This window comes from Gossypium arboreum, chromosome 10, assembly GCF_025698485.1.
Source record: "Gossypium arboreum isolate Shixiya-1 chromosome 10, ASM2569848v2, whole genome shotgun sequence".
In the NCBI taxonomy this organism is placed as follows: domain Eukaryota; kingdom Viridiplantae; phylum Streptophyta; class Magnoliopsida; order Malvales; family Malvaceae; genus Gossypium; species Gossypium arboreum.
Window position 1 is genome coordinate 1,731,061 of NC_069079.1, and position 117,583 is coordinate 1,848,643.

Sequence of the window (117,583 nt, forward strand, 5' to 3'; positions counted from 1 at the left end):
CAGCCTTGCAAGTGCACCAGCTGGAGCTTCTACAGTTGGCAGTACCGCTAGTTCCTCCCCTACTTCTCAGGCTACCAATCCAGGTCTTAGCGATGGTATCCCTGTTGATGATCCATAGAATGATTGTCAACGAAATGTCGATAAATCATTAAATAAATTGTAATTTAAAAGAATGGTGAGGTTTTGGAAAATAAATAATTAGTTCTATAAATAGAATGTTATGTTTTTCATTAAGTTTATGAACTGATTTTCATATATATCATTTCACTTACAACATTATACTCTTAACAAATATACTAAAACGAGTAGATTGGTGAACTGTGTTTTTGTTTTATTTTTTTTGTGAATTATGAGAGGATGGTAAAGCCATAACAACAACACGACTAACGCGATTTGAATTCAGGCATATCTAGAGCGGTGAATACCTTAACCATAAGTCAACACACTTAATTCGATGAACTGTGTTTTAAGTATTAATTATAATAATAGTTAAAGCATTAATTGAGTAAACAAAGACAGAAGCCATCAGTGGTTGACAATGGCGGTTCGAATTTGGTATTTGTAACGCTCCCATAATGTAATAATTTTTATATAAGAAAAAAAACATATAAATAACGACATCTGGCCAAACTACTAAAAAATAATAAAGAATATATCACTTCCAAACTTTAAACAATGTTGATCTTCTCACCCCAGCAGTAGCCAAGGTTGTAGCCATGCCATTATCTTTCATATAAACCAATGCAAATTTAACACAAACCAGTTGGTGTCACATCTCCATACCGCTTCCTTAAACTCCTCCAACGTGAAAGATAACTCGAGTTTCACAGCATCTTTCTCAAATATTTTCTTAAACTTCAAATCCATACCATCATCCATTTTCACAATAAGCAGCTAAAGTAATTACTGAACGATTTGAACATTTTTTTCCTTCAACAACTTTGTATCATTGCACCACGAATCCCTGAATTTTAAACAATGCACCATCTTCTTAAATTGCAATTAAAAAAACAACTTTCAAGATATTTTTTATACAGTAAATATTAGCTATGTTTAAAGCTCAATTTAAACCAAGAGGAGGGATAGATTGATGTTTTAAAATTTTGGAAGAAATATGGAATAGGAAAATCAACATAAGGATTTATAGTGGTTCGACCCCTATTGTCCAGCTCCACTGTCTTAACTTACCACAACTAAAGATTTTTCCAAATTCACGAATTTGAAAATTTCAAGGACAATGTTTAACCTTTAATATCACTATATTTTAAGTATGCAAGATAGAGTTGCTTCCCCTTAGGGTTTTCATCCGAAAACCTTAAGTAAACCCTTACTAAGATAAGAAATAAATTTTGAACAAAGAATACCTCTTAAAGACTAATTTACAACAATATTGGCCACTCGAATGATTTTACATCACTTGAAATTTTTAAATAAAAAATTACACAAGTGGGTGCATGAGAAAATATGAGAAATACAATAATTCAGATTGCAATTATGCACAATAAACTTTGTTATCTTGTTTCTTATCTTTTTATTTGTGTTCTTGAACTCTATTTATACCCTTTTGATGATTTGTAGTCATTACAGACATTGATTTGAGCATTAAATGCAATTGTATGGGCATAAGAATTGGTAAATTTGGTCTTTGGAGTCCAATTCGTCCCTTAGAAATATGATAGTTGAACCTGTGAGTATCGCATCAAAGATGGAAAGGGTTCAATACCTCATTAGTGTAGCTTTTAGAGAAATTATTGTTTCCTTTCTCTTTTTTTCGATTTTACTCTATATCTAGTTTTTAGTTTTAAAACTTAGACAACAACATTTTACTCTCCTCTAAAATGTCACATCACATTTTACAAGCCATTTAATAGTTAAATTAAGGGCTTGTATAATGGCAATGCTTGATTGATTTCATATAGGTAGTTTTTGATATGTAATTAGAATGTTTTGAAATTTGGGTCAACTTTAAAATGAGAGACATAGTTTGAGGATGTGTAGTGCAATTAACTCAAAATTTTAAGAATAATTTATGAAAGAAGATAAATATCAAATTTATACATGAACTTTGGTCCAATGTGCAATTTGTTACATCAACATTAATTATACACCTAGACCTCGATATGTGGTTCTAATATATAAATGAAAGGTTGATTTTGATTCAATTATACGCATTTAAAAAATAAATACATACAATAATTTTCATACGTATGGCATTACACATTAGATCAAGATTCATGTATGCTTTGATATTTACACTATTAGTAATGATATAAAATGAAATCAGTTTAATCTATTTTTGGTCATTCTAATAATTAACGTTCACCAAACTCGATTTTAAAAAATTATAGGATTGCCGAAATTAAAAATAGTATGATTAGTGGCTAAGTTTAAAATTAAAAGAAAATTAATTGCCGTTATATTCGGTAATTTACTAGTATTAATACGCTAATCATGATAACAAACATATTGCATCTCTCCATTGCTAATCACTTCTTTTCTCTCTTTTATTTTTAAAAAAAAATTGTTGCTTAATAAACACAGAGACCACATTTTGAAAAAAAAATGACACGCCAACTTGTTCTTCTTGCTTTGGTTTTGATTTTTCTCGCCGGCGTCGTTTCTACCGACTCCTCTTCTGCCGGTGGCATCCCTGCAAGTGCACCAGCTGGAGCTTCTACAGTTGGCAGTACCGCTAGTTCCTCCCCTACTTCTCAGGCTACCAATCCAGGTCTTAGCGATGGTATCCCTATTGATGACCCATAGAATGATTGTCAACGAAATGTCGATAAATCATAAAATAAATTGTAATTTAAAAGAATGGTGAGGTTTTGGAAAATAAATAATTAGTTCTATAAATAGAATGTTATGCTTTTCATTAAGTTTATGAACTGATTTTCATATATATCATTTCACTTACAACATTATACTCTTAACAAATATACTAAAACGAGTAGATTGGTGAACTGTGTTTTTGTTTTTTTTTTATGAATAATGAGAGGATGGTAAAGCCATAACAACAACATGACTAACGCGATTTGAATTCAGGCCATAGCTAGAGCGGTGAATACCTTAACCATAAGTCAACACAATTAATTCGGTGAACTGTGTTTTAAGTATTAATTATAATAATAGTTGAAGCATTAATTGAGTAAACAAAGAAAGAAGCCATCAGTGGTTGACAATGGCGGTTGGAATTTGGTATTTGTAACGCTCCCATAATGTAATAATTTTTATATTAAGAAAAAAAAACATATAAATAACGACATCTGGCCAAACTACTAAAAAATAATAAAGAATATATCACTTCCAAACTTTAAATAATGTTGATCTTTTCACCCCAGCAGTAGCCAAGGTTGTAGCCATGCCATTATCTTTCATATAAACCAATGCGAATTTAACACAAACCCGTTGGCGTCACAACTCCATAATGCTTCCTTAAACTCCTCCAACGTGAAAGATAACTCGAGTTTCACAGCATCCTTCTCAGATATTTTCTTGAACTTCAAATCCATGCCATCATCCATTTTCACAATGAGCAGCTAAAGTAATTACTGAACGATTTGAACATTTTTTTCCTTCAACAACTTTGTGTCATTGCACCACGAATCCCTGAATTTTAAACAATGCACCATCTTCTTGAATTGCAATTAAAAAAAGAACTTTCAAGATATTTTTTATACAGTAAATATTAACTACTTTTAAAGCTCAGTATAAACCAAGAGGAGGGATGGATTGATGTTTTAAAATTTTGGAAGAAATATGGAAGAGGAAAATCAACATAAGGATTTATAGTGGTTCGACCCCTATTGTCTAGCTCCACTGTCTTAACTTACCACAACTATAGATTTTTCCAAATTCACGAATTTGACAATTTCAAGGACAATGTTTAACCTTTAAAATCACTATATTTTAAGTATGCAAGATAGAGTTGCTTCCCCTTAGGGTTTTCATCCGAAAACCTTAAGTAAACCCTTCCTAAGATAAGAACTAAATTTTGAATAAAGAATACCTCTTAAAGACTAATTTATAACAATATTGGCCACTCGAAGGATTTTACATCACTTGAAAGATTTAAATAAATAATTACACAAGTGGGTGCATGAGAAAATATGAGAAATACAATAAAAAAGATTGGAATTATGCACAATAAACTTAGTTATCTTGTTTCTTATCTTGTTATTAGTGTTCTTGAACTCTATTTATACCCTCTTGATGATTTGTAGTCACTACAGACATTAATTTGAGCATTAAATGCAATTGTAGGGGCATAAGCATTGGTAAATTTGGTCTTTGGAGTCCGATTCATCCCTTAGAAATATGATAGTTGAACCTGTGAGTATCGCATCAAAGATGGAAAGGGTTCAATACCTCATTAGTGTAGCTTTTAGAGAAATTATTGTTTCCTTTCTCTTTTTTTCGGTTTTACTCTATATCTAGTTTTTTTATTTTAAAACTTATACAACAACATTTTACTCTCCTCTAAAATGTCTGTGAAAAATAAAATAGAATAAAATAAATAAAAATAAAGAACACATAAATTTTACGTGAAACCCTTTCGGAAAAAAACCACGGCAGGAGAAGAAAAAATTCACTATGTCGAAAAATTTTTACTCAAATACAAGAGGAATAGACTATGTCTATTTATAGGCTTGCAAAGCCATATTCTAGTAGGATTGAAACACCTTATCCTAATCAATATAAAATAGATGGAGTTTAATAAGGTTTAAAACCTTATTCTAAAATAAAATAAAAGAAGTCTAGTTCTATATGGATTTTACTTTTATTTTATTTTCCATCGTATTTTATTTAAATAAGAATTTGGGTCACTTAATTCTAACAATCTCCACCTTGACACAAATTCTCAATGAACAAGTTCTTCATCGCGAACTTTCAATAAACAAGTTCTTCACGTCTTCCAAAAAACCCCTTAAGGGTTTAACTTCAACAATGAACACCAACCAAGTCTAAGCAATGCTCAAACTTGGTTATAGGAAGTGACTTAGTCATCATATCTGCAGGATTTTCATAAGTGCTAATTTTGCTCACAACAATATCACCACGAGCAATAATATCACGAACAAAATGATACCGAATATCAATGTGTTTTGTTCTCTCATGAAACATTTGATCTTTTGTAAGAAAGATGGCACTCTGACTGTCACAAAATACTGTGCTGATTTGAAGGTCTTCATTGAGTTCACTAAATAGTCCCTTCAACCAAATAGCTTCTTTACAAGCCTCAGTAATCGCCATGTACTCAGCTTCAGTGGTAGACAAAGCGATCGTAGTTTGCAAAGTGGCTTTCCAACTAATTGCACAACCTCCGATTGTAAAGACGTAACTCGTGAGAGATCTTCTTCTATCAAGGTCTCCAGCAAAATCAGCATCAACATACCCTATAACTCCATCTTTAGTTCTTCCAAACTGTAAGCAAACATTAGTAGTGCCTCGTAAGTATCTTAAAATCCATCGAATCGCTTTCAGGTGTTCTTTACCGAGATTCGCCATGTATCGCTAATCGCACCGATCGCATATGATAAATCGGGCGTGAACAAACCATAGCATACATGAGAGATCCTCTCGCACTAGAGTATGGAACATGTGACATGTACTCAATCTCATTATCGATTGAGGAGATAAGGCCGATGAAAGTCCGAAATGGGTGCTAAAGGAGTACTAACGAGCTTAGCACTCGCATATTGAACCCGCAAAGAACTTTCTCAATGTACCCTTCCGACTTATGTACAATTTACTTGCTTTTCTATCTCGAGAATCTCCATACCAAGTATCTTCTTTGCTGGTCCTAAATCTTTCATCTCAAATTCTTCACTTAGTTGGGCTTTAACCATTCTTATCTCTCTTTATCTTTTCTTTGCTATCAACATGTCATCAACATAAAGAAGTAGATACACAAAAGAACCATCACTGCTTTTTCTTAAAGTAGACACAACTGTCAAAACTACTTCTTTTGAAATCATGAGAAGTCATAAAGGAATCAAACCTCTTGTACCATTGTCTTGGTGATCTGTTTCAAACCGTAAAGGGACTTTTTCAAAGAAGCAAACATAGTCCTCTTTTTCGAGACTATAAAACCCTCCGGTTGTTGCATGTAAATATCTTCCTCAAGTTCTCCATGCAAAATGTAGTTTTACATCTAACTGCTCAAGCTCCAAATCATGCATGGCAACAATACCAAGCAAAGCTCGAATCGAACTATGCTTAACAACTGGAGAGAACACATCTGTGAAGTCCACTCCTGGAATTTGACTGTAACCCTTTGCAACAAGCCTTGCTTTATATCCGGGTTCTTCAACTCCTGAGTCCTTCTTTCTTTTAAACACCCATTTACAACGAACGACCTTTTTACCTTTAGGAAGTTTTACAAGATCCCATGTTCTGTTTTTGTGGAGTGATTCCATCTCCTCTTGCATAGCAAACATCCACTTTTCTGAGTCTTCACAGCTAATCGCCTCAGAATAATTAAATGGCTCTTGATTCGCATCTATATCTTCAGCCACATTTAAAGCATAAGCAACTAGATCAACCTCGGCATACTTCTTTGGAGGTTTAATTTCTCTTCTTGTCCTGTTTTTGGCGATAGAGTATTGCGGTGAAGAAGCAACTCTATTCTCAATTTTGTATTGGCTTGAGGAGTTGATTACAGATTAACTGATGCTCCACCGCTTTTGGTTTTCTTTATTGGAAGAGTCTTTAAGAGATAAGTTAGGTAGCATAGCACTTTCATCAAAAACAACATCTCTGCTAATCACAACTTTTCTATTTTCAGGACACCATAACTTATAGCCTTTTACACCAGCTTTATAACCAAGAAAAACGCATTTAATGGATCTCGGTTCCAATTTTCCATTATCAACATGAGCATACGCAGGACACCCAAAAATCTTTAAATCGAAATAATTAGCGGGATTACGGACCATACCTCTTGTGGAGTCTTTTTCTCAATGGCAACGGATGGAGATCGGTTGATCAAAAACATGCAGAGAGGTCGCTCGCCCAAAATGACTTCGGTAAGTTGGCATTTGACAACATACATCGAACCTTCTCCATGATCGTTCGTTCATTCGCTCGCAACGCCGCTTTTGTTGTGGAGTATGACGAATCGTCAAGTGTCTCATGATCCTTCCGACTTGCACAATCTATTAAACTCATCGTAATGAACTCTAAGCCATTGTCTGCATGCGGAGGTATTTTATCTGCTTTTCCGTCTGCTTTTCAATTATAATTTTCCAAGACTTAAATGTCGAAAACACATCGCTTTTACGCTTGGGAAGAACGCCCAAACTTTTCGGAAAAATCATCAATAAAGGTTAGCATATAATTAGCTCCACCTCTCGAAGGCACTCGACGGCCCCCACGATCGTAATGGATATACTCCAACGTTTCCTTCGTGTTATGGATTCCTCTAGTGAATCGAACTCTCTTTGCTTCCCAAAACACACGGTGCTCACGAAATTCAGGTTTGCAAATTCCTTGCCCATTAAGAAGTCTTCTTTTGCTTAATTACGCCATGCCATTCTCACTCATATGCCCTAGGCGATATGCCAAAGTTTAGTAATATCATCATCGACAAGGAAGAGGAAGCGACAATTGCATCACCAAGAATAAGAGAACCCTCAGAAACATATAACTTGGCAATCTTTCTTTGCCCTTTCATCACAACAAGGGACCCTTTGAAATCTTTAAAACCCCACTTTCACCGTGTATCTGCACTTTTGAATCAAGAGTACTCAACGAAATTAAATTTCTTTTCAATTCGGAACATGCCGCACGTCACTAAGTGTTCGACAACTCCATCAAACATCTTAACTTTAATTGTTCCAACACTGCGATTTTACATGAAGCATTATTTCCCATCAAAACAACACCTTCAGATCTTGTTTCATAAGTTGTAAACCAATCCCGATTGGGACTCATGTGGAAGGTGCAGCTGAATCAAGTATCCACTCGCCACTTTAGAATCATTGATGAAGCAACTAGAAGTTCACCATCGCGTAGTCTTCTACAACATCGCCTTCACCGAATTTTCGGTTGTTTTCCTTTGATTCGCAGCCTCCTTTTAATCTTATTTTGTAGCTTATAGCACTTCAGATTTAATGTGCCCTTTCTTCTTGCGAAGTTGCAAGTTTTACCTCTGTTTGAAGATTTCGATCTACCCTTAGATTTACCACGAGGATTCCGTTCTGTGTTCTACCACGATCATCATCAACATTCCGGTCTTGTCTCCCACGAACAATGAGACCCTTTCCCGAGAGTTGGGTTTAACCACAAGATGCTTCATCTTATCATACGAGGTTAAAGAATCATAAACCTCATCAATTGTGAGAGACTCATGGCTATATAAAATCATGTCTCTAAAGGTTGAATAAGACGGGGGCAACGAACAAAGTAGAATCAACCCTAGATCTTCCTTATCATACTGAACCTCCATGGCCTCCAAGTTTGAGAGAATTTCTTTAAACACTATTAAGTGTTCGTATACGACGCACCTTCCTCCAAACGATGAGCATAAAGACGCCGCTTCATATGCAACTTGCTTGTTAGAGTTTTCGACATACATATTTGTTCTAGCCTCTTCCATAATGCAATGGCGGTTTTCTCTTTCATCACATCCTGCAAAATTTCGTTGGACAAATGCGATGTAATTGTGTTAATGCCTTTCGATCCTTACGCTTCTTCTCTTCATCTGTTAATGTCGAAGGCATCTTATCTATCCTAGCAGGGCATCCTCTAGATCCATCTGCAAGAACCGCTTGCATCTTAATTTGCCACAACGCAAATCGGTGTTGCGATCCAACAATGAATTTCATACTTCAAAGACGCCATTACCGTGATCGAGATGAATAACCCTAAGCTCGATACCAATTTGTGAAAAATAAAATAGAATAAAATAAATAAAAATAAAGAACACATAAATTTTACGTGGAAACCCTTTCGAAAAAAAACCATGGGCAGAGGAGAAGAAAATTCACTATGTCGAAAAATTTTTTACTCAAATACAAGAGGAATAGACTATGTCTATTTATAGGCTTGCAAAGCCATATTCTAGTAGGATTGAAACACCTTATCCTAATCAATATAAAATAGATGGAGTTTAATAAGGTTTAAAAACCTTATTCTAAAATAAAATAAAAGAAGTCTAGTTCTATATGGATTTTACTTTTATTTTATTTTCCATCGTATTTTATTTAAATAAGAATTTGGGTCACTTAATTCTAACAATGTCACATCACATTTTACAAGCCATTTAATAGTTAAATTAAGGGCTTGTATAATGGCAATGCTTGATTGATTTCATATAGGTAGTTTTCAGATGTAATTAGAATGTTTTGAAATTTGGGTCGACTTTAAAATGAGAGACATAGTTTGAGGATGTGTGGTGCAATCAACTCAAAATTTTAAGAATAATTTATGAGAGGAGATAAATATCAAATTTATACATGAACTTTGGTCCAATGTGCAATTTGTTACATCAACTTTAATTATACACCTAGACCTCGATATGTGGTTCTAATATATAAATGAAAGTTTGATTTTGATTCAATTATTTGCATTTAAAAAATGAATACATACATTTTTTTTCATATGGATGGCATTACATATTAGATCAAAATTAATGTATGCTTTGATATTTACACCATTAGTAATGATATAAAATGAAATCAGTTTAATCTATTTTTGGCCATTCGTATAATTAACATTCACCAAACCCAATTTTCAATAATTATAGGATTGACGAACTTAAAAATAGTATGATTAGTGGCTAAGTTTAAAATTAAAGAATTTAATTGCCGTTATATTTGGTAATTTACTAGTATTAATACGCTAATCATTATAACAAACATATTGCATCTCTCCGTTGCTAATCACTTCTTTTCTCTCTTTTTTTTTTAAAAATTGTTGCTTGATAAACAAAGAGACCATATTTTGAAACAAAAATGGCACGCCAACTTGTTGTTCTTGCTTTGGTTTTGGTTTTGATTTTTCTCGCCGGCATCGTTTCTACCGACGCCTCATCCGCCAGTGGCAGCCCTACAAGTGCACCAGCTGGAGCTTCTACAGTTGGCAGTACCGCTAGTTCCTCCCCTACTTCTCAGGCTACCAATCCAGGTCTTAGCGATGGTATCCCTATTGATGACCCATAGAATGATTGTCAACGAAATGTCGATAAATCATTAAACAAATTGCAATTTAAAAGAATGGTGAGGTTTTGGAAAATAAATAATTAGTTATATAAATAGAATGTTATGTTTTTCATTAAGTTTATGAACTGATTTTCATATATCTCCTTTCTCTTACAACATTATACTCTTAACAAATCTACTAAAACGAGTAGATTGGTGAACTGTGTTTTTGTTTTTTGTTTTTTTTTTTTGTGAATTATGAGAGGATGGTAAAGCCATAACAACAACACGACTAATGCAATTTGAATTTAGGCCATATCTAGAGCGGTGAATACCTTAACCATAAGTCAACACACTTAATTCGATGAAATTTGTTTTAAGTATTAATTATAATAATAGTTAAAGCATTAATTGAGTAAATAAAGAAAGAAGCCATCAGTGTTTGGCAATGGCAGTTGGAATTTGGTATTTGTAATGGTCCCATTATGTAATAATTTTTATATTAAGAAAAAAAACATATAAATGACGAGATCTGGCCAAACTACTAATAAATAATAAAGAATATATTACTACCAAACTTTAAATAATGTTGATCTTCTCACCCCAGCAGTAGCCAAGGTTGTAGCCATGCCATTATATTTCATATAAACCAATGTGAATTTAACACAAACCAGTGGTGTCACAACTCCATACCGCTTCCTTAAACTCCTCCAACGTGAAAGATTACTCGAGTTTCACAGCATCTTTCTCAAATATTTTCTTAAACTTCAAATCCATATCCATGATCCATTTTCACAATCAGCAGCTAAAGTGATTACTGAACGATTTGAACATTTTTCCTTTAACAACTTTGTGTCATTGCACCACGAATCCCTGAATTTTAAACAATACACCATCTTCTTGAATTTTAATTGAAAAAACAACTTTCAAGATATTTTTTTATACAGTAAATATTAACGATGTTTAAAGCTCAATATACACCAAGAGGAGGGATGGATTGATGTTTTAAAATTTTGGAAGAAATATTGAAAAGAAAAATCAACATAAGGATTTATAGTGGTTCGACCCCTATAGTCTAACTCCACTACCTTAACTTACCACAACTAAAGATTTTTCCAAATTCACGAATTTGAAAATTTCAAGGACAATGTTTAACCTTTAAAATCACTATATTTTAAGTATGCAAGATAGAACAGTTTCCCCTTAAGGTTTTCATCTGAAAACCTTAAGTAAACCCTTACTAAGATAAGAAATAAATTTTGAACAAAGAATACCTCTTAAAGACTAATTTACAACAATATTGGCCACTCGAATGATTTTACATCACTTGAAAGATTTAAATAAATAATTACACAAGTGGGTGCATGAGAAAATATGAGAAATACATTAAAAAGATTGGAATTATGCACAATAAACTTTGTTACCTTGTTTCTTATCTTGCTATGAGTGTTCTTGAACTCTATTTATATCCTCTAGATGATTTGTAGTCATTATAGGCATTAATTTGAGCATTAAATGCAATTGTAGGGGCATAAGTATTGGTAAATTTTGGTCTTTGGAGTCTGATTCGTGCCTTAGAAATATGATAGTTGAACCTGTGAGTATCGCATCAAAGATGGAGAGGGTCCAATACCTCATTAGTGTAGCTTTTAGAGAAATTATTGTTTCCTTTCTCTTTTTTTCGGTTTTACTCTATATCTAGTTTTTAATTTTAAAACTTATACAACAACATTTTACTCTCCTCTAAAATGTCACATCACATTTTATAAGCCATTTAATAGTTAAATTAAGGGCTTGTATAATGGCAATGCTTGATTGATTTCATATAGGTAGCTTTGAGATGTAATTAGAATGTTTTGAAATTTGGGTCGACTTTAAAATGAGAGACATTGTTTGAGGATGTGTAGTGCAATTAACAGAAAATTTTAAGAATAATTTATGAAAGGAGATATATATCAAATTTATACATAAACTTTGGTCCAATGTGCAATTTGTTACATCAACTTTAATTATACACCTAGACCTCGATATGTGGTTTTAATATATAAATGAAAGTTTGATTTTGATTCAATTATACGTATTTAAAAAAGAATACATACATTTATTTTCATATGTATGGCATTACACATTAGATCAAAATTAATGTATTATTTGATATTTACACCATTAGTAATGATATAAAATGAAATCAGTTTAATCTATTTTTGGCCATTCTAATAATTAACATTCACCAATCCCAATTTTCAATAATTATAGAATTGCCGAACTTAAAAATAGTATGATTAGTGGCTAAGTTTAAAATTAAAAGAAAATTAATTGCCCTTATATTCGGTAATTTACTAGTATTAATACGCTAGTCATGATAACAAACATATTGCATCTCTCCATTGCTAATCACTTCTTTCTCTCTTTTTTTTTAAAAAAATTGTTGCTTAATAAACACAGAGACTACATTTTGAAACAAAAATGGCACGCCAACTTGTTGTTCTTGCTTTGGTTTTGATTTTTCTCGGCGCTTTCTACCCACGCCTCATCGCGATGGCGACCGCAAGTGCACCAAATTGGAGCTTCTACAGCTTAGCGATCTCGCTAGTTCCTCCCCTACTTCTCAGGCTACCAATCCAGGTCTTAGTGATGGTATCCCTATTGATGACCCATAGAATGATTGTCAACGAAATGTCAATAAATCATTAAACAAATTGCAATTTAAAAGAATGGTGAGGTTTCGGAAAATAAATAATTAGTTCTACAAATAGAATGTTATGTTTTTCATTAAGTTTATGAACTGATTTTCATATATATCATTTCACTTACAACATTATACTCTTAACAAATCTACTAAACGAGTAGATTGGTGAACTGTGTTTTTTTTTTTTTGTGAATTATGAGAGGATGGTAAAGCCATAACAACAACACGACTAACACGATTTGAATTCAAGCCATATCTAGAGCGGAAAATACCTTAGCCATAACTCAACACACTTAATTCGGTGAACTTTGTTTTAAGTATTAATTATAATAATCGTTAAAGCATTAATTAGTAAACAAAAAAAGAAGCCATCAGTTGTAACAGCCCAATTTCGATGAAATCGGAACAATGGTCTCAGGTCCACAAATTCGAGCCAAAAAATAAAATTAATTTTTATTTTATTATATGATCCATTTTATACTAGAAATGACATGTGAAAATTTTGAAAATAAAATTTGACCGATTAAGTGCTTAATTACGAGAAGGACCAAATCGCATAAAATGCAAAAGTTGGATTCTAGTATCTAGAAGGATCAAATAGCTATGAAATTTAATAATTAAGGTCCTTATATTGTAATTATACCATTAGTAAAAAGTATGTAGATATTTTTGGATGATTCATCCATGGAAAATGAGTAAAAGGCTGGGACTAAATTGGAATTCAACTAAAATAGTTAATTAAAAAGATGAAAAGAAAATAAAAATCATATTTTCTCATATTATTCCCCAAAATAAACATTTATACCCTAGGAGAGAGAGAAGAAACTTTCATGGTCAAATTGGGTAAGTTTCTTTGTCCCGTTTTTAGTAATTTTGATATTTTTGAAATCGGGATAACCTAAACTATCAATTTGGGGGATTAATTTGAAAATTTATCATGGTATAAAAATTGGTTCAAGGATGTATATGCTGGAAATTTGAAATTTATGGTAGAAAATGAAAGATTGATGAAAGATAAACAACTTTTCCAAAGTGATTTTTCATGAAAACTTGATTTAGGGACTAAAATGAAAAATGGTGAAAATCGAAAATCCATGGAAAATGCTGAAATTTTTGAAATGTATGTGTTGTGAAAGTGGTATGTATGATTTGGCTAGGCTTGGGTAGAGGGTCGAATTTCATGAATTTCATTTTTCGTGCTTAGGGACAAAATGGTAATTTATAGAAAAGTTAGGGGCAAAATGGTAATTTTTCCTAGGATGAAAATTTAGTCCACATGAATATATAATGTGGTAAATTGATGTTAAATTTACTCGTATAGATTTGGATAGACAAAATTCTGAGTTAGAACTAGAAATAGAGGAAAATGTCGGATTAGTAGATTTTTTGTACATGAACAATTGTCGAGGTAAGTTCGTGTAAATAAATTATATATATTTTTATGCTTGAATTAATTGTTGTGTTGTGAATTGTATAAATGCCATAAAAATGTGAAATAATCAGATACTCTTTAAAAGCCCGATAAATGAAAGTGCCCGATTAATTAGAGTGCCCTACAAACGATAAACGATAAAAATGTTAAATTTTATGCTTGAGTTGAATGTGAACTGTAACACACCTAACCCGTATCCATCACCGGAATAGGGTTACGAGGCATTACAGACCAATCACAACATAAATCATATATTTCTCATACATAAATCCATTTTCACATAAACATCAATCAAATATAATCACAATGTCCCTTATAAGGCGCTACGAGACCTTAAAACATGCTTGGAAGAGGTTCGCGACTAAACTAATAACATTTGAAAACCTTAGGAAACTTGAAAATTTTCATGCATACATGGTTCACACGCTCGTGTAAACAGGTCGTGTGCCTCACACAGCCACTAAACATGCCAATGTCACAGGCCGTGTGGAAATAGGGCATACATACTGACTTGCATCACACGGCTAGAGACACGCCCTGTAACACCCCCTACCCGTATTCGTTGCCAAAATAGAGTATGAGGCATTACCGAGGAGTACGAAACACTTACAGATAATTTAAATATATTTTCATAACAACTTGTCTCGATTTCATACTAGTTCATATTTAAGCTTTATTCACCAAAGTATTTGAAATACCATCTTTATGTAAATAGCACATATGAGGTACACAATTCCATAATTATGAATGAACACATTTATCAAACATATTCCATATTCATATATCAATGTCTCATGTCTCCATATATCAATAACCTTCATTTTTCTTGTTTTTCAGATAATTATGTGTAACCATTCATGTAACGCCCCAATTTTCGGGAATTCTGTGAATGTTGGCATAGGTTTAATTATGTTAGTGGGCCTCTAGAAGGCCCAAGCTTAAGATAGAACCCAGCAATTTTAGTTAATTTTTGTTCCATAAGAAAAAGGGGGTGAAATTATGAAATAGGACCTATGTGAAAATGTTTGAAAATGCTATAGGCTAAATTGAAGTGTCCAAATAAATAGGAGTGCAAAATAGGAGGATTTGCATGACAAACCTCCCATTTTACATGTAGTGGCTGGTCATCATGTTGTTGTAGACAAAATGTGCACTTGATATCCATAATTTATGGTACAAATTGATACAAATTGATAATGGATTAGGTAAATGTTCCATGATAATGGGTTAGGTAAATGTTTCATGATAATGGGTTAGGTAAATGTTCCATAATGGGCATTTCATGTCTTTTGTATTAAAGAATTAAATGGATGAAATATGAAATTTTATTAAAAAAAAAGAGGGTGAAAAGAACAAAGTTTTGTCCATCTTTGTTCATCATAGCCTAAAGTTAGAGAAGAGAAAGGAGAGGAGAAAGCTCTTGAATGTTCGGTCACTTGGGGAAGAAAAATTGAAGGTAAGTTCATGGTAGTTTGCTTTTATTTTGAGGTTCATGAGTTCTTCTTAATTCTACCTTAACTCTTGAAGCATATTTTGGTTTTTAGTTGTGTTGTGAGCATTTAGTCATGAATTAAAATGAAGGAAATGGTTTTTGTTTCATGTTCTTTTGATGAAAAATGGAAGATAGGTGAAGTTGAGCCAAACAAATGAGCATGCATGTGCCTTAGATGCTAAGGGGAAAAATCGGCAAACATGTTGTGCTTTAAAATGATGAAATGGAGATTATACTTAAGTAAAATCATAGATATGTGATGATTGATTGGTGATATACATGTTTAAATAACATGCATGCAAGTTATGTGTGAATGAGTGAATTTGGTAATAAATCTGCTTGGGACAGCAGCAGTAACGTGACTTTGGAAAATCACCATAAATTGTGGGAGATGAATTAGAAGCTGAATAAATTATGTAATTAAATATTTTTGAGTCTAGTTTCAAATGAAATAAACGAGAACATATTTTGAATTCTGTACAATGAGAAATTTGATTCGTAATGAAGAGTGGTCAGATTAATCAAACAGTGAAACATGCGAAACTTTGAGAAAAATCTGGTATTGATTGGCAAAACCAAAAATTATGAAACTTTTATGGATATAAGATATATGAGTCTATTTTCAGGGAAAATTAACGGGACTTGATTTGGAGTTTCGTAGCTCCAGTTAGAAATGATTTAGTGACTGTTGCTCAAGGAGACAGCTTGCAGTGAAATTATGATTATGTGGTAAACATTGACAAAAATTTGTTAATGAGTTGCTTATTGATTTCTTATAAGCTTACTATGATATGTAGGTGTGGTTGGCCGAATATTGTAAGGGGTTAATACGTAGTTTATTTTTGAATAGTTAGATTAACGTGTTAGTAATCCAATTGTAGGCGGTTCATGTGTGGATCTCGTCAGGATATCGTCATAAATGTGTGTAACTAACACCCTCTTTCTTAGTCCGGATCGGCAAAAGTCAAAAGCGAAATGCCGAAAACCGGTATTTTGTAGATTTGCGAGTGTGCGAATGCTCGTGAGGTAAATCGATTAATGTTTTTGGTAAGCTGCAAAATTTGGACCGCAAAGTGCATGATTTCGTGCCCTCGATATTTTTTGGCTTAATGGGTCAAAATTGAATGATGGGCCAACGGCCCAATTCGTAAGAACCCTCGACGTGATTCTCGTTAGTACGTGAAAAGTAGGAATATGCATGAAAAACCCTAAAATAGATAAATTACTGAAATACCTTTAAAAGTAGAAAATTTACGCTTTACCCCTAGTAGATAAATTACCAAATACCCCTAGGTTAAATTGACCTAAATGCATGTTTGATCGTTGTTATTTATCGCATGCCATGTTATTATCGATGCATGGGATTGGGATATTGACGAAGGAAGTACTGAAAGTGGCTTGTCCACGATCGGAGGCTTTGCCTCAATTTATCGTTAATCGAGTAGCAAGGTCGCAATCGTGGAGTGTTAAATGGTGGGTTGAGCTATTCCCACATGGAGTGTAGGGTGGTGCGGGTGGAGTGTAGTGGTTGGTGGGTTGATTAGTCTCCCAAATGGGCTTGCATATGTTATTAACGTTGCATGTATTTTGAAATGGGCCTATGAGCCATACTGTTATCTCAATAAGGGCTAAGGCCCGCTTATTGTAATCAAAAAGGCTCGTCCAGACCACTGCATTACTGAATGGGCTTAGTCCAATAGGCTTGAGCTGACTTGGGCTTTGAATGGGTTTTCCTTACACACCGAGTTTCCCAAACTCACCCCTTTATTTTCATCCACGCAGAAATCCCCAACCATAGTGGGCTTGGCGCGTGAGGGAATTCGAGTGGCCACCAGCTCGAAAGTTTGATTTTCTTCGGTGAATCGACATCCTTTTATTTACGCTTTGAAGTTTTGGGTTTTAAACGTAATAAAGCCGCTTAATTATTTTTGATGGTTTTAATATGTATTACTAAGATAGGTATTACTTATTTTAACTGTTGAAATTGGATAGCTTTAGGGCGCGTTTTCAAAAAAAAAACAACAATTGATTTCAAAATAACACGACAACAAGCAAAGCTTCCGCAATGAAAGTATTTTCCAAAATTAATCACTTTTCCTAAAAATGACTTAATCAAATCGGTTTCCTAGAAATATACATGACGTTAAGGTGTGGCAATGGCGGTGTGCATGTCTAGGATTGGATCCGAAGGGAGCTTGGTACTTAAGCAGTCCGATGGACTCACCACCTCTTTTCCGGTTTCCTACCTGGTGCACAGCTTCCATTCACTTTAACCTATAATGAAATTATCTTTTAAAACACTAAGTAAGATTTTCAGGATCAACAATATAAAATGTTTTGAACGCTTCGATGTGGCATGTCGGATCCGGTCACAACGTCTGGGCCGGGTTTGGGGTGTTACATTTAGTGGTATCAGAGCCTAGGTTGCAACAACTCGGCTGTGGAATGGGTTTACAAAAACAAAGATTTTCGAAAGCAAAAATTTTATAAAGATTGCGAAAAATGCGATTTTCAAAATTTAGATCTTTAGAATGTGGCATTCCGAATCTCTAGCCCAAACCTGTAAGTATTACTCTGAACTCTTCTGAATATTTTTCTGACTTATCTGTCTGTACTGAAATCCTGCTAGGATACTCTAGATAGGATGATACTGAAACCATAGGAAAATCGATAAGAGATCAAATCGTAGCTAGACTTCGATTCTGTGAAAACAAACTCTGAACTACTGTCTGATTCATAAAACATCTATAATAAACACTAGAATATTAATTGATGCATAAAAATTCGTAATCAAGATAATACGATATGAGTACAAGAGGTCGTGGACGAGCCGAGGAAGTGCTCGAGCGAGATCTTCGCCTTGAGACATATGCCGGCGGATGGATGCACCGGTACCACCGTAATGAGGTAGAGTCTCATGACCACGGTGCCGAGGATGATGCCCTATCACAGGCAATGCTTCGTGTTCTGGAAAGGGTTACCGGGGCAAGTACGGGCAATGGAGTTTGGGGATCTATTTCTGAATGACTTCGGGCTAACGGAGCAAAGATCTTTAGGGGCGTGTCTGGTATAGCCCCGAATGTGGCGGAATATTGGTTGGAGGCCACAGAACGGATTATGGACAACTTGGACTGCTCTGAGAAGATTGTGACTGGGGTATCTGTACTAAGTCCTTTGGGTCACTCGGTTAGGGTAGACAAACTATATAGGGATGTACCCTTAGAAACTCAAGGCAAGGTTTTCCCTGGAGATCTGATAGAGTTACCGTTCGGAGAGTTTGACCTCATTCTGGGAATGGACTGGCTTGTTAAGCATAGGGCAACTTTGGATTGTGCTGCTAAACGAATGGTGTTAAGGACCACAAAGGATGAGGAGGTTATGGTGATAGGTGAGCGAAGGGATTATTTTTCTAATGTGGTGTCGGCATTAAGAGCCGAGAAGTGGATTCGGAAAGGTTGTGAGGCCTATTTGGCATTTGTAAGTCAGTCGGAAGGGGAGGGATTGTCAGTGGATAATGTTAGGACTGTAAAAGAGTTCCAAGATGTTTTTCCGGAAGAGCTTCCAGGATTACCTCCGAACCGAGAAGTGGAGTTTGGAATCGACTTATTGCCTGGAACGGCACCAGTGTCTATCGCACCGTATAGAATGGCACCGAAGGAGTTGGTAGAGCTAAAGGCACAAATTCAAGAGTTGTTGGATAGGGGCTTCATTAGGCCAAGCGTGTTTCCATGGGGAGCACCGGTGCTATTCGTGAAGAAGAAGGATGGTACAATGCGGATTTGCATTGATTATCGCCAGTTGAACAAACTGACAATTAAGAATAAGTATCTACTGCCAAGGATTGACGATCTGTTTGACCAGCTTAAAGGGGCTTCTATATTTTCCAAGATCGACCTTCGATCTGGATATCATCAGTTAAGGCAAGGAGGCAGATATCCATAAAACAGCATTCAGGACTTGGTATGGTCATTACGAGTTTCTGGTTATGCCATTTCGACTGACGAACGCTCCTGCAGCGTTTATGGATCTGATGAATCGTGTATTCCAACCATTTTTAGATCAGTTCGTAGTCGTCTTTATTGACGATATCCTGGTATATTCTGAAATTGAAGCGAAACATGATGAGCATCTTTGTATAGTGCTGCGAGTGTTAAGGGAGAAGGAACTCTTTGCCAAGTTTAGCAAGTGTGAATTTTGGTTGAGGGAGGTAACCTTCTTAGGACATGTGGTCTCTGCCGAAAGGATTAAGGTGGACCCTCGAAAGATTGAAGCAATTTTAGAGTGGAAGCCACCTAGGACGGTGTCAGAAATTCAAAGTTTCCTAGGGTTGGCAGAATACTACAGAAGGTTTGTAGAAGGTTTTTCTGTGATGGCAGCACCTTTGACAAAACTCATAAGGAAAGGAGTGTCGTTTGTATGGACTGAGAAGCAGCAGGAAGCTTTTGAGAAGTTGAAGAAAGTTCTGACTGAAGCACCTGTGTTAATTCAGCCGGAGTTTGGGAAGGATTTTAGTGTGTACAGTGACGCATCACATGTACATGTCATGAAACATATCATGCTCTTACCATTTCTTCACAAGCATATATCATTCATTTCATTATATCAATATTTTATGCTTCATCATTTCTATATATTTTATGTATATTTATTCTGGTAATAGCTTATATCAAACTTAACATAAATTATATTCCATGTACTTATACTTATTTCGTTTATCCATTTTCATAATTATTTCATAAAACGCTTTTGTACATATATTTCCATATGACCAGTTCTTGTAAACATTTCACACAACCATTTCATATAACCATTCGTCATCTGATACATTTTACCTGAATATCAATTGTTCGACAGATGTTATAGCGTCTCCCATCCACGGTCTTATTTATCTTTGACGTGATGCCATGTGTCTTTCAACTATGGTCTTACTCATTTTTTGTCATGTTGCCATGGTATCTTTCAACCATGGTCTTATTTTTTTCATGTCACGTTGCCATGGTATCTTTCAACCATGGTCTTACACATCTCATATCAGGTTGCCATGGTATCTTTCAACCATGGTCTTACACATTTCATATCAGGTTGCCATGGTATCTTTCAACCATGGTCTTACACATTTCATATCCGGTTGCCATGGTATCTTTCAACCATACACACAAGTTGCCATGGTATCTTTCAACCATGGTCGTACACATTTCATATCAGAGAGCACACTCCCTCGAACCTCATCCTTACAAAGGGATTACGGTCGAGTTAAATCCTCAGTAATATAAACTCATAGAGTATTGTCGGGATTACCGGTCCAAAGCTAAATCCTGAAACGACAATTACTCTAATGAGCTTGGATCTCAATTTCATCCAAAGCTAAATTCAGACCCTAATTCGGATTACCCGTCCGGGCTAAATCCGTTTTACACATATTCTTCGAGAGGGCTATATCAGGATAGGATCACCCGTCCGGGCTAGATCCTTTTTACCGTCAATTCCTTTTCAGAGATCTATCGAATTTTCCTTTCATTCAACCGGGATTTCTTCTCCTTTTATCAAATTTATCAATGTTTCATAAATTTTCATACAATGAACATTCAAATCATATTCACATAATAACATACAATCTCAAGCATTTAAGAATATAATTCAAGTTACACGAACTTACCTCATTGCTTGTTTGTGTTTATAATTTCATTAATCTGATATCTTTTCTTTTCCACGATCAAGTCTCATATTTGAGTCGTCCGGATCTTTATAAATAAATTTGATCATCATTTTCATTCATTTCATATTCTAATGCATTTAATTAATGCTCTAGGCAAAATTACCATTTTGCCCCTAAACTTTTAATTAATGACGATTTCATCCTTAGGGTCAGGAAAATAAAATTCTTGCAATTTAATCCTTATTTCCAGCTATTATTCTCATATATATTGATAACAATCCATGAATTCTATAAAATATCGAATTTTTCATAATTTCAACACTTTTCAATTTAATCCCTAAAACATGTTTTCCCCCGATCTTGAACTAAATTAATAATTTCATTCAATTTTATAATTTAAATAATAAAATAATCCATTTCATGTAATTTGGTCATTTCTGACATGTTTACAAAATTTCCCATAAAGTTTTACTTTTATTCAATTTAGTCCTTGAGCCTAAAATATGCAAATTAGCCACGCTAGATGAATATTCATACATATTTTTCCTCCTCCTCCTCTCCATTCCACATCCTTAATGTAGATAACACACTTGTAAGTAACAATATCCATAATTTTTATTATTTACTTTTATGAATATTCAAGTTGTCTATCTGCATCATAGTCACTAAATTATTTATATCTGGATCTATAGAACTCCAAATTAATATCTGATAATTTTCCCTGAATCTAGACTCATATATATTCTTACCATAAAAATTTCATAATTTTTGGTGTAGCCAATAAGTACAGTTTATTCTTTAAAGTTACCCCTGATCTGTTGTCTGATAGTTCTGACCCCTCTTCACCAAAAATTAATTATCTCCTCATACAGGATTCAAATGATGTTCTTGTTTATTTCTTTTAAAAATAGACTCATTCAGGATTTTATAAATGTAAATTTAAGCCCCTAATTATTTTTATTCAATTTTTTATGATTTTTTCAAAGTCAGAACAGGGGAACCCGAATTCATTTTGACCTTGTCTCACAAAATTCATTATATCTTAAAATTTACAAATCCATTTCTTACACTATTTCTTCTATGAGAAACTATACTCAATAAGATTTAATTCCATATTTTTTTCATCTTCTAATTCGATTTCTAAAATTTATGTTGATTTTTCAAAGTTAGTCTATTGCTACTGTCCAAACTGTTTTTGTGCAAGCTATTAATTACCATGTTATAACACCCTTATTTTCTTTTTCTACACCATTTCTCATCACTTTCTCTTATTTTCTCTTCACTAACATATCAAAAACATAGGACCTTATGTAAGAAAACTCTACTATAACATTATTTCCATGCTTTGTCAATAATAACAAACTTAAAAACATATTGAAATCTTGATATACTTACCTTGTTCTATTGATACTAATCTTTAACTTGATTTTCTCTCTCCTCCAGCTTCTATTTCTTGAATCCAACTTGATATTCTAACTCCCCATTCTCTCCTTAACATTTTTGTCTCTTGGTAGCTATGGAAATTCATTTGATTTTGGGTGAAAATGGTGAATTTTTGGTAAAAGGACCAAATTGTAAAGAAAGCAAAACTTTCTTTCTTCCTCTCTTTCTCTCACGTTAGTGCATGGGAAAATATGGATGAGAATTTCTCATCTTTCTTTCTTTATATACTAATAAAATAATAATAAAATATCTTATTAAAGTATTAATAAAATAATATTTATCTAATTAAATAATTATAAAATATCAAAATATCTCTAGCATCATTATTACTTTCTAGATTTCTCTCTTCCAATTGACCATTTTGCCCTTCATTATCTTTTAAAATTCCATCCTTGAGTCATCATTTAATTTGGTAAAATTACAATTTAGTCCCTCATAGTTCTTCATCTATTCAATTTGGTCCTAATTCATCCATTTTCCTTAGTTTCTAGATCATTCCACTCTTAAATTATTTACACTATTGGTCCTTCAACTTTTTCATATTTACACTTTAACCCCTCAAATTATGAATATTTACTCTTGTGCAACAAAACTTTTCTCACTTTTACAATTTAGTCCTTTCTTGAATTAATATATCATAATATACTTCTCAATATTGACATAACTCAAAATTTCTCTTTTTGTCACTTTATTTCCTTATTTTACTATATAAAGGATAATATCTTACTGTAAAAATTTTCAAGGTATTACAGGATCAACAATATAAAATGTTTTGAACGCTTCGATGTGGCATGTCGGATCCAGTCATAACGTCTGGGCCGGGTTTGGGGTGTTACAATGATGATGGATGAAACATGCTTGATTAGAATGCTTGTAATGGTTAGTAATTGTATGTGATGATATATCATGTTAAATGATAGAATTAACTTGAATAAAATGCTTGGATTTGTTGAGTTATGAATACAAGATGTGTAGGATTATGGCAAAGATTGGGGTGAGAAATGAAGCTAGGAATAGCTTTATTTTGTCCACAAGGGCATGTGTCTAGACCGTGTGTGACACTCTACTTGGTAACACGGGCATGTGGTTAGGTCATGTGTCCCCTGCACCTTAGTTTTGAGAAACAGAACGCTCAGAATTGGGCACACAGGCAGAGACACAGGCGTTTGTCTCAGCCGTGTGTGCCAAGCGGCCTAGCACACGGGCATGTGGCATGGCCGCGTGTACAAGTCAGAGAGTTACACGGGGTAAAACACGGTTTCTAGCACGGGCGTGTCCCTCAGACCACACGGGCGTGTGAGCCGGCACCTTGGAAAGTTTTTGAAATTTTGCAAAAAATTCTTAGATGTCCCGATTAAGTCTCGACTCGACTCTAATGCTCGTATTGGGCCTCGAGGGCCTAATCAAGGGACGTTTTGAATGATTCGATTAATAAATAATAATTTACATAAATTATTTGTAAAATGTTCTGAATGTTTCGGTAATACTCTAAAACCCTATTTTGACGACGGATACGGGTTAGGGGTGTTACATCAATGGTTGACAATGGTAGTTGGAATTTGGTATTTGTAATGCTCCCATTATGTAATAATTTTTATATTAAGAAAAAAAAGACATAAATAACGACATTTGACCAAACTACTAATAAATAATAAAGAATATATCACTAACAAACTTTAAATAATGCTGATCTTCTCACCCCAGCAATAGCCAAGGTTGTAGCCATACCATTGTCTTTCATATAAACCAATGCGAATTTAACACAAACTAGTCGGTGTCACAACTCCATACTGCTTCCTCAGTCTCCTCCAATGTGAAAGATAACTCGAGTTTCACTGCATCTCCCTTATCCTTATCCATGATCTATTTTCTCAATGAGCAGCTAAAGTAATTACTGAACGAATTAAACATTTTTTCCTTCAACAACTTTGTGTCATTGCACCATGAATCCCTGAATTTTAAGCAATGCACCATCTTCTTAAATTGCAATTGAAAAAACAACTTTCAAGTTATTTTTTCATTCAGTAAATATTAACTATGTTTAAATCTCGATATACACCAAGAGGAGGGATGGATTGATGTTTTAAAATTTTGGAAGAAATATGGCAAAGGAAAATCAACATAAGGATTTATAGTGGTTCGATCCCTATTGTCTACCTCCACTACCTTAACTTACCACACTAAAGATTTTTCTAAATTCACTAATTTGAAAATTTCAAGGACAATGTTTAACCTTTAAAATCACTATATTTTAAGTAGGAAAGATAGAGTTGTTCCCCTTAAGGTTTTCTACCGAAAACCTTAAGTAAACCCTCACTAAGATAAGAAACAAATTATAAACAAAGAATACCTCTTGAAGACTAATTTACAACAATATAAGCCATTCAAATGATTTTACATCACTTGAAAGATTTAAAGAAATAATTACACAAGTGGGTGTATGAGAAAATATGAGAAAACACTAAAAAGATTGGAATTATGTACAATAAACTTTGTAAGCTTGTTTCTTATCTTGTTCTGAGTGTTTTTGAACTCTATTTATATCCTCTTGATGATTTGTAGTCGTTAGAGACATTAATTCGAGCACTAAATGCAATTATAGAGGCATAAGTATTGGTACATTGGTCTTTGGAGTCCGATTCCTCCCTTAAAAATGTGATAGTTGAACTTGTGAGTATCGCATCAAAGATGGAAAAGGTTCAATACCTCATTAGTGTAGCATTTAGAGAAATTATCATTTACTCTTTTTGTTCGATTTTACTTTATTTTTAGTTTTTAATTTTAAAACTTATACAATAACATTTTACTTTTCTTTAAAATGTCACATGAGATTTTACATGCCATTTAATAGTTAAATTAACGGCTTGAATAATGGCAATGCTTGATTGATTTAACATAGATACTTTGGAGATGTAATTAAATGTTTTGAAATTTGGGGACCATTTTAAAATGAGAGACATAGTTTGAGGATGTCTGGTACAATTAACTGAAAATTTTACAAATAAGTTAGGAAAAAGGATAAATATCAAATTTATACATGAATTTTGGTCCAATGTGCAATTTGATACATGAACTTTAATTATATACCTAGTCCTTGAATTGTGCTTTAAATATATACATGAAACTTTAATTTTGATTCAATTATACACATTTAAAAATGAATACATATATTTATTTTCATATGTATGGCATTACACATTAGATCAAAATTCAAGTATAGCTTTGATATTTATACCATTAGTAATGATATAAAATGAAATTAGTTTCATCTATTTTTGGTCATTCTAATAATTAATATTCACCAAACCTAATTTTTAATAATTATAGGATTGTCAAACTTAAAACCGTATGATTAGTGGCTAAGTTTAAAATTAAAAGAGAATTAATTGTCATACGATATGGTAATTAACTAGTATTAATACACTAATCATGATTACAAACATATTGCATCTCTCCATTCCTAATCACATTTTTCACTCTCTTTTTTTAAAAAAAAAAAATCTTGCTTAATAAACACAAAGGTAGTATTTCGAAAAAAATGGCATGCCAACTTGTTGTTCTTGCTTTGGTTTTGATTGCCCTTGCCGGCGTGGTTTTTACTGACGCCTCATCCTCCGATGGCAACCCTGCAAGTGCACCAGCTGGAGCTTTTGCAGATGGTAGTGCTATTAGTTCCTCCCCTACTTCTCAAGCTACCACTCCAAGTCCTAGCGGTGATATTGCTATTGACCTTGATAGAAAATAGAAAAATCAAGTTAAATATACTAATTAAATAATTGTATTATTTGGACTAGTAAGTTAGTTGTTTCGTAGTGGAGTCCTTATGTCATCCATAGAATGATCGCCAAGGAAATGCCGACAAATCATTAAACAATTTGCAATTCAAAAAAATGGTGGGGTTTTGGAAAATAAATAATTATTTTTATAAATAGAATGTTATGTTTTTCATTAAGTTTATAAACTGCTTTTCATATATATAATTTCACTTACAACATTATACTCTTTACAAATTTAATAAAACGAGTAGATAGGTGAATTATATTTTTTTTTTTTTGTGAATTATGAGAGGAAGGTAAAGCCCTAACAACAACAAGACTAACGCAATTTAAATTCAGGCCACATCTAGAACAGTGAACACCTTAACCATCAAGTTAACAGACTTAATTCGGTGAACCGTGTTTTAAGTATTAATTATAATAATATTTAAAGCATTAATTAAGTAATAAATAAATAAAAGAAAGAAGCCATCGGTGGTTGAGAATGATGATTAGAATTTGGTATTTGTAATGCTCCCATGTAGTAATTTTTATATTAAGAAAAAAGAAACATATTGGTCGACAAATCTAATTTATTTAACTAATGGAAGGTAGACTTTTAAGTGAAAATGTTCATAAAGACATCGATATGGCGAATTGAAATAGGGCTTGTTATTCTACAACCTCGTTCAATTTAGAACATGTCTCAGAATTTCTTAAGACTCTAAGGACCAGCTCCCAGAGCCTTAACACACGAGGTTCCATGATGCCATGTCTCTAAGACAGTGGCTATCAATAGTGTGAAATGTTAAATCCTAAACTCTAATCAATACTGTAACCATATATTAAATAAGCTATTCACAATGTTAAATGTTAACCACTTTGAATCTCTCTTCACTATCGTATCTTGCACGAATAAATATATATAATTATTGTTGATAGATTTTTTAACAGTGTAAATGAGATGCTAGTGCTTGCAAGCTTGTCAAGTTCAACTTAAAAAAAAAATTGAATTCAACTGGGTAATTATCAAATAGAGCTTGAGTGCAAGCTTAATCGAGCTTTTTAGGTTAATATAATTTTATATTATAAAATTATATTTTTACCCTTGTTATATAGAAAGAGTTTAATTACAAACTAGTCTAATCGAGCTCAAGTTCAAGCTAAAGTATGAAATTTAAGTAACTAGATTAATCAAGCTCGAATAACTTGAGTAGTATATCCCAAGCCAAGCTCAAACTTAAAAATTAATGCTCAAGCTGAGTATTGAGTTCCGAATTTCAAGTCAAGCTCGAGCTCGAGCTCGAACTAACCATTATTCAAACTTGACTTGACTCAATTACATGGTAGATTCATGTGACTTTTATAGGATGATTCCTTAGGGTTTATATCTTTGCAATTAATACAACACAGCAACCGGAGCAGGCAAAGTAGCCTATTCATTTGCAAGTTGTGTATTGTTAAAGAAAATAATATGATATCTCTCTCCCATATGTAGTACATTATTTAATTCCATAGTTATTAATAAGGCATTCGAAAAAGTTGTACAAAGTTTCCCCCTATATATATTGCGGTGAAAAACAAGGGTTATAGTTTCTTGATGACCAAAGATTCTCCCCAGTCTTATCCTTTTTAAAATAATAGAATTGTGCTAGTGTTGTTTTCTTTATACAGGACATCCATATCCCTACCTTATCCACATGCCGCTATGATAATCAAATAAATTAGTTAGTAAGGCTGTAAGAATCCCAGGCAGGAATTTATGGATTTCGATTTTTTTAGTACCAAAGAAATATGGTTTTGGATTTTTTTTATATTTCTTAAATTGTCGAGTCCCAGAAGAACTGTGGCAAGCAAAAGAGTAGGGGAGCCGATAGCTGCGGTTCGTAGAATGAGGAGACAAGATGAGCCAAGCCCCGACGAGACAAAGGGTTCCTCGATGTAATCGTGAAGGAGGTGAGCGAGGGAAAGCCACTCAGTTGCCTCCTATGCGAGGGTCCCCATAGGGTGCAAGCTTGCCCCCGACAAGGCCAAGTTGTCCGCAATCGAGAAGACCTTGGAAGAGTCTGAAGCTGATGGTAGTGGAAGTGACCGAGAGCTTCAAGTAAGTAGGCTTGGCAATATTTGAGTGGAAAATGATGCGCACGACGTGGAGCTATGAGTGTTAAGGTTGGGTGCCATCCGAATGTGTCCCAAAGCAGAGGACAATCGGGCACCAAGGGAGAATGTGAAACTGAACGAGAAGAAGTGCAACCCCACTCGTGCAAAGGTGTAACGCAAGGAGTGGAGAGAGCGTCGGTAACATGGAAGTGAAGGTTCCTAGAGTAGCAACAGTCATGCAAAGCCGAGGGTAAAAGACTTGGCGCGGAGGCCCCGAAGAAGTCGTTCTCGAAGAAGGTGTCAATCAAAGAATCGAGAGCATGCGTTGTGCTTAAAATTTCCTTTTTATCCCCTATTAATTCTTCTACCTTGCTACATTATGTTTAAAATTAACATTTCATCTTCTCAAAAAAAAATTTCGCAACATTTTTTAAGCTCAATAATAAACTAAATATTACTTTATCCCACCGACTATCACATAACAAAAATAAAATATCAAATATGCTAAAGTTAAATATAATAATTAAATTCTAAATTTCACTGGACAAGAAAACAAAAATTGACCTTAATAAATTAAATAATTGCATTTTAGAGTTGTATTACAAGTCATAAGTATTGGTACATTGGTCTGTGGAGTTCAATTCCTCCCTTAAAAATATGATAGTTTAATCTATGAGTATCGCATCAAAGATGGAAGGGGTTCAATACCTCATTAGTGTAGCTAGAGAAATTATCGTTTACTCTCTCTTTCTTCGGTTTTACATTATTTTTAGTTTTTAATTTTAAAACAGTTTTTAATTTTAAAACTTATACAACAACATTTTACTTTTCCCTAAAATGTCACATAAGATTTTACATGCCATTTAATAGTTAAGTTAACGGCTTCAATAATGGCAATGCTTGATTGATTTAACATTGATAGTTTGGAGATGTAATTAGAATGTTTTGAACTTTGGAGACCAATTTAAAATGAGAGTCACTGTTTGAGGATGTATGCTGCAATTAAATAAAAAATTTATGAATAATTTAAGAAAGGGATAAATATCAAATTTATACATGAGTTTTGGTCTAATGTGCAATTTGATACATGAACTTTAATTTGGTGCAGTTACACACATGAAACTTGAATTGTGGTTCATATATATATATGAAATTTTGATTTTAATTCAATTATTCACATTTAAAAAATGAATGCATAAAATTATTTTCATATTGGATTAATATAATTGTTTATGTATGCAATACATCAATATAAAATGATGTTAATTCGATAATGTTGTTAGTTATTTTTGAAAATTGAAACAAACAAAAAATTCATGTATAGAATCACACAAAATCAAAGTTGATGTACGACATTGGACATTGGATCAAAATTCATACATAGCTTCGATAGTTATACCTGATATAAAATGAAATTACTAATTACGATTTTATCTATTTTTGGCCATTCTAATAATTAACATTCACCAAAACTAATTTTCAATAATTATAGGATTGTCAAACCTAAAAATAATATGATTAGTGGCTAAGTTTAAAATTAAAAGAGAATTAATTACCGTACGATACGGTAATTTATTAGTATTAATACACTAATCATGATTACAAAAATATTGCATCTCTCCATTCCTAATCACATTTTTTCTCTCTCTTTTTTTTTTTTTTTAATTTTCTTGCTTAATAAACGCAGAGACCACATTACGAAACAAAAATGGCACGCCAACTTGTTGTTCTTGCTTTGGTTTTGATTGCCCTCGCCAGCGTGGTTTCTGCCGCCGCACCTGCTTCCGACTCTAAGGCAGCCGCCTCATCCCCCGATAGCAGCCCTGCAGGTGCACCAGCTGGGGCTTCTGCAGATGGCAGTGCTGCTGGTTCCTCCCCTCCTTCTCTGGCTACCGCTCCAAGTCCTAGTGGTGGTGTCGCTCTTGAGGTCTCGGCGTCGACTATCGTCGGAGTTGGAGCGGCCACCGTTGCTGGCTATGTTATGTTTTAAAATATAATGGTTTTTTTTAAGGATGGAACGGGCTTTTATTGTTTTTTTACATGAGGGGAAAAGAAAAAGAAGCTGCCTTATTAATTATATTGTAATTTGATAATTTGTTTTTTGTTTTTTTTATGAATAAAGAATCGGAACTGATGGATGCAGCTTAAAAAATTTTTGAGGGCTCAAAAGTTAAATATCTTGTTTTGTATATTTTAAATGGTTTGAATTAAATGGGTTAAAAATAAAAATTTTATAATCAATTGAATCAAAATACTTGAAAGGAAATAAAATTGTAATTTTTTCATTTAGTGAATCAAAAGTCACAAATGATTGAATTGAAAAAGAAAAGACTCTAAAAAATTTGAAAGAAGCTTAATCGAGAGAGAAATGTTAATAAATAAATTGATCACCCCTATTGAAAGAAAATTTTAAGCCTTCACCTTATAAAAGTTTTATTTTTAAATATATTTTATATTTATTTTACAGTTCATGTCTCCAAAATTTACACTTATATTTTCTCTCTCTTAATGCAGTGTGTCTTACTACTAACTACTACTCTAGCCACAACGTTTAACATCCATTGCCAATCCTTTACTGGAATTGATACGTTTAAGATTTGGGTTGGAAGCGAAAGCGGCTAAAGCTAGTAATGACCGTACCATGTATGGGGATTAGACTTGTCCAATTCAAGGTTGTCACTTGATATTTTTCTTTTAATTTTGCCAACAAAATCATCATGAAAATGAAGCTAACAAAGACTACTAGCAAATACCAACAATTTTTGAACATGTCGATCCATTTGGTCATTCTTATATAAGAATGTGATGTCGATCCATTTGGTCATTCTTATATAAGAATGTGATGTTAAAAAATCTAAGGCCAAAACAAGTGGAGTCTATGTGTACAAGTGGACTTAGAGTGTGTCAAATTAAAAGTTGAAATTTGATTTCATTTTAATTTTATTTGATTCAATTAAATAATTTGTGTCTGACATGAAATGAAAAATCTCTTGTTCTACTCTTAACTCGAGTAAACTATCCAACCTTATATACAATTTCAGCTTTTTTCTCAAGCATTTATTCTGTCTATAACTAAGGTTGAATTATAAATTCTTTGTGAGTACATTTTTATCATTTAATTAACTAATAAATTTTAAAATTTTAAGACACCAAAAGAGCCATTTTATCAAATCAAGTGCGAATCTAAGGGGATTGGTAGGAGTTGACTCACTAAAATAGAATTTTTTTCATTTAAGTCCTTTATAATTTATAAAATTTAAATTAGTAATGGGAAAATTGTACTTTGGCCCTTAAAATAATAAAAATTTGATTTAATCCTCTAAAATTATAAAGATATAAACTATTAAAATAAAAAAATTACATTTTACTATTATAAAAATATATAATTTAATTCCGCCCACAAAAAAATTTTAACTTCATCCTTATCACCATAAAACATATTTCTAGATCCATCACTGTTTATTATAATTCCTCCACCTATCTAATTAACATGCTATAATTCATTTTTTTTTTTATAATGCTGTTAGTAAACCTAAATTAACAGTATGTTAGTTGCTACCATTAAAATGATAATATGAAAAAAATTTAAAGAATAGTGATGAGCATTATATAAACTTATTATTAACATAACATGATTGAATGAATTTTACGTGGTTTTAATTATATGATCGAATAAAAAAGATATTTTTCACATCATCTTCACATCATCACTTGAATGGAAGTAATTAACTGTGTTATTAATTTAATCATATTAATAAAATTATAAAAATAGAGAAATAAAATTATGTTAAATTAAAATAAAAAATTAAAGCCAACAACTTCTTAACTTGGTGGCAAGAGTATTATGTTATAAGCATAAAAGCTTGGATTCGATATCAACAACCTCATTCTCCTTTCTCAATTATAAAAATAAAAAGATTAAATCTCTAATTTTAACCAGATTGGAGAAGAAATACAAGAGGTGCTTCATTTCGCTTTTATTTTCATCAATTGCCAATCATGGGCAGGTCCCTTTTTCCAATTTACCAAGATTCCTAGTGGTAATTAGGAAATGTTGGGCCAATTTTGCCCAATATCTAACAGGCTAGGCCTAGGGATAGAGCTGGATGAAATCCGATCCGATTTTATATCTTTTCTTTCTCATTTTGTTTAATATTTGAATTGTGACACTAAAAAGAATTCCTCCATTCCCACTTGACCTCATTGAAATATTAAATAATTTGTATATTATATCATCTTTACAAGATTAAGTAAAAATACATCAAATTAATAAATATAAAAAGGCTTATAAAAATTTAATAATAAAATAAAAAATTTTAAAAATTCCAAGGTTGTGCTCCAAAATTTTAATTGAAAACTTTAAACTCAATTTTTTTCTTAAAAAAAATGCCCTATAAATTTGGATTAGGTCGGAAACAAACAGGTTTGGTTATGAGATTAAGAACTTTCCTGCTGAGCTAGTTAATTCGTTGTTTATCTTCTAATTTAAGAATCACTAACTAGTTTCTATATTATTGATGGAGGGAAAAAAAAGGGGAAACTTGGTGGAATTATGAAAGTACCACAAATGAAAAACCAAGCATACTAAAAGGCAAATTTGATCATTTGTTTACAAGTTAAAAGAAGGAATGAAAAGATGAGCAACTAGGAACCTTCTTTCCAAACCCATAATAGAAACAATACAAGTTCTAATGGAACAAAGTGGGTTAATAGACCAGTTGAATTTAACTAAATGGAGGCTTTGCTTATTTTTCGCATTGTGTTATCATGGATGCAAGTTGAAGGCATTGCAATATGGGTTATCATATGTACTCATTTTCATTTTTACATTTCTTACAAACGTGGGATTACTCAACATTACAATTTATATAAGGTTTAGATTAAAAAGGAGGATGAAGGTTCGCACAATGGTATTGAAAGCCTCTAGGAGATTGATCTCAAGGAAGTGGTGGGATTATTCAATTGTTTTGTTATTAAGAGTTATATAATGTTTTGTAGATTGAATTTTAGTTCGATTAGCATGGGTATTGTTGTTAATGTAAGGGACATGGGTACGAGTGTGTTGAAGCGCATTTTCTTTCAATTTATGGGTTAGAAATGAACTATGAGTAGTTCTAAACATTATGAGAAAAAACTAAATATAATCAGAACCTAGAATGAAATTATTCAAAAAGAATTATATATTGATCCGAAATACAAGGTCTTATTCTTTTAAAGAGGATTAGCTAGTATGGTACCATAATTAGAATTTCATTTAGGCCTTATTGGTCTTTGAAATTGAAAATTCTTTAAAGATCTATAAAATTTTTCATTTTGACTTTTAATATTTTATAATTTAGTTACAACCCTATTTATTTTCATTATACTAATTTATAAAATTTTCCATGGAACTCTCATATGAAGTTTCTCATTATTAACCGGATTAACAAGCATCATTCTACCCCCAATTAATTTCATGGTCAATGTACATAGAATCACCCAAAGGAAATTACCTGAAATCTGAAAGCATTACCCTTAGGTTACAAATATATATAAATACAAAACAAATTATAAATATGTTAAAAGCAACTAGGAGAACCAATTTAATACCTAAATATAACATGATAAAATCTATCCATAATTATTACGTATAATAAATCTTAAATTTTGATGGGTCTCATTTTTTTACCAACAATAACAAAACATTATTTGTGAGAATTATAATTCCTTAATTAGACATTACCATCATCATAGTCTATAAACTATATATAAAAGAAAGGTCCTAAGGTCTTACATTACATCGGTTTAAGTTAAGCTTTTTTTTTACATGATAAAATAATGGTTAAATTTCAACTATGATCCGTCTACTTTTTGAGATTATATAATAATGGTTAAATTTTAGTTTTGATCCTTATACTATGCTCAACATTTAATTTTTATACTTTAATTTTTACATAATTTGGTACCTTAACTTTCACAATGTCATTAATTAGCCTAAATACTTTGTTCTAACTAAAATGTTGATGTGACTTTTAAGAATTGTTAAATCGTTAAATTTTATTTGTTAAATTTAGTTATTTAAGTCCATTATAATGTCATCTTTTTTATCACATGGCTACTAAGTGAGGTTTTTATTTTTTTTCAATATGCTATAACAACAAAAAATTTTAACATTGTTAACAATAAAACTTAAATTTTAAATTTAAAAATAAAAAATTAAATTCTTAAAAATAAAAATATAAAACAAAATGATAATCTATTACCCAAAATAATAATAATGATAATCAGTGGACCAACCTAATGATTGATTATCTTTAAAGCTTATAAATATAATCACAATTTGGAAGGTGTGAGAATATTTGAAAAGATATTTTTCGACTATTCTTATTCCCATGGTACATATCCTTAGCAGCAGTGCTTTTCATGCTGAGAGGAAAGCGACTCATCTAACTTATTCGAAGTAGGATTTTTTAAATATATAAAAAATTTATCAGTCAAATTATGTTAAATTTTGAAATAATCCTAATACCTTTACTATGTTAAATTTTGAAATTTTAAAATTTCTTATCAATGTGCAAGAGGAATTTCTCATCAATGTGTAAGGGCGAAAAGAGGGGAAAGAAAAGGGCAAGCAAACCCCCAAATCCCAAAATTTATAAAATCATAAGTTAATATATAGTAAAATTATAGTTTAGCCCTAAGAAAAATTTCTGGCTTCAACCCTATCAATGTGAATAGCAAATGGTGTTAGCAACTTAAACTAACTAATAATCTTATAAAAATAGTACCAATTTAGATTAAATTAAAATATAAAAATTAAATCTCAAATTTTTACCCAATCAACATTACCATAACCAAATTTTATACCTAGTACCACTTATGGAAAACGCATAAAACTAGGTTTCGTGTGTTTCCCTCCCAACACATTCGCCAATTCACTTCAAAATTCATCAATAGGTGACACAATCTGATGATGATAGTGACGTGCAAAGTCCGATTATGTACACATTTGCTAGTGGCTCAAAACTAGACAAACAAATGTTGTCCAACTTCCAAGCAAGCAATTACACGTATAAATCCAAATCCTTTTTTAAGAATAAATACCGTCGTCACCAATTGGTACCTCCCCCCATGCAACTTCGAGGAAAGAGAACGTTTTCAAAACGAAGCCGGCCATGAACTTATATACCCCCCACCAACAAAACGCCGCCTGCAACAACCTTCCTCTTACCTGTACATTCATTGTCATCAGCAATCCTTTTCTTATATACATGAAGTTATAAATACCCTACACGCCTAGTTGCCTAAATAGCATGCACTTGAAAATTTCTCAAAAAGAATAAACATGGCAGATGCTATTGTGTTCGAGGATTTCTTCCCTGCCATGGTGGATAAGTTAGGTGCAGAAGGGTTTATGAAAGAGCTATGCAATGGGTTTAGGTTGTTAATGGATGGGGAGAAAGGGATGATAACATTTGAGAGCTTGAAGAGGAATTTGGCTTTGTTAGGGTTACAAGATATGGATGATGATGAAGTGGTTTGTATGTTGAGGGAGGGGGATTTGAATGGTGATGGTGGGTTGGATGAGATGGAGTTTTGTACTTTGATGTTTAGGTTAAGTCCTGCTTTGATGAAAAGTTCAAAGAGTTTGCTTGAAGAAGCTTTGGTTACTGAAATGTAACCCTTTTTAATTGTAGCCATTGTTCTTTGTTTTAGGGCATTGTTTTGCTATATTTGTCTATGATGAAATCAAACGTCTCTTTTATTTTTATTTTTTTCATGATGTAATAACATAATACAGAGAAATATATTATCGGAATTTAAGATAAAATTTTTATATTTTAATTTGACGAAATTTGATTTTCTTATTACTTTCTACGATGTTATTAGTTAATAATCATATTTAAATTAAAATATATATAATTCGCATATAAATAAACTAAACATCCATTCATAATAATTACGCATGATGTAACCATGGAATGAGTTTGTTTTAGAATTTCAGTTGCTTCTACGCTTTGATTGAAAAATTCAAAGTTAGAAAAAGAACAAACCGCAAATGGACAAAGGAAGAAAACAAATTAACAAAGATACATATGAGACATCTTTGGTTGTTTTCCACATTCTTGGGGCCAATATTGAGGATTGAAATGAAACATATATCTTACTTGTAACCTCGGATCCTGTTTAGTTTTAGACTCAAATGCTAGATATATAAGGAATTTCTGAAATGAAAAATAAAAGACGAATATAGAGAAAATAAAGGATGGGTTATTCGAGGTTAGGCTAATTGTTGCAAATATTGCTAATTGGTTCTATCATGACCCAAAAAAGCCATAAGTTTAATTTAGACTTGTTAGTAGAATTCACTTCATACCGATCTCGACTAAGTTTTATCTCAATTAGCAAAGATATTATTGTCAATGTAAGAGGACGTGAATTAGAATACACTCAAGTGGATTATCTTCCTATTTATGGATTGGGAGGGACTATGGATAATTCTAGAAATTGTATTAAAAAGAGTAAACATGATCAAAACCTATCACTGAAATCAATTAATATAGGTTTTTAAAATTTTCAGATTATCTTGAGTTTGAATATTTTGAGTTTACTCTTTTGGTTCAAGTTATTTTGGATCATTAGTCCAAATTATTTTAAATTTGAGTCATTTTGATTTTAAATTATTTAGGATTAGTGTCATCTTTGGGTTTAGGTTAAACCTACTTTGATATATAATTACTTGTGCAATTTAAATTTACTCAATTAACCTTCAAATTTTCTCATTACTTCAATTATTTGAAATTACAACATTAAAATTACTATCTTAATCATTTCACACAATAACTTTATATTGAAGTTTTCGACAAATTTTTGAATTTATATGAAAATTATTTTTAATAACCAATACTTAATATCGCATAATATAATACTAATCATTTTATTGGTATCGTAATTGTATTTTCAAAAAAGGTAATATTATATCATATAAAAATATTGAATATTAATAGGATCATTTAACCTATAAAATATTTATAAATCTAATAACTTTTAAACATTCAGTTAGATTGATCTTCATTTTAATCTTAATTTATTTTATCTACACAAATTACATTTAATTTTAAATATAATACACAAGGATCCATATATCAAGAAATTTTCTCATTGTGGGGTTCTTGGATTCAGTGGGCATGAAGATGGTGTAGTGTTGTTGTCGGATTAGATGATGGAGTATATGCAACTAAAAGCATGTGATTTCATGTACATGAAGAACAAAAAGCTAGAAAAAGGAAGTTACATGCATCAATTTTGGACAGCACACAAGTGATTTTATTGAGATTCCAAATCCGAAGGTTGTATTGGAAGAAAATTTGCGTAAATTGTGACTCTTAACAAATGGTGATACTATAATCATCCGCCATATGAACAGAAAGATTTATATGAACGTAGTGGAAACTAAACCTATTAACATCATCGATATACATTGTAACCTTGATTTTGCTCCTGCTTTGGATTACAAAGAGCCTCTAATAAATTCTACTTCAAACCTTTCAGGGGTTTAGCGGATGAAGATTCATGTACGTACAAGTGAGAATAAGTCAAAGTTTGAAGCTTTTAGAGGGAAGAGCTGGAGATCTTAATCTTGATTTTTACTCTTTCCTTTTGTTTATATTTAATAATAATTTAAATAATGATATTATAATTTGTTCTTCCATAATCCAATCAAAATATTATATGTTAATCAAGGATTTACAAGTATTTTTCTTAATCAAAACAATTTCATTAACTAATCACATTACTATCAATGTGAAATACTTGGAAATTACTATCCATAATAAAAAAGATCATCACAAAATAAATTATACATCTTGCTTCACTAAAGTAGGATACTAGTGAAACCCAGAGTTGAAATTTAAGTATAAGTTAACCAAGTAAAAATCCCAGCTCAATTTTCTTATAATTTAACTATAAGTAGTATATTATAGGAATTAATTTAATAAATGTTGTACTATTGTTGTTATAAAATATAAAATATTAGTTTTACAACAAACTTTTATTCTTATTTTTATTTTATAATGAAATGTTGTTATAGATGACAGCTCAATTCCCTAAAAGAATTTCAAGCAGTTCAACCTATGGCTATTTGAAAATTAATGAAATATCACTTTTTTATCAAACTCAATCTAAACTGGGCCGGGTATGTTTGGGTTGGACGGACTACCTGATCCATAGACAGTACTAACCATACATAAGAGTCGGTTCGGTTCCTCTTTTAAATCCCTAGCTCTTGTAATTTCTAGGTCTTCTCTCCCCAATTACAATCGAAATCAATTAGGGTTAGGGTTTTTCCCCATCCAAATTCTGATTTAACCCAATATGCCTCAACGTCACTCGAAGAACAACAACGATTTAGCCTTCTTCACGTACGATGAGAAGAGGAAGCTAGGTTACGGTACTCAAAAGGAGAGATTAGGAAAAGATTCCATTAAGCCTTTCGATGCTTGCTGCCTTTGCTTGAAACCTTTCATCGATCCCATGTCTTGCCAAAAAGGTCATGTTTTTTGCAAAGAGTGCATTCTCGAATGCCTTTTAGCCCAGAAAAAGGATATCCAAAGGTATTCCCTTTTTTAGCCCGGACCCTTGTGTTTATCTCAATGAATCATTTATTTGTATTTTGCCCAATTTTGTTTTTTTTTTTTTGTGATAAATATTAAAATTAGGCATGAATTTTGATCAAATATGTAATATGATGAACTTAGGCTTGGTTTATTGATTCAATTATACATGTAAAATTTTGATCCAATTGTAAACATATAAAAACATAAACAAATTCAATTATTTTCTTGTTTGAACAAGATAATTATATAATATGTAAACATAAAACGGTGTTGCATATAATGGTGTTATGGCGTATGAAAATCAAATTAAATTAAAAAAGATGTATACATTTGCATAAAATCGAATTTCGTGTATTACATTGTAGATTTTCTTCTTCCCCCTTCCTTGAGGAGTTATTTCTCAACAAACAAATAAGGTCTAAGATCTTTAGAACATGATTTTCTGGGTATTTGGTGGATCGTATAGGCTGACATGCATTTAGAAGATAGCTGGTGATTTATGGCCAAAATTGTGCAGTGTTGCTTCATTCAGTGTTCCATATGGTAGGGATTATAGACTCCTTAGCTTCTAACGAACTATTTATTTAAAGTTGCGAAGGATGCTTTCGGTTCATGTGCATTTTTGTGTCTTCTTTGACTTATACTAGCCGTTTTCACTAATCACTCGTGATGTATTTGAGATTGGTGCCTTAATGTGCATCTTTTTGTTCACGGTTCTAGATTGTACTTGTGTTTGTTTTGTTTCATGATAATCTAGAAAGCTTATCATTAATCTTTTAGACCATTGGATCACATCAGCAGCTTCTCTGTTAGTCGTTGAAAGGTTGCAAGGATCAAGTAGAGCATCATTGCTACATTTTTCCTGTTTTCGTCGACACAAAGCAGGATTTATATATGCCTACATTTGTGAATTTTAATGTTCTTTAATGTATTTTTATTTGGTTATTTAGCAATATAAAATTGTTAGTCCTCAGTATGAAAAACAACCTTTCACATGATATAGAAAGAACAGTGGGTTTCTGGTACTTAATTTTCTTCGAAAAATAAGAGTATAAACTGTCATGCTTGGATTCAACTAGAATATTTCATTTATGGGGTCAATAATGGAAACTATGATTTCCATCCTCTGACAGGAAACTTGCTGCTCATGCTGCTCAGCAGAAACAAGAGAAGGAGGAGGAAGAAGAGAGGTTGATATTGGAGAAAGCAAGAGAGCTGGACGCATTCGATCAACAAAATCACGGTGCCTTACCACAATACAACGACAAGAACCACAGCAGAGACAAGAATGGTTTCCACGGAGCAAACAGTGTCAAAGTCACATCTTTTGAAGAGGAAGCACTCCGGACAATGAAAGCATTTTGGCTTCCCTCCGCCACTCCAGAAGCACCTATTAAAGTTGACACTCCTTCCACCAGCACAGTCTGTCCAGAGGGCAAAGAAAAACTCAAACTGAAAACCCTTTTTCCTATCTACTTCACTGAAGATGAGAGCGAACAAAAGAAATCCAATCTCGATAAAACCTATATCTGCCCGAGCTGCAAGGTCACTTTGACCAACACATTGTCGTTGGTAGCTGTAAGTTCCTGCGGGCATGTCTTTTGCAAGAAATGTGCCGATAGGTTTATGGCTGTCGATAAAGTTTGTTTAGTCTGTGACAAACCATGCAGAGAGAGGAATTTGGTTACTTTGGAAAAAGGAGGGACAGGGTTTGCTGGCCATGGGGATCATCTTGAAGCTACTGATTTCAAGCATTTGGGAAGTGGTAGCGGCTTGGGGCTTGTAAGACCTGCAGCTAAGACATAAACAAGAAATGTGAAACAAGAAAGAGGAAAAAAATGATGCCACAAGTTTGATTTTTGCATAATGCCTGTTGGATTAATTATCTTCAATAACCTTTTGTTCAGTACTTCTGGTATTAACGTGTTCAGTTTTATTGTAATCTTGTAAAATAGGTACGGCCATATCCTTTTTTTATTTCATGCAGTGTTGTTGGACTGGATTTTATGTTTCTTTGAATTTTTAATTTATTTGCTAATCGGACTGACCAGTTGAATTGGGAACTAATAGTTTGATCGGTTCTATTATTGGTCCGGTTTCATGGGACTAATCCAGGGTATTATGGAGTATTTGTATTGGGAATTTGATTGAATTTTGTCTTTTTTTACTCAAAATATTTTTGAGTAAATTAGTTATTGTATAGAATAAAAGATAAATTGGTGTTTTTGTTTATATTATATAAATTTTTATAATTAAAAATTGGTTCTTGTGCTTCAAATAAGGTATATCTATGATTTTTAGTTAATTTTGTCAGTTTTTAACAGTAAAATTAGACGAAAATTTTAATAGTAATGATTTTAATAGTAATGATGGGTTTTGCTTTTCAATTTAAAATACAAAAATATTATTTTTTGAGTAACAGGATAAAAGTGAAATCTGATTTTTATCGCTGAGGTTTCAATGGTAATTTTACTATAATAGTCTCCTCCAATGTACTCTACATTGCCACGGCGGCGGCGCCGCGGTCTACTTCAGTTTCACCTCTCCTCATACGTGATTTATAATATTTGGTCCTAATCATTAATCTGCGAGTAAAGTTAGCTCCTTTTTCTGGGTGGGAATAGGGGAAACCTATCATATAGCAATTATTAGCAGATTATAATCATAAATCCTCTAATAATCTGTATCCCTAGTGGCAATAGCTGTCTCGTCAATGACAATTATCCGCCCCCATTTGGGTCCCACTCGCCGCCGCCCACGCAAAACGTAAAACATTAACTACAACATTTAAAAGGCAGCAACTTTAGAGCGGGAGAGAGGATAAGCTGTGAGATTTCGTGGTTTGGGTTTTAAATGGCGGAATTAAACAAGCAAGATAAAGTAGTTGTAAATGGAAACGAAGAAAGAGAAGAAACGAGGTTGTTAGAAGTAATGGTGGCGTTAGATTTCGACATGCTATGTGTTAACATTAATGGAAGACAATTAATAATGGTTGCCATTAACATTAATGGGAGACAATCAAAAATGACAACCACCAACTTTGGAAAAGTGGCCTGGGATAATTTTTTTTGGTCCTTGAGATAATGGGCTATTTATAGTTTGGTCCTTGAACCTCAACTATAAATAGGCCTTCTCATTTCTCATTTCATCATCCCAACCAATCTTTCTCTCTTAGTTTTCTCTCTTCTCCCATTTGAGAATTCTTAAAGAATTCTATTTGTTTGTAATATTTTGAAGATAGTAAAGTTATCATCCGGTGTTAGTGCCGAGGCGTAGGTATAATTTATCGAACCTCGTTAAAACTCTTGTGTTCTTTTTGTCCTATTTTTCTTTCAATATTTGAGGTATAATAGTAGTATTTAATTGTGCTATTAAATTACGTTATAAGGAATATTCGACTAAGGAAAGACTTGGTATTTAAGAAATCCTTGTGATCCACCTCTTCCCACAGGAATGGAACTTTGTGTGATTTTTAGTACAATAATTTACACGCTTCGACCCTATTGGAACAACAAGTGGTATCGAGCCGAAGGTTAATTGTAGTATGCTCTGTGGTTGCAGTTTAAACTGATCTTCCACATCAGAAAAGATTTCCTTAGGTATATTGAAAGATTATGGAGAAAACGGTCGGTGTAGGAGCTTCAACATCGTCCATATGGACAAGACCGACAATTGTAAATGCAAGATTAGCTGTGGAGATCTTTGATGGCACGGGCCATTTTGGTATGTGGCAAAGTGAGGTTCTAGATGCCCTTTTTCAGCAGGGTCTAGACATTGCCATTGATGAAGAGAAACCAGATGATGTACAGGAGAAAGATTGGAAGGCGATCAATCGGTTGGCATGTGGCACAATTCGATCATGCCTTTCTCGAGAGCAGAGGTATGCTTTTTCAAAGGAGACTTCGCAAATAAGTTGTGGGTGGCACTTGAAGAAAAATTTTGAAGAAAAACAGTCAAAATAAGCTCCACTTGAAGAAAAGACATTTCGCTTCACATACGTCCCAAGTACCACAATGAATGATCACATCACCAAATTTAATCGTTAGTCACCGATTTCTTTGAATATGGATGAGACATTCAAAGATGAAGATTTGGCTTTGATCTTGTTGGGGTCACTTCACGAGGAGTTTGAGTTCCTAGAAACTACTCTACTTCATGGCGAGAGTGATATATCTCGAGCGAAGTCATGCGGCCTTATGCGCTTATGAGCAGAGAAAGAAGGACAAACAGAAAAACTCAATCGAGATCTGAAGCTTTAGTAGTCCGAGGTCGTTCATACACTCGGAAGAAAACTCAAAAGGGGAGATCAAAGTCAAAGTCCAGACTCGGGAAAGATGAATGTGCCTTTTGTCATAAGAAAGGCCACTGGAAGAAAAATTGTCCAAAGCTGAAGAATAAGGGAAAAGCTGTTGTAGATGCTTGTGTTGTAAAGCATGATACCAGTGACTCTGAACTATCACTGGTTGCATCATCATCGTCATTCCATTCGGATGAGTGGATATTGGATTCGGGTTGTACCTATCATATGTCCCTAACCGGAGTGGTTCTCGATTTAGTAGAACTAAATGGAGGAGTTGTTTATATGGGCAATAACAATGCTCGTAAAAAAGCTGTTGGGATAGGTTCAATCCAATTAAAGAATCAAGATGGATCAACCGAGTTTTAAGCGATGTTGATGCGTGCCGCTTGAAGAAAAATCTCATCTTATTGGGAGCCTTGGAATCCAATAGTTCAGTTGTTACTATGAGAGATGGGGTTTTGAAAGTGACATCTGGCGCACTTGTGATATTGAAGGGCATCAGGAAAAATAACTTGTATTACTACCAAGGTAGTACAGTTATTGGAGTAGTCGCTGCAGCTTCCAGTAACAAAGACTTGGACTCAATGCAGTTGTGGCATATGAAGTTGGGACATGCCAGCGAAAAATCCTTGCAAATTCTGGCAAAGCAAGGATTGTTGAAAGGTGCAAAGGCTTGCAAATTAAAATTTTGCGAGCATTGTGTTCAGGAAAGCAAAAGAGAGTGAAGTTCGACCTTGCTATCCATAATACAAAAGGTATTTTGGAATATATTCACTCAGATGTGTGGGGGCCTTCCAAAACACCTTCGTTGGGAGGAAAACACTACTTTGTTACCTTTGTTGATGACTTTTCCAGAAGAGTTTGAGTGTATACCATGAAAACTAAGGATGAAGTGCTTGGAGTTTTTCTTAAATGGAAAACTATGATCGAAAACCAGACTGGCAAGAAAATCAAGCGGCTTAGAACGGACAATGGAGGCGAATATAGAAGTGATCCGTTCTTCGATGTGTGCCAAGAGTATGGTATTGTTCGACACTTCACAGTTAGGGATACACCGCAGCAGAATGGAGTGGCAGAGCGTATAAATCGAACATTGCTGGAGAAAGTTCGATGTATGTTGTCCAATGCTGGGTTGGGCAAGTAATTTTGGGCTGAGGCTGTAACATACGTTGGCCATCTTGTTAATCGTTTGCCATCATCTGCATTAGAAAGAAAAACTCCTATGGAGGTATGGTCGGAAAACCGCTCATGATTATGATTCCTTACATGTGTTTGGATCCACCGCATATTACCATGTGAAGGAGTCAAAGTTAGATTCGAGGGCAAAGAAAGCTCTCTTTATGGGAATCACTTCGAGTGCAGGATTTCGTCTTTGGTGCTTAGACACAAAGAAAATGATCATGTAGAGAGATGTTACCTTTGATGAATCGCCACATTGAAAAAGGTAGCGAGATAAAGATATTCAGACGAGCGATACTCCACAACAGTGGAGTGTACTCCAAAACAGGTGGAGTTTGAGCAGATGGGGATTTTCCCAGTTAATAAGTCTAATTCTCCAGCCACAATGGAGGAATTAGAGGTTGAAGAGGTTCTGACCCAAGAACCATTAAGTACACCAGAACCAGTTGCAGTTGCAAGGCCAAGGAGAGAAATTCGTAAACCTGCTCGATTTACTAATATGGTGGCCTACGCCCTTCCCGTTGTTGATGATGATATTCCTATCACTTATCAAGAAGCAATGCAAAGCTTAGAAAGTGATAAATGGAAAAGCGCCATGGATGAAGAAATGCAATCTCTCCTGAAGAACAATACTTGGGAGTTGGCGCAATTACCGAAAGGTAAAAGGGCAATCGGATGCAAGTGGGTATTCGCAAAGAAAGATAGATCTCCTAGCAAGAAAGATGTTCGCTACAAGGCAAGGTTGGTAGCTAAAGGCTACGCTCAGAAGGAGGGAATTGACTACAATGATGTATTTTCCCCTGTTGTGAAGCATTCCTCCATTAGAATTTTGTTGGCCTTGGTAGCACAGTTGAATTTGGAGCTAGCTCAACTTGATGTTAAGACGGCTTTCTTGCATGGTGAGTTAGAAGAGGAGATCTATATGACTCAGCCCGAAGGATACAAAGATGCTGGTGGTAGAAATTGGGTTTGTAAGCTGAACAAATCGCTATATGGATTGAAGCAATCCCCGAGGCAGTGGTACAAGCGATTTGATAGCTTTATGAAAAGCCAGAAGTACACAAGAAGCAAATATGACAATTGTGTATTTGCAAAAGCTACATGACGGATCTTTCATTTATCTACTCTTGTATGTTGATGATATGTTAATCGCTTCGAAGAGCCAAAAAGAGATAGATAAGCTGAAGGCTCAGTTGAATCAAGAGTTCGAGATGAAAGATCTAGGTGAGGCCAAGAAGATTCTCGGCATAGAGATAAGTAGAGATAGACAGAGAGGCAAGCTTTGCTTGAATCGAAGCAATATCTGAAAAGGTATTACAATGTTTTGGTGTAAATGAAAACACAAAACATGTAAGTACCCCACTTGCTTCTCATTTGAAACTTAGTGCTCAATTATCTCCGAAAGCGAAGAAGAAAGAGAATATATGGCAAAAGTCCCATATGCAAATGCGGTTGGGAGTTTGATGTATGCGATGGTGTGTCTGTGACCGACATTTCACAAGTTGTTGGAGTTGTGAGCGGTATATGCATGATCCTGAAAAGGACATTGGCAAGTCAGAAATGGATTCTACGGTATCTTCAAAAACCGTAGATGTTGGTTTAATTTTGAACAGGATGAAGCACTTGGTCGGGTTTGTAGTTGGATATGTTGATTCCGACTTTCTGGTGATTTAGATAAACGTCGTTCAATTACGGGTATCTGTTTACTCTTGCGAAAGCCCAGTGAGTTGGAAGTCTACCTTACGATCTCTGAGTTGTGTCTACTACTGAGGCGAATATATGGCGATTCTGAAGTCATTAAGGAGGCTATTTGGCTTAATGGATTGTTGAAAGACTTGGGAGTTGATCAAAGTCACATTAGTCTATATTGTGACGATCGAGCGCTATTCATTTAGCGAAAAATCAAGTCTATCATTCAAGAACCAAGCATATCGACGTAAGATATCACTTTGTGGGAAGTCTTTGAAAAGGAAAAATTCTACTTGAAGATTCCGGCAGATAATCCCGCAGATATGATGACCAAGGTGGTAACAACAATCAAGTTTAATCATTGTTTGAACTTGATTAACATCCTGAGAATTTGAGCACCTTCAGGTGTATGGCGCTCGAGAGCGCATTTGTAGGTACTACAAAAGATAGCTTTATCGAATTTGGAGAGTTGAAGGAAGTGTGTGAAGATGTGATTATCCTAATCAAATCTTCAAGGTGGAGATTGTTAACATTAATGGAAGACAATTAATAATGGTTGCCATTAACATTAATGGGAGACAATCAAAAATGACAACCACCAACTTTGGAAAAGTGGCATGGGATAATTTTTTTTGGTCCTTGAGATAATGGGCTATTTATAGTTTGGTCCTTGAACCTCAACTATAAATAGGCCTTCTCATTTCTCATTTCATCATCCCAACCAATCTTTCTCTCTTAGTTTTCTCTCTTCTCCCATTTGAGAATTCTTAAGGAATTCTATTTGTTTGTAATATTTTGAAGATAGTAAAGTTATCATCCGGTGTTAGTGCAGGGGCGTAGGTATAATTTACCGAACCTCGTTAAAACTCTTGTGTTCTTTTGTCCTATTTTTCTTTCAATATTTGAGGGTATAATAGTAGTATTTAATTGTGCTATTAAATTACGTTAGAAGGAATATTCTGACTAAGGAAAGACTTGGTATTTAAGAGATCCTTGTGATCCACCTCTCTTCCCTGGGAATTGAACTTTGTGTGATTTTTTAGTACAATAATTTACACGCTTCCGACCCTATTGGAACAACACTATGTTCCACAGTGGCTTCTCAACAAACCCAAGGCAAATGGAAGGAAATTGGAAGCTCCAGGGAAGAAAACGCCGACTTCAGCGGCGTTTTGAGGATGTGGGAAGGTGAAGTAGTTCTTGATTTCATGGATGACCGCCGTGTCGCTCTTGAATCTGCCTGGTCAGTTATTTTTCTCTATGTTTTGATGTTATGAAACTGATATGAGCAATTAAATTATATGTTTGTGAATTACTGTGTTTTAATGTTGCAGTTGCCCCTGCTACAGATTTGGGAAGAACATGAAGCGGGCTGGTTTTGGTTATTGCCTTCTTCAGGTAAAAAATAATGTGTTTTCATGGTCATATTATAATATGCAAGGTTTTTGAGGATCTTTTTTACAACTTCTATTTATATTCTAGTCCCTGCATTTCAATATTTTTCTGACTTCATAATATGCTATGTTCCAGAGAACTGTTTATTTCATTCTTGTTGTTAGTGTGTTTCTCAACATCCTTGCCTTTATGGTCACCGACCGAAATTGCTTCCTGTATTTAGCCGTTGCTTTCGCCGTATCTCTCGGTGTGTATTCGGGGTTCTTCCGTATGCAAATCAAAAGAAAATTCAATATTATGGTAAGAAATTCTACTTATCATCATGCTTGATTCTTAGGGATTGACATAAATGTTTCAACTAGGTGTCTAAAAGACCAACTAGATTGATACAAAGCCTGTTTTGCATAAAATTTGTAACATGTTACATGGTACTTTACATAACAACATAATCACACGGTAGTGCGAATAGCAGCATAGACATCGATTATGGTTTTACTGATATCGTACTGTTGTCGGAAATGCTTGTTTGCAGGGTACTGATAACTTGTTAGATGATTGCATCTACCATCTAATCTGCCCTTGCTGTACATTATCACAGGTTCTTGTTCCTACCAAACTGTGTTTGAACTTTTTGCTTAAAAGTTTCATTCAATTAGCTTCATTTTTGTTTGGACATGGAGCAGGAATCCAGAACACTAGAGATGAACAATGTCCAAGACGGTACATGGCATGGTCGTGGTGATATATGCATAGGAAGCCACATCGAAGGGAACAGACCATTCTTTGAGCTCCACCATCCTCATCCTATATCAATTAAGATTCCGGAGCCCTGCAGTATGCAAAACGGTTTAAATGGATTTCAATAAAGTTCGAACACGAGAAGCTTATACACCATGACTGCAGTAGATGCTTGTGAAAAATTGTATTCTTTGTACTATACTAGTATTTCATCATTGAATTTGGCATATTGACATATGCTCTCCATTGCAGGCTTTTGGTTTTTCACAAATGCAAAAAATTTGTTTACATGATGGTATTGTCTTTCCTAAATTTCTTGCAGGCCTACAGGATATAATCTTTTAACATGATAAAGGAAAATGAAATGGTTTTGCCAGTGTGGTAAGAATCAGACCAATTAGACTGCCGGTTCAATAGTAAGTGGTATCGGTTGAACCATCAGTTATTGATTCAACCTATCGGTCTGATCCGGTTCTGACAACCATAAAATTGTACATGTTATGGTAGTTGCGGGAGGGGAGGGAGGTTGGACTTCAAATTTGGGGTAATGGTAGTTAGATTAGATAGCTATTGTTTAACTTACAGCTTTCTCTTTTGGTAGATTTGCTTTTAATGGTAAAAATATCATCGAAATTCTTGTACTGGGACTTAAGTTATATTTTGTTCATTTTATTCAAAAATAAGTAAATTAATTATTGTATATTAGATTAAATATTAAATTAATCTTTTTGTTAAGAATTTCATTTATTTGTATTGTACGTCAACATAAGGTACATGTAGTATACCACTTGTCATTATTTGGTTATTTCATTAACCATGCTAACTTTTAACAGAAACCACCAATTTGTTATTTGATCTAACATATAAAAATTAATTTACGTATTTTTGAATAAAAAATAAAATACAATTTGACTCCTAATACAAAAATCTTCATAATACTTTTACTATTTTCCATCTGAAAAAAAAATAGAGGTTGACAAGGTAATTACATCATCAATCACTGTTCCCATAATAAATTTGTAATCCTGATAATTACCCAATTGACCCTTTCTGTGTGTGTTTCTCAATCAATTTGGTGGGTAACTATCTTTAAAAGTATGACATTCATTATAAAATTTAGGATGGAATTAATTAGTTTAATTGATTGAATTGGAAAGATGAAATTAGTGAATTAATTTTTTATAAACATAAATACTCCTATTTTTCTATTTTTAGGTATTTTCTGGTTTTCTAATTTTTAAAAATTCAAAACAAAATTAAAAGAGGAAGGAAAAATGAGTTTCATGCTCCCTCTTTCTTTTGGTTTCTGGCCACGTTTATCTTCCATTTTAATTTCACAAGAAAACAAACAAGTCAATAATTCTAATAATAAGATATTCATTAATAAAAGTCAATCAAGATGCCACTTATTTATTTATTCATTTATTCAACTACTTCTTTTAATATCACTATATAATTACATCAACCCGTTAAATCCTTTCTTGAATAAAATTTTATATTTTAATTTTAATTATATAAAATATCCTTTTATTAAAAATCCCATCGACACCATTGGTAAAGATAGAGACTTTGGGTTGTAAGTAAAGACAAAGTTAAATGACCCAAAATGAAATTTTTAATTTTAATCTCTCTTAAAATTTAAAATTCAATTATACTCTCTAAAAAACATATAATTTATAATTTAATTTTTGAAAAATTATAAAATTTTACATTAATACATTTATAAAATTATATTTTACCTCCCTTAAAAAATTTTAATTTAAATTTAGTCCGTCCAAAAATAATTTTAGCTTTGCCTCTTGTCTTAAATACCTCACTTTGAAACCCATTATACACAATTCTAAGTGTGGGTCTTGAGTTCCATTACTTGTGGATTTTAGTCTAATATATCAGTTTTAGTATAGATTACATTATTTTTAATTTATTTGTATTTAATGGCGAAGCGTAGTGGAGATTCAAGGAGTCATGGTCTCTCTAAATAGTAAATTTTAATTTAAATTTTTATAATTTATAATATTTTAAATTAATAATAATAAAATTATACTGTTAAAATGATAAAATTATATTTTTATTGTGTGTAAATATATAATTTAATTCTCTATCCTCCCAACAATTTGAGATTCCGCCACTGTATTTGTATAATTTAATTTAATCAAAATTGAATGTAATTAGATAGAGAATCAAATTGGGAATGCCATCAACCTCAGCTACCTAACCCTCATGTAAGCTCCTTTTGACATGCAAAATTTGTAGTAGACCAGGCTGTTTGTTTTTTTTTGTAATCACTTCATTAAAATATTTGCTTTTTCAACTCCCTCATCGATGCTTACAATGAACTTTTTTTTTCTTCAACTAACACACCATTACCAGATTCCTTATCAAATTGAAACTCTAAATAAGCAACAACACGACGTTCAAATTCGGTACACTATATTACCTTTGTCGTCTCTGTGTTTCGTTTAACGAATAAAGATTTTTTTACCCACTGACTCTAATTTTGTACTATCTGTTCTCATGCAGGTGACCTGAAAGTTGAAACAGCCCAATATATTTGCAATTTGATTATCAGCCAAATCTGGGTTTTATTTACTTTGTTGCAGAGATGGCAAAATCAGTTGAAAATAGAGCTTTAAAGAAAGGTGCATGGAGTCCTGAAGAAGATAAGAAATTAATTGCTTATATTAAGAGATATGGGATTTGGAATTGGGCAGAAATGGCTAAACCAGCAGGTAAAAAAACCCAGAAATTGATTGCTTATATTATGATTTTTGTTGGGTTTTTTATGGGTTTTGTTTATTTGTAGGATTGCAAAGGTCAGGGAAGAGTTGTAGGCTTCGTTGGGTGAATTATTTAAGACCGGGAATTAAACATGGGAATTTCACTAAAGAAGAAGAAGAAACAATTATTGATTTACATGAAAAGCTTGGAAATAGGTAAGTTCTGTAACCTGATGTTTGGTTTTTTGGGGTAATTTGATCTTTGAAATTTAAAGACATGGGGGATTTTAGGAATTTGAAAGGGATTAATATATGAACTTGCAATAAAGTTGAATTTCTTGTAGTTGTGATGGTTTCTAATTAGTGTTTTAGGGTTTATTTGATGAAATCTGGAAATTTTGAGATTGGAGAATTTATGTGATTGTAACAGAGTTTTGAGTAGTTACTTGTGACAGAAGATAAATAATTTCACGACCGTCGGATCGATAAGGTATTAACAGTGGCAAAGCTAGAAAATTGCTTTAAAAGGCTAGAGATGCATCATAAAATTTTGGGGGTCAAGGCAAATTACCACTTTTGGGGGCCAAGGTCACTGCCTGCCCCTTGTCTACACCCCTGGGTATTAATGTATTTTCCCGGGCGACACGCATCGCCGGTTTCGTGATATCGTCCTCCTTTGGATGTCCACTGACTCCTTGTAGCCTGAAAGTCCAACTCCGCCCTGGACCTCCTTATATAGGAGTCTATTTTGAAATAATGGTACCATTTAGACTAGTAAATTCAATGGGTTGGATTTAAATCAATTTCGGGTTTGATTCATTTTGAATACAGATTATTTTGAGTTCAGGTCATTCGGATTTTTAGGATTAGATCATCACAGGTTCTGGTCACTTCGTGCTTCATTTCTAGTTACTTGTTAGAGATCTTTTGGGTTCAGATCATTCCATGTTCAGGTTGTTTCGAGTTCTGGTCAAATCATGGTTGAGTTAAATAGGTTCATGTGGTTGGCTTTTTTATGACCAAATTAGGTTAGATTGGGTTTGGGATCGGATTTTTGAGTTTAGGTCAAAACTAAACAGATCTGGTACCATTAGATTTATAATGGTCAGTGTTAGTACCTCACTGGTTGACAGGTCGTGAGTTATATTGCTGGTCGACAGGTCGTAATTTTTTTTTTTTTTTTGCAGATGGTCAGTGATTGCATCAAAGTTGCCTGGAAGAACTGATAATGAGATTAAAAACCATTGGCATGCTCACTTGAGCAAACGTTTGAAGTATGATCTGAATTCATTACCAGACATGTCCGATGCCGAAATAGACCAATATAGCTCATTCGAAACCGATCCCCCACCAACCAATGTTCCGAATGCATTGATTTCAGAAAGCTCTGCTGCAACTTTCACCGACAGTTTACCTTCCTCGAGCTCGAATCCTAAACCATAATTCGACGAAAAGCCAATACATTTGGTTCGTTGGACAACTTCATAGCATTACAGCCATTCATTGGTTCCATTGGACAACTTCCACCGCATAACAGCAGCCATTGCTTCATTTGTTTCAGCAGGTAGTATAGAATCAGGGTAAATTGACTTCAACTTTAGATGAAAAACAAAAAGGGACATGTATGGTGACTATTAATGTTGATAGATACACTACTGTGCATTGTTGTAGACTTGGCATTGATATTGAATGGATGCTATATATATATATATATATATTTATATTATATCTGCCTTATAGCAACAAAGACTTACAGCTTCATTATTGAATGTAGATAGATAATGAGTGAATGAATGCTTTCATGCAAACATGATCATAAGGTATGAAATCAAAGTACAAAAATGGCAGAAACAGCTTTATACAGAGATTAAAAGCTGGAACGAGATTTGGGTTTGGATCTTTGGACCATCTAAAATAGCCACAACTCCCTATATTAATATTGTTATATCCCTACGCGCAAATGTTACCTAACGCACGCTACACAGTATGAGCGGCTTAATAGGCAACACTGAAATATATCACCATCCCCCACAGTAGTCTCACGTGACCCACTTCTTATGCTAAAGGATCAAATTTAGCTCACCCTAAAACAAATCTATGATTGAACTCTACAAAAGGCTCACTCAAAGCTCTTATTCATCTATAGGTCAAATCTAGCCTATCCCCAAGCCCTTATAATTGGACTCTACACAATAATCATGATGATAGATGGGCTCAAATTCATTTAATGATCTTTAAATTTTCAAGTTTACTAATCCCACTGTAGTCTTGTCTTGTTTATTCCATTTCTCATCCCAAAACGAGCCTATGATTTGATTCTACACAAAGATCATCATGAAAAATGGACTCGCTCAAAGCTCTTATCTATTTATGTGTCGAATCCATCTTACCCCTAAAAGAAGCCTCTATCATTAGACTTTATATAAAGGTCATAATAAAGGATTAGCTGCTCAAAGCCCTCTCTATTTGAAGAGGCAAACTAACATAAGAAGCTCACTTTCTCTCGCCACCAAAATTAATGGCTCTTCCCACCCTTCCTATATGAACTGTAATCATTCTAAACATAACCGATTCTACCCAACACATTTTCACATCAACAAGAAAAACAAAGCCTTCTTGATCTTTGGGATAATTAAAAACCAAAAAACAGAATTCCAAGAAACCATGTTTAAACTGTTATTTGTTTTCTCTTGACCTTCTCAATTTCCTCAATAACCATCCAAAATTAGTGTTTGGTTTTATCGACAAAGATACCAAAAAATCTTTTTTAAGACAACAACGTGCCTTAAACGTTGCCCCCTCTGTCTCTGACAGTCTCTCTCTCTTTCTCTTTCCTTTCCCCCATTAAATTCTTTGTAATTTCTTATGTAACAGAGAGTATCTTCTTTTTCCTGCCCAATCACCATTTTTGGTCTTTTCAACAAGTTATATATACTATAATGTAAAAAAAAAAAAAAAAAGGCTCAAAATATCTTATTGAATTAAGCAATTGCTCTATTCCCTATCTGCTAGAAAACAACAAGACATTAACACAAACAAGTAACATTTTGAAACCCATGTTTTGTGGTTCATGTCCCTTTTAAAAAACAAAAAACCCATTAAACAAAATGGGGGTTTTTCTTTTATCCACATGGTTGAATATGGGACATCTTCACCCTTTTACTTTCACTGCAAAAACCAATCAATTTATGTCGTTTGATGCCTTTCTTTTCAGACATCTCAGTTTCTGATTTGTTGCAGTGACAATCCAAAACACTAATGGGTGTCACTGTGCTTGAAGTTGATATAGTATCCATTTCGTTTATCACCATTTCCATCACTGCATTAAAGCATATCAACAGCTTCTCCTACAAAACAAAAAACACCATTGCATTCATTCATTAATGAAAGAAAAGGTGACCACCCTATTTACCTAATAACAAAAGTACTATTTTTGCTTGAGTTCAATCTCAAACTGCTCATCTCTCACCTCCAATTATAAAAAAAATTTATTGGAAGAAAAGAATCAAAAGAAACACTGAAAAAGTATCATTTATCGCCTTTTATTCAAAAAATCATAAATCAATCTTTATACCTTACATTAAAGAGTAAACTTTTATTTATATGTATTTATTCTGACATTTAATAACTAATTTTTAATAATAAAAAAATAAAATTTTTAACAGATATAATTTATTTTTAATCTAATGTGACCTATAAGAGCTAATTTATTTGTATAATCACAAAAAACAATATGACTTGGACCTCCGTACTACTTTTACTAAAAAAAAATTTTGCTTACTTCATTCACAAATTCACAACACAAAATTGAAGCTTTAAAGGATGGGAATTGCAATGGGAGTAGTTCATGTGAAGCCATAAGTAAAGCTGATGCTGCAATGGTTGATGGTTTAAACTCCAACAGATTAGTTTCTACAAAAACAAAAACGGGTTTAAACTGATTTGTCATAAAAACATCAAAGAAATTATTTTTATGTATTTTTATGTTTTATACCATTGCCAGCTTGGAAGATTATATGTGTAGCTCTGTCTTTCAATGCTTGTATCAATGGTGGATCTTTTAATTCAAACAAAGATATGAAGAAACAAATAAAGGAAAAGGGTGTTATGGTTCTCATTCTCCAATTCAACGCATCAAGTACCAAAAGCTCCATTCTTTGAATAGTTGAAGCATCAAAGATGAACCCTTCTTCTCTCTGTTTCAATGTCATGAGGGTCAAAAAACAAGATCATACTTTTAATCCAAAAATACAAGTTTTTTTTACCTGGAAATTAGAGTAACAAAAATGTATGTCCTTCATCTTTGCAGCCAATGAAATACAAGCTATCACAAGTAGTCTCAAAACCCATGGATTACCTTGCTACAAAAATATCAAGATGAAGTTTTTAAGTTCAAAAACAAGACCTTAAAGTTCCATATCTTTTTTAAGTTCAAAAACAAGACCTTAAAGTTCCATATCTTATAAAATTCATTAACTTACAGGGATTTCTTGTTTGGAAATGAATCTATCCATGTAAGTAACAGCAAGGTATGGTGTATATGGATCAAGGTTACAACAATACTGTGCCTGGTCCAATTAAAAACAAGTTTACATCACACAAAATACAAATAATAGTTTAAAATTAGTAAAAGGGGGTACCTGGAAAACGAGAGACATAGCTTCTTGTCTGAAAGAAACATGGAAATCACTGGTTTTTAAACATTGTAAGTAATTCAAACAGGGCATGTGATCAGATTCTGAAGAGAAGATGGTTGAGATTGTATCGAATTGGTGTTGTTTCAAGGTTGTGAATGGATCTTCAAGATCAAAGTACTCCATTTTTTTTTATGAAATTGTATGTAGGAAATTTGAGGAAAAAAATGTGAGAAAAAAAAGTAAATTTTGCAGAGAAAAAAGAAGAGAAGCGTTGCTTTTTGTGCTGATAAATCTTCAACTTCAAGTTTGAATCTTTTACAACCTAAGTAGCTGCCCCTCTATTTAACTTATATGTGTGTTTGTGTGTGCTTTGGTTGGTCCCTGCCTGTTATTGCCCATTGCCCTTGGGAAAGAAAATAAAACTGTAAAGCAAAGTTGTGGGTTACATTTTATCTTTTCTTTTTTTTTCTTTCTTTTTAACATGGGAAGTAAAAGGGTAGGTGGTTGGAATTGTACTAGACCAATAAATCAATCCGTATATTAATCTAGAGAAAGAGTTTGAATCAATTGATTCATTGATTGATTGAATTTGGTTAAATTAATTAGCTTAAGGTTTTTTTATAATTCTTTAATAATTTGTTTAAATTAATCAAACTATTTGATTGGATTAAGAATAGGTGACCAACAAATCTAATCACTGGTTACAAAAACATTAATAAAAGGTGAACATGGGTTAATTCAATTGTTCAAGTACTCATTAGCACCCTGCTAAGCAATAGCGAAGATAGAGTGCCTTAAAAAAAATGATAATTTAATTAAATAACCTTCCAAAATCTATAAAATTGTAAGTTAATATAATGGTAAAATTATATTTAGACTCTTCAAGAAATTGTTATTCATTTATGATTATTTTAAAATAATTTTTGATTTTGTCCCTGCCAATAAATATCTAATAATTTCATTTAATGAATTATCTATAAATATCACTTTTAATCTTTTATAAAACAGATGATATAGAATTATTACATTAATTTAATCCAAAACTAATTTAATGTACATGCAAATTCATGTACTTTTTCTTGAAGCTAATAATGTCGAAGAAATAGATATCCTTTTTACTATTTACTACTTCACAACATTAATCATATATAGAGAGATATTTATGGAAAATGATTGTATAAAATAATGACGTTACATTATTTGTATATTTTTTCAATAATTTAATATCGCAACAATGCTTTCATCCCGAATTTGTTAAATATATTTTAGTAACTATATACCTAGATTTCTATGAAAAAGAAGGTCCCAAAAAATCACATATTTTAAGTGCTCCTTGTTGTACTAATTGTTGGATTCATCAAAAGCAAAATTACAACATTTGTTTTTCCAAATAAACAAGATTATATTCTAATTTAGTTAAAAGAAAATGAAAAAAATGTAGGAAGATTTATGGTTAAGAAGCAAAAGGCAAAGTGGTCCAAAGCTAAAGCAAGCACAGAAAAAGTAGCTTAGACAACAACAATAGAGACAATTGCAAAATATAGCAAATAAAACTCAATTTTTATATCTTACACATTATAAACATATTAAATATTATAAATTTTATAAATAATGAATACATTTCATAATTTTAAAAAATCATATAACAAATGAAATTAGTATTTTCAAATGTGTCATATAAGAGTTTTTAAACTCTTTAATTTCATCCGAGTTTTAAATTTTATCAAATATTTAAACCTTTATCTTGCTTTTTTTATAACATATTCAATCATTTTAATTGCTAGTTTTTCGTTCAGATTTTTCTTTTTTTGCTGATTTTAAGTGATTCGCTCAGAGGCTGGATCAAATCCTTGGTTCAAATCAATATATCGACCAATTTTCAATCTAATTTTTTATAGCTAACTAGTTCGGTTCCAATAACATTAAGTGTTGGAGCTAAGGGTTTGAGTTATGGTCTAAAGTGTGTTTAGACACCATAGACTAATTAGATAGAAGTGTAATTACTACACTAATAGTTTATAATTATATCCTCTTGTAATTAGTTACAAGGAATTCTAATTCTTTAGGCATATTTGGTCGATAGAGTGTAATTACATCGTAATTCTTTGTGTCATGTTTGATTGTATAAATTATAATTACACACCTACACGATTTTAAATTCTAAAAGAAATTAATTATTATAAAAAATTAATAGAAAAATTCTCTAAGCAAGTAACAAAACATAAAATCAAATCATTGTACATAATATGTTAGTTAAAGAAAATATTCAACAATATGATTACTAGCAAAATTAACAAGAAAATTAAACATTTTATACAATTTTATCTAATTAATTGCTCTAACTTTCCGTATTCATTGTATATTCTTTGTTATCATCATTGGTCCCTCACCAAGTATAAATATTTAATAATACTTTGTATTTAATTATAATTAGTATAAATTATTTATAACAAACAATTTGTAATCTAGTTAAATATCTAGTAGGTCAAAATGTATAGAAAATAATCTTCTTGTCAATAAATTTTTAGATTATTAAAATAATATTAGTAAAATAAGGTACAATTTATGTTAAAAAGAAAATATGTCCTAAACTTAAAACACTATTATTATCGTATAAAAATCATTTCTTAAACAAAAATCACTTACGAGTTAATTTATTTAGAAAATTATAGGCTAATTGGATTTGATTATAATTGTTTGTAATTACCCAAATTCTCATCTATATTGCAATTGAGTCGTACAATTACAATTAATTCAGTGAGAATTATTAATTACAATGATTATTCAAATATGTCACACATGTTTAATTACAACAAATTGCACTCAAATTTAATTATTACGTAACTTTTAAACATACTAAAACAAAATATACTTAATAATCTGAAGTCTGTTTACCATCAATAAATTATCTAAGTATTATTATCCAAATTAAGTATTATCGTCTATCAAATATCCAAATTCATAAAAAATCAATTTCAAAATTTTAGATAATTTTTCTTATATTTAAATCCACAAAAACAAATTTGTATATGCTAAAATTTATATATATACATATATATAACTAAATTTATAAACATTTTGTAACTAATAGATTCAAATTTAAACATGTATTTGTCCGAATAAACAATGTTAATTACGATAATAAATTTCGACTTATCTATCTATCTTAAATCCGCAATGATTAATAACTTTAAAATTTAAATATAAATTTAATCTGCAATATTCAAACCCATAAAAATCGATTTCAATATCCACACATATCCAAAATTACCTCACGACCAAAATGATTAACCTCCAATGTTTGTGGCTAAACTGGCATGGCAAAGCAATATATATATATATATATATATATAATTTGACCCTACATGAGACTCACGTGTTTGTGATAAATGTCCAAATATATATATATATATATAAATTTTCATTTCTGCTGAGAAATTAAAGTTTGTTGAAGTAACGACGAAGATCCATCCATTCATCAACCTTATCATCATTCATCAACATCAACAATTCACCAAAATGTTGAGAATCTTGTGAAACAAAAATGCCATACGACCCCACTCACTGCCAAAACACCAGTCTCAGATTCTTGGAAATTTCCTATTTCCATAAAGCTGGTTCCACACAAGTGTGCCTTGAGTTTTTATTTTCATATCAATCAATTCAACGCTACAAAACACAAAATATTATTCATATGGAACTAAACAAAAACATGGATGACCATGGAGTGGGGAAGCTATACGGCTAATTGCATTACATGTCCTTAAACTCTCCTTTGGATTCTTAATTGGTTTCTAAATTTAGAGGCCTATTTTTTTTTTTATTTAATATATAAAATCTATGTTACCTAGTGTATATATGTTTACAATTTGACCTATATATTTTAATTACGTCCCACGTCGGCTTTGAGCTAGCATTTGATGCTGGGGCGAAGGTAGAAAAAATTTTAGAAGGGGTGGATTTTAATAATAAATGCTTTGGGGCTAAAACAAAATTTTACCATTATATCAATTTTAAAATGCTTAAATTGAGATTTAGTCCTTGTACAGTAAAAATTAAAACTTCAATCCTCTTACTTTTTCAACTTAAAAATATTAGTCCAATCATTATCGTCATTGGTAGTTTCTGTTCAAAATATTTAACTTAACATGTTTATTTTCAGCCAATCATATGACAATTCACATAAGGCTAATTGACAAATTTTGATAGAAAATACTGACGGTTTTAATGATTAATTAGGATTTTAAAATTAAAATAGTTGTAAACTTAAATTATAACTTTTAAGTATAAAGATTAAATCTCAAAATTTATCAAAGTATGGGTATTAACAATCAATTTTAACCTTCATAAATTATACATTTCCTAGATTCACCCTTGACTTAACGTCTAACATAATAATTAGATTGTAATACTTTGAGTACTCAAGCAAAACATTTTAAAAATTAATGATTAATTTAAAATCGCTAACGGATTTAAGAACATGTAGACAAATTAACCCGGAACTATATATGTGAGATATCAGCTCAATCACGTTTCAGGAAACAAAGAAATGGACAAGTGAAGTAGCTTCGAGGACAGCCCCCTTTGGTATATTAAATTCAAACATGCCAATTCCCAATTCCTTTTTAGAAAGAAACAAAGAAGATATAGATAGCAACAATGTCATAAAAACCAAATTGTTCCCCGAGGAGAGTTTTTTTTTTTTTTTTTCCCGGTTTAACGTCTTGAACTTTTCATTACAAACAAAATTGTGTTCTAATAATCTTCCATTTTCATGGCAGAGGTGACAGCTTTGTGTTCCTTGTCTTTTATATTAGATGAAACTATTTTCACCCTTTTTTGTTTATAAATTAACAATCTTATTAGTTTTACTTTGAACATCTTAAAACAAAAACCAATAACAAAGAATATGTGGGAATTCGACAGATTATAATCCCATGGTCATTGGTTGATCCTAAGATTTGATGTCATATAGTGAAGTCCCTTGATTATTTGTGTTTTCCCATAGAATATGATATTCACACAGTGGTGAGGGAGAAGTTGAGCGAAGACCTGAGTTACTGGTGGAAGATAAGACAGGATTTTAGCCTGAAGAGAGTCCTTACCCTTGATAGTGTAGGAGATGATATTTTATAAGCAGATTTGGTCATCAATTGTTCTCAAGCCTTGACATTTGTATGCCATTTTAGGGGGCAAGATAGTTTCTTAATTGACTAGCGGTTGGATTTTAAACCTATATAAATTTAATGAAATCTCATGTTATTTAAATATAAGAAAGGTTTGACATCTATTTTAATAAGATTAATAAAAGAAATTTCACGCGTTATTTAAATATAAGAAAGGCTTGACATCTATTTTGATAAGATTAATAAAAAAAGTTTCACGCGATAAACATGTCATGTGTCATCCTTTTGTAACTTTAAAATGTTTACATAACTAATCACAAGAAGAGTGGCACTAGAGGCAGCAGGGGTTGACTCCTTAGTCCCTCAACATTTATAAAATTTTAAATTAGCATATGATAAAATTACACTATAATCTCCTAAAAAATATAATTTTTTTTATTTCATCCTATAAACAATTAAAAACACACAACTATCCATAAATTTTTTTGTGTGGTTGAGATTTTTTTTATCTATTTACGGTATAGCCAAAGTCCTATATTGAGATATAGATATAAGATGAGGAGGAAAAGGGATGCTGCAATGGTAGTAAAAAGCATTCTTCACCCCTCACTTTGTCCCTGTGTAATATCCAATATCTCTTTCAGTTTTTTTTTTCACAATTACAGTTAAGTATGATGAATAATTTATCTGTATAAGTAAATAAAATAAAATAAAACCCAAAAATTAATCAACCTGTTTTATGCAATAGATTTATACTTCGTCCCTTTATATAAAGAAAAATGTGAAATGAAAATATGTGTCTTTATATATAAAATCCAAAATATCATTTTACATACCTTTGTATACAATAATTGATATTTAATTACAGTATCAATTTGAGAATATATTAATAATATATCCATTCAATTAACCCTCACTAAAATATATGGTTAAAATGTCATAAGTCTTTATATTTTTGTACATTTAGAATTTAGTCATTATATTTGTATTTCTTGAAATTTAGTTTTTCTACTTTTAAGATTCTAAAATTTAAGTTTAATTGTTAACATTGTTAAAATTATTTCGTTAAATTCAGGTTCATTACGTCAAGTTTTTAATTAAAAATACCACATCAGCAAATTTAACAATTGGAAGTAAATTTTGAAATATAAAAGTTAGAGAAATTAAATTCTGAAAAATAAAATATATAAATTAAACTCTAAATTTATGAAGAGTATTAGGACCTACAACATATTTTAACCTAAATCTATATCAATTAATGTTGAAGGGGTGCTTTAAATGGACAAGAAAGATTCATGTGAGGGTTGTATGATTGCTATTTTTGATACAATACAAGGATAAAATCATTATATATATTATTGTAACAAAAAATGTGTATGTTATTTATGATGTTTTTTTCATTGCCATAATATGATGGGTTCTTTGATCAATCATCTTCACTTATTGGGATGTAGTTTTACTGGAACAAATTAGATATGATAAAATTATATTTTAATTTTTAAAAATGATAATAATTTTAAAAATGATAAAATTATGATTTAATTATTGCTAGAATTATAAATTTTAAATTAATATAATGATAAATTTGTATTTTAATTCTCATTAATAATTTAATTTCACCTGTTTTAAAAGAAAATTGATTCACCCTTGGGTGTAGGGGTGTAATTGGCTTAAGTTGAACTCAAATAATAATACATACGAGGTTAAACTCAATTTAAAATTCATGGCTCGATATTCAATTCAAGCTCAATTGAGCATTAATTCTAAACTCGAGATGCAATCAAATTATCCAAACCCTAACTTGGTAAAATTATAATTAAGTTTTCTCATAAATTGTAAACTTAATACGTTGATAAAATTTTATTTTAATCCCTCTAAAAAATTATGATTCATTTTTTAGTTTCGTTCAGTTAGATTCCACCGGCCATTAGAGTAAGTTTAAAGCAAACCCAAGCATAGTATTCGAAAGAATGAGCAAAGGTGACCCAGCCAGCTCGTCACTGTATTTTGTTAAGCCTGATGGGCTTTTATTTGCATGGATAGTCCAATTAAATCCCCATAAAGAGCCCATGACTTCAACTTAGAGGATATTTATTAAAGAATGTTTTAAAAAGTAATCTTCTTTTAAGATTAATATTTTATATAAAATATTAGAAGTAATAATTAAATTTATTAATTATTATAATTAATAAAAATATTATAATATATTATAAAGTTGTAGATTTAATTCATTTATTTTAGTTTGATTATTTTCTAAGTCGTGTATTTTTAAAATTTGAAATTTCAATCATGACTTAAACGGTATGTCATTAAATTCATTAAATTAGTGTATACCAATTTCAAAATTTTATGTGGCAAATATATTATCACATATATAATGTTATATCAGCTTATTATTTTCACATAATGCTCAACAAAAATCATGCTATTTTAGTTAATAAATTTAATGTTATAATTTAATACATGGTTGAAATTCCAAAATTCAAAAAAAGTATAAGAACTAGAAATGATCAAATTGAAGAATAAATACTAAATCTATAACTTATGCCTAATACGTGACTAATAGTAAAATTTGACCTAACAAATTTAATTGGTGTTATTTCAATCGACAAAAATTTAATTTTTAAAAAATTTTAAACCTAAATTTCACCAAGAGTATAATAATTAAATTGTAACTTAGATTTAAAAAAATATTTACTTCATAATTACTAGTAGTATTTATTTGTAATATATCAACAACAAATTAGTTGCTCTACACCTCTCTATTAACCTTTTCAAAATCAAATTGGTGGCCGAACATGTTGCGGTATGGTTGTCCAAATGTCGTAGCCGATTGCAGATCTTCAATAAGCAAAATAATGGACTAGGGTCGCAACCAACCCCTGTGGTATGGTACAGGCTGCATAAGTAGAATCTGTATAGAAGTTTACTTTCTTTATTTGATATTTGATTAGAATAAGGTGTTTTAACATTATTGCATTACTTGAAGTAGTCATCTCTCCTCTTATATCATTCAAATTCGACATAATGAATTTTCTTTTCTTCTGCCTGTGGTTTTTTCCTGAAAAGGTTTACACTTAAAATTCTATGTGTTCTATTTTCTCTCTTTCTTTGAGATTCATTATTATTATCGGCGTTCAATTTTCACAAATATGGTCTGGACGATTTTATTGAATATATCATTAAAAAATTAATTAAAAATAAAAATATTAAAAAAAATTAATTAATTTTTTATTTTGTTGAACTGAATTGTAAATCAATTGATTTAAAACCTTTCTCCAAACTAATACTCTAACTACTTGTAACACCCCCTACCCGTATCTGTCGCCGGAATAGACTACGAGGCATTACCGAGAAGCACGGAACACTTACAGATAATTTAAATACATTTTCATAACAATTTGTTTCGATTTCATACTATTTCATATTTAAGCTTTATTCACTAAAGTATTTGAAATATCATCTTTATGCAAATAGCACACATGAGGTACATAATTTTATAATTATGAATGAACACATTTATCAAACATATTCTATGTTTTTATATATATCATAGTTTCATATTTCCATGTATCAATTACCATCACTTCCTCGTATTTCAGACAAATACGTGTAACAATTCATAAATATGCAATTCATTAACTCTTCCTACCAATTACGATTTAAATTGCCAAATCACTTATTGAGCCCAATTTCAATGTTCACTAAAATTTATCATATATATTTTGATGTATGTATTCACCAATAAATTCCATGTACAAATATCATCATCTTATATTTCCACATACATTTGCTTTCCACATTTATGAATTCAAATAGCATATATAATACATACCAATGTATTTCAAGTACGTTTTCATGATATTTCATTTCGAACTCAGATTATTTCATACTAGAAGTTTTCTCATTAACTCATTTGGAGTACCAATTCATACGGATAATACACTCAAGGCGTAGAAATATATAATCACAAATGAATTCATCCATCAACCAAGTTTTATGCTCATGTCTCATCAACTCGTATTTCCTTATGTCACATAATTCCATGTAATACTTACCAAACTTCTTCAAATTAGTGAACATCTTACGGAATTGAATACTTCGTTTTTTTCAATGCTATAGTTCAACTATAGTCTTACACATCTTTACATAATAATGCCATAGCCCAGCTATGGTCTTACACGTAATCACATATCTCACTCATGTCATATCCCAGATATGGTCTTATACAGTAGCATATATCACAACGATGCTATATCCCAGATATGGTCTTATACAGAAATCACTTGTCACTTGTCACTTGTAGCCAAAGCTACCACTATTCACTGATCAGGTAGCTGGTGCTACCATTTTCATCGATCGGTAGCCGAGCTACCACTTTTCATCGATCGGTGGCCAAGCTACCACTTTTCATCGATTAGGTAGCGAAGCTACCACTTTTCACCGATCGTAGCTGAAACTACCACTTTTCATCGATCGTAGTGAAGCTACCACTTTTCAGTTGTCATTTGCCATTTGCCATTGATCAGATAAGTGTAGCCGAAGCTATCACTTATCACTTTCACTTGTCCTTAATCGGATAAATGTAGCCAAGTTATTACTTATCACTTTCATTTGTCCTTGATCGATAAGTGTAGCCAAGCTATCACTTATCACTTGTTTCCATGGTCCAACCATGGTCTTTTCCTTCAATTCATCTTGTCATTTGAACCGAAATGCTCAATTTGATCATTTATTCAATTTTCATGCTTTTACATTATTCACGATTTTATCATCAATACATATGAAATAACTCATCATAAAATTCATAAAATTAACAAATAATCACTAAATTTAGCCATATAAACTCACAAGTTCAATTTTTGTATTATAACGATAATCATAATTTCATAGTAAATATTCCAAATAAAACATTATATCATTTCTAATCCAACACTCATCGATTATAACCGGCATGTGATCAATTTATACACGAGTCATTCATATATATGTATATTTTTCCTCCTCCTCCTCTCCATCCACATCCTTAGTATAAACAACACACTTGTAGGTAACATTATCCATAATTTTCATTATCTACTTATGTGAATATTCAAGCTATCCATCTGTGTCATAGTCACTAAATTATTTTTATCTTGAGCTATAGGACTCCAAATTAAGATCTGCTAATTTTCTCTAAAACTAAACTCATATACCTTCTTACCATAAAAATTTCATGATTTTTGGTTAGGCCAATTAATACAGTTTATTCATTGAAGTCTCCCCTATTCTGCTGTCTAATAGTTCCGACCCTTCTTCACTAAAAATTAATTATATTCTTGTACAGGATTCGAATGATGTCCTCATTTGTTTCTCTTGAAAATAGACTCATTTAGGATTCTAAACATATAAATTTAAGCCCCTAATTATTTTTATACATTTTTTTATGATTTTCCAAAGTTAGAACAGGGGAACTAGAAATCATTCTGACCTTGTCTCACAAAAGTTATTGTATCTGATGATTTACAATTCCATTGCTTACATAATTTCTTTTATAAGAAACTAGACTCAATAAGCTTTAATTTCATATTTTATTCATCCTCTAATTCGATTTCTATAATTTTTAGTGATTTTTCAAAGTTAGACTACTGCTGCTGTCTAAAACAGTTTTAGTGCAAAATGTTTATTTCCATTTTGCCCCAAATTTCACAATTCATACAATACAGTCCTTGTTCAATTAACCCTCAATTAAGATAATTTTCTCAATTAACACTTTTCTAGACATTATAAGTTATTTCATAACTATTGAAATTCATAATTTCCATATTAAACTTTAACTTCAAACTCTTTTACAATTAGGTCCCAAACATTCACTTTCTATTCAATTCTTTCAATAAAATCAGCATATAAATAATTTAAAGCTCTAATTCCATGCCAAATCATCATATACTTCCAGCACATATTCATAACAACTTTCAATTTCTTTCATAGAATCAAAAACTAATGAATTCAACAAGTGGACCTAGTTGTAAAAGTCACAAAAACATAAAAATTTCAAGGAGAAAGCAAGAATTAAACTTACATGAAGCTAGAGTATGAAAACCAGCTTGAACCCTCCTCCATGGCTGTTTTTCAGCTGATGAATATGAAGAGAAATGAAGAGAATTCTAGATATTCCAATTTAGTCCCATTTTTATTTAGCCAATTTTGGCAATTTTCCAATTTTACCCTTATTTCATCCATTTCCTGATTTTTCTCAGCTATTGCCGCCCAAAATATCTCCTTTAGGACTATTCTCACTTTAGGTCCTTCCTCATTTGACAATTGAGCTATTTAATCCTTCTAGCAACTTTTACACCCTTTTCAATTTAGTCCTTTTTATTTAATTAACCACCCAAACGTAAAAATTTTCTGACTTAATTTTTAATACTACCTCACCAACACTCCATAAATATTTCTAAAAATATTTATGGCTCGATTTATGAAGTTGAGGTCTCGATACCTCATTCTCGACCCAATTTACTTAATTAATTCTTTTAAATCACCAAATTCACTAATTCAAAAAATGCTTTTATATTCACATTTGACTCATTGGTATTAATTTATTAAATTTTCAACTCACCCGTTGGATTTAGTAATCTCGAATCTCTATTCCCGATACCACTAAAAATTAGGCTGTTACACTACTTTTCAATTTAATTAATCAATTCAATCCAAATTAAATATAATTGCTTCTTACTTAATCTTGACTAAGAAAAATGGAAAATAGGAAATGGAAAAGAAGACCCTTTTAGTGATGCGACAGTCCTTCACAATATATTGGTGAATGAGATAGTGACTCCTCCACTAACCATGTAAACAAAACATTACAACTTTTTTAATACTTTAAATTTGGACAATGTTGGATCGAGTAATGACAAATTTATTTCATTTTAAATATATAAAGTTATTAATATTGTATCATTAGAAGTATCGTTTTTTATTAATATTGACACATACTAATAGTAATATATTTTGATATGTTATTTTAAACTTTTTAATATTTTAAAAGGATTTTTTAAAACCATAAAATAAATAAGAAAAATATCTTAATTTTATAAAATATATAATTTAATTTAATTAATTTTATAAATAAAAGTCTATCATTCAACAAATACAAAATAAGCTAGGAAAATAACACATTCCATACAATAATATTATGTCGCATATGTAAAATATAAAATTTTAACTTTATCATACACTAGTTGGTACACATTATTTTCGTTAATAAAATGAAATTGGATGAAACTAATTCATATAGTCTGTACAAGTCGAAATTATTGATAGAATAAAAATATTGAAATAATATGTATTAACCGATATAACTGAAATCGATAGGAAATATAATATTAATGAGCATCGAATATCGATTTTGAAGTTTTATTAGATCTGATCCAATGACAGTGTCAGTGTGGCTACAAGATCTAATCCGGTCTGTTGCAGATTTGGACCAGATTCTTCAAATAAGGTGGAGAGAGGGACTGAAAGCGGAAAAGCCATCGATGACTTCAGGGTCTGGGTTCAATTAATCACGTGATTTTTTTTTAAAAAATTTCAGGCATGACATCAATAATTTATCTTACACCTTAATTTAATAAAAGTCTATCATTCAACAAATACAAAATAAGCTAGGAAAATAACACATTCCATACAATAATATTATGTCGCATATGTAAAATATAAAATTTTAACTTTATCATACACTAGTTGGTACACATTATTTTCGTTAATAAAAATGAAATTGGATGAAACTAATTCATATAGTCTGTACAAGTCGAAATTATTGATAGAATAAAAAATATTGAAATAATATGTATTAACCGATATAACTGAAATCGATAGGAAATATAATATTAATGAGCATCGAATATCGATTTTGAAGTTTTATTAGATCTGATCCAATGACAGTGTCAGTGTGGCTACAAGATCTAATCCGGTCTGTTGCAGATTTGGACCAGATTCTTCAAATAAGGTGGAGAGAGGGACTGGAAAGCGGAAAAGCCATCGATGACTTCAGGGTCTGGGTTCAATTAATCACGTGATTTTTTTTTAAAAAATTTCAGGCATGACATCAATAATTTATCTTACACCTTAATTTAATCATTATTTTATGAGATTACTATCTTTCTTGTCTAAATATGATCCCACTCATCGTCCTTTTACTTATAAAATTAAAATTTTCAACATTTTAGCTTCAATTATCACTCAAATTATAAAAAGAAAATAATTGAATAGAGTGATAAAATTTTCTATATTTTATGAGTTTCGGATTTAAGTTATGTGATTAAATTAAAAATAATGATAAATAATTTTTAAATAATATAAATTTAAAAATTATATAATTAAAGGTGTAAATGAAATATTGATTCTTAAGTGTTATTCAAATTTGATTGAAAAAATTAATTTTATAATTATTGAATTAAATTCAAATTTGAACAGTTTCAACTATTAATCAAATTATATTTGAGCACTTTAATATTTGATTTAAAGAATTCATGAGTTTAATTAAATTTTTATTTTAATATTTATATAGAAAGAATTAAGTATACATTAACTCAATTAAATTTAATTCAATCTTGAATACGAGAACCGATAAAATTTAATTAAACTTACTTAAGTAGGTTAATTAAGTTTAGAAAGGATTATGGAACTTCGACCGTAATATCTACTAGAATCAAAGGGCAATCATTTATATTCCTCTCTATATAAACCATACAAGCCCAAATCCATCTCTATTAACTCACCCGAGTTTCCATAAGAAAAAAAAACTCTGTTTTCATCTCCTCTATTCAATTACCCATTCCCCTCCCCCAAAAAAAAAAGCGCTTAAATGGCAGGTGCAAGGAGGGAAATGATCAATGGCGGGAATATCTCACGAAGGATCGCCGGCCGTCCAATCCCAAGGAGGGGACAAGTGAAAGTTGCTATAATGGCGGGGATTGCCCATTCTTTTGCTTCTATTTTCACTACAAGCAGTTGCAGAGCATCTCCTTCTCGTTTGTCTTAATTAATAATAATAATAAACATGAATTTTTGATGATTTTGTAAAAAAAAAAACAGTGGGAGAGGGTGTTGCCTGTCCTAAAGAAAGATGTGAGCTGCTTATTATGATTATTTTGGGTTCATGTCCATTTCGGTAATTATGTACAGAAGCTTGTATTAATGTCTGTTTTAAATGAATTTCTACCTTTTGGAAACTGTTTTGCATTGACATGGGTAAGACTCATTGATGATATTATAACAATATAGGATATAGTAGAGGGACGAAAATGAAAATTTGATCAATTTGAATGATACCGTTGTTGATGTTAACAAATTCATTTTATGATCAGAGTTACAAAGTAGAAATGAAGGGTGGATCAACATTGATCATAATAATGTTATTGTTCTAAGATTAAACAAAGCTATAAAGCCCTCTGTTTATTCAAATTTGGGTGGTGTTTGGGATGTTAAGTTTAAGAAGCAGCTGCAAAACCATGTTGAGAATCACCAAAAACCAAGTTCAAAACCATGGCTAATCTGACCCCTCCTTGAGCAATTCTTTCCATTACTATAGGCATCCTTGAACCGAAGTATTCATCTGCAACCAAAAACAAGACACTATGAAGAGTACAAAACACCTATGATATATTTTAATCTTTTAAAAACTCAATTCCCATTCAATCGGTAGAAGTTCAGTAAGGACTAGAACATGATCAAATTATAGGGACTGAATCTACAACTTATGCATTATACTGGGACTAATAGAAAATTTTGACCTTGTTTTTCCAAAGCTTTAAGCAATTATATAACATACCTGCCAAGGTTTGTCCAGGCTCTACGCCTTTGTAACCCCATTTGCAAGCTACGTTTATGCTCTCATTAGCATACCTACTCACATGAAAATGGGAGCTTTTATTAAACAAATCATCAAGCAAGCAAAAACCCATATTCTTTTTTCTCTGAAATTACCAGATGGGATAGAAAAAAAAATTGGTTTGACCCTTCTACTATGTTAAATTTTGTGATTTAATTATTGTATTTCAACTTGACATAATAGCTATTTAGGTTAAGATTTAAAGGGTATTTTTAAAAAAGTTATTTTAAAATATGATTTGAAAAAAGTTAACGATGTTAACTATTTGAAATTCAAGAATAAAATTTGAGAATAGATAGGGACCTTAACTTGGTTAAATGAAAAAAAAAAAAAATTTTAGCTCCTCCTAAAAAAAATCAATTTAAGCCCTTCTATCTCTTTGGTTAGATGGAAACTTTTACAACTTTAGCTTCTAAAATTAATAATTTAATTTTAATCTATTTTAACATATTAAATGGAAAAATTGTATTTTATCCTCTCAAAATTTAATAATTCAATTAAGTTCTTTAAAGTTTTAACAAAAAAGTTTTTTGCTTTGGCCTCCAAAAATTTTATAATTTTATGTTGACTTCACCTTGAAGACATTGTAAAAGTAAATAGACCAAAGACTAAATCTCAAGTTTAAACTTATTAAAGTGCCAAAATCAAAATTTGACCCACGTTTTATAATTGTTCGAAAGAGGGTAGAAATCATACTTGTTCGAGCAGGTAAGAAGATCATCACATTCTTCCCATGATGCTACATCATCAAACCAGATTCCCTATATGAAAGCAACAATCATTATGTTTAAATACAAATACTAAGCTAGAATTTGTAAAGTAATTAGGGACTAAATTGAACTTACATCAGTAAAGTTCCCTACTAACTCCTCTTGAAGGCTGTCCAAGTTCTTTTCATAGTAATCTGCTAGAGCTGTAAGGATGATCTCCCTATCCCATACCTATACACATTGTTGAAATGTTTCATAAAATGTGACTAATTAAATCACTCAACTTAGCTATAAGTTAGTTTAACCTCAGACACTCACATGGTGCAGGTTAGATTTGTGCCTAAACCATCGAACGGAGATGGTGTTTCCGCCTTCGTCGCTCGTAAAACCCACGTGCATCGGCTGATGGATATCTCCCATGAAGTGTGACAAGAACAATAAGGCTTCTGTCATGTTATCTGCAGAGGACAAAAGAAGTCATCCGGTATCGAATTCAAGGAAACGATAACATGAATCATGGACGAGTAAAAACGATTTTCTTACATCGACGATCTGATGTTCCTTCCCTGTAATGCACAAGCTGTGAGGTGAAGTTTTGGATTGCACCAGCAACGCACATGTCCTTAACACCATTAGTATCATGACAGTCCCCTAAAACAAAAATGAGCAAATGTGCATTATTCACACACAATCCAAGTGATCTTTTATATTATTTTATGACCACAAGATTGCTGGGATTTCAGCTTACTCGAATACTCATACGAGCAAGCATTGTCAGGAGTATCGATGAAATGAAGTGGACTCGTCCATCGATACTTATACCAATGCCGGATTTGGTCCGGCCATACGCAAAGGGACGAAAGGTCTCCATTAGCATAGTCAGGCAACAAATTTTCAACAGCTGCTGCTGCCTCAGGCTCTAAAAGACCCTATACCAAAATTTCCATACACGGTCCATCAAATACTAATCAAAGCACAAAAAAGTACCAAAAGAGCAATTCAACGAACAGTACCTGAGCTATCCGACATGTTAAAACATGACCTTCTTTGCTCCAACCATGGGTTCTAGGCACTAAAACCAGTGCCAGAGCCACCAACAATGAAGACAACCTCCACAACACGAGCATATTAATTACTCAATGTCTTGTCTTTCCTGCTATTGTTTTACTAGTTTTAGCAACTCAATAACAATGGGGTTCATTTGATGTATATAAACACAGTAAGTGGTCTAGATTCTCACTGTTTTTCACGTTAACTACCACAAGGTTGACCTGACATGGAAGCAAGAGGGAGCATTATCTTGGTATATGAAATGTGATGTAGATCAATGATGAACATAGAGTTAATTAATTATTAATTTCCTTGTCTTCAAATAGTTGATAAAGAGGATGATTAATGATGGGTGTACGCACGTAATTAGTTTGGTGTATGTAATAGTTTATAAGGTTAGTTAATTATATATATGGTTAAAATATGCCATAAGTTCTTGTACTTTTTGAAAGTTTGGAATTTAGTCCTTCTACTTTTATTTCCAAGAATTTAGTCCATCTACTTTTCATATTTCAAAATTCAAATTCAACTGTTAATATTGTTAAACCTTTTGTTGTGACATTTTGAAATGAAAAAAAAAAAAGAAGCCCACTTAGTAACCATGCTGTTAAAAAAATGATGTTATGAACTTGAATTTAATAAAATAATTATAATAACAATGTTAATAACTGAAGCTAAATTTAAAAATTGAAAAGTAAAAGAACTAAATTCTTGAAAATGAAAGCAAAAGACTAAATTTTAAATTCTCAAAGCATAGGGACTTATGAGATATTTTAACCTATATAAAAAATAGTTTGATACCCTGTGCATTGGGATATATAATAGTTTGATACCCTGTGCATTTGGATATATAATGGTTTGATACCTTGTGCAATTTGGTTATATTATAAAGTAGTTCGATACCCTGTGCACTGCATAGAAAAATATTATTTATTTACATGTATTTTATAAAAACACTGAAATCACATGACAATTTTTTTAAAACTACGTATAAAAATTAATTTTTCATAATCACATGTTAATAACAATGAGTAATTTTTTTATAATTTTAAATTAGTAATATAATGTTTTTATTCACATAATTAAATTAAAATATCGAAATCACATGAAAAATAAATTAAATATAAAAATTAATTTTCATAATCACATGTTAATAACAATTAATAAAATGTATTTATATTTTTAAATTATTTTTTTTCATAATATTCGCTTTTACTATTCATATTCGAGATTGTGACCGACCTTCCCAATAATATTATCTTCCCAATAATTTTTTATTCATATTCTCTTTTGACAGTACAATATACTTTACCACTGCACACAATAGTTATATAAGTTAGACAATGGCAACAGCGGATATGTATGAATAATGTGCAATACTATGTCGCATTGTTATTATTTCTACATAATACTCACATAAAAGTCATATTATTTCATTTAATAGATTTTACTGTTATTATTTGAAACATGATTGAAATTTTAAAATTTAAAAATATAAAAATTAGAAATAGTCAAATTAATAAATAAAAATTAAATTCATAACTTACACATAACGAATAATAGAATTTAATGTGTATACTATGGATAATAAAATTTTAAAGTTCAAAATTATAGAAATTAAGCTTTATAACTTACTCACACTATTTTAAATAGATTGGTGAATGAGATGGTGACTTCCCACTAACCACATAAGAAAAGATTACAACTTTTTCAATGCTTTAAATATGGGTACATCACGATATTAGATCGAGTGAGACTGAATTTAATATTTTTAAATAAAATTTCTGAGTTGGAATTAAATAGTTTCAAAAGAAATTTACTTTTTTTTGTTTTAATTTGATTGAATTTTAAATTTAATTAAGTTTAGTATAAGATAATTAATATTGTATTGATAAATATATAATTAGATAAATTACACCAACAGTCACTTAATTTTAGGCTAGTTGACAAAACAATCATCTAGGTTTCATTTCAGTCACTCAACTTTGAAAAAATAACAAAACAATTACTAACGTTATTGAAAAGTGACAAATCAGTCACTCATTAACGTTTTCCATCACAAGCTTAACTGAATAGCATACGTGGCAGTTAATTAGCTGACGTGGCCAATTAACTTGTCACGTAGGACATGTAGTCAAAGGGTAAAAAAAAAAAAGATTGGGCATTCTCTGCATCTTCTTCTCCCTCGACCTCTTTCTCTTTGTTGGTGTAATAAAAAGACGATTGGGCATTCTCTGTGCATTTCTTATTTTTCTTCTTATTTTCCTCTCCCTCAACCTCTGTCCAAGTCTGTAAATCCTGTTAACTGTTAACTTCTTCTTTTGCGGGAGTAAGGCTGCTTCGAGTTCATTGACTTAAGAGCAAGTACATCGTTCTTGTTCAGCCAGAGAGATACCGTTATCAGCCTTAGTTTCTTCCCTATGACACCACGGAACTAAACTTTCGACCACGCACGTTTTCTGTTTGCATCCAATTTGATATTCCTCAAGTAGCAATGCATCCAACATCAGAACATGGAAAACACAGTTCCTTTTTTTACCATATCTTTCTTCCAGGGGAAAGAACCACTGCCAAGTTCCAACAAAAAAAAAAAAAAAAAAGTGGCATCAAATATTTGAATGACATGGCATGTAAAATCAAATATTTTTCCATCATTTCCAGGACCGTTGCTCTCTGTGTAAAATATAAATAAGGGATATGCATGATATAATTGAATTTCTTGGGTCCCATTGTTCTTTTACAGTTTCTGGAGATTTTGAGAGTTTTAGCAGGGTTTGACGACTTTTTATTTTATTTTATTTTTATCATTATAGAATTATTCTTTACCCTTTCTATACAGAATTTATAGGTCAATGAATTTATTTAGTTATTTGTAAAACATATAAGAAACGATAAACAACGAAAATTGCCTTTTGTCTCCTTTTCTTTTCCGATTCCATCTATTCAGTCAACACACTGCTGTCTGCTACCTCAGATCTCTTTTCCTTTTTCTTTACTTATATTACTGCTATAGAAGAGTAGATACGGAACTCAAAAACAGAGTAGAAGAAGAGAACTGTTTAATGAACGAAGCTTTGCTGCTTGCTACCATGTACATCCTTGGTCTGCCAGTGGATGTGCATTTGACAGATGGCTCTGTTTACGCTGGAATCTTCCACACTGCTGCTGTTGAGAAAGAATTTGGTGGGTTTTGCTTCTTCTTTTTCTGGGTTTGTTTTGGCATTACTTCTTTTGTTGGAAACCAATTCTGGTTTTTGGTTGTTGATTGAGATTTATATCTGGGTTTTGGGTTTTATTGAATTATTGTGGTTTTGTTTGTAAATTGGGTCACATCAGATTGGTATAAGTTTGATTTGTGCTGTTTTCTTCATTGGTTAGACTATTTTTTTTAACCGTATTGCTTTCATGCAAGGTTGCAATTTTAAAATAGGCACGGGATTAGGCACTTGATTAAGAGGCATTATTGTTGGAGGGATAGGATTAAAGGAGACATCATTATCTAAGACTTTGTTATTGTTGCAGGGATTAGGTTTAAGGAAACATTTTTATCCAAGCCTTGCTTAATTTTTCTTACTTGGTTTTCGCTTTTATAGGGAACAACAGAGAATGCCCAGAGAAAGAGAAAGAGGTTGAGGGAGAAGAAGATGCAGAGAATGTCCAATCATTTTTTTTTTTTTTGACCTTTTGACTACTTGTCTTACGTGGCAAGTAAATTAGCCACGTCAGCTATTCCGTTAACCTTGCGAAGGAAAACATTAATGAAGGACTGATTTGTCACTTTTCAATAACGTTAGTGACTATTTTATTATTTTTTCAAAGTTGAGTGACTGAAATGAAACCTTGGTGACTGTTTTGTCAGTTACCCTAAAATTGAGTAATTATTGATGTAATTTACCCTATATAAATTTTCAAATGAAATTAATATGTACTAATATTGATCTGGTTTAATATATTATCTCCAAATTTATATTTTTCAATGAACTTTACGAATAAAAGTTATCATTCAACAAATACAAAAGAAAAAAATTATTTCATACATTAAGCAATAAAATTATTCGTATACGTAATTTTAGATTTTTTAACTTTGTTCATGCACTAACTAATGCATATTGTTTTAGCCAATATAAAATCAGTGCGACTAGTTTCAATTTATTATTGAAATCAAATACCGACCTTGGAGAGATGATAAAACTACAAAATTTTATTAGATTTAATGGAAATGGTTAGGCGAATCAACTAAATTAGGAAGTAATCAAGATACCAATTTTAAAAAAATTAAATCAATTAAACCGAAAATTGATATAAATTAAACTAAAAACTAGTTAAACGGATTCAATCTAATTTTTATATAAACTTTTAATTATTTATTTAATAAAATGGGATGATGTGATCGGAACAATTAAACTTATTGGACAGATAAAGGGATGATTGGAACACCTGTTCTAAAAAGGGTTTCGTCAATGACAGTATCAGTGTGGCGGCTTGATGTAATCGGGTCCGTTGCATCGGATTCGTTGGATAAGGTGGAGGCAGTGTGAGTGACAGGGACAGGTTAACTAAAGTCTAAAAGCCATCGATACTCTAGGGTCTGGATTCAATTCATCACGTGTTTTTTTTAATTTTTTTAATTTCAGACATGACATCAATAATTTGCTTTATATAAAAAACAATCTTAAACCTTAATTTAACCATTATTTTATGAAGATGAGCATCCTTTTTGTCGTCTTGTCTAAATATGATCCAATTCATCATCTTTTTTACTTATAAAATTAATTTTTTCAATTTTTTATTTCGGTATTGATACCAACACATAAATTTAATTATTTCCTCTTTTGAATTTTTAGTAATTTTTTTAAGATTTTGGTAAAGACTGGTAGGTACAAATTATCACTCAAAATCATAAGAGAAAATATTGAGGATAAAAAATTTAATATTTTTAAAAATAAAATTTTAAGTTTAATTTTTATAATAAAAGAAAATATCCTTGAATATATATATATATATATATATATATATATTTCTCTTATGTTTGAATATGTTCAATAAAATAAAGATAATTTGAATTTTTTACGTCAAGCTAGTTTTATCTTCTATATATAATTTTATTTTAAATAAATTAAATAATGAAAATGTAGAAAAGTAATATAATTGGATATGTAAGTGAGACATTGGTGTTTAGGTATTATTCAATTTGATTCAAAAATTCAATTCGATATAATAATTATTGAGTTGAACTAAAGTACAATCACGTAGAATTCAAGTACTTTAGTATTTGATTCAATTAGTTTGTGAGCTTAATTAAGCTTTTCATTTTAATAATTTTTTATATTATGAATTTATGTTTTTACCTTACTATATAGAAAGAGCTTAAGGGTTTAAATAAGATGTTGGTGTTTGCAAGAGCTATTAAAGTTTGATTTGAAATAGAAACTTTGAATTTGATTGGTAATTGTTAAGTTGAGCCCGGACCCGAACAACTTGAACTATTAATTGAATTAAATTCGAACACTTTAGTACTCGATTTAAACAACTCACTAATATTGCTTTTTATGACCCTAATCTTGAGTATGAAAATTTATAAATTTGATTAAGTCTGAAGTTAAATATTGAATTTCGAATAAAACTCGAGCTAAAACTTAGCACTATTTGAATTAGATTGCCCCTAAACATTATATATAACAAAAATGATGTTAAAACAACTCTAAAATTTGAAATTTTATAAAAATAATGTTAATTTAAATATTAGAGTGTTTATTTAACGAAAATATTAGTGTTTAAGAAATTCATTTCAACTTGTGTTGTTCAAAATTTTAACCGTTAAAAATAAATAAATTATTATTTATAAAATTAATTTCATATTACATACATTATTTAAGAATTAATTTAACAATCATCTAAAATATCTAAAACAAAGAAAAGAAAAGGAAGATCAAAATCCAACATAGAAAAGTACACTAATGCCAAAATGTCAGTACTGTCAAAATCTGTGGGCATGACCGTAATATCTACCAGAATCAAAGGGCAATCATTTGTATTCCTCTCTATATAAACCATACAATCCCAAATCTAACTCAGTTAACTCACCTCAGTTTCCTTCAAAAACCTCTCTGTTTTCATCTCTGTTTCAATTACCCATCTTCGCCAAACGAACAAAAAAAAGCAAAAATGGCAGGTGCAAGGAGGGAAATGATCAACGGCGGGAATATATCACGGAGGATCGCCGGCCGGCCGATACCGAGGAGGGGACAAGTGAAAGTTGCTATAATGGCGGGGATTGCCCATTCTTTTGCTTCTATTTTCACTGCAAGCAGTCGCAGAGCATCTCCTTCTCGTTCGTCTTAATTTATAATAATAAAAATGGATTTTTTGATGATTTTGTATGGGAAAAAAAAAAAAACAATGGGAGAGGGTGTTGCCTGTCCTAAGAAAGATGTGAGCTGCTTATTATTATTATTGGTTCATGTTCATGTCTGTAATTTTGTACAGAAGCTTGTATTAATGTCAGTTTTAAATGAATTTCTGCCCTTGGGAAACTAAGTGCCTGGTTCAATTCCGATTTTATTTAAATTGTATCTATAAAGAAAAATTCGAGTTTGGAGTTTTCAACTGCTCAAAATATTAATAATTGATGAGGATGATGTGGGTTTGATCAAAATTCCACCATAATATATTTTTGAAAACTTTTAATTAAAAACCTTGTAAATCCAACTTCAAATTGATTAAAAAAAATTCACTCTTAATGTAATAGCTAATTTTGGCCTAAAAGAACCCAAATCAAAAAAACAAAAAAATAGCCCAATACATGGCCCAAAATTAAAAGAAAACCTAATTAAAACCCTAAAGCCCAAGTCAGCCCATTATCTTAAACTTTTTTTCAGCAGCCACCCTAACCCTAGCCACCAAAGTTCAGCCGCCACTCCCTCCTCTGCCCGGCCATCACGCGCACCACCACCACCGCTTGGGGCACCAACCATGGAAGGCTGACACCTACAAGACGAAACTAGCACGCGAAACACAAGAAACGAAGAAGAAAAAATAGCAGACAAGAAGAAAAAAACAAAAAACGAATCTATGTAATCCGGTTATAAAAGTCGAAACATCCATTTGTAGTTTTTTTTTGGGGGGACACGAACTTTAGCAAACAAAATCACAATAGCAAAAAAACAGGAAGGTTAATTTTATTTCTAGTCCTGTTCTATGTTCTGATTTCATTTATTTTTTGTATTATTTGTTTTTTTATTTTTATTTTTATACGAAAATAGACAAAGGAAAGAGGAGGGGAAGAGAGTTTTACCGGATCTACACCGTGGCCGCGTCGTCGGAGCTCCCCTCTCCGTTTGGCACGGTGAACCGCCGGCAATGATGAGTGTTGAAACCCTAGCTCCAAGAGAAAAAGGGGTGGGGGAGTATTCTCTGTTTTTTTTTTCAAACAGGGAGAAAGCAAAATAAAAGAAAAAAAAATAAACAGATTTAAATACTGCATGAAACAGCGTCGTTTGGGCAAAGGAGAAGGGTCAATGCGCCTAAAATGGGATATTTTCGGTTATGGCCCCTCTTTCTTTCCTGAGTCATTCCATTTAGCCCTGTTTGCATTTTTCCTTTTTTAAATTTCGCCCATTTATTTTATTCCGTTTCTGATTTAATCCCTGGACTGAGCTAATAAAACGCCGCGCATCAAAGGGCCTCGGATATTTGCTCTTTCGGGCCTTGGTTCTTCGCGCGCTTTCTAATGCAGTCCCTGGAAGCTTTTGGTATTTATGATTGTACCCCATTATTTTATTAATGACTTACAAAGCAGTCCCCGAATCATTATTTTCGCATTTATTTTTAATTTGCTTCTGTTTATTCATTAATTCATTTATTTTATTTTGTTTCTTTTTTGTTTTATTTTTATTTTACTCTTTAAACTGCTGTAAATCTTTTGTTATTTTATATACATTAGCTCTCTTAAAACTATTTTATATATTGTTTATTTAAAATTGGTTTAAAGTATACATTTCAAATTGTTTACTACATATTATCTTGGATTATGAACATATATATATTTCTTTATTTAGTTACTTCCTTACTATATATTATCTTAAATTATTTGGCATATTATTTATTTTATATTTTACGTATAGATTATTTCATTTTAAACCTTTACATATTTTATATTTTAAACTTTAATATATTATGCAGCTTAAACTTATTTTTTTTTATGTTTTTATATATGTTACTTATTCCAAATTATTTATCCTTATTCTCTCTATATATTATTTATTCAAACCCTTTTTCATTATTTTTGTTAAGACCAGATTTATAGATTATTTACTCTAAAGCTCTTTTTCCACATATTATTTATTTTAAGTTTTCATATGTTATTTTAATTTTTTTTTTAAAAAAACTATTCACTTAAGGTTAATATATATGTATATATTATTTTATTCTATTTTAAATTGAAATCATATATCAACTATCTTAACTTATTTTATATTATTTACTCTAAATTTGCTTTATAAACTATTTTAAACTTGTTTTTGTGAATTGTTGTTTTATTACTTGCTTTAAATCGTTATATGTACCTCATTTTAAAGCCCTATTTATATATTTTGGAATGTTTTATTATTATTTACCTTAAGATTTTTTATATTATTTGTTTCATACTTTCGCATACACATATATTATTGGTTTTAACCTTGTTATAATCTTTTAAAACTGTTTTGTATATGGTTGATCTTTCTTTCAAAATTCTCTTTGCATTTTATCTATTTATTTATTTAGAACTCATTTATTATCCTTTTAATCTCGCTTTCTTCTTACATCTTATTCATTTTAATTAACTTTATGCTATTCATTTTATTTGATTATTTAATTTATTTATCTTTGATTGTTAATGTTAGTATTTAAACGATGCATGTTGTACGATTATTTCCATTGCATGATTCGCTTATTTGTATTGTCATATTATTGTCATTCACTTGTGTAATATTTTTATCATTGTTCTATGTCGCACTACACCTTTATTTCATATCGTCACCCCAATAAATCAAACCTCGTTACATTCATCCAATAAATTGTTTTATGTGAATCCAAACGAATAACACGTTGTTTAAGTATCAAATTCGCTACTATTCAAAAACGAAACTTTCCAAATAAGGCAATGTTTTGCATTTTGGAACATCAAGGAATCGTGCCCTAACTTACGGGGTTTCGATTTCCTTATTATTTCTAATAGCTAAATATCCTTTTCGAGTTTTAAAACACATGAAATTCTCATTTAAATTAAGAGACGACCTTGTGCTCGGGAATTCATGGTATTGTGTCCTAACTTACGGTATGTGATACTCTGATATCTCGAGATAAGGAAATCTTTAAACAATCGATTCAAGCTAATTCAAGAATTCTAAAGTCAATATTAATAGAAAAGATCGTATTTCAAATCCCTTCCCGATTTTCAAATTTTCGACATTAGGACACTAACTAATCAATTCGGTACCAATTTTTGGGCGTGTCGAGGGTGCTAATCCTTCCTCGCACGTAACCGACTCCCGAACTCATTCTCTCAAGTTTCGTAGACCAAAGGCTCTGTTTTAGTAAACTAAAATTGATTTATTAAAACAAAGGTGATCCGGTCACACCTAATAAAGATCGGTGGCGACTCCCGTTTTAATTTTCGCTTTCAAACCAAGTCGACCCCGTTTTTTCAAAAAAAATGGTTTCGACACTTAATAGAAGGAGAAGGTTATGACGGTTTTGTCTTGACCCAATTTTGGTGTTCGTAAGCTTTTGTATGATAGTTCTCGATATGTGTCATTCATGAATTGGCATTAGATTTTCTACATGTTAGTTAATCTGTACTGTTGTCATATGTTAGCTTTTACTAAATGTGAGGTGTGTCTCGTATTTATCGAAAAGTTTATAAGCATTTAAGACAATAGTTTATAAGCATTTAAGACAATAATAAATGAATAGTTGAAGAATGACCAAAACATGCCTAACGTCATGATGAGTTGAAGAAGGACCAAAACATGCCTAACGTCATGGTGAGTAGGTAGGGCTTGTTGGGACGATGCGATGTAAATTTCAAGAAAATGCGGTTTTGATGTCGTTACGAGGAGAGCCGGCACGTCACAATGTCATGACGTGTTGTCTTATTTGGCAGTCTCGTTTTAGACTTCAAGTGGATTGTTTCTCCTATTGGACTTTGATTATTACAGGGATATTTTAGTATAATTAGAACTCTTATTTAAGCATATTTAAAGGGGTCATTATATCCTTGTTTAGTTATGTCAATCAATAAGGAATTTTCTTTTAGGGCGACAAAATGAAGTCGTATATGAATTTTAATGAGAGTTTTCATGATAACTATAAAGAGAATTTCATTCCCGAATTAGTCTTTTGTTTTTGGGATTTGAATTTGTATGTTTAGTACATTTAAGTTTATTTTCTCTATATTGTATTCTTATTTGTTTACTCATTTAGTGAAAAGTCGATACTTCTTTTGCTCGTATTTTTTTTTCTTTTTTGAGGATTTTTCACGTAAAATATGTATTCGTTCATCTTCACTTTTATTAGTTCATTATTTATACGAATTGATCCTAACAACAAAATTTTGATATTGATTATCTTATTTAGGGAATAAACATATATAACGTGTAAATGACAATGTTCCATCTATGTCAGACAAGTGATTTCATCGATGGTCTAGTTTTGTGAGATATTAGGCTTATAGGAGTCTCATCTATTTTCTTTGGTCAAAAGGGTTAACTCACGAGGCATTGGTATAACACTTGTATAAAGCATTCCAATTATTTTTTCACATGAATCAAAATTTTAAAGCTCTACTACTATAAATACACTACACTCATAAGTATACATATAAATACATGGTTGAGTAATTATAAGGTAGATAATTTAATTATAGTTCTTATATTTTAATTCAAGTGATTTGATCTCTTTATGTAATTGACACCATTAATTATTATTAATTAATACGATTAATTGATGAGATTATAAAAATTAAAAGATGAGATAATAGAGCCAAAATAGTAAATTTAGTTGATACTATTGTTGATGTTGTTAACAAATGCATTTATGAATGTTCAAAGTTACAATGTACAAATGAATGGTGATCAATACTGAACATACATACCTAAATAATGTCATTTTTCTGACTTAAGTAAAAAAATAATCAATGATACTTGAGATCAGACAAAGCTACAAAGCCCCCTGTTTATTCAATTTTTGCTGGTGTTTTGAACGTTAAATTTAAGTTGCAGCTGCAAAACCTTGTTGAGAATCACCAAAAACCAAGTTCAAAATCATGGCTAATCTGACCCCTCCTTGAGCAATTCTTTTCATTACTATAGGCATCCTTGAATTGAAGTATTCATCTACAACCAAAAACACAAGACACTATTTACCTTTTGGTCTTGTATTATATGTAAAGTTGTAATCTAGTTCATGTTCTCCAAATTGTTCATTTTTAGTCCCTATATTTTTTCGAATTTTAAAATTTCAGCTTTGAAACTCGCTTTTTTATAAGTATATGTGAAAATAATAAATTAACATGACATTACGTATGTGATAATATATTTATCGTATAAGATTTTGTGAAATAATAGAATACAACTACCGTTTTGGTTAGGATTGAAATTTTAAAAATTTTGAAGTATATGTAGGGATTGGAAATATCAAATTAAAGTATAGGGACTCTATCTATGACTTATACCTTGTACAAGGACTAATAGAAAATTTTAGCCTTATTTTTTTCGATGCTTTAAGCAATAATATAACGTACCTGCCAGTGTTTGTCCAGACTTTACGCCTCTGTAACCCCATTTGCAAGCTATGTTTATGCTCTCTGTAGCATACCTACGCACAAGAAAATGGTTTAGGTCAATTTTTGCTTTTGGTCCCTCGACTATGCTAGAGTTTGTGATCTAGTCAATGTATTTTAATATGGATCGAGTATTTTTTTTGAAATTCACTTTAGATTTTTAACCAAAATAGATAATATTATTAATTATGTGAGCTAACTATTAACATTCAAGGAGCAGGCAGCTGACCCTTTTGGTTAAATGAAATGAATTGTAATTTTAGCTCATCCCAAAAATTAATAATTCAATTTAAATTCTTTTATCTCTTTGATCAAATGAAAAAATTGCAAATCTAGCTCTCTTGATTAAATGAAACAATTACATTTTTGGTACTCCTCCTAAAAAATACTAATTCAATTTATGCTCTTTTTTGAGTTTTAATAAAAAAAAATTATTTAGGCCCCTTGAAATTAAATTTTATAATTTTATCTAAACACCCAATACAAAATTCCTGCACATCTCGTGGCATTATAAAAGTTCAAAGACTAAATTAAGGTATAGAGACTAAATCTCAAATTGGAATATATTAGAGGACCAAAGTCAAAATTTAACCTATGTTTTATAATTGTTGGAAAGAGGGTAGAAGCTTACTTGTTCAAGCATGGAAGAAGATTATCACATTCTTTCCATGATGCTACATCGTCAAACCATATTCCCTATATGAAAACAACAATTATAATGTCTAAATACAAATACTAAGCTAGAAATAGAATAGTAATTAGGGACTAAATTGAACTTACATTAGTAAAGTTCCCTACTAAGTCCTCTTGAAGGCTGTCCAGGTTCTTTTCATAGTAATCTGCTAGAGCTGTAAGGATGATCTCCCTATCCCACACCTATATATACACAGTTGCACTATTTCATAAATATTGTTAGAGTAAAAAGTAACATGAAGGCTCTTGTATTAAAAGTTAAATTGTATTTTGTTCATTATACTAAAAAAAAGGACAAATTATTCCTTATACATTGCATCAAAAAGCAAACAAATTCTTTTTTTAAAAGTTCTATCCATTTTTAGGCATAATGACCAGTTTTTTAACAGTAAAAATGGATAGAATTTTTAACAAAAGGACCAATTTGTTATTTAATCTAATGTATAGAGATTAATTTACTCAATTTTTAAGTAAAGAGTAAAATGCAATCCAATTCCTAGTATTACTTTAGCTATAAGATTAGTTTAACCAGAGACACTCACATGGTGCAGATTAGATTTGTGCCTAAACCAGCGTACTGCAATGGTATTTCCGCCTTCATCGGTCGTAAAACCGACATGCATCGGCTGATGGATATCTCCCATGAAGTGCGACAAGAACAACAAGGCTTCTGTCATGTTATCTGCAAGGAACAAAACAGGTCAATCGATATCGAATTCAAAAGAAACGATAACACGAATCGCGGACGAGTCAATACGATTTTCTTACATCGACGATCCGATGTTCCTTCCCTGTAATGCTCAAGCTGTGAAGTGAAATTTTGGATTGCACCAGCAACACACATGTCCTTCACACCATGAGTATCATGACAGTCCCCTAGAAAAATAAAAATGACCAAATTTGCATCATTTAGACACAATTCAAATTATCATTTTATAACCATTGCTGAGATTTTCGGCTTACTTGAATACTCATACGAGCAAGCATCATCCGGAGTATCGATGAAATGAAGTGGACTCGTCCATCGATACCTATACCAATGCCGGATTTGGTCCGGCCATACGCAAAGGGACGAAAGGTCTCCATTAGCATAGTCAGGCAACAAATTTTCAACAGCTGATGCTGCCTCAGGCTCTAAAAGACCCTATACCAAAATTTCCATACACGGTCCATCAAATACTAATCAAAGCACAAAAAAGTACCAAAAGAGCAATTCAGCAAACAGTACCTGAGCTATCCGACATGTTAAAACATGACCTTCTTTGCTCCAACCATGGGTTCTAGGCACTAAAACCAGTGCCAGAGCCACCAACAATGAAGACAACCTCCACAACACGACCATATTCCTCAATGTCTTGTCTTTCCTGCAACTCAATAACAATGGGGTTCATTTAATGTGTATAAATAACACAAACAAACATGTGGTCGTTGTGTGTACGTTTAGGTTCCCACTGTTTTTCACGTTACCTACCAAAAGGTTGACCGCACATGGAAGCAAATGGGAGCATATTCTGGTATATGTGATGTAAGGTAGATCAATGATAAACATGAGAGTTAATTAATTGTTAATTTCCTTGTCTTCGAAGAGTTGAAAAAAGGGATGAATGACTAGTGTACCTAAGTTTCTTGTAATGACTAGTGTACGTAAGTTTCTTGTATGTAATATTTTATATAAGGTTTCAATATATACAGGCAGTACAGTGTTTTAACTTTACAAATTTATATAATTTTTTAAATATAAATTAAAAACACTTGTTAGCCTCGTAACTTTGCGAAACCAAAAAAATTCACCTAATATTTGTCAAATAATTATCCCTATATATGTCAAAAAGGAAAAGAAAGGAATGGTATGGCCTTAATTAAGTTGATACTTGTAAGCAATTGCATCGAGTTATGGGTGAGTTGAATTTCGTTTACGTCTGAATTTCGGGTCAGGATAATGAAAGTTGCTACGCCAAAGATTGTTCCATATATAATGGGGTGCCTTCCAATTAGGGTTAATTTCTACTGATGTCCTGGAACTATGGTTTAAATTCTAAATTGGTCCCAAACTCGGTGGTGGAGTAGAGGTGGGATGGAGCTAGGAGAAGGGGCTTTGTCCCTTGGTTAAATGAATTACAATCAATTTTAATTATTTTTAAATAAAATTTTAAATATTTATTAAAAATTCTTTCAACTTTTTTTTTATTTGATTTATTAGTAACGTGGCGAACTGTGGTATATGATGATCCACAGATTTCATGCATTGACAATGCATTAAATATAATCTTAAGAAAAATTATTTTTTTAGCCCGTCCATAAAATTATTGATTCAATTCCAGTGTTTTTTCTTCTGGTTAAATGAAAAATTTTAGGCTAAAATATGTCATAAGTCTCTATGCACTTCCTAAATTTAAAATTTAATCATTTATTTCTAAAATTTAGTCCCTATACTTTTCAGTTTTTAAAATTCAAGTCCAACTTTTAATGTTGTTAAAATTTTGTTAAATTTAGATTCATTACAATGTCAATTTTTAATTATATTGCTATCAAATGAGTACTTTTTTTTTAAAATGTCAAGTCAACAAATTTAACAAAAAAATTAACAGTGTTAATAATTAGATCTGAATTTTGAAATCGAAAATTAGAGGACTGAATTCTAAAAATAAAAGTACATGAACTAAATTTTAAATTTATGAAGAGTACAAAGATCTATGATATATTTTAACCAATTTTTATTTTGCTTTCCAAAAGTTTATATGTTTTAAGCCTTTCTAGTCTCTTGGTTAAATGAAGAAAATTACAATTTTGGCCCTTCTTAAAACTAATAATTTAATTTAAGTTTTAATATAAAATTTTAAAATTTTTATCTTGGCCTTTAACACAAAAATTTGTCTTCCTTTTAATTGAATTTTCAAAATATTAGTATTCTATCAGTCAAGTCTTCTTATTGGCTTATCAATAAATTTAAGTGTTAAAATGCATTCTCAAATATGACAAATAAAAAATTTAAATAACTTGGATTAAATTATAAACACATGAATACTTACTACGTAGATAGTTTTGATCTAATTTATTTCCTTTTAAAGAAAAGGAATTAACTTTCTTAAATTTTTTAACAATATTATTTTAACTTGTTATATCTAAACTATCCATATAATCAATACATACATATTTAAAATTTGATATACATGTTTTAAATATTGTCTACTTTGATCTAAACTAATTTTAATATCTAAATTGATGGTTAAATCGATAAAAGAATTTTTTGGATACATTAACCAAAGATCAAAATATATATATATATATATATGAAAAAAAAGGAAAATCCAAAAGAAATTAAGAACGAAGCTCTAAACTAAGGAAAACTATGGATTGTGCTGATGAATTAGAGCCTTAGCTTTTTTTATCGTCCACCTCAGAGTGTCATCTTCCTGGTTAGACCGATCAATGACTTGAATTAGGTCCTTCAATGTGTTGATATCATCCATTAGTGGTTTATGAGACCAATGAATTGAACAGCTCTTCCTATCTTAAGACGCACCCTCTTAATCTATCTTTGTGATTGGGAGTACAACGTGAGATGCCTTTTTTGGCTGCTATTACCAAAACATTCCTTAGCACTAGTAATTTCCTAAACCTTCCATTATTATGTTGAAATCTTCCTTGATATGAATTGCCCAAGCCGACTGTGATATGATAGGAATGGCGTTTCGTTGCCTTTCCATTATGTTTGTTATTATTCTCTCGTGGTTGAAATCTACTCCCTTTTAACTATTTTAGATATTTTAATACATTCAGCTTCTTTTCTAATAATCTTTTACTATTTCAAAATAATTGAAAACATGTTTAAATTATTAATTATGTTAGTTTTAACTGTTGATATACTTATAATAGAAGTGTTCATGAGTTGACAGCTCAACTCATTTTGAATGGGTTTCAACTTAAATTTTACAACTTAAACTGGTTTGATCCCCTAAAGATGATAAAAATTCGATTTAATCTTTTAAAAATAATAAAAATATAAGTTATTCAAATAATAAAATTATATTTTTTTTATCATAAAATTAAAATTTAATTTTAATCCTAAAATAATATTTCTATTTTCGTCTCTATTTTTAATATAAAAAATTAGTTCATACACGTTACAATGTAATACATATGACAGGTGTATCAAATTATTTTATCAATTACGCTGGCATAATTGTTTTTAACGGGAGAACGGATGGTATTTTTATTTTTATATCAATTTGCACACATTTGTGCATAAGTGATAGTTTTACCTGCAACCGGCACCTCTATCTAAATATCAATGGACTTTTTACTCAGATAAAGCTCTCTTTTATTTCACATTTTTGCTTGTAACCCATTTTTTTCATCAACCAAACAATTACAGAGCCGAATTGAAAGAAACAAACATGAAAGCAGTGGTGATAACAACAGCAGGTGGCCCAGAGGTGCTGCAATTGCAACAAGTAAATGAACCAGAGATCAAAGACGATGAAATCCTCATCAAGGTAGAAGCCACCGCATTGAACCGGGCCGATACTTTCCAAAGGAACGGTTCCTACCCTCCTCCAAAGGGTGCAAGTCCTTATCTTGGTCTTGAATGTTCTGGCACAATCCAAGCTATTGGCAAGGATGTTTCTCGCTGGAAAGTTGGAGATCAGGTGATCCAAAAAATCCCACTTTTAGCAAGTATATTTCATGTGGGTTTACTGAAAAAAGGTGTGATTTTTATATGCATGATCCACTTTTTTTCTTTTTTGGTGAAATTGGGATTGTGCTATATTTTATGGGGATGGAACTTCAATGGGTTTTGCTTGTTATATTATATGCAGGTCTGTGCTCTTCTTAATGGAGGTGGATATGCTGAGAAAGTGGCGGTTCATGGTGGACATGTACTACCAATTCCGCCTGGTGTTTCACTCAAAGATGCTGCTGGTTTACCTGAAGTTGCTTGTACTGTTTGGTCCACTGTTTTTATGATGAGTCGCTTATCTGCTGGGGAGACTTTCCTGGTAAAACTCTATATCCACTATGTTGTCTATATGTCATTCAATGTCGGCCTAGTTCGATACTGCATCATTGAATCGCTAGTGTAATATCAGTTAATCAAAATGGTCATCTTTGATTAGCTTAGGATCTTGTATATCGAGCAGTATGTGCCAATTTTCACCTCTAATATCTACCGAGTGCCAATTTTCACCTCTAATATCTACCGAGTCGTCAGCTGATCTTTTGATTAGAAGCTTACATGAGTTTCATTCTAGTATATTCTAGGTGCGAGGTCCATGTTCAAGTGCTTGAGTGTTTAATTAGTAGTTCTTTGTCTTGACATTTATCCACAGAGACCATCACTGAAATTTAGTGCTTCACCTTAACAAACATTTCGATGCCTGACCTGACTTGTTCATGTAGCTATATAATATATGATCCCATCCATCGCTCGAGATGTAATCTGACTGCTATTAGGATTTCAGGTCCATGGCGGTTCTAGTGGAATTGGCACTTTTGCAATTCAGATAGCTAAGAACAAAGGAGCAACAGTATTGGTTACAGCAGGTCCACCTACAATGTTGATTCTATAGTAAATTTCATGTCTTCATTTTGTTCTTATATTTAGATGTGGTCATGTTGATCTCCAGGGAGTGAAGAAAAATTGGCTTTCTGCAAGAAACTTGGAGCTGATGTGTGCATCAATTACAAGAGAGAGGACTTTGTTGCACGTGCTAAGGAAGAAACTGGAGGGAAGGGTACGGTCCCGAGTTTTTATAGTTACATCTTCTCAGCATTTACACAGCCAATTTAAATTCTCGAATGTCTCATGGCAGGTGTTGATGTAATTCTGGATTGCATTGGAGCATCCTACCTTCAACAAAACCTTGACAGCTTAAATTTTGATGGAAGGCTTTTTATTATTGGCTTCCAGGGTGGAGCAGTCACTGAAATTAAACTAAATACTTTACTTCCAAAGCGCCTCACGGTGCAAGGTAATAGAGAACATAAAGAAAAAAAAATAAAAAATCAAAGAACATGCATCTCCATTGATTCACCCACCTCTCTCAATGCTTTCATTTTCCTGAAATAGAGAATTGTACTGCTCGTAGTTTCATGTAATGTTTACATATGTTGCATCTGCTGCTAAAATCGTTACGACTGTAGTGGGCATATTGGAAGCATGCCCTTTTTAGATCATAGACTATTATAGATTTATGTAAATTGATATTTTCTTATTCAGGAGCTGCTTTGCGACCAAGAAGTACCGAAAACAAAGCAATGGTTGTCACTGAAGTGGAGAAGAATGTTTGGCCTGCAGTTGCAGCAGGCAAGGTGAAGCCTATCATTTACAAATCTTTTCCCTTATCCGAGGCTGGGGAGGCTCATCGGCTCATGGAAAGTAGTGCACATATCGGGAAGATACTACTTGTTCCATGATTGCTGGTAAGGGCCTTGTCTTCTAGAGGGGAAATGGTTTGTATTTTATGATAAAATGAGACACTTATGAATCATGTATATGAAGTTTATTTTGCCTGATGTCCTTGTGGCCTAATTTAATCTTTTACCAAAATAAAAATCATGCAAAAGTCAAAAACTGATATGTTCTGAAAGCTTTTTATTACTTTGAAGTGGCACGCACTTGAGAAAAGATATAATCAACTAGTTTCTGTGTTATCCATTGCATTTGGTTCAGCCCAAAACTTATAAATATGAAAAAAAAAAAAGATGGTATGGGATTTTAGTCACTACATATAGCTTCAATGGCAAGGGTTTTCAGCACACCAGGGCAAGGGTCACCAAGGTTTGCGGTGGAAACAGGTACAGAGCACTGCTCTTCACCAATACAAGCCTACAAATTCAACCAAGGATGCCTGAGAAACTTGCTCAACTAGTTACAGATTCTCTTATGCACAAATACAGAAAGGTAACATAAAAGTACTAGGAATCAGATTGTATTTTGTTCTCTCTATTAAAAAAACTAGCAAATTAGTTCCCGTACATTAGCTCAAAGAGCAAATTGGTTTTTTTTGTTAAAAATTAGTGTAATTGATGGGATAACCAGACATTGATACGTGATGTGCCACGTGTACATCATGCTAACATAAAAGGACTAGTTTTAATCGTAGGAATGGATAAAATTTTTAATAAAAAGATCAATTTGTTCTTTGATCTAATGTATAGTGATTAATTTATCTTTTTTTAGTAAATGGGGGAAAAATGTAATCTGATTTCTAGTATAGGGGCCTCTACGATATTTTTACCAAAAGGTCATATACATGAGAGCAAAGAAAGGTTCTTTCTTACCTTCTGAACGATTGATAGAATGTTAGCATGACAAGTCCCTACACTGAACGCACCACAATTTCCTTGTGGAGATCCAAAACTAGCAAAGTTGATTGAAGTAATGTGCCAACCTTGTTCACAGGTCAGTTGAGCTTCGGGACTTCGAGACCCGAAGCCCATGTTCGGTATCCAAAAATCAGCTGGCTGAGGATCATCCTCCGATACAAATGAACAAATCTCTTGACCGCTTCGTGTCAGTACTGAAATCTTTGTAGGGTCACCACCAAGCTCTTCATGAAGTACTAATAGGTTCTGACCAGGATGAACCCAAGAGCGTGGGACGTGATATCTGGACAGCATGGATACATCAAACCCAGAGCTTCACATATAGGATCTGAATCGAATGTATTCATAAAACTTACAATGTTTGAGCAGGTTGGCCACAATTCTTTTGACATTTTGTGGAATCATATTCTCCTCGGTAATCACAGTTCTCGGTACAACCTTGGGATGATGATAGATAGGCCGGCCAGTATCTGCCTATGCTCTGTCCATTGACCCAAGCTTGACCTTTCCCCATACTAGTGAGATTTAAGGCCAAAGGACCGTTGCCTTGAGGAGCAAGGAAAGAAACCTTAAACAGAACATCAGGGGATGGTAATAAAAGCTTTATAACAGAACCAAAATGCTTCAGTGAAATGGAACAAAAGAGTTATACACTGAAGTGGGGAAGAAGCTGACCTTGTACCAAATCAATGTCTTGTTGATAGGTGGAACACTCCCCTTTATCCACAGTGAACTATTTGCATGAATTACTTTATCTAGTCCAAGGTATTCTCCCTCAAGTCCCACCTGATAATTGTGATTAACAGCATTATAACACTGAACCGAACATAACTCCTTTGCTCATTGGCTGCTATAACATTCTTATCACAACTCGAACTCATAGGGAAGAAAATATATTTACAGATGGAACCAAATACGCAATGTTCGGTTATAAAATGAAAAAATATATAGGCATTTTGGAACTACTAGAGATTGACACCGTTTCAATACAAGGTCTTCTTAACACAGTAACATACAATTAGATCATGATGGTCTGCAGATTTTAACCTGATAGGTCCATTCTTCAGCGGAAACATCATATTTGTTATTCCATGGATCAATTAGAACCACTGAAAAGATTCCTGCCCCTTGAACATCGAACCATGGACCGAAATTCTGAAGCATATAGAAGTAGAAAACGAGTTAAAGTTGGTAAACCTCCATCCATGATACCCAAGACATCTTAATCAGATGCCTTAAGATTTAGAAATGCTCCAGAAAGTTGCAGAGATTAAAGCAGAAAGAGGGTTTAGAACTGAATATTTAGAACAATGATCAAGTCACAGTTTCGATACCTGTAGACCAACCATCATGCTCAAAATATCCAATGTATTGTTCCCTTGAACAAGACTAATTTTCTCATTGATTGAAAAGCTGGCATCATCATGATTACCATATCCAAAAGCTGTAAAAAATGCAGAAAGATCAAAGGAACATCATATGAAAAGACTAGTGACAATTTAAAATTGCAGCTTCGAAGTCGGCATTGAATAGTGCGTGTACAGATGTCGGGATTGAACATGAGAACATCAAACATGATGAATAAAAGCAGTAGACAGTGTATTTTCAACTGCTATAAGTAAAATGATTACCAACAAGCCTTTTGTTGACAAAAATAAGTGCCGCATGTCCCAGACTTTCGATAAGCAGGAAGACCTCTTTCGATTGAACAGGCATGATATTTATACTGCCAATACAATGAAGCATTATCAAAAACAAAGGTCACAAATTCTATAATCATGTACTATGCCATTATTGATTTGTGCTTATTTTCCTTTCTGCTTATTTTCTGGTTTAGAATGTAGTATTGTTATCGCAGCAACCATGCTTACTCTATTGAACATTAATCTGCTACAATAAATAGCAGTGATTTACCTTGTTGTGTACCATAGGTAATCGCTAGTGTCTTTTGTCGTATTAATCTGCTCCAACAAAAGCGATTCCGTAAATGAGTTATTGCCCCAAACACCTGGTTTTTCCATATACCAGCTCCATGATGTTGCTGACAATATTAACTTATTAGCAGTTGTTGTATGAGCCAAAATTCTCTGAGACACAACCTTCAATCAAGATAAACAGTGCCAGGAACAAGGTTAACGGCATAATACCGATTGGAAACCGTAAGGAGATATGTGTTAGAATCAAACAAATAGTTATAAGTAACAATTTGCAAGAAAACAAAGGAAAAGATCATGAAATACCTTTGCAGTGTTAAAAATGACATTCTTACAGTCTGGAAGGATGCTTACAGACCAAGCCGGAAGGAAGTACAAGTTTCCATTAAATGTAACATTTGCATCAAGTTCGCTGTCATAATTTGCAAGGAATGCTGCACATTTATTGGAGGACTTATAGTAGATATGTGCCTGCAAAGTTGAAAACAAAGAAGGTATGGATATGAGCAAGTAAATGGCATGAAAACCTGAAAAAAATGTTTTGATGATGCACATGCAGAGAAGAATTTGCACCAAAAAAGCTGCTTTGGCCGAAAGATACTACGATGAGCTTACATCTTACATGTTGAAGCATGTAAAATTTTACCTCTAGATTGTGACCAAGCTGCTGGTGAGTTGGATCAGATCTGATCAAATACTCCTCACAGTGCTTAATCGCCAAGTGCAAATCGCGTAGGTGTCCCCATTTCGGCTGCCTGATAAAACCTGCATGGACATTGAAAATGGTATTGCTAATGTAGTTTGAAATGGAATAGGATTTATTGGATGATCATGGCAATGAGTGAATATGAAGAGGAAATATCAGTGTTACATGAACCATATAATAGAAATCTCACCGTATTCATCTATTGGGGCATCATAATCATAGCTTGTTGCCACAAGAGGACCTCCGGCTGTTCGCCCGAAATTGGTTCCACCAAAGTACTGCAGAGCTCAGCAAACAGAAAACATGTTCATCCTACTAACAGACCGATAGATATCTTTCACGTGTTTGCCAGGTTGAAAGCAGAACAAGAAGAAAAGAACTAGATACAACTCACCATATAGTAGTTGTGAAATGTTCCACCCATTTCGAAAAAACGTGCAACGGCAAAAGCAAGGTCCTCAACCGGTCGATGAGGAATTGGATATCCAAATGATTTAAACCTACACTATCAAGTTTTAAGATGTATCACTTTTAATTTATAATCACCATTGGTTTCAATGGCATAGCAAGGGACAGTACCATCCACTGTAGTTCTCGGTCCACATTTTTGGTTTTGATGGAGAATTCGGAGTGAACTGATCACAATAAAACCCATTGCATGTGTTTATCTGCATACAGATTCTCATTATAAAAGGTTGATGTAAATTGTCAACTTATCATACAAATTTCTGAGCATGATAAATGTTGAAATTCATCAACCACATGAAGCGGATATACACCGATAATGTACCGCGCTATACATAACCTTAACTTACGATTGGATCAGGCGCATCTTCTTGTCGACACATCACCCAAGGCACTGTTGTATTAAGACTGATAGCAGCTTCTGCAGCCCAATTGACATATAATTCTCCTGCAACCCCATATGCCCATTCAACAAGCTCATATTCATTTTCAACCTGGTACATGACTGTATGAGACATGAATTCAACTGAATGGTCCACAACCGAGTTATTCGATTATATATTAGCAAATCACCTGAGCAAGAATGATAGGCCCTCCTTGTGATGCAAAAAGCTTCTCTTCCTTCATTAGGCCTACGATTTTTGCGAGAAAACGCAGCATTTCTTTCTGTAGAGATAACAACTATCAGGTGGAAAAGGCCTAGTATGCATCACCATTTTAATTTAAGTCCCTGCAATGGTCTACATGAGACATGCACACACACAGAAGAAAAAATACCTTGAACAAATCATTAGTAGTTCGGAATTGAATCCCAGGAATGAAATGTAACCAAAGAGGGAATCCACTGCCAAGAGATAATTTAAATGATCAATCTAGAGATTTGACAGACAACAGCAAAATAACTAGTGAAAATGATATTACAGACCCATAATTCCATTCAGCACAAGCATATGGACCAATCCTCAAGTGAACCATAAGGCCAGCTTCCTGCACTGTTCTCACAAACTTCACCAGGTCAAACCTACCTTCAAAGTAGTACTGCCCAAAAAAACCAAACATTATATTTACCAACATGCTTATGACAAGGGTAGTTTTTAGGGCATGGTTAATGGTTCAAAGGAAACTCATGTTAGAAGGCTACATTCATGACGATTTTGGACATGATACGTTTGTAGAATTTGTGTTGTATTACAAAATACGAATACAGTCTACACTGTAATACAAGAAAGGTCTTGGTAATAAAACTCTAAAGCATAATAAACCATCTTTAAAACCTACTCCATTCACTACGAAAAAGATAAGATTCTCATAGTAAAAGTAACAAACATTGAAGCTACTGCATATACCTCTCCTCTGACTGGTTCATGGTAGTTCCAGAAAACGTAAGTCTCAATCACGTCCAATCCACCTTCCTTTGATTTCCGAATAAGTTCGGGCCAAACCTGAAATCTTCAATCCATGTTATCATAACAAATAGAACAAGCATCAGCCATCAAATGCACGTATAAAATCAACCTCTGGGGTGCTTCTGGGATAATGGATTGAACCAGACTGCAATACCCTCCTCTTGCCATCAATAACCAGTGCCCTATGGTCATATGTGACTGTGGTAGACAGTGCATGATCGAAACAGAAAACCGCGAAAACCGATACGAAAACTAAAGCCAACGACAATGGTGTTTTCATATCCATGATTCAGTATTTCAGCATAATTTTGATTAAGGAAACAAATGGGGAACTTTGCAAGACAATAGTGATGAAAAAGATGGGTTACTAAATATGAACAATATACAGAATTAAGAAGAGATGGGATCAAATGTTTGCTAGATGTGAAGTTTTTGTATTGTTTCATTTGTCTGCATAAGAAAAAACTGTAGGAGAGTTCTAAACAAAGTGCTTGTAACGTACCAAACGAGACTTACAATGCTTGAAACTTTGAAGTCCAGCAATGGCGTATTTGAGGGACTTGCTTTCTATTTTTTTTTATGCCGCCCTGTTTGTGCGTTTTTTTGTTTCACACTGTTGTCGTGCGTGTCACGAGACACAAAATCGAAATTGTTCTCTTTGAATATCATAAGTTGTAAAGATTTTTTGTCATCTTCATATGTACTATCCTAGATTCTTGGAGTGTACTTTATAATTTCTGCTGACTAAAGACCTTGTAAGTGCTAAAGAAAACAATTTTGAATTACGTATTTATGGCAACCAACGAACAGTTGAAAAAGGTCAAAACAGGCCGGCATTGTGATGAGAAGGGAGGGTTGGTCGGGACAACGCGATGTAAACTCCAGGCAAATGCGACATTGACGTTGTGATGAGGAGAGCCAGCATGTTACGACGTTACGACATGTTCTCCTATTTGGCAGTCGTGTTTTAGACTTCAAGCAGGACTATTTTTCTTAGTTAGACTTTGAAGTATGATTAGAACTCTGTTTTGACATGCCAATTAGTTAGGGTGCTTTTTTAGGGAAACAAGATGTAATCGTATATGAGTTTTTATGAGATTTTCGTTTTAATTATGGAGAGAATTTTGTTCCCAAGTTAAGATTTTGTTTTCGGGGTTCGGATTTATATGTTTTGTACATTTAGGTTTATTTTTTTCTATATTATACTCTCGTTTATTTGTTCATGTAGTGATGAAAAGTTAAAACCTCATTTGCCCGTTATTTTTCTTCTCTTCAAAAGAGTTTTTCATGTAAAATATTTATATTCGATCTTCTCTACTTTTCTATTTCACCGTTTATACGAGTTGATCAACAAATTATGAGACACGTAGTTGTCAAATGGAAATGATTTGGAGTCAACTGTCATTGCCAAGACTTTTACACTTGTTGGAATTTGAATGATTAATAAAATTTCATTTCAAAATAAAGACACCAAGAAACATCATGGAAATTCAAGTCAAATTGTATTCTATCTTTTTTACTGTTAAAAATTTAATTCATTCTATTGTTAAGTGATGATTAGTATATTCTTTAATATAATATATAAAATTAATTTATTATTTTTAAATAGATGAGACAAAAACTAATCCCATTTTTAATAAAAAATCTCATATATTATTATTACCCAAGAACCACAAAAGAGTAACTCATTCTATTGTTCATCACATTGATCCTCCAATTTTCAACCAAAAAAAAATTCAGTGAAGTCCAGAATGTTGCCACCAGTAAATACGTGTATGGCGAGAATCTGCCAATATTAAGGGAGTTTCATAAAACTCAAAAATCTCCTCTTATCCATCACATTTAATTTTCTGAAAAGGACCCATAATTATATTCATCCACAATTTCAAATCAAATTCACCCACACTATTGATAATCAACCCCCAAGCCCCCCACTTTGAAAAATCAAAGTCGACACCGTGTTTATTTCTCCATTAAAAACGTGTCTACCATAGGTAAGTAAATGCTCGATGCTGCAATTATTGTACTATTATTCACACTATATTTATTCTTACTCTTTCATTGATTTTCATTTCAATTTCTTCTTGTTTTTGCATATTCTTGGTTTGGGTTTTTCCTTTTAGCTGAAAAACCATGGATTTGAGCCATTTAAATCGTGGGCAAATCACTCGAATGGGATCTGGGTTTTGTGTGTTACTTACACTGCATTTCACATTCCAGCTTCTAGCACAACATCTGTTTCACTGGAAAAACCCAAAGGAACAAAAAGCTATAGTGATTATTATACTTATGGCTCCTATTTATGCTGTTGTTTCCTTTGTAGGGTTATTAGATGTTCGTGGTAGCAAAGAGTTCTTCACATTGTTGGAGTCAATCAAGGAATGTTATGAGGCTTTGGTGAGTGCCCCTTTTTGCTTAATCTTTGCATCTTTTAATATTTGAGTCAACTCACAATCGAGTCAAATCGAGTTAAACTTTTTTTTATATTATTTTTTCCAATTACAAGAATCAAACTTGAAATTAACAATAGTTATGATTACAAGAAATAGGTGAGTTTTAATGGTTGTTTTTTTGTGAAATGTGGTGTTAGGTGATTGCAAAGTTCTTGTCTTTGATGTATAGTTACTTCAACATATCAATTAGCAAAAATATTGTGCCTGATGAAATCAAAGGAAGAGAGATTCACCATTCATTTCCAATGACCCTTTTTCAGGTATGTAAAATTTTAAAATAAGTTAATTGCATCCATCCTCCTCACATATCAATATTGTATTAATCAAATTTAACATTTGGATATGACTTGATTATATTGTAAACACATGTACTCTTTGTATATACACTTAAATCTGACGTGTTAATGAAACAAACAATGATAAAATTTTAGAGAGGTAGTTTTTATTTTTTTAAACTGTCTTGCTTAAATTGTTCGTGTAGTAAGTACACAAGTGTTTATAATTTGATCTACTTAATATACATATGCTCTATGTTAGAGTTATGCTAGCATTTAACATGGTAAAAAGACTTATTTAATCCCTCTCAATTGAGCAAATTTGACCCTCTAAAAAATCAAATCAATTTAATCGCTATCAATATCGCAAGTGAGAAATTAAAGACAATTAATCACAATCGTTAATATTTTCCATCAACTGTACATGATTTTAATTGGTATAATAACAAATTTAGCCTTCAAAGTTTACACATTCTGTCAATTTGATCCTAATTTTACAAATTTATCTAGCAACATTTGTGTAAATGTTGAGGTTGAATTTGTTATTTTTTTTTTTTAGAATTAAAGCCAAAATGACAAAATATATAAGCATTGAAGGCTAAATTTGTTATTATACCAATCAAAATTATGTACAATTGATAGAAGACATTAACACAGAGATTAATTGTTCTTAGTTGCTCGCTTCAAAATTAACAAGGGTTAAATTACTCCAATTTTTTTAGAGGGACTAATTTGTTCAATTTCAAAATTGAGAAAGACTAGAGATGTCATTTTCCCATTTAACATCCAGTCTAATGATTAAACCGACGGAAAGACATAATTATACAATACTAATACCTTAATGAGTCATAATTTGAAAACGTGGGGTGGAATTAACTCCTTTAAAGTGATATGGTCTTGCTTACAACAAGTTACATTATTGATCAAATCTCTTACCCATCGTGGTTGCTCAAAACAATAGCCTCGCACAGTTAAGCTAAACCATCGAACGCTGAAGCTTTTGAAGTACTGGACATGGCAATTCGTCGTAATCCGGCCGGTGTGTTCGATATTGATGATAACATTGCAAACCCTTAGGGTTTATCCTTCATGGTTGAGCTGGACATTGACAATCATCCTCAATGTATCTGTTTCATTAGCATTGTATTCTTTGGTGGTGTTTTACCATGTTTTTGCAAAGGAGTTGGCACCTCACAAGCCACTTGCAAAGTTCTTGTGCATCAAAGGGATTGTTTTCTTTTGCTTTTGGCAGGTAAAAATACTTTGTTCTCTTTCTCCTATATATCCTTTACACGAATTTTTAGTGTTTTTTTCTTTGCCCGAACTCAAAAATTGATTTGATTAATCTAAACTCAAATCCAATTAGATCATAAAAGTTTAATAATTCGAATTTGTTTAACTTAGAACTCAAATAAATCTAAATTTGAAATGATTCAGATTTAAAATAATTTGAATGTATAATGACTTGAACTTAAAAGTAATTATAATCCAAAATAATCTCAACTCATAATTACCCTAAACAACCCAAGTCTCAAACCCAAATAAAATGAACCCTTAAGCAACTCAAACTTGAAATTATCCGAAATCAAAATTGAACCAAACCCTAAATGATTTGAAGTCAAATTGAACATAGTCAAAATGACTTGAAATTTTTAAAACTCTAATCAACCTAATCTAATTTGACCCGAACTCAAAACCAACTCAATCAACCCAATTGATAGATATGTTTCCTTTAAAGTTTAAACTCATATTCGAATGTTTGACAAATATTCGAATATGGATATGAAATACAATTCTCCGCACATGACAAAACATAAAAACTTTGAAAATCTAAGAATATCAAACACTAGGGGCATAGTTAGGGGTAAGCAAGTGCTTTTTCCCCCTTGATTAAGTTTAATAATATCAAACTTAGTCCCTCCCATTAATAAAGTATTCAAATTCAAGCCCTTTGCAAATAATTTTTTTTACCATCTCCCAAACTTTTAAAATTTATTTTGACGCCGAATTCTTTGCTTCGTCCCTGTCAAACATGAACCTATATTCGAGTGAGTCCGAAACCACCATCGTGTGTTTTAACTTGCCCTTGCTGTGTCAATGATTTGTTGTTGAATTATGATTATTACTCTGAAATTTCATCAATGGCGACATGCAGGGAGTGGTACTGGACATACTCGTAGCAATGGGCTTCATTAAATCGCATCATCACTGGTTAGACGTAGAGCACATTGAAGAAGCTCTTCAAAACACATTAGTTTGCATAGAGATGGTTGTTTTCTCTGTGGTACAACGCCGTGCATACAGTGCTGCACCATATAGTGGAGAAAGTGAAGCTAAGATTAAGAAAAATGAATGATATTTGGGATGCCCCAATAACCATATCTATGTATGTATGTATGCATGTTTATTCATGGATTGTATTAGAATATAAGCTTAGAAATGCATCTACTCCCTATTTTCAATATATTAAATAGAGTTAGATTTTTATTTGGTTTCATTTAATTTCTCTATTTTATAATGTTATTAGGTCCAAATTGATAATAATTATTGTTGAAGTTGTGACGTGGAATGTTTTTTACAATAGCTTTAAACATTTGGCTTATGTGTAATTACTATCAAATGGATTTCTACGTATCTTTGCTAACAGATAATAGAAAAAGGAAACATTAATGTCATTAATTTGAAGGCAACAACTAACGATGTTATCAATTTGAACTCACTAATAACATTATAAAAGTAATTGAACTAGAATCAATGTAGAGGGATGCAATTTCAACTTTTAATATAGTAGAAAGACTAAATTCAGAATTAAACCTAAATAATAACATGATTAAGTTTCATTAATACTTAGTGAAATAAAATCTTAAAAAATTAAGAGGTAAATCACACCAAAGGTCATTAAATTATTAGTAAGTTTATATTTTATCATTTAATTTCAAAAAAGTTACAAAATAATCACTAAATTATTCAAAAAAGTTCATTTAAGTCATTGGGCCATTAAAATCATTATTGTATGTCCTTCTTTGTTTGCACTACCTTCACCAATCGAAAGTTTTTTTTTCCTTTCTCTTCTACAGTTCAACTTTTTCATGGAATAGATTTGAAGATCACAAATTTGCAAACTAAAATCTAAATAATTTTCTCCTTTGACCTTCAAACTTAACGTCAGATTGACTTGGATCTAAAGATTGACCATTAAATCATTCCTTGGAGCCCATTAGTCAGACTTTAAAAAAAAAAAAAACTTAGCAGCTCAGTGACTTAAACAAAAACTTTTAATAGCTCAATGACTTAAATGAAAATTTTTGAATAGTTCAGTGATCATTTTGTAACCTTTTGAAATTGAGTGACCAAAACATAAATTTATTAATATTTTAGTGAATTTAGATGTAATTTACCTTTTACGTTTAAATATATAAAACTTTTATATTTTACGTAATTATTTTATTTGACCTTACGCACACAAGAACGGTTTTAGAATAAAAAGGGCAGCAAATAAAGGAGCCCTCACTTTAGTGTGTACACGCCAGCCGGAGCCAACCAGCTTCCACCAACCAACCAATGACAAAAGAGCAAAACACAAAAGTGTATTAGCAAATAACAAATGAAAGATACCCACTTTGACATTTCCCATTTTCCCCTTTGATTCTCCTTCTCTTCCTTATTCTTTCTTTCTTTTTTTTCTGATTTTGGGGTTCCTCTATTTCCTGTAAAGCTTGAATTTTTAGAACCAAAAAAATATTACTATATTTTTTTGCATAAACAAATAAATAAAAGAGACAGCTTTGGAGCAAAAGGGTAGAGAGAAAGGGAGTTTTTCTGCAAAGCATCATGAACCAGAAGGCTAATGTTTCTAAAGAACTTAACTCTAAACACACAAAGGTTCCCTCTTTCTTTGCTAATTTCCATTTCTTTGATTTTTATTTTTTTTTTTGTAATTTTGTTTACTACCCATTTAAGCTTTAGTGTTTTTCTTGGTGGTAAAGTATGAATTTTGCAATGTTTGATGAAAATAAATGGTTGCAGCTTTAAATTTTTTGGATACCCTTTTGTGTTTGATGAACTCTTTGAAGCAAAGGCCATATTGAAGAATCTATCAATTTGGGTTTTTCCTTATATGTGTTTATTGAATCAAACCTGAGCTTAATTTGGCCAATTTAGAATAGTTTGTTTTGTATGGTTTCCAGTTTTCAATTACAGCAAGTTGTACACTGCTCTTTACGTTTTAGCTGTCAATTTTCTTTGGTGACCCGCCTTGTATTGTATGTCTTAATCCAAGGCCCACACTGCTAAAAGTTGGCTATAGCTCATCATCCGTTAGCTGCCAGCAAGCTCTCTTTTGAATGTCTTAGGCCACTTATGATCGATTTATACGATGAATTACATAATAAACATTTCGAAATTTTCTCATCAGTGTTCTTCCTATGGTTCAAGATGTTTGTCAATTGTCATACAGTTTCTCCTCTTTCCTTTGCATGCAAGCAATGTATATATGTGCATAGTAGTGACATTGTCTCGGTCTGAAATATGGTTATAACTTCGTTTTTCTGTACATTCAATGTTAATTTGGTCTATCTGGTGCCGCTTTCTGCAGATATTGGATGGACTTCTTAAGTTGCCTGAGAATCGAGAATGTGCAGACTGCAAAAGCAAGTAGGTATTTGGTAATAATGTAGCTCTTAGTAATGTTTTACTATGACTTTGACAAGATGGAAAATTTTAAAGTAAATACTCGAGTCACTATAGAGTATGTGGAATCTGATTTTATAATGGTTTGTATATGCTACACAGGGCGCCACGGTGGGCTAGTGTTAATCTTGGAATATTCATTTGCATGCAATGTTCAGGGATTCATAGAAGTCTTGGAGTACACATATCTAAGGTTTTGTTTCTCTTTTCCCCTAACTCTGGATTTATGTTACTCAGACTCAGATGTGAGTGTCGGTTAGATTTTTCTAAATTTTTCATGTATTTGGAGGGTCTTTAAAGTTCATATACTCGTAAATGAAGAGTCTAGGCAACATAGATCTAGACAACAGTTATGGCGGTTTGTGTTTTGTGGTTATTGTTTGATTTTCTTGTTAACATGTTTATGGAAATTACGTTTGTTTCATACAGGTGAGATCAGCCACTTTAGATACATGGCTTCCGGAACAGATTTCATTTATTCAATGTAAGCCTCCACCGTTCGTTTCTTTGATTTCCACCCCAAATCAGGTGCTGATGGTGATCATGATTGTGTTTTCTTCTTTTTTTTGCAGCCATGGGGAACAAGAAATCTAATAATTACTGGGAAGCGGAGTTGCCTCCCAACTATGACAGGGTTGGAATCGAGAATTTCATTCGCGCAAAGTACCAACTTCGTAAAAATAGAACTACCCTTCAATGACTTAAAATTTTATGCTTGATTTTCTTCTATTGATTATTTTCTTCATTAGGTATGTGGAAAAGAGATGGATTCCAAGAGGTCGAAAGGAAAAATCATCTCCAAGCGTAAATGACAAGAAGGAATCACCTCACAAACTAGAAGCTCTAAGTGGTGCATATAAGAACACGAATAATGTAAATCCCGTTTCTACAGAGAAGAAAATTATTCACCAACCTCTTGCAAATAACGGCATTCCTACTCCTAAAAGTTTCTCTCAAATGAACGTAAATGTTCCTCAAAAGGTAATAACGGTCTTCATTTGCTCTTATACGCTGATTGTCGGTAAATGAATGTCCTTTTTTAGAGTAAAAATGATTGCTGCAGTTAACGTTGCTTTGCTGCCTGTCGAATGGAGGAAATTCATATGTAGCAAATGAACCGAAACTGTATGGTTTGCATATCTTTCTTTATTTGAATCATAGATTATGTTGCTTAGATGGGAAGAAACCGAGACGATAGGAAAACTTTTGTTGCTTAGATTACGATAAACAACTCGAAACATGAAAGAAATTCAAAGTTTACACCCAAAATCATGAACATTTCATAGTAGTATCTTTCATTATTGATATGCGACATAGAAATGAATAAGTTTACTTGGTTTACAGGTTAAACCCGATATAAAGCCAGAAGAACCTCGATATAAACCCAAACCATCAGCCGTAACAGCTGAACCCGTAAAGCAGGAGGTTACTAATACTCCATCAGTCTCGAAGGCTGAATTCATAAAGCAGGATGTTACTAATACTCCATCAGTCTCGAAGGCTGAATCCATAAAGCGAGATGTTAATACTACTGCACCAGTAGTAGCATCATCCAAAATCGATTACGCTACTGAACTTTTCAATTTGCTCTCTATGGGGAACTCGGGAGAAAATGACTCTGGTTCAGCTCATGATAATTCTTTGCAACGTATGTCTCTTTCTGTCTCGAGCTTATCACTACGTAGTTTCTTGCTGAAAGCAGTTAAATATAGTATTTTATATTTGATGTTGCTTTAACCGTCAGTTTACCATTTTGCAGCTACTGAAGCAAAGTCCGCCAAGGAGGCAAGTGATGTTAAACAAGATACTATATTTGAAAAGGTATGGTGTCCCTTGGTTGAAAATCGAAAGTGTATATAGAATATTGACTTGTGCTTTCGTGACATAATGTCATCGTAGTTAAATTGATCACCGTGCTAAGTCACTGCCGCATTCAAGTTCAAAAGTGGAGATTTACAGTTCTAAATTTTAAATTACTTTTTGCAGTCAAGTACAGTGTCTCCATTTTCCGTCCATCAACAACTTACTATGCTTCCCAAACAACAATCTATCACGAGCACTGCTACAAAGCCCAACGGTAGATCCCAAGCCTTTCCTATCAACGCGCATCAATTCAGCTCCAATGGCTTTCACTTTCCTTCTCCAAATTCTGGAAGCGTTGGCCACCAAGTCCCTGGAATGGTAATGCCAGTCGCTAGTCAACAGAATCATTTACAGGTTTGCTTGCAATATGCTTCCACCATTGTTCTTTTCCCTGATTATAACCTCATCGCTAATAATATCTTGTCATGTTATTGTCATCTCATACCAGATGGGAAACAACCAACAGATGCACCCTGCAGGGAATTCCATTAATTTTTCAACTTCCAGGTGCGTGCGCATATTATTTCAGCTCGACCATCTAAAAGTTGCTTATCTTTTAACTTTGATGTAATGGATCGACTGACCCTTCTAGTACAAAGAAACTCAAGTCTGATCACCTGTTTCATAGCACACTGAACACGTTTCATAAATTCAGTATATTTGCACTGGCAATGTGGGTTCATTAGGAAAAGTTCCATGGTCGATGATTTTATATCGATTTCATTTCTGTCCATTATTTCATATGTGAGATCGGTTATCTATCTGTATTCTTACAAGCACACACTATACACAAACAGTTCGTTTGAACACATTTCTTGCTTGACCAACACATAATTGCTTTCGATTTTATCCAACTTGTCATATGCCGCATTGCAGCTTCACCACCCGAGTGCCAGTAGTTCCATCATCAACCATCAACATGAAAAGCATCGGAGGTAAGCCACTCCCAACACCTCCAGTTCCTAAAATAACACCATCTCAATGGGGAAAAGACTACGATTTCTCATCGTTAACACAAGGGATGTTTACAAAACGGTAACTCGCCTGGCCGAATGATTGTTGAAGGGAAAGAGTACATATTCATTTCTCAAAGAAACAAATAAATTATATTTTTTTTTTGTATGTCATTTTCCTCAGGTTTTTGCAAATTATTTTTTACTCATTTAGATATATATTGAGAACTGATTTTTCATCATTCAATTTTATTATACATTCATATAATAAATGTGGTGTTGTAATATAATAAAGGTTGGTTCTTTTTATCTCTTTACTTCCCCATAAATCAAGGCTTTTTGTGGATATTTATAGATTTTTCCCAACAGATTTCATGATCATCAAATTAGTGATGCAAGCAAGCAACCAGATTTTGAATGGGAAAGGATGATAAGTTATGATATAAAGGGGGTATTATTTTTTTCTTTTTTTCTTTTTTTTAAATATGCTCGAGTCCATGTAGTTGTTATACATATAGAATTTAGTCCCTTTCCTTTTATTTCCAGAATTTTACTCACTACTTCTTAGATTTCAAAGTTCAATATGTTATCACTGTTAAAATTCTTTGGTTGAATCCGTTGATGTGAAATTTAACAGAAGATTGATGGAATGAATGTGAATTTAATTAAAGAATTTTAATAGTTGGACCTGTATTTTTAAATCCAAAAAATAAATGGACTAAATTTTTTGAAATAAAAATAGGACTAAATTATAAATGCAAGAAGAGTATAAAGACTTGAAGCACATTTTAATCAATATTTTTTTAGTTTAGGAGCTGAAGTTCATTCAAGTGTTTTAGTTTGGTACTTTGGTTAACTAATTGCTAGAAAATTATGGTTTATATGTTACCATGCAAATATAATAATTGAAAAAGGTTTTTCACTTTTGGGCTGGGTTGGGATAAGTATTTTTGCACTTCTAACCCAAATTGTCACTTGGGTAGCATCAAGTCAATTTACATGTTAAAATTTTAAAATTATTTCACATTAATCAAGTTTAAATTTTAAAATTCAGGTCAAAATCGAATTATCCTTCCACAAGTTGACTTTATGTAATCTTGACCAACAAACATGAAGCCATATGTATGTCCCTTAAAGCTTCCATGGTCAAGAATTTTGTGATTAAAGCTTCATATTTTTTAATTAACTTTATCACTTCTTTGGTTCCAATTTTATACTTATGATTTACTTTATATTATATATATTATAAATATCAAAAACCTCAAAAAGTTAAAGTCTAATGAAATTCATAACTTTATATATATATATATATATATATATATATTGTTAATTTGCTAATTTTTATATTTTTAAAATTTTCTCTTAATTATAATTATTTTATTTTATCTTTAAAAATGGTGGTAATGTTTGCACATATCAAATCTTGTGCTTTACAAAGATTAATTTTTCTATCACTAATATATAATATTTTAACAATTTAATCATTATATCTCTTAAAAAATTTAATCATGATGTTTTTTTCCTATACATATAAATCACATACAGAAGTGAATTTTATATTATATTCCCATATATAATATATGTATACGAATGCAGTCAAGAGCCTTAGTCCCAAAAATTTTAATTTAACCTTTCAATTTTTTGTAAAATTAAAATTTCTAAAAATAATTTTAAAACCTCCAATTTTTTAAAAAATTCTTAATAAATTTTAAAAATTTTAATTACACTCCTAAAAATAAAATAAAAATCCACCACTTTATGTACTTAAAAAGAAACTTCGAGACCAAGTAAGAACTACATTAGGAAAAAAAAAAAACAAAAACCTTTTCCCATATGTTCCAATGAAGAAACAAAATCTGTCATTCACACAACAAAAGGACGGCACCATATCCGTTATGGAAGTTGAACTGTATACGTACACAAACTGCTTTCATATAATTTTCTTGCATTCCCATTTCACTGTCTTCTTTATATTCTTCTTTTGACTGTAATAACGTCGTCATCATCAGACTTTTAGTTTCCATTAAACCAAACATTCTACGTACAGTTCAGTTTCAAAAACTGCCTTTACATTGACCAAAAACCCAACACGATTTTTGTTTTAACTTTATCTACGCATTTCCTCCTCCACCGTCCATAATTTAAACTGTTATAACGGTTTTTTTCCAACTTAATTACATGGACCACCTTATCGTTTTGAGATTTTATTTTCCATGATGTTTCCTCTTTCTTCCATTTGTGTGTCGATAAATAGAGAGTGTTTATGTGTATAAATATAAATATGTATTCGAATAATTACATTGTAGATTCAAATATAAGATAAAGTTAAAGATCCATATATCGCAATTGCATATGATAAGACTGAAATTTATGTACTTAAGGACTCGAGATTTTTGTCTTAGCCAAAGTTTTAAATTTTTTATTTTTATTTTTTAACAAACAAAAGTTTTAAAATTTTTAGATTATTCATGTTTGAGTCCATTTTTGGATTCAGACAGTTTTGGATTTTGATAACTAAGGATTTTTTAGTTCAAGCTGTTATGATTTTTGATTATTTCAAATTTTAATTACTTCAAGTTTTGATTATTTGGCTGCCGATAATGTTTGTCAATTTGAGTTTTTAAATTTTTTGATTATTTTTATTTGGGTTAGGTTTAAATTATTAAATTTTTTCAGTTCGAGCCATTATGGCTTTGGATTACTTTACAAATCGGATCATTTTGGGTTCAAAATATTCACGTTTTATTGTTAAATTGAGTTAGATACAAGAGTGAAGCCATGAATTTTTTATAAAAAGCCAAGATAAAATTGGAAAATTTTGGGGCCAAAACATAAATATTTTGTATTAGACTTATTAATATTTGGAAGGAGCCAAAAATGAAAACTATCCATTTAATTAAAGGGTTGAAAGGGATTAAATATATTAGAATTAATTTATATATTTTGTTTATAATATTATTTTTATTTTATTGATATATTTCTTTTTATTTTTATTTCATTTTGCATTTCGAATATAGATTTTTTTCTTTAATTTCCAGTGAATTTCGTTGTAAATTTCTTGGACCAGACATTAACTTGGGATATTAATTGTGGTGTTTTGCGAGACATTTTTGCAATATTATACATTAATATTATAAATGTATATTTAATTGGTTATTTTCAACATTTTACCTAGTATTAGTGGACTGATTTACTTTAATAACAAAGACTGACTAAACTGTTCTAACTCTATCTAATTTCATTAATTTTAAAGTTATATTAAATTGGGTTTTGAAATTTTAAAAATAATTTTCTATATATAGTTTAAATAATTTAAAAATAAAAATAGAATCTCTTAAACACTAGTTTTGTAGGTACTTAATGAAATAGCTTTAGGTTAGTCAACCATTCTGGAATATACCAACGAAATTGGCTCTAAAAGCAACCAAGATTTTGGAGGAATTTACTAGAAAAAGTAGTATACGTATTTACTGGTGGAAATCCATGAAAGTAAGAAAAGGGATAGAAATTGACATTTTCGTTCCATATTAACCCACGAATATCCCAATGAAGATTCACTTTAAAATCAAAGCACCAACCGACCAAATCCTAAACATAGGTAAAATATGTGGATTGAATTGTAAATCTGAAAATATTTATTATATTAAAAGTTTGGATATGATGTATTATAAAAAAAATTGACTTAATACATTATTTGATACTTAAGTTTGACATTTGTTTTATATGATGCGTGTTATTTTTCAATGTAGTATTTGTTTTTGACAAAAGTTATACGTTTCGGTGCTAAAAGATATCGATGTTAACTTTTTATTGTTTAATTCAGGTTTTATAATTGATTTGATAAAAATTCATAATTATCAAATCAATCCTAAAACTTGAATTAAATTACATCCATCGCATTGTATTTGTAAAATTAACCAAATTCACAATTAACATTAAATTTATTGTATTAACAAAATAATGAACAATTTAAACCTAATAATATTATCAATAACTTTCATCAAAACAACCTTAAAATCCAAATTAAACACTAATAAATTAACATCGTTACCTTTGGGTACCAAAATATTTAACTTTTATAAAATATAGATACGAATTGGACCAAAAATAACACAAATATCATCTTTAAAAAAAGTGTCAAACTCAGATACCAAATAAAACATTAAGCCTAAAAAAATCTATGTTTTATTGACAATATTTATCATTTTAACACGTTAAATGGAAATTATTTATACAATAATAAATACATATTTGTTTGTAATTTTGAACTTCAGGCTTTATATTAATTTAATGTTTAAATTTATAAAATGACTTGATTAATATATTATTAATATTTTAATAATTGAATCTAAAACATTTCAAATTTTAAAATAATGAAATAATTTGAGGATATTTACTCCAATTAACACTTTATATGTATAATAATATATATTGTTTATTCTAGATAATGTTACTCCATTAACATATTTGGTGCACACGCTTACACATGTGCAGCTTTACTTGTTTATCCACAAAAAATACATGCCAAAAATCACATCCATAATTCAAAGCTTCATTGTTGAAAATTAAAGGGATGTTTAGGTTAATATATTATTTTGGTATTTGAGTTTAGTTTTAATGTATAATTTAATATTTAAGTTTTTTTTTCAATTTGGGTATTTAAATTTGATTTCAATGTTTACTTTAGTCTCTAAGTTTTTTTTTTTGTCCCAGTTAAATACTTACAAGGGTGAAATCAATTGTTTTTAAGGCGGAATTAAATCTTATATTTTTATAAGAGCTAAAACTAATTTTATCATTTTAACAACTTATATCTTTATAATTTTGTAAAAGACTAAATCAAGATTTTATTATTTTAGTAAGGTCAAAATATAATTTACCATATACTAACTTGAAATTTTAAAAATTTTAAAAGATCAAAATTAAAATTACCATTTTAAGGCCCTGCCAGCCCCTCTCACTATTCTTTTTTATTATACCACATGTGTCGAACATTCATTAAATCATATAATATTATTTAGTTTAAATAACAAATTTAATTCAATTCAACATTAAAATTAAATTTAAATATTAAATAATATATTAACCCTTTTATCTATATGTTTGTATAACTGCCATGCACTTTCTTCAAAGCTAGACTTTGATTAATGAAGTCAACTCTATCTTCTCCCCTACAATCTTAATCTTTAAAAAGAAAAACATTTTCGAAGATAAAATGGACCGACAATTTGTCCCCTTCTCCGACACGCGTTTTAGCCGAAAGCAATGGTTCTTCATTTTTTTCCAGCTGACTTCGTCCTTAAATCTTTTTTTCTTTTATGAATCAAATCTTATTACAGCAATAACCTAAAATTAAGACACATTTTACAACTGAAAGAGACCAATGGGTGTCGAAATGTCTTAATCTTCAAGTTTCTATGTCTTATCCTTAAACTGCAAATTGCATGTAAACGAATGGCACAATACACGGCCAAAAGGGTCTCTCAATTCCCTACTGGCTTTACTTGTGAGTTGGGTAAGTAGAATTTTAGGTAGGGTCAATCTCAACTAAATTAATTTGGGTTTCTTTCTTTAATTTTTAGTTTATTATGGTCTAGGTTAATTTTGAATTTGAGTGGTTTAGGATTATTATGGATTTATATCATTATTTTTAGAATTAGATTGGTGGGTGAGTTAGTCAAGTTATTGATTCGTTGATTTAATAGGTTTGATTGTTCGATTAAATAAATTATTAATATTCATAAAACTATTAAAAACTCTATTCAATCAATTTAACTGATCCATATAATTTTTAAATTAATCAATTTAATATCTTTTTCTGAATAAATTCTTAATCTAACCGTTTAATTCAAACAAGCGTAACATATTTACACAGATTTAGTTCAAGTTCACTTAAGCTAAACCATATATACTAATTACCAAACTATTGTTTTATAATAAGAATTTTTATATATTTTTGGTTTGTTTTCAATAGGCTCAATCAATGAAACTTGGCACACCTAGATCATTGATGGAAATTTTATTTTGATATATTTAGTGGGTCACATCTAATATTCTTAAACTATTCAGAAATAAATATATGATTTGATCATGAGAGGTGGCTTTCATCAATGTATTTTAATTGAAAATTCAAAATTTGTTTCATTATGTCAAAGAAAAACAAATTCTTGATAATTTAAAATCGATAAGAATTAAAATATAATACATAAGTATATTATTGACAATATATTATGAACTTTAAACATTTAAGCTAAAATTTTAATATAAACTTTAAATCTTAAAATCTTAAAATTAAGAAGAAAATATAATAATTATAATTAATATTTTAATTATATTTAAATAAATTTATTAGTATTTTTAAAATGAATAATTCTTTAATTTATTCAATTAACGGGACCATATAATTTTAATAAAAAGAAAAACAACAAACACACGTCGACGGTGGTGAAGGACAAACTCTATTAACACGACAGAGACTTCAATCTCTACATCAATAGAATATTATGGTATGTTAACAATTTAGCTTTATCAAAACTTAAATAATATATATTTAAAGTGATTACAAGCAACTACCACAATAAAAAAATAAAATAAAAAATCAGCTCCAATTTGTCCAAAGCAGCGGGCAAGCAAAATAACAAAAGAACTGAATATCTACCAAACTGGAGAGGACAGTAACAAAATTATCCTTAAAATTACTTGCAAAAGCAAGTCTAAAAAATATACTATAATAATAGATAAAAAAATTTAAAAATAAAAACTTGTTGAACAATAAAAAATAAACAAAAAAAATAAAACTGAAGACAACAGGTTCCAAACTGGTAACTATTAAATGATATTTATGAAAATATCTACTCAAAGCTCTCCTTTCCTTTGCCACACAGGGCGGAAAAAAAAAAGGAAATTAATGTCCAAATTCTAAGTTCCTTTTAATGATGGCCCATAATTATTATTTTTTTAGTATATGGTCCATAAACATATAAATTCTTTATGATGGGGTCCCATGCTGCCTTGATATGGCCAACTCCTAACTTCAACTCTTTATTGCAACAGTCGTTTTTATAATATACTTTTTTTTATTTCGATTTTTTTGCTTGCCATTGCTAATGAGAAGGGAAAAAAATAGTAAATGGAATTTAATGATTTTTTTAAAATTAATAATAATAATTGTATTGTTATTTATAGATGATTTTAAAATGGTTATGGATATTGTTAGTTGAAATTTATATTTCTAATACATTTTATTGTAAATAAATAATCATAATGAATTTCAATTAATTACACATAAGGTATGTATTAAGTAAAAATATTATGGAGGTTTTTGTATAAGGTATTATATTGCATTTTGCCCCATTTACTAAAAGATGAGCAAATAGTTTCAATATGTTATATCAAAGAGTAAATTTATTATTTTAATTTTATTGAAAAAATTTATCTATTTTTACGGTTAAATACTGGTGTGGCTAGCAGAATAATCAAAGAGTTACACGTGACGTGTCACATGTACCTTTTTTTGACATATAGAGACTAATTTTTAATGGTAATTGATAGAATTTTTAAGAGAATTGCTAATTTGCTCTTTGATATAATAATTAATTTATCATTTTTTTAGTAGAAGGGATAAAATTCAATCCAACTCATGATATAATAATTTTTATGATATTTTTTTATATATTTCACTTTAAGCTTAACTAAATTTAAAACCGAACTGAATCAGCTTTCTTAGTGTTATTTTCTTCATCCACCATTACTCGAACCTTATTGTATGAGTCTGTTTTCTTTAATATATTATATTATTTATTTTTTCCATAATTATTACCATATGAAAAGATTCTCTACAACACAAAAAAGAGAAAAAGGGGGAGAAGAAAGATAAAAGCATGCATGAATATGATGGCTATTACGTTACTTAGGGTCAGTCAGACAGCTCATAACCTTTTAGGGACCCAATCTTTTCACCGTGACTGCAAAATTAGAGTAATTGGTAGGACACACTAAACTGTTCTTTTTGAATCAATTTAGTCCTTTTTATTTTTTAATTTTTGGATTAAATAACTTCCTATTTTGACGAATTTATATTTAAATTATTTCAGGTTCAATTTTTAATCGAATAAATTTTTTTGATCATTTTAAAGATAAATTTTTAAATTTAACTCATTTTAAAATTGAATCAATTTTAAATATCATTCGAATGAAAATTATAATGTTTAATTTTGATACCACATCAACGAACAGTTCCATGATGAGCTTTTCATGCCATATAATTATATAAAATATAATCTAATTACATGAATTATTAAAATTATTGTAATGTTTAAAACATTTTACAAATATACGAATTATTGAAATCTTATAATGTTTTGTGCAGCACTAGTCACACAAAATGTTATCGAAAATTATTACAATTTATATATATTGAAGAGTTCATAGTTAATAAATACAAGTACAAAATTAATGGCTAGTTTGGCAATGTTTTTGAAAAGTACTTTTCAAAAGTACTGTGAAAAAGTACTTTTGATAAGTGCTTTGGAAAAGTTTAGTTTAAAATTTGAGTGTTTAGCATTGCTGTTAAAAAGTGCTTTTGAGAAAAAAATGTCAATTTTAGACATGTTATTATAAAGTAACAAATATACATTTAAATAATATTTAAATTAGTTAATATTATTATATTTTAGTAAGAATATAAAAAATTATTATAACTTCTTGTTAATATTTTAATATATAAAATATAAATTTTAAATATTTTAAGCAATAAATATTAATTATTTATAAAATTTAATTAGAATATATAAACTATATTTTAAATATTTAAATATAACTATTAAATATTTATAATTAGTATTTTAAAAATATTTTTATTTTTAATTAATGATTTTAACACATTTGTAATTAAATACCAAGAAAAAAAAAGAAAGTACTATGTTATTGGAGGGGTGAAAAAGTAATTAAGTATTAAAAGTGCTTTTGGGAGAGGAAAAGCTAAAAATTTCAGCCAAAAATAAACATTACTGCATAAATTTTCTTCCGAAGTCTTTTGGAGTAGAAGATCTTTTAAAAAGTAATGTAAAACTAACCCTAAGTAATTATAATATAAAACTAAATCAATACTAGGCAATAAAAACCAAGAGATGTACTAGGTAAAATTTAAAAAAAAAACAAAATTTAAATATGATATATGCACATAATAACATTAAATTTTTATAAATTACAATTATAAATAATGAGGCTAGAAGTTAAATATCCACAAGCAGAAGCATTAAATCTAATGGAAAGTGGGATGTGGGACTCTTTTTAGAATTTTCCTACTTTTAATATAAATACTTTTTGCAAGAAAATAAAAAAGAAAGAAAGAAAAAGCCATGCTTTTACATAAAATGATGAGCTATTTCAGTGGTACAACACAGTGTTTAGCAGAAAAGGAAATGGTCGGTCAGTGGGTGCAGCCACCGAGCTGTATGACACATGGACCAAAAGGGCGTACCCAGCCCCTCCGCTCCGCACCCAATGGATCGGCGCCTCAGGTTCTCGCTACAACTTGCCTGAGTAACGGTCAATTTTGTGACCGTTGGAAAATCAAATAAATACATATATTCCTATTTATTAAAAGTAATTCAAAACATTTCTTACTGCCATTGCAGTCTGGCACCCAAATGTCCTTTACAGTCTCTAGAAAGATAAATTCACTGCAAGTCTTATAAGGTACATTATTATTTTTCTTGAAATTTGAAGCCACTGCCCTCTTTTTCTTTGTTGTCCCTACATAAAATTGGAGAGAGGACAAATATTTAATAATCAGTAAAATCATGAAAATCTTTATATCATAAATTAGGTTGTATTTTATCCTATTTATTTTGATAAATTATTTCCTATAAATTAGATTAATGGGTTAATTAATCTTTATATTTAGATTAAAGGGTTAATTATTCTATCAGGCACATCAATTTTTAATAAGAGAAATAGATGGAATTTGCAATAAAATAATCAGTTTACTTTTTGATATAATGTATATGTACTAATTTACTCATTTTAAGTAAAAATCATAAAATATAATTTAACTCATAATATAATGGCCTCCTTAATACTTTTACCTTTAATAATCTCACCATGCGAGATGACCCAACCACTCTAAATTTGGGTTACATTGGGTTCAAATTTTAAATTTTTTATACTAAACTTGGTAGATCCAAAAAAATAGTAAATTCGGTATACCATTATTCACATATTTAGCCATATAATCAACAGTCGCATTTTGAGGTATTAGAATATGACGAAATCTT

The 117,583-nt window shown here is 31.6% G+C and overlaps 11 protein-coding genes and 2 long non-coding RNA genes across 16 annotated transcripts; 8 read left to right on the forward strand and 5 right to left on the reverse strand.

Moving 5' to 3' along the window:
• The first annotated feature begins 35,828 nt into the window (after positions 1 to 35,828).
• On the forward strand, positions 35,829 to 36,519 carry LOC108488834 (calcium-binding protein KRP1-like). Its single transcript, XM_017793116.2, has one exon. It carries the CDS (start codon positions 36,034 to 36,036, stop codon positions 36,367 to 36,369), a length of 336 nt encoding a protein of 111 aa, XP_017648605.1. The 5' UTR covers positions 35,829 to 36,033; the 3' UTR covers positions 36,370 to 36,519.
• A 2,415-nt stretch (positions 36,520 to 38,934) lies between these two features.
• LOC108489757 (E3 ubiquitin-protein ligase CSU1) lies at positions 38,935 to 41,371 on the forward strand. Its single transcript, XM_017794487.2, has 2 exons — positions 38,935 to 39,301; positions 40,438 to 41,371. Exons 1-2 carry the CDS (start codon positions 39,063 to 39,065, stop codon positions 41,108 to 41,110), a joined length of 912 nt encoding a protein of 303 aa, XP_017649976.1. The 5' UTR covers positions 38,935 to 39,062; the 3' UTR covers positions 41,111 to 41,371.
• Positions 41,372 to 42,157: 786 nt separating this feature from the next.
• LOC108488032 (uncharacterized) lies at positions 42,158 to 48,733 on the forward strand. Its single transcript, XM_053019914.1, has 6 exons — positions 42,158 to 42,263; positions 47,568 to 47,715; positions 47,807 to 47,870; positions 48,003 to 48,167; positions 48,400 to 48,465; positions 48,551 to 48,733. Exons 1-6 carry the CDS (start codon positions 42,158 to 42,160, stop codon positions 48,731 to 48,733), a joined length of 732 nt encoding a protein of 243 aa, XP_052875874.1.
• A 1,988-nt stretch (positions 48,734 to 50,721) lies between these two features.
• Positions 50,722 to 53,069, forward strand: LOC108488464 (transcription factor MYB14-like). 3 transcript variants are annotated; one of them, XM_053019794.1, is made up of 5 exons: positions 50,737 to 50,827; positions 50,976 to 51,028; positions 51,126 to 51,334; positions 51,409 to 51,538; positions 52,510 to 53,069. In XM_053019794.1, the coding sequence occupies exons 3-5, from the start codon at positions 51,208 to 51,210 to the stop codon at positions 52,763 to 52,765; spliced, it is 513 nt and encodes a 170-aa protein (XP_052875754.1). In that variant the 5' UTR covers positions 50,737 to 50,827; positions 50,976 to 51,028; positions 51,126 to 51,207; the 3' UTR covers positions 52,766 to 53,069. The 3 variants fall into 3 exon arrangements, with proteins under 3 accessions (XP_052875755.1, XP_052875754.1, XP_017648231.1); XM_053019795.1 differs by lacking the exon at positions 50,976 to 51,028 and having other exon boundaries at positions 50,722 to 50,827; XM_017792742.2 differs by lacking the exon at positions 50,737 to 50,827 and having other exon boundaries at positions 50,836 to 51,028.
• A 1,224-nt stretch (positions 53,070 to 54,293) lies between these two features.
• Positions 54,294 to 56,434, reverse strand: LOC108488515 (putative cyclin-D6-1). The gene is made up of 6 exons (XM_017792790.2): positions 55,963 to 56,434; positions 55,804 to 55,890; positions 55,588 to 55,683; positions 55,317 to 55,518; positions 55,104 to 55,234; positions 54,294 to 54,669 (listed from the first exon to the last, which is right to left on the reverse strand). The coding sequence occupies exons 1-6, from the start codon at positions 56,140 to 56,142 to the stop codon at positions 54,445 to 54,447; spliced, it is 921 nt and encodes a 306-aa protein (XP_017648279.1). The 5' UTR covers positions 56,143 to 56,434; the 3' UTR covers positions 54,294 to 54,444.
• Positions 56,435 to 70,379: 13,945 nt separating this feature from the next.
• Positions 70,380 to 72,931, reverse strand: LOC108489116 (endonuclease 1-like). Its single transcript, XM_017793410.2, has 8 exons — positions 72,683 to 72,931; positions 72,418 to 72,598; positions 72,213 to 72,320; positions 71,988 to 72,127; positions 71,805 to 71,900; positions 71,656 to 71,720; positions 70,900 to 70,973; positions 70,380 to 70,683 (listed from the first exon to the last, which is right to left on the reverse strand). Exons 1-8 carry the CDS (start codon positions 72,794 to 72,796, stop codon positions 70,559 to 70,561), a joined length of 903 nt encoding a protein of 300 aa, XP_017648899.2. The 5' UTR covers positions 72,797 to 72,931; the 3' UTR covers positions 70,380 to 70,558.
• Positions 72,932 to 75,614: 2,683 nt separating this feature from the next.
• LOC128282574 (uncharacterized) lies at positions 75,615 to 76,690 on the forward strand. The gene is made up of 2 exons (XR_008272899.1): positions 75,615 to 75,902; positions 76,313 to 76,690. It is a non-coding gene; the product is annotated as an uncharacterized LOC128282574 (long non-coding RNA).
• Positions 76,691 to 79,400: 2,710 nt separating this feature from the next.
• LOC108489118 (uncharacterized) lies at positions 79,401 to 80,189 on the reverse strand. The gene is made up of 2 exons (XR_001871898.2): positions 80,014 to 80,189; positions 79,401 to 79,706 (listed from the first exon to the last, which is right to left on the reverse strand). It is a non-coding gene; the product is annotated as an uncharacterized LOC108489118 (long non-coding RNA).
• Positions 80,190 to 83,768: 3,579 nt separating this feature from the next.
• LOC108489115 (endonuclease 1-like) lies at positions 83,769 to 86,638 on the reverse strand. Its single transcript, XM_017793409.2, has 8 exons — positions 86,462 to 86,638; positions 86,197 to 86,377; positions 86,002 to 86,109; positions 85,776 to 85,915; positions 85,321 to 85,416; positions 85,172 to 85,236; positions 84,502 to 84,575; positions 83,769 to 84,094 (listed from the first exon to the last, which is right to left on the reverse strand). The coding sequence occupies exons 1-8, from the start codon at positions 86,573 to 86,575 to the stop codon at positions 83,970 to 83,972; spliced, it is 903 nt and encodes a 300-aa protein (XP_017648898.1). The 5' UTR covers positions 86,576 to 86,638; the 3' UTR covers positions 83,769 to 83,969.
• Positions 86,639 to 89,460: 2,822 nt separating this feature from the next.
• On the forward strand, positions 89,461 to 91,807 carry LOC108489120 (uncharacterized). The gene is made up of 6 exons (XM_017793412.2): positions 89,461 to 89,882; positions 90,054 to 90,233; positions 90,696 to 90,777; positions 90,861 to 90,968; positions 91,047 to 91,205; positions 91,454 to 91,807. The coding sequence occupies exons 1-6, from the start codon at positions 89,631 to 89,633 to the stop codon at positions 91,648 to 91,650; spliced, it is 978 nt and encodes a 325-aa protein (XP_017648901.1). The 5' UTR covers positions 89,461 to 89,630; the 3' UTR covers positions 91,651 to 91,807.
• On the reverse strand, positions 91,486 to 97,769 carry LOC108488033 (beta-galactosidase 8-like). Of its 2 annotated transcripts, none has more exons than XM_017792350.2 (19): positions 97,183 to 97,769; positions 97,014 to 97,109; positions 96,593 to 96,705; positions 96,445 to 96,511; positions 96,241 to 96,333; positions 96,018 to 96,161; positions 95,782 to 95,870; positions 95,597 to 95,702; positions 95,393 to 95,480; positions 95,143 to 95,261; positions 94,803 to 94,967; positions 94,477 to 94,661; positions 94,194 to 94,288; positions 93,897 to 94,006; positions 93,610 to 93,717; positions 93,238 to 93,348; positions 92,919 to 93,130; positions 92,518 to 92,845; positions 91,486 to 92,062 (listed from the first exon to the last, which is right to left on the reverse strand). In XM_017792350.2, the coding sequence occupies exons 1-19, from the start codon at positions 97,357 to 97,359 to the stop codon at positions 91,952 to 91,954; spliced, it is 2,517 nt and encodes an 838-aa protein (XP_017647839.2). In that variant the 5' UTR covers positions 97,360 to 97,769; the 3' UTR covers positions 91,486 to 91,951. The 2 variants fall into 2 exon arrangements, with proteins under 2 accessions (XP_017647839.2, XP_052876461.1); XM_053020501.1 differs by having other exon boundaries at positions 93,897 to 93,999; positions 94,190 to 94,288.
• A 1,310-nt stretch (positions 97,770 to 99,079) lies between these two features.
• Positions 99,080 to 102,363, forward strand: LOC108489122 (uncharacterized). Its single transcript, XM_017793413.2, has 4 exons — positions 99,080 to 99,470; positions 99,664 to 99,786; positions 100,763 to 101,053; positions 101,957 to 102,363. The coding sequence occupies exons 1-4, from the start codon at positions 99,207 to 99,209 to the stop codon at positions 102,155 to 102,157; spliced, it is 879 nt and encodes a 292-aa protein (XP_017648902.1). The 5' UTR covers positions 99,080 to 99,206; the 3' UTR covers positions 102,158 to 102,363.
• A 908-nt stretch (positions 102,364 to 103,271) lies between these two features.
• On the forward strand, positions 103,272 to 107,600 carry LOC108489119 (ADP-ribosylation factor GTPase-activating protein AGD5-like). The gene is made up of 11 exons (XM_017793411.2): positions 103,272 to 103,683; positions 104,396 to 104,454; positions 104,593 to 104,683; positions 104,920 to 104,974; positions 105,063 to 105,153; positions 105,240 to 105,471; positions 105,835 to 106,138; positions 106,250 to 106,311; positions 106,477 to 106,707; positions 106,802 to 106,860; positions 107,230 to 107,600. The coding sequence occupies exons 1-11, from the start codon at positions 103,633 to 103,635 to the stop codon at positions 107,390 to 107,392; spliced, it is 1,398 nt and encodes a 465-aa protein (XP_017648900.1). The 5' UTR covers positions 103,272 to 103,632; the 3' UTR covers positions 107,393 to 107,600.
• Positions 107,601 to 117,583: the final 9,983 nt, after the last annotated feature.

Bases quoted from the DNA above. Each gene is read 5' to 3' on its own strand.
- LOC108489757 (XM_017794487.2), top strand. From the start codon at position 39,063: ATGCCTCAACGTCACTCGAAGAACAACAACGATTTAGCCTTCTTCACG. The intron at 39,302-40,437 runs GTATTCCCTTTT...ATCCTCTGACAG, and splicing joins CAGAAAAAGGATATCCAAAG to GAAACTTGCTGCTCATGCTG.
- LOC108488464 (XM_053019795.1), top strand. From the start codon at position 51,208: ATGGCAAAATCAGTTGAAAATAGAGCTTTAAAGAAAGGTGCATGGAGT. The intron at 51,335-51,408 runs GTAAAAAAACCC...GTTTATTTGTAG, and splicing joins AGAAATGGCTAAACCAGCAG to GATTGCAAAGGTCAGGGAAG. The intron at 51,539-52,509 runs GTAAGTTCTGTA...TTTTTTTTGCAG, and splicing joins CATGAAAAGCTTGGAAATAG to ATGGTCAGTGATTGCATCAA.
- LOC108488033 (XM_017792350.2), bottom strand. From the start codon at position 97,359: ATGGATATGAAAACACCATTGTCGTTGGCTTTAGTTTTCGTATCGGTT. The intron at 95,703-95,781 runs GTACTGTCCCTT...TTGATAGTGTAG, and splicing joins ACCGAGAACTACAGTGGATG to GTTTAAATCATTTGGATATC. The intron at 93,718-93,896 runs GTATCGAAACTG...TATATGCTTCAG, and splicing joins GCATGATGGTTGGTCTACAG to AATTTCGGTCCATGGTTCGA.
- LOC108489115 (XM_017793409.2), bottom strand. From the start codon at position 86,575: ATGGTCGTGTTGTGGAGGTTGTCTTCATTGTTGGTGGCTCTGGCACTG. The intron at 86,110-86,196 runs GTAAGCCGAAAA...TTATTTTTCTAG, and splicing joins TTGCTCGTATGAGTATTCAA to GGGACTGTCATGATACTCAT. The intron at 85,417-85,775 runs GTGAGTGTCTCT...GTGTATATATAG, and splicing joins ACAAATCTAATCTGCACCAT to GTGTGGGATAGGGAGATCAT.
- LOC108488032 (XM_053019914.1), top strand. From the start codon at position 42,158: ATGGCGGAATTAAACAAGCAAGATAAAGTAGTTGTAAATGGAAACGAA. The intron at 42,264-47,567 runs GTGTTAACATTA...TATGTTCCACAG, and splicing joins GTTAGATTTCGACATGCTAT to TGGCTTCTCAACAAACCCAA. The intron at 47,871-48,002 runs GTAAAAAATAAT...GCTATGTTCCAG, and splicing joins TTGGTTATTGCCTTCTTCAG to AGAACTGTTTATTTCATTCT.
- LOC108488515 (XM_017792790.2), bottom strand. From the start codon at position 56,142: ATGGAGTACTTTGATCTTGAAGATCCATTCACAACCTTGAAACAACAC. The intron at 55,684-55,803 runs GTAAGTTAATGA...ATATTTTTGTAG, and splicing joins TTTCCAAACAAGAAATCCCT to CAAGGTAATCCATGGGTTTT. The intron at 55,235-55,316 runs GTATAAAACATA...TTGTTTTTGTAG, and splicing joins AATCTTCCAAGCTGGCAATG to AAACTAATCTGTTGGAGTTT.
- LOC108489122 (XM_017793413.2), top strand. From the start codon at position 99,207: ATGGATTTGAGCCATTTAAATCGTGGGCAAATCACTCGAATGGGATCT. The intron at 99,471-99,663 runs GTGAGTGCCCCT...ATGTGGTGTTAG, and splicing joins AGGAATGTTATGAGGCTTTG to GTGATTGCAAAGTTCTTGTC. The intron at 101,054-101,956 runs GTAAAAATACTT...GGCGACATGCAG, and splicing joins TTTTCTTTTGCTTTTGGCAG to GGAGTGGTACTGGACATACT.
- LOC108488834 (XM_017793116.2), top strand. From the start codon at position 36,034: ATGGCAGATGCTATTGTGTTCGAGGATTTCTTCCCTGCCATGGTGGAT.
- LOC108489120 (XM_017793412.2), top strand. From the start codon at position 89,631: ATGAAAGCAGTGGTGATAACAACAGCAGGTGGCCCAGAGGTGCTGCAA. The intron at 90,234-90,695 runs GTAAAACTCTAT...TTAGGATTTCAG, and splicing joins CTGCTGGGGAGACTTTCCTG to GTCCATGGCGGTTCTAGTGG. The intron at 90,969-91,046 runs GTACGGTCCCGA...GTCTCATGGCAG, and splicing joins GGAAGAAACTGGAGGGAAGG to GTGTTGATGTAATTCTGGAT.
- LOC108489119 (XM_017793411.2), top strand. From the start codon at position 103,633: ATGAACCAGAAGGCTAATGTTTCTAAAGAACTTAACTCTAAACACACA. The intron at 103,684-104,395 runs GTTCCCTCTTTC...CGCTTTCTGCAG, and splicing joins TTAACTCTAAACACACAAAG to ATATTGGATGGACTTCTTAA. The intron at 104,455-104,592 runs GTAGGTATTTGG...TATGCTACACAG, and splicing joins TGTGCAGACTGCAAAAGCAA to GGCGCCACGGTGGGCTAGTG.
- LOC108489116 (XM_017793410.2), bottom strand. From the start codon at position 72,796: ATGCTCGTGTTGTGGAGGTTGTCTTCATTGTTGGTGGCTCTGGCACTG. The intron at 72,128-72,212 runs GTAAGAAAATCG...TGTCCTCTGCAG, and splicing joins AGGAACATCAGATCGTCGAT to ATAACATGACAGAAGCCTTA. The intron at 71,721-71,804 runs GTAAGTTCAATT...GCTTTCATATAG, and splicing joins TAGTAGGGAACTTTACTGAT to GGAATCTGGTTTGATGATGT.